At 33.8% G+C, this 144179-nt stretch overlaps 3 protein-coding genes across 3 annotated transcripts; all 3 read left to right on the plus strand.

The window, feature by feature from the left end:
* The first annotated feature begins 3909 nt into the window (after positions 1-3909).
* On the plus strand, positions 3910-8376 carry LOC129224922 (heme-binding protein 2-like). The gene is made up of 4 exons (XM_054859470.1): positions 3910-3972; positions 4804-4933; positions 6966-7146; positions 8044-8376. Exons 1-4 carry the CDS (start codon positions 3910-3912, stop codon positions 8291-8293), a joined length of 624 nt encoding a protein of 207 aa, XP_054715445.1. The 3' UTR covers positions 8294-8376.
* An 18582-nt stretch (positions 8377-26958) lies between these two features.
* LOC129223954 (endoplasmic reticulum mannosyl-oligosaccharide 1,2-alpha-mannosidase-like) lies at positions 26959-116464 on the plus strand. The gene is made up of 10 exons (XM_054858337.1): positions 26959-27369; positions 66178-66435; positions 74294-74369; positions 78334-78519; positions 101138-101286; positions 105503-105691; positions 107758-107945; positions 108913-109036; positions 110712-110906; positions 115445-116464. Exons 1-10 carry the CDS (start codon positions 27232-27234, stop codon positions 115775-115777), a joined length of 1836 nt encoding a protein of 611 aa, XP_054714312.1. The 5' UTR covers positions 26959-27231; the 3' UTR covers positions 115778-116464.
* Positions 116465-131557: 15093 nt separating this feature from the next.
* Positions 131558-140246, plus strand: LOC129224487 (THAP domain-containing protein 1-like). The gene is made up of 3 exons (XM_054858946.1): positions 131558-131692; positions 137962-138193; positions 138817-140246. The coding sequence occupies exons 1-3, from the start codon at positions 131622-131624 to the stop codon at positions 139207-139209; spliced, it is 696 nt and encodes a 231-aa protein (XP_054714921.1). The 5' UTR covers positions 131558-131621; the 3' UTR covers positions 139210-140246.
* Positions 140247-144179: the final 3933 nt, after the last annotated feature.

A 144179-nucleotide genomic window follows, 5' to 3' on the forward strand; every position in this document is an offset into this window, starting at 1 on the left:
TGAAGTAATAGATTCAGTTTCGAATGAAACTATCACAAGCTTTGATGATAATTATTTTTCTGTATGGTTGGCTCTATATTATTTGGATTGGGTTTTGAAAACGAAAATTAAAATGTTTCAATTATGAGTAGAATTTTTAGCATGAGGCAAGAAAAATTATAATCAATATGCCGACCGACCGGTTATCACATCCAGAGACTGCAGTTTCGTCCTTGCTATGAACTCATCAGTCTGGAATAGTGAATAACAGAGCTGGAAGCAGATGACATCTCATTAAAGCTCAGAGGGTCAACGAGACTAGATTATTCAATGATGAAAAATAAAGCCCCTCATAATTTTTGAAGTTGGTGATTTTGAAGAGCAAGATACAAAAAGTGTTTTCATACATAACTTTGTTACTTCAATTATTTTTTAACTATTCCAATCAGATCAGCTAGTAGAGAAAGATTTTTTTTATGTCTCAGGAGGTTAGAGAATTATTTTCGAAGCACAATGGGCAAAAAATTCAAGCGAAGTCATACATCTTAAAAAGCATGAGCTTTTTCACCATCTTTTCTATTTAGCTGTGCTGGCAAAACAGCACGACACTGGGCACTGATAGATTAGTAATTCGATTCTCTGCTCTTCTGAATTCCAAAAATCATGCATTAAAACTTTTCCAAAAGGTATAAAAAAAACTTTATCGAGATGTTTTGTGTGATTAATTATTAGAAAGTGAATCAACATTTTATTTGTTTCTAAACACTAATTTTTATTCATATTAAACCGATTTTATGACCACTTCCTGTTAGCTTATGTGTGTTTGGTACCACACTGTGGTAATCCATATTTAAGAAACTCGACCCCCCAAATGAAAAGCTGAAATGCCGCCCCTGCAGTGACCTCCCATCGTCGTGCCACTGCCAACAATAGTGTTTCATTGTCGCAATAGTCCACTTCCCTTGATACTACTTTTCCGTTCAAGTCTAGGTTTAAGTTCAAACCCATCTCTTCGCTTATTGCATCCAGATTCTGCAGCAAACAATCCAAACATGACATAAGAAAGTGGCTTTTCAAGCTCAAGGAACAGGCTAATCTTTTATATTTCTGCTGCATGTTCTAAACCGGTAATTCTCAACTGATGGTCTGGCGAACCGGCACTAATTCGCAAAAGAATTTGGTCGGTCCTCAGACATTTTTGCTCGTTCGAGTTTTAAAAGTTCCTAATAATATAATAATAATAATGTTTTATACGGCGTATTTTGTGAGCTTTTTGTGATTAATTTTCGTAATTTCCCCAACATCTTTCGCAAAAATTTATTTTCTTGCATAACAATAAAGTCAATAATTAGTTAGGCTTGCACTTAAATATTTTTGTGATAAATTCTTTAATGCCAAGTTTTTTTTTTAATTTCTTTGTTTATTATTAATTTGAAAAAAAAGAAAACAGAACACTGCTCTGTAAAATATTTTTCACAAATTCTAAACGGTCCACAAGTCTAAACGGTCCACAAGTTAAAAAAAAAAAGTCTCTATCATTCAATTTTTTTAACTCTTATGCCAGTCTGCGGGTCAAAAAGGATTTAAAATACGCTGTTCTAAGCAACTGATTTAGAGTTTGGTTCTTCCTTATTCCCCACAAACTTGTTATACATCTTAAAAAATTTTAAAAATTAAGGCTGAGGTTTCTCACTGAGAATATAGAAAAAGCAATTGCGAAGCAGAATTCGAGTGTGACGTACCGTGCTTACACGAAAATAAGACCCGGTCTTAGATTAACTTTTTGTTGCAAAAGACACGCTAGGGTTACTTTTCGGGAGCGTCATATTTTTTCACGTATGAAAATTAATTTCTGTCTGAGCTGAGAAAACCCATTTATTCAGGGTCAAGCAGGGTTTTTGTATTTTTTTTTAAGAAATACATTTGTTCAAGCTCAGTACATTTGCTCTTGTTCACTAAACATTTAAAAATACACAAATTCATTAATGTAGCCATGTCTTCGAGGGAGGTCATGACATCCCCTTTAAGTGAACAAAATACCCTAGTAGGCACCGATCATGTTCTCTGGTTATAAGACGTCCTTCTGGCTGTTACGTCTTGAAATTCTCCTACCTCTGAGCCAAACTGACGTAAGTCCGAAAATTAGGAAGGATTTTCCTTTTATTAATGCATTCTATGTAGAAGCCTATTCCGCATCAAGTCACGAACGAACTCTTTAAAGAAATCCTTTTCATTTTTTTACTAGCGTTAAAAGAGCGCGCGTTCCATCCTTTGCATGCGCCAGAAAAAAGTTTTTCCTCTCTCCTGCAAAATCATCTTATTGTGACTTACGTCCTTCTGGTACTGAGATATAGATATTAGAAACGCATAGAAAAATCATGATTAAACTTGTTTTTTGATCAGATCGTTTTTTTTTTCCCCGTTAAAACACAGTAGAAATTTCGACACTTGCAATAAACATTTCGGAATCAAAAGGAAATGAAGAGATAAAGAGAGAGAGAGAAAAAAAGATTTTGGATGCGACTTCTGAAAGAATGAGAGTTATTTAAGAAAACTATTATTTATAATACTTCATAAGAGTTAATACAGTTAGGTAATTTCAAAGCATACGAGAAAAAATATCCATCGCTTTAAATAAGCCGCATATCAACAGATACTATGACAATTTTGAACTTTTTATTTGTAAGTACGTACCTGTATATATTTTTCTCAACATAAAAAGTAAAATTTTTTAAATTTTACAAAAAAAAAAAGGCCTATAATCATCTAAGTCTTTTTATTTTTTAACAGGTTTTTTAACTCACCATGAAGTACAGTCTCATACTCAGTGTGTTAATTTCAACACATGTAAGTTTTTTAAAATCTTGTTTCTTTTAAACCTGCACTAGCTGAAATTAAATGATAAAAGTGTTTGAAAATAACTACTAACTTCATAGTTTATACCAATGGTTCTCAAACTGCTGGTCGCACACAGGAAAAAGTTTTCAAAAATAGACTAACTAATTGAAAGAAACAAAATAAACTTTAACATAATAAGATATGAAATACACTATAGTGTTTCCTTACTTAAACATCATCTGAAATTAAATTGATTTTTAACACCAATATTATTCTTTTATTTATCGCTATTAATTGTTTTGAATTTTTTAATTTCATAATAGAAAGTTCGATTCTTTGTTAATTGAATATAAAATATTTACATGAAAGAAATAAAGCTATGCTAATCAAAATTCCTAATTTTTGTACAGGAAAGTATAAACAGAAAACATAGCGTTATAAATTTTAGGACAAACAGCTGTAAGAATAAAAATCTTATGAACAGACACATGGATGTTTATTCAGTTATTTAGATAAAGTGTTGATTAAAAACGGGCTGAACTATTGCTCTTGTATTTAGAATCGGCGTGTCAAGACCAGATAACTTTCGTACTCTCCACACTTTTCCCTTTCTGGTTGTCATGGTTACAGCACAACGGTACTTTTTCATCACATTGCATCTGCAACACATAAACATTAGTTTGCAGAAGCAACGGGGGGGGGGGAATTCATAATGCTGTTACCATGACAACCAGAAGGGGAAAAGTGTGGAGAGTGCGAGAGTTATTTGGCCTTGACACGGGGACTCTCATTACTATAAAACGCTCATATGTCGATTAGGTTAAAACAGCGAAATTCTATCATTAAGTTTAAAAAGCAATATTTCCAATTTTTGAGCAGATTTTAGCTTAAGTTCGTAATTCAGGTTTAACGACAACATACTCAAAAAAAAAACAGCATTATTATTATTTATACTACTATTGTATGAGATGAAAATTGCGATTGAAACCTGAGTCACAAATACTGAAAGATTTTGAAGCGCTTTTTCATACATTTGTTCAAAATCTTAGCATTTATGTACCTTGCTTATAACTGTTACAGATTCTAGGCTGCATGAGCGCATGTTCTAGAAGAGGAGTAGAATGCATTGAATATCAGATTGTGAGCAGGCATCAGGTAAAGTGTCCATTTATAATCACTCTCTGAGTTTATTAACTTCTCTTTTTGCTTAATAACAATGTTTATACTTCCGATAATAGTTGGTCTCAATTGAACATAGGGTCAGTAGTGGTTAAGGGAACCAGAATTGCGTTTTTTAACTTTAGATCCCTCCCTTTCTTTAGAATGAATTGAGATACTGAAAGATTTTGTGCATTATGTCTGAGACTACACTCGATGAGTGTAATTGGCTATGAAAAATTTGAGTTCATAAAATTTTCTTTAACCACCAGCGTGTTTCCTTTTATCCTAGAGACTAGGCTGTCAATGGAAACACTACATTTAGTTGTATTTCCACATGATGTTGATGTAGGTAGATAATCGTGCTATACACAATCAGTTTCGAAGCTTAAAAGCTCTGCACCAATAATAATCAATGTACGGCCCACGGGTTGCATGTGACCCACTGAATCATCCAAATTTATACAGAAATCGTTCAAAAAAAAAAAAAAAACATACAAATATCGAAAAATCATACAAAAAGTACCGTAAAATTTACAGTATCATTTTTGGTTTTTATACGGTAAAGTTTTATGACAACATTTGATTTTTACGGTAATATTTACTGGCAACATAGATGCCAGTAACAATTACCGTAAATTTTCCGGAATTTTTTTAACAGTGTGTAACATACACACAAACGTGCCATTTGCATCAAAATTTAATCTTAATTTAGTAACTTTTTCATTTTTTTCCTTTCGGATCAAATAATTATGAAAGATTAACACATTTGCATCTATTTATCTTTCGAGTTTTATTTCTTCATTGGCTTTGAAATTTTATGATTAGGGCTATGAAGAGCGCCAATATCCTGCCACTACCTGGGTAAGCACGACAGCTGATGGACCTTCACTGGACCAGGCCAACAAGGATATGTACCCTAAGCTGTTCAACTATTTCCAAGGAAACAACGTTAAAGGTAACATCTGCAAGTTTAAGCTCCTTCTTTTATTCAAAACTAGCTGGGTACCCGGCGCTACCCGGGTTTCATCCGGGTATTACTATAATAAAAGTTTTATAAAGATCAATCACAATTGAATAACACGACAAATCAAATTATTTTTAATATAAGTAGCTATCTTCAACTGTAAGAACAAAAACAAACGTTGAAAAAATAAGGAAAACAAAACCCAATAGAAAAACCCTTTAAAATCAAACTATGTACCTGAAATATCGAAAAAAAACGCATTTAAAACCGCGTGGTATGATTCCTCGCAGGTATCGACACTGTTGGCCAGTGCCCTCTCCATGAGTTAACTTAACCCGCCATCTTTTAGGAAGTCATTGAACTAAATTTACCCCGCCATCTATTAGGAATTCATAGAACTAAAATATTAATTAAACATTTAATTTGCATTTACAAATATTTCGGTCAACCTGATTTAAAAAGAATAGCCTATAGCCTTCCTTAATAAATGGACTATTCAACACAAAAAGAACTTTTATATTCGAACCAGTAGTTCCTGAGATTAGTGCGTTCAGACAAAAAAAAACTCTTCAGCGTTACATTATTAGTATAGATTAGAAGGAAAAAAAATTTTGGTTTGAATAATCAAAATTTTTATTTCTTGGAGAAAAATAATGCTCCTTCCGTCCCAAATTAGTCGCTACTTCGAAATTTTTGTCGCAAATTAGTAGCTATATTTGAATACTTTTATACTAAGCATTGACATTGGTGAATTTATGATTTTACTTAAACATTTTTTAGAGATTTCATGGTGCTGTGCTACCACGTTTACTTATTGAGCATTACCTCCTTCCCTTCTTAAATCAGTGCCGAATTACAATCTCTGACACTAAAATTCAGCGAATGAAGTCAGAACGACCAAACTGGCAACACTGATGAAACAAAATGCAGCACCTGCGAGCGGCAAGTGTTGACCATCTGCCCCGCCGTTGTTCAGTTGAGCATCGTTTGTGAATGAGATTCAAGTTAAGACTTGTTTTACAAGTGCGTTTAGAGCGTTGGTTCTTAACTGATAGTAGGAAAATGATTGAGCAAAAGATCAATTTAAAGTTTTGTTTTTCGCCTGGGAAGACTCCGAAACAAGCAACCATCATACTCGCCAAGTCTCAATCCTCCAGACTTCTTCCTATTCTCATAAACTCGCTTTGAAAGAATATTTGACGATATTCCTCCCATCTATCAAAACGTGACATGGCTTTTGAACTTCATCCTAAAAGAGAAAACTTCGTGCAGTCTCCAGAATTTGTATAAGCAAACCTCAGCAGTTCATAGTTATGGGAGGTGATTATTTCGAAGGACAGTAAGGTAACTTTCGTTTTTGAGCAGCATAGCTAATTCCTCATGTATCAAGTGCAGTGAATGTTGTCTTTGTGAGTGCGCCCAGCACCCCTATTACTTTGCTAATAGTTGTGAAGTAGCGCGCTACAAATAGTGAAGCTACTGTAGTCACTACCTTTTTAGTCGTTTGTATTATAGTGCATTACATTTAAAAAAAAAGTAGTGCAGCGAGTAGGGAGGTAAAAGAAATAGTAGCTAGTAGCAGTTCTTGGCAACTACTTTTTACGTTAGTCTAGTAACTAAACAAAAATAAGTATAAATAATTCTAAATATTATCCCAGAGTTTAAATGAGCTCATTTATTATTCTAAAACATTTTTTGTGAATTTGTTTTTTAAATATTCAACTTTTATTTATTTACTTGAACATGAGCCAAATTGGTTACTCTAAAAATATTTATGAAAGCAGTTAAGCAGCGACTACATTTCAAAAGTATTTTTGGTCAATACATTTTGGAAAAAGTAACTTTTCGAACTCTTGTAACAACTCCCGCGCCTCGCAAACATTTTGGAGTTGCTCGAAAACCTACTGCGACAAAAGAAAGTAAAGCTCATTATAGTCAAGATTTTTTTAACTTACATATCACTTATCTTCCGTAACGTAAAAGTTCAAGTAAATTTACAACTTTATTTTATAATCTGTTATAGGCATAAAGATGAACTCTACAACACCTATGCGTACTCGTATAGTGCCATGCCATGGAGCTACCTGCTCAACCATCTTCATCATGTCTTTTCTCATCCCGTTTGAGGTGTCTGAGAACACACCATACCCTCTGGACATGTCACTCTTCATAGAGAAGGATCCTGCTGTCCGTTACGTAGTCAGGTAAAGAAATAGGAGAAAATCCAGCATTCATTTGAATTTTGACGTTTTGAATTCAAATTATGTTTTAGCAATTACGAATTGCAATAAGACCTGACTCGGTCTGGGTCTGATTCTTGTTTCTACAAATGGAATGGAAATGGAGAAGAAATGTGCACCCGTTATATTATTATGACTGGTGATTTTCTGGAATAGGTAACACAAGGCATGTCCATAAAAGAAGAAATGGTGATTTGAATGCAGTAATAAATATAAAGATTTTCTTACGATATCCACCAGTACACCTATTATAAAGATTATTTACAGCGTATAAATATAGTATAACGTTATGTATTTTTTTTAATCAATATTTAAAGATGGGAATGAATAATCTGGAAATTTGGTATTTGAACGAAGTTTTGATTTTTATGTTCATATATGTGGATGTTTTTCCTGAAACAAACATAATTTTTCACCCGCTCTCTTTTTGAAAGTAAAATCTGCTTCAGTTAAACCTTGAATGAATGCAAGTGTATCTTTCTTCGGTAGTGATATGACCAAAATATATAAGAAGAAAAATGCGGAATGATTTTTAATCAACCTCGTTTTTTCAAAAATAAAACTTATAAAGCAACTAAGAGGGTAAAGACTGCCATAATAAACTTAACTTTCATATAGTAAAATTTTCTTTTACAAATCAAGAAATAAGAGAGGATCCTTTTTGAGAAGTTTAAGAAGTTTATTTAAGTTGATGACATAGAAGTTGAAGTAAACTTTTCTCTATAATTGTGAAATTTATTCCGCAGTGCTTTAACTGTCTCGTTTATTGTAATAAGCAGCAACAAAGGAAAATTAATTGTTTTTTGTTTGTACTTTTTGCCAGAGGCGTCCATTATTGTACATTTTGTATATTTTCCCCAGGACATTTGAGGGCAGGCCAACAGAAACTGAATGGCTGGAAGAATCCCACAAACTGGCCCAACAGGTCAGGAAAGATCCCGCGATTGACAAGAGCTACTATTACACCGTGTGGTATGATCCTCCCTACCAACTCTTCCACAGAATCAACGAGATATGGATGGTGAAAAAAACCGAAAAATTGATTCATGCAAATGTTGAATATGAAACTACAGATCCTTCAGAAACAAAGGACATTAAAACTGCTTCATAAAATATAATCTTAATCCATCAACCATGCTTTACATTTGGTAATTATATTTATTAATTTTTGATTATCACTATATATTTATTTATTTCGACGACATTAATTTATTATCATTATTTTGCGTGCAATAAAATTATTCACTATTTCATGCTTTTGATGCAAATCAGTTTTAATAAAAACAATAAACCATATTTCAATTTTGAAGTTTTTATTTACACCATTTTTTGCCAGATATATTTTTTACTGATATTTATGTTTTTGAACAACCGGCCATCGTTCTAGTTATTTATATTTGATGTGCGAAGTAAAAATTAGTAGTTAAACTGATAAGCCGTATTTCTGGTTCGATCTCTTAGTTCAAATGCAAATCTATTCATTGCTATGTGCTGTAACATAAGTCATCAAAAGTTTGGAGATGAGAAAAGAAAAAGAAATTTCAGCCTCAGAATAGCTAATCTCACTCGGAATATAATAGCTGACAAAAAAAAAAACACTTACACAAAAATTAATTCATGCATAATACTTTTTCTAAGATCCTTCCCTACCCCCCCCCCCCCCCCCACACACACAAAACCATATATTCTTCAATAAAATAAAAAGAAACAAAATAAATACTTAAATAAATCAATGAATATAGATAAATAATATCTCCCAAAAATGCATTTAAATGGTTGTCCATAAGTGATGACAAGCTTTTTTTTCAACATTTTTGACCCTTAATCTCCCCTCTTATCACATGTCACGCTATATTTGATAAACATATTCTTACTTAAAAATGCGTAATGTCACACTTCTTATTGCCACTCTTGTCTTAACTGTCACAATTTCTTTAACCCCTTCTCCCCTCAAAGCGTGACACCCATGAGAAAGAAATATATAAAATAAATAAAAAATGTTGTTTTAATAAATACTTAAAAATTATAAATTTTCAAAGTAGGCTTATGTCTGTATATCTGTCCGCCTGTCGTAGCTCTTGATGAAATAACCAGATTCGAACAAACCATTTTTTTTAGTACCGAAGCATTTTTTTTTTTTTTTTTTTTTTTTTTTTTTTTGGTGGAAGTGAGAGGGCGTAACTGAAAAAGAGAATTATAGTGCGTTTGATGAATTATGTGTAAGTAAGAGAAGCGTCTGAACTTCTGAATACGAAATTCATAGGTATGGTAATGAGAGAAACATGAAAGAAAGTTTTCAACCTTCATAAAAAAAACAGTTGATAGAAAAGTCTCTAAGAACAACTACTTGTATTCCACTAAGTCTCTAAGAACAACTACTTGTATTCCACTAAGTCTCTAAGAACAACTACTTGTATTCCACTAAGTCTCTAAGAACAACTACTTGTATTCCACTAAGTCTCTAAGAACAACTACTTGTATTCCGCTAAGTCTCTAAGAACAACTACTTGTATTCCAATAAGTCTCTAAGAACAACTACTTGTATTCCACTAATTTTAGAGTTCTCCGTCTCAAATTTCATCTTGCATAGCTTTTTCCAGATTTAAAATTATCTAAAACCTCAAAAAAGCGAGGGGATCTCTTATATTTTTGATTGCTGAAAAAGTTTTATACTCGAAATGAATAAAAAGCGCTGCTTCGAAATTTGTATTTTAACCTAATCAATGTTTCTACCTAAGAGGATGTCTAAAAACATGTCACATTTTTCTCCGTCATATTTTAACCCGTTCCTCCTCTTCATCACAAAGTGTAACACTTCACCTTAAATCCTTCCTCCCCTAGTCACAATTCATTTTATCCCCTCCCACACTTCGTCACAAAGTGTCACACTTCACCTTAACTCCCTCTCGCCTAGCCACATAAAATTTTGCCATTTTTCCCTCCTCGTCGCAAAGTGACACACTTCACCTTAACTCCTCTCTCCCCTTCTTACATGTCATTTCCTCCCCCCCTCTTCATCACAAAGTGTCACACTTCCTCCCCTAGTCATAATTCATTTTACCTCCTCCACTTCTTCGTCACAAAATGTCACACTTCATCTTAACTCCCCTCCCCTTGCCACGTGTCATTTTACCCCATTTTCCCTCCTCGTCACAAAGTCTCACACTTCATCTTAACTCCTCCCTCCACTTCTTACATGTCATTTTACCCCCTCCCCCTCTTCATCACAAAGTGCCGTGTCACACTTCACCTTAACTTATCCCTCCCCTTCTCACGTGTCGCGCTGTTTTTCATAAGCACATTGCTTTAAGAAAATGAGTAATGTCACAACCCTCTCACCCGCTCCCTCCTCTGCTTCATCACTAACTTCCAATTTCACGAAACCTCCTTAAAGCAGCAAATAGCTTGTGTGTGGCCTCCCAGCTTAATTTCAGGAATTGCTCGAACCATTTAAAAGTGTGAAATTGAACAGCGTTCAAAATCACAGGCACTCATGCAAACGAAATATATAAAGCCTGAAAAATGACTTGTTTGCCATGAATCAAAAAACTACCGTGAAGTATAAAACATTGTCTTCATATTCGATGATGACTGCTACATTTGAAAACTCAGCTGAAATATTCTCCTAACTATATGTCAAAACCAGCAGGTTGTTCCTTTTTGTTACTTGTCATGACTCATTTGCTTGAAATAAGAATTTCAAAATGATTTCCAACATTTAGGAACGTTAATGACTTGTAGCGTAAATTATGCGTGAAGAAAAATATGCTCGTTTTAAATTTCTCTTATGGTTATGGTATTCGTTAGTCGTTAAAAAAAATATCTTCCAACGTAACTAATGAACGTTTTTCTTTTATGATCCTATCTCGACAACAAATTTGATTTGCGCAGATTCTTGTCAGAAAAAAAAAAACATGTTTGTTTTGGATTTATTACGAAATCTAGATGCAAAATTCAAATTCTTTGAATTTTTTATAAAGAACATTTAACAAGACTGAACATAAATACTGGTTAAATATGTCTCACAAAATTTGAGTTTGGAATTTCATTTTTGTTCATGAAGTATAACTTATTCTACATCATTATTTCTCAGGTAAAGCATTTATGTTTAAAACTTTTTTCGTTTGATAATTTTATTTTATTATGTTTTTAGCTTGGCTTTCAGTTGGCGAATGAATACAATTTGGTTTTAGTAATCTTCTTTCTGAGAACTAAAATAAAGCTTTTTTGTTTGTTTGTTGGTTTATCGTGCTGAAGAAATTAGCCAAAACAATTTTATTTATTTACTCTTTGTTTTTCTTTTTCTTTTCATATGGGCATTAAACAATAAGTTAAAATTTTCCTTATTAACTTTTAGTTCTTTTTTTTTTTTTTTTTGAAAGAATCAAAGCAAAACAGTTTTTTTCGTACAATAAACTTTAATATAGTATTGTGCTTTTATCGTTTAAAAATATTGCATAAAATGTATTCTTTCTTGAGGTGTTTGGTGTCAAAACCAGCTCAGTCTATTTTTTTAAATTGTAACTGAGAGACAAAAAAAAATTCACATTCTGCCCACTTTTCTAAAGGAATTTTTCTAAAGGAATTATTCGTCGCTTGAACTTTACATAGAAGCAAAAGTATGTCTTTAAACCGGCAGCGAAAATTATTTTAGCACATCCAGGCTGCTTTTTCGAGTAGAAGCTCCGAACATCTCAGGTACATCTTCCGGCAGCTGCAGTTTCTTTCCTGTTATGAGCTCATTAGTCTGAAATAGCCGCAACTAAACTGGAAACAAATAACCTCATATAGAAACAAGAGAGATTTTCATACTGGTAGTTGAAAATATTTTAGCACTCCGGCGAGAGGTCCGCAAGCATGGTACGGCTCTTCCTCGGAAACGTAGTTTGGGTGTGATAATACCCAATCTAATATAATTGTAACTACAGGTTTCAAGGTGAGGTTATTTGTCTTTAGCTCTGTTATATGTAGTTTAGACTAATGAGCCAATAGCAAGGATGAAGTTGCAGTGTCAGGATATTGAAAAAAAAAGCTGTTCAGAATTTACGTACACTTATGACTGTTTTAAATTCAAATTGCGAGCAGTAGTTCGTGATCTTTGATGCACAGTGCTGCATTAGTTAACCCTTCTAAGAGCAATCAAAAATTCGGATATTCATTTGTATATGTTACCGTTAAAGTATGAAATCCGTTATTTTAAAGAATACCTAGTTATTTCATGGAATAACTGATCGTGCCCGTTAAAGTGTAAAACTCTCTTTTATTTCATGGTTTAACTAGTTATTTCATAGAATAACGATCTGCAGTCCTTTAAAGTGTAAAATAATCTATATCATATATCTTGCACGGCAAATACATTTACCTTCCACCCCTGTGTTACCCCAAAAATGTTCGTATAAAACCCAGTGTGTCAACAAAAAATGCCTTTGTTTTAGAAATAATGTTCTTTGTAATGGGGGCGTTTCTAAAATTTTAAAAGATTTTTTTCTGAAATAACATGCTTATATAAAAACATAGGGTCTAACCATTTTTTAAATAATTTTTTTAAGTTTAAAATTTTTTAAAAATTACTTAAATCGTGCTCTTTTATTGTTTACATTTCTTGCCGATGACATCACAAATGATGAAATGCCATTCTGTGTTGCCATTCACAGAGCAAAATATTTAATTCACATCTTTACTCACGTGTATTGGCAACGATATGGTTGATAGCAAGCGTAGAGCGCAATTTTAATTCGCTTCTTGATTATCATAACGTGGAAATACGGTGGAAAGATGCGCCAAAGAGCATCATTTGTGACGTCATCAAGGCAACTCCTTGTTTGAAAAATCGGACATTTAAAAAAATTAATTAAAAAGTAACTGTTGTGGGAAAACAAAAGTATTTTCTGGTTCCATGTTATTTTTTTCGCTTATTCTATCAATTTCATCGACTAAAAGTATTATTTGTGACTGAAGGAAACAACCCCATTGTATATAAATAAAAATTGTTAGCAAAGGCAAAGATATACTCATAAATATATTTTTAGCAATTTTATACATTTTATTTCTCTAAATGTTTAAAGTAAACTCAATCCAACATAATCTTTCTCGTCGTGTGAACTGAAATTGAGTAATTATACATTTCAGTAATTGATTGTTTTGCAGTAATAGAGACTAAGCTCATACAAACAATAATCATTCATAACTTTCCAATCCAATTCATACTACTATTGCAATTGGAAAATTCCGGATCACTAAGATTAACTTTAATTGTACGAGCCATCTGCCCCTTGATGAAGACATTGATTTTTCCGTGCGTAAAAAAATAATTCATTTCCTGTACTGCACGCTGATGGCTTGCAAATTTCCTGAAATAAAATGTTACCGATAAAGCAATTACTTTGTCTGAAGTCTTTTGTTCGAGGGAAATTGAATTCACTTCCTTGTGGTTAACTTTTTTCATTCAAGGAAATATCTTCCCCTACATGCACCGAGGCAGCTTTATTTGGCTGAAATTTGTATTCAACTTCTTTGTGTTTTTCTTAAAAGTAAACGAAGCTAATGGAGTTCTGATGCAGACGAAATGAATTCATTATGCAATGGAGAAAATTTATCACATATCTTGCGAAAAATATCGAAATCGGAGATTTTTAAAGTTTAATTGCATCTACTGTATCGGCGGTCAACAACCTTTCTGTAGTTAAAAGCCATCTCTTTCAGATTTGGTGTTTTTACGTAGTTTTTTAGAGGTAACTATTGGTACCATACATCACTAATATTATTAAAAAACATGATAGCTACAAACCTATGAAAAAATGTAGGGGAATGTCTGACAAAGTGAAACAGCGGGCAAAGTGAAATAGTGAAATATTTTCTCTGCTTTTAGCACCACCTATCTGGTAATATTTTAACTATGTTATGTAGTCTATTCCAGTTTGGAAAAAGTTACCTCTCAAGATTAAAGCGTACGCTAATTCAATCAGTTTTCAAAACTTGATTCTCATAACCTTGATGTATGTTAAATACTTTTCTTTTTTAAGGATAAAGATCTAGGTACTACCATTTTAAAGTTTAATTGAGGCCAACTAATGTCCGATGCATTATTTATTTATTGAACGTTAAGCTTATTTCTATTTTTAAAAGTTTTTTTTCAATTAGTCAAGTGTATGCCGAGCAAAGTGGATGGGGTGAAATATCCAAAGTGAAATAGCCCATTCAATCATTTATTAAATATTTTACACATTCATGTATTAATTCATTTGCATTCTTTTATTTAATAATTCACATTCTTTCACTTATTTTTTATTCAGTCACTATTTTACTCACTCATTTATTTTTTCTCATGTGTATATTATTTTTTTATTTATTTATTTGTTGATTGTGTTTTATTTGTTCATTCATTCATTCGTTTATTTACTCATTCATTTGATCAAAAATATTTTTAATAATGAAATGAAAAACATTTAATTAAAGAAAATGTTTTTTTTTCACTTAGCACCATGAAAAAAAAAGGGTTTTTTTTTCCCCCGTTTTTCGGAAGGTAAAAATTTACTGCTAATACAAAATACTGCAACAATGCAAGTTTATTACAAAACAAGAAAATCACCCGTCAAGGTATGACGGATGAAAGTTGCTTCTTCATTTGAGTGAAGCAACTGCCTGTTAGGGGATATTTTGATCGTTGAAATTTCGGGTCTCATAACTTTGGCCAATTGATCCTTTCTGGCAAAATCAGCGAGGTCGAATTATATTAACTCTTTTTGGTGCCGAAAAATTGGCAACAGTTGAAAAAAAAATGATCAGGAATCTCAACCATTTTCTCGTAAAAATATATACAATAATCAATAAACATTCCCAATTGTGAAATAGCTCAATTTAAAAATAACTTCATTGATGCTGGTGACGTAAGAGCGTTTCTCAATCAGTGGTTTTGGCTGTTATACAGGGTGTACCGTTTTAACCTGCAAAACTTTTATTTTCGCAACATTTTAGTCCTAGTTGTATGCTTCCAGTTGCAAAAATGTTCAAAATTAGATGCAGAGTTAAGATATTGAAAGTTTGAAGTGAAAATGAAAATAAGTCAAAAAATACAGAATTTAACTTTTTATACGGGCTGCCCAGGTCCCCTAATTTATATTTAGGGAAATAATCCTCATTGAAAAATAATGCCAACACAAAACGTTTGAAATTAGGACGACCAATATTAATGGAGATATTAAACGTAGCGTTTTATGACTTACACCACTCTTTTTACTCGCCGTCAATAACAACTTTTAGGGGGGAATATAGTGATTAGCAAGTGTTTAAAATTACAGGTGTGCATAGAGTGTGATTTTTCAAATAGTTTGAGGTTTTGTTGTGTGTTTTTGTGTATCACGGAAACATTTGCATTTATTTTTGAATAACAATGAATAAATATAAATACCCTGTTTTTCTTACTTTGACGACCTGACATTCTTCTGAAAGGGTGATAAGTTCCAATCTCATATTTTGTATGGTCCCTTAAAACTTTAAACTGGAATGTCTGCCTGAGTTTTGGTCGCATAAATGTCAGGTTTTTTGCGTCAGTAATAGTTTTCAATGGATATTATTTCTCTAAGTATTAGTTAGGGGACCTAGGGCCTGTATACAAAATTAAATTTTGTGTTTTTTTACTCATTTTTATTTTTGCTTCAAACTTTCAATATCTCAACTCTGTATCTGGTTTTGAAAATTTTTGCAATTGGAAGTATAGTGCCTAGAAAGAGTAGTGTGCCGATCGACGGGGAAAACGTGAGGTCAGATCTGAGGAAAATCCAGATGGCGCTGCGCTCGAGGAGTACGTTATGCTCCTCAATCAGACTCGTTTTAAATCAACGATTGCATGCTGATTTCGCAGTTTAAAAGCCCCGTTTTGCGGATTGAACTTATTTTTGCGCAAAAGACAAATTCTGTAATAAATGCTAATTGTTACATGGGTGTTCATTTATTTTTTTGAAGCATATAAAATTACCTTATGCTAATTTATCTTCAATGAAAATAGTAGACTATAAGGGGCCATTCATTAAATACGTAAGGGTCCCGAGGGGGAGGGGGTTGGAAAAGCCACTACGTATCCTTACTTGGGGGGGGGGTCAAACTCATTCTTACGTAATAGTTTCCAAGTCGGTATTTCACATTAGAAATTGCGCGGTCAAGTGATTTGGCAGAGATTATGTTCCATTTGCGTCTGGAAGGTAAGAAACGTATTAGGATAAGATGTTTTTTTATTTGTTTTACAAAAAAAAGAAAAAAAAGTGTAAAATATAATAAAAGAGTCGCAATGTGTATGGCATGTTTTATTTGTAATTAATATTACGTCAAAACAACAAAAAAAAAAATTCTAAGTTTAGATTCTAACTTTTTAGTAACTATTTCTTTATGCAAAAGGTTTAATTTAATAATGTGAATTTAATAATTATTCCAATGATGTAACGATTCCAAGATTTGTTATTTTATCATTTTGAAAAACGAAATGAAATCTTACGTAAGAATAGGGGGGGAGGAATCTTACGTACCTTTACATGGGGGAGGGGTGTTAAAAATTGCCAAAATCATCCTTACGTAATTAATGAATGGCCCCTAAGTATTCAATAACTGCGCCTCTTATTTCTTTACTAATAATAAAGCTGAAAGTCTCCCTGTCTGGATTTCTGTCTGGATCTCTGTGATGCGCACAGCGCCTTGACCGTTTGGCCGATTTACAGGAAATTTTGTACAAAGTTAGATTGTAGCATGAGGGTGTGCACCTCGAAGCGATTTTTCGAAAATTCGATTATGTTCTTTTTTTATTTCAATTTTAAGAACAGTTTCCGGAGCAAAATTATCATAAGATGGACGAGTAAATTACGAAATTATCATGATGTGGAATCGTAACATGGGAAGAGCGAATGAACATAGCCAATTGGCGAGAAATTCATCATCCATTATTTGTAAATACACAGGCTAATCAAATGACCTTTTAATTTTCTCCTCCGGGCAAAGTCGTGCGGGTAGTTTCAAAATAAAACTGCTTCTAAATTCCTGAAGCTAATTAAAATTATCAGGGCTTCTCAGGCTGAGTCAAAGAGTCGGAGTCGCTTGAAAATCTACCGACTCCGACCTGTTTTTTTTTTTTTTTTTTTTTTTTTTTTTTTTTAAATTTTCAAGGACTTTCCTTACATTAAAAAAAATAATAGGGCCACTTTTGCTCACATATATAACTACAGACTAATTTGCAAATAACTGCAATTGGCAAACAGCTGGCTTGATTATTTGTTGAATTTTCGGTAATATTTATCAACGTCAAACTGCTAGTTTGCTTATTTTTATAACGTTCTTTAGAACCTGTCAGCAAACGGTTTTGTTGTTGATAATTATCGAAATAGAAGTAGTTTTTGAGTCTGACGTTATCACTGTCAAAAAAAAGTATTTATGTATTTTTATCTCATATGTAAAATAGCGAAAGAAATGTATCCTTAAAAACTAAAAACAAATGGGGAACCTCCTCGTCCCTCTCCTTTGTCTAACATTGCTTATGATAGCTTTAAAATGTTCTTTTAACAGGAAGCGCAGCTTCTGAATCTACCTACCCTTAATCAGGAAACAACATTTGTCGATATATGAGATTTTAAAGCCTATAGGATTTTAAGAAAAGCGAGTCTCGTTGTTCCAAATTTAGCGAGTTTCGATGGGGACAGACAGCTTTCTCACGCTCTGTAGATATGGATGTCCTGCCACATGAAGACGAGGATATCGTCTGTGAGAAATTGGTACCTTCAATCCCTCGCCAAGTGTTTAAATTTGCCACCTTTCTTAAAATTTCGGGAGACTTAAATACCTTTTATCTCGATAACGAGGGACGATAACAATAATAATTATTAATTTTGTACCGGATTTTAAAAGGCTGAAATTCAAGAAAAAAAAAACTTTTTTTTTTAAATATAACTTACGTGCTCGTTGATTCCGTTTGTTCGAAAGTCTTATGATCGGTCGCTAACAGTTACCAGGCGTAGCGTTGCTGGAGATTTCCAATCTATTTTCCAGACCTATAAACTGTAGAGGTGGTGCTACCATATACCGTGCCCAAGTCGAGCTCTTTCTCATTTAGGGGTCTCATTGATTCAGGAGTCGCTCCTTTCTGCTTTAAACTCATGCTGGCTACAGGAATGGGGCTTGAGTCTCCCAAGTGGCATTAAAAACAACAACAAACTGCGCCCTAAGCCATCTCGATTGATAATACATTTGCCTTAAAATATAAGTATCAAATTTTCAGAGTCAATTGTGTAAAATTTTGTTTTGAAAACATCCTTGTCTTTGTGTCTACTTCAATAATGATCTTTTTATCGTCAATATTATTTTCCACATAATTTTTCATTATATACAAAAACTACAATATTTGGAGAGTTTTTAAATTTCATACAAACCCAATATTCATTAGGCAAATTAATATGAACAATTTCATTTATATTACATTTATACGTGGTTATTTCAGTTTCATCTTCGGAAAGATCAAGTTTTATTTTTTTCAAACAGGGAACATTTTTTTTTAACTGCATAATTCCTGATGGACCTTTTCTTTGGTAATTTTTTAGTAAAGTATGTTGGCAGATTTGGGGAAATTGTCCGAATTGCCTCATCTTTCAAAAAAGGTTTTCCCCGAGGAATCAAAACTTCCTCACAATTTATAATATGATTAAAATGCGTTTCAATAAAATGTTTTTCGAAATGCAGAGCACAAATTGAGCAATGTTTATCAAAAACTTTATCTAACCTGGGAATTTAGTCCAGTCAATGAGTGCTCAAAACAGGGGTGTAGCGTGCATGGAATATGCGATAATTTTTGACTTCTGAATATTGTTAGGGTGAGTTAGTAAGTAAACATACTAGAAGTCCCCGACCCTGGGGGGTGAGCTAAAGGTGGGAGGGAGGGGGGAAGAAAACTCTGGGTTTTTCGAGAAAATGTCGGAAACGGTGGAAAAAATGCGTTTAAAATAAAAATTCAAGCTAAATAAAGTTACTATGAAACTGTTTCCACACATATTTGTCAAATTTCCAATAATTTTCTGGGTATATGATATGAAAAATCGATGATTTTCGGAAAAATTCTCTCTTTTTGTCAAACATTTGCTCCTAGTGCTTCCCATAATCAGTATTCATGAAAATTGTCAATGACAAAGTTGTAGAGCTTTAAATTTCCTTCAATTTGATATGCTACTTTATTATATTGTTACAAATTCTGTAAATAGTAATTATTGTAGGAACGTAACCTGTAAATAGTTTCCCGTAATGAATATACAACCCCTTTTTCATTCGGCTAAAGTATACGACCCCTATTTTCTTTCTTTTCATTGATAACGGTCTACTACTTTACAGAAGCGTGTGGAATATTTGAGAAATTTCTTTTCGGTGTATTTAAGCCGTTAGCGATGGATAAACAGTTTAGTTTCGATGGAGATTTCGAACTGAGTGCATTTTTGCTCTGTTTATTGCGAGGCAGTTCGCTGTGTTGTTTTCGTATTTGGAAGTAAATACGTGTGTAAACGTTGAGTTTACGGTGTTGTGTGATAATTGCTTAATTGCTGATGAATAATTTAGCAGTTGTTGAAGATCTTTCCTGTACATAGTGTAAATAAATTTCCTGTGTTTTTATCAAGAACTGTGTCTTCATTTCAAGAAAGTGGAAGTCGCACCGAATCCGTTACAATATTTTATTCAACCAATGAAAAGTTACAGAATTTCAAACACGCACCTTCATGGCAAAAAATGGAACACTTGCCATTCACAAATTTCAAAATGACTCGAAAGGATCGCGCTCTTCCTGTTTCTTCAATGAACTCGACAATCCTGATGAACAATCAAGAAGTATTTGTGGATTACTACAAATCAAATGATGTTTAAGGGTTGGGGAGGGGGGGTTCGTAAAATTGTGACTTCGTGATAAGGGAAAGGGAAAGAGTAGGAAGTGTGATATCAATCATTTTTTAATACGAATATGTTCATAAAAATTAGTTTATGGAAAGCACTTCGTGACAGATAGGGAGGGGGTCAAAATGTTGAGAAAAAGTGTAACATCATTTATGAACAGCCCCTAAGAAATCGTACGAAGATTTGCAGAACTACCTTTATGCATTATGAATTAGCTCCATATCCATTGCATTATTTAACGAAAGTGAACTGAGGAAGTGCAGAAAGTCAGCATTTCCTCAGTAAGAAATTTCTTAGAAGTAATTAATAGGTAAATATACTGAACGTCCCCGACGCTGGGAGGGGAGCCAAATTTTGTGGTTTTCGATTATATCTCGGAAACGGCAGGAAAAATATGTTCCGGATAAAAGTAAAAGTTAACTAAATTTATTGTGAAATTGTTTTCATACATATCTGTCACATTTTCAGTGTTATTTTAGGTACGCGTTCTTGAAAACCAATACTTTTCGAAAAAAATTATCTCGTTCTTTTTGTCTCAGAGTGTCAGTGTTAAGCAGGCGCTCAAAGGATTTTGTGCAGCAGTCATGTGACAAGGACCCTGACGGTTTTCTGTGTCTTGAAAAGCCACCGGCTGAACACTTGAACTGCAGATTTAAACCTGATACCAAAGAAATACGAAGCCTATGCCTAATCACAACGACACTCAGCTGACAAACAATCAAAAATTGAAGTTCTATCATGTACTCACTTTCGTTACTCTTATTGAAATGAATAAGTGACGCTATAGCAGGATAATGAAAATTTTAATAATAGAAATAAGGTAAATGTAGCTGACTGGCGGCACCATTTTGTAATTATAGTTTTTATTACATTATTATTAATCATATTTTAAAAGTGTTTATATGGAATATGGACTGACAGTAATTAGAAAATGAAAATATCATCTTTAAGGTTATATCTTGGTTCTGTTCTGAGGAGGAAAGGTCATGTCAGCAGCAGTGGAAAAGTTGTTCCAAGAAATTGGTAATGTATTGATGTCATCGTCGTCCCCTTCGTCCTGGATAAATATTTTGATTCCATTGTTTTGCAACTGCCCTTGCAATGCAAGCTTGCAACAGAGTAGTCTAACGATGATTTTCTACCAGTGACCTCCTGGTCACTTGTAGAAAAGCAATCTGTCAAAATTATCTTCCAGATTCCGTCAGGAGCAAGATCCGATTCCGAGAGTTTCGGCACGAGTTAGTCATTCTTCCGTTCCCAAAACCCCCAATCCGGTACTTCAACATTAAGTTCCTAGTTACAGGTTAAGGTTAAGTTGGTGGTACGGCAGAGTTAGAGATCAGTCTCGATTTTTGCAGCTTCTTTGATAAATGATCTGTAACGGAACTCATTGAGGGACTTTTCTGTGGCTAAAGCACCACACCCATGAGAGATAGATATGACACCAGCAGCCTCAATGGATTCAGGGGAAGAAGAACTGTTGATATATACCTTAGATACATGCTGTATGATTCTAGATTTCTAGCAGAACGTTGTGATCAGGTGAGGATTTGGCTATCAAGAGGACAAACAGAAGGGCTTCCTCTCAAATGATAGCTACCGAAGAATTTTGCCATCTGATGATAGCCGTCTTCGCAATATCAACGTCAACATCACCTAAAACTCGGAGCATATTTGTTTCGTTTTTCAGCAGCTTCATCATTAGTGGATTTGTTAGCTGACTGTTATTATGAAAGTTGGACAGAAACCTTCTTGTTTGACCGTCGTTTCAATTTTATAACTGACGTTGATGTCCATATGGTTTATACAGTCGCCTCTTTTTGCGGAACAGTTCAACTTTGATGCCTCCATTAAAAGCCTTAAACGCTGTTTCATGAAATATTCACGAAATAAAGGTAAAAAAGAGAAACGCGGAACTAAATTGTAACAAAATCCCGCGTCTACTAATGTAAACACCGCGAAATTGAACGTGCACCTCGACTGCACTGCCATCTAGCGGTTTTCATACAAATTGTCTTCAAGAATCGAGGGGAAAGAAGTGCCGGTCGGCACACTACTCTTTCTAGGCACTATATTGGAAGTATACATCTATTAGGACTAACGGTTGCGAAAATAAAGGTCTTGCAGGTTAAAACGGAACGCCCGGTATATATGAGGATGCATTGTTCTCTTTTTATGTACTGTAATTTTCGGAACAAATTTCAAATTTGTCCATTTTGAAAAAGATAAGTTATCTTAACTATTTCACTTTGCCCCACATTCCTCTATATATTGCAAAACAAAAATGTTTATTAAAAGAAGTAAGTTAACAAATTGAAACGCTTAGTATGAAAAACAGCTCAAACCACTTTTTTAAATTTTACTGAGGAGACGAAAGAAAAAAAACATTTTATGCTCTGCCCACTTCATGTTTCTTCCTTTTTTTTAATATTAAAAAATCTGGAACCAATATATGCTTTTGTTTTTAGAACGAATGCAAATATTATTTTGGGCTGCAACGATTCAGGGTATGCAAATAATGCATTTATAATATACAATTTTTTATTTTACTTCAGAAGCAAAACCTTCTATTCGCATAAAACGAATACTGCATGCTTGGAAATATACATGTTAGATACAATAACAAGCTTCACATTTTCCTTCAATATCTAGTGTACCAATAGTGAAATGTTTTCGCGTTATTAAACTTCAAGTTATGAAACGGTTTAAAATTCATAACATCATCTCATTGTTCATTCTTTCGAAGTTCATGTACAATTGGGAAGATTCAATATTTACATATAAAATAGCGATTAAATAAATTCACTTTGTTCGTTTCGATGTTTTAAAATTTAAGCCTGGTTTATATCGCACGCTTCATTGTACAGCAAAATGTTTTTAACAACTGCACAAAAACTTCCAGGGCCGGCCTTAGGTGGATTGAGATCTGGGCCCAATTGGACCTCGCACTAACAAGGGCCCAGCACTAAAAAGATTTTTTTTTCTTTTAAATAAATGAAAAAATAAATGTATGAAATTAAAAAGTTCAAATGTAATACAGTGATGGTAAAAAAAAAAAAGATGCATCACCCGCGCCGCAAAGGAGAGGAATATCATCTTGACTGCATTTAACACACAGTCAAGCATCCCGTATCCCTGATGAATTAGAGATGTATTTGTAATCAAGAAGTTGGTGGGCTTCACTTTGTGCAAGGAACAATAAACGCTCAGGTGTATATTGGCATTTTGGAGGAGAAATTGCTTCCTACTATTCGGGATCACTTTACTTCAGTTCCAAACGTCATTTTCCAGGATGATTCTGCTCCGTACCATAGGGAAAAACTGGTAAGTAACAATTTAAAAACCTTTATCCTGCCATTAGACTTAAATTGACATGGGATTAAGTTTTTTTTCTCTTTCTCTAAACTCACGCGTAGGTTCAGAAATGGAAAAATGAGCGTGGGGATGGGGTCAGCAGTTTGCCTTGGTCCGGAAACAGCCCCGATCTACGCAAACAATTATCGGATTCCTGCTGTTAAATGTTTATTTCATAAGTTTTGCAGAATTTTACATACAATCACTGTTAATCGGTCGACCAAAACTTCTCACATAATCCCATTGTTGTGAAAGTGCGAGGATAATGCAATTTTTTTTACCAGCACTGTATTTATAAGTCTGGGAATGTGCAGCTACTTTAATTCCGATCATTGGAAGTACGAGAGATTCATAAAGCTTTTAGCATATCTAATTAAGTAAGCAGAATGTATTTCAAAGCTACTAATGTTAAATAAACGGAAGAAAAAATTTAAATTTTTGTCTACTTGAACATTTTAAATCCAGGGCTGTACTATCTATACTCTCTAGCTTCTGGTCAGGAGAATAGTCTGAGTGACCATTAAGATTCTCTTCTGCATTTTATTAAGACCATTTCAGCCCTCTTGTTGTACCAGAAGTGGCGTAGCCGAGGGGGAGGAGGGGTAAGGGTTCATGCCCCCCCCCTGAATCAACAAATTTATGTGTATAAACACATGTGCTAGGGCCTAAAATTGCGCTTTTCGGCATTTGATTTTGAAAATTTTCATGCGAAACCCTCCCCTCAACCCCTCTCATCTCCCCCTCCCCCTTAATTAAAGATTTCTCGCTACGCGACGCCAGTAGGGTAGGGGGTTGCTCATCGCAAAATAAAATGAAACTTCTATGATCGGCTATTTCTAGATTATTTTCCTCTTTGCATATTAACTTGTATAAGTACTATTTATTTTTATTTATTTTTTTTTTCTTTCGAATAAACGATTCAGTATATTTTGCGCTTTTCAGCGTCGATACATATTTAACAAGAGAGTGGGCTTAATATGTTCTGTAAATGGACCCTACGATGATAACCCTCGTTTTTTGCAAACTTTCTAATATACTTTCTCTATTGCAAGTATTTTGATTGCGATTGAATCATTCGCAATCACAAACTTTTCAGGAGTTCTGTAAGGCATGTTGAATCTCTATGGGGCTTTAAATCTGCACAAAACTTAGAAAGTTGTTTTTTTTTTAGTTCGTTTCAAAAGTGTTCACTTCCATTCTAAAACTATTTAATACAATTATAGTCTGCCTTTTAATATTTGTGTGTCTGAAGTTTTGTATTCGATTTTAAACTTTCATAAGACAGTCGCAACGGCATTTAAGTTGACAGAAACAGAATTTAGTTAATTTTTTCGTAAACAAATTAACCGAACAAAATTAACTGAGCAATGAAAAACACCATAATTTCAAAATCATTCGGTTTACTCACTTTTTTTTTTTTTTTTTCAATATTCAAATACGTATATCAAATCAAATTGTGGCGTTTTAACACGTCACCTATAGTATGTAAACAATACACATTAAAAATTAAATAAATATTTTGATTCGTTCAACAAATAAATGGTTTTATGTGTTAACTAACTTACTGAGCAGAAGTAATAATCCCAAATTACTTTCCAATTCTTAAAACATTCATGCTCTTTTTAAACGCAGAAGGAGATAATGATCACTCAGCTCTTCCAGTGCTGCACATACAGTGCTGGTAAAAAAAATTGCATCACCCTCGCACTTTCACAACAATGCGATTATGCGAGAAGTTTTGGTTGACCGATTAACGATGAATGTATGTGAAATTCTGCAAAACTTATGAAATAAACATTTAACAGCAGGAATCCAATAACTGTTTGCGTTGATCGGGGCTGTTTCCGGATCAAGTCAAACTGCTGATCCCATGCTCATTTTTCCATTTCTAAACCTGCGTGTGAGTTTAGAGAAAAAAATTACTTAACCCCATGTGAATTAAGTCTAATGACACGATAAAGGTTTTTAAATTGTTACTTACCAGTTTTGTCCTATGGTACGGACGTTTGGAACTGAAGTGATCCCGGATAGTAGGAAGCAGTTTCTCCTCCAAAATGCCAATATACACCTGAGCGTTTACTGTTCTTTGCACAAAGTGAAGTCCACCAACTCCTTGATCAGAAATACATCCCCAAATCATCTGGTATACAGGATGCTTGAATGTGTGTTAAATGCAGTCGGGATGATATCCCTATCCTTTGCGGCGCGGGTGATGCAATTGTTTTTACCACCACTGTAGTCTTTTTAAGAGAAACCAGATGTTATGTCTGTTTTACCTGAGGCTCTCTTCTTGAAGCGCTCCGGAAGGACCTTGTTAAGGGAAAGAAATTCTCGGAAGGTATTGATCAAAGTGTATGCTTTCTATAGAGGGGATGTACTCTGTCCTTGTCGCAAGCTAAAAATGAAACTGATTACCCATTACTGGAAATCTCTCACACTGCATTTTACATTCATGTCCGCTGAAAAGTTAGTATCAGTTATCCTAACTTGTCGACGGTCACCCTATCGCTGTTTTGGGGGAAAATAAAAAAAAGAACTGATGTTATTTTCAAGAATAATACTTTAAAAAGTGAGATTAAAGCAAAATTTACCCCCCCCCCCCTAAAATATTTGCTGCCCTAGGCAGCTGCCTACTCAGCCTATTGGAAATTGGGCTCTGGACGGACTTCCTCATTGGAGTGAGTCCACTAATCTGGCTTTGAACCGAAATATGAGAGGAAAAATTGTTTAAAAAACCTTTCAATGAAACACTTTAGGGAAAATTTTCTCCCATCAACTGGGACTACAAATGTTCATAGTTTTGAGATTTTCACCCCTCAGACGAATGTAAATGGTTGATATAATTAGGGTTTCCCAGATAGGGGGGGGAGGGGTCATGCTGCAGACACTGCACCATTGAAATTTTTAGGGGGCTGTTTAAAGGAGTATTTTTCACTTTTGGGGTGGGGGATTCTCTTTCTTTGGGCGGGGTCTTCACTATATTTAGGGGATACGTCTTTGCTCTTAGGGGGTGGTGGACACCCCTGCCCTTATATAATGCTTATCCTTCTTCCTTCCCCTCCAAATAAAAAGTAACGGCGATGAAAGAGTTGAAAACTGAAAAAAAAATGGGGACGCCATTACCGAAAAATGAGTTGTTATGGGGGGAAAAGTGGTCATTTTTGGATTTAGGGAGTCAATTTACATTTGAATGAGGAAGAAGATTTGAATGAGGGAATCACCACTTCAAAAGTATAATTTTGAAGAGGTGACGTATGAAAACGGCAATGTCAACTAGGGACTCTAATAGGCAGCAACTCCATCATGAAGATTATGCCTAAGTTGCCTAGAGTAATCAATCCCCAACTTGAAAACCATGGTTTTTTAATACTTAATAGGACCTTTAAAGACATTTGTTCTCAAAGGTAATATTCTTGGTTTTGGCGTGGCACCGACGATTTGTAATATTTGCCAAATTGTAACTTAACTGTATCTGTACTGCAATACTCGATGTTGTTGTTGTTGTTATTCGCACGATTGGCACTTTAAAGTGCTTTCCATGTGAAGCAGATATGGAGTGTATTTCCAGTGTAAAACCTCCCCAAAAAATTTTTGCCTTTATTTTCCAAACAATTAAAAATAGTTCTGTGAAACAACATGTTGTTTAAAGCTTCATTTCTGCAGGAAATAAATATATCAACTTTGTTATCAAGATGTCGATTGTAGTCTTCAGATAAGATGCTTTACTTCTCCTTTGATGGATCAGCTGTAGCTGAATGTTATTCAATTTTTTAATTGTAAAGAAATACAATGACCAGAAACTTTAATTCTCAATTAAGTGCTGACTGTGACATAGAAAAAGCTGGACTCTTGGAGGATGAAAAAGAATCGTTCTTTAATCATTCCCGATTGACTTACAAGCATTTTCATTCTCGAAGTATTCGTCGGGTAAGATCTTTTCTTTCTCCTTTTTAAATGTCTTTAGCACTCTACGCATTGAAATACTTTGATAATCTTTAACTTATTAAGATGCATTCCCGATGTTGATCATAAACTAAAATAAAAAATATTAATAGTCTTTACTAATTATAAAGCTGAAAGTCTCTATGTCTGGATCGCTGTGACGTGCCTGGACCGTTCGGCCGATTTTCATGAAATTTGGTAAAAAAATTAGTTTGTAGCATGGGAGTGTGCACCTCGAAAGTGATTTTTGAAAATTCAATTTCGTTCTTTTCCTATTCCAATTTTAAGAAAATTTTACCGAGCAAGTTATCGTAATGTGGAACCGTAACATGGGCAAGCAAATGAATATAGCAAATTGGCGAGAAATTCATCATCCATAATTTGTTAGTATACAGGCAAACCAAATGACCTTTTAAGTTTCTACTACAGGCAAAGCCCTGCAGGTACCACTAGTGTTAAAATAATTGAGACCAGTCCAACGTACCCCATTTCCCCCTACTTAAGATTTTTATTTCATAGAAATGGATATTTCCTAGTATTGGTGTTCTCTGTGATGAGATTTCAGTGTAATATGCTTGTGTTCTTATGTATAATCCAACAAGGTTAGAAGAAATTTTAAAAAGTGGTGATCTTTCGCAACATTACAATGCATCAGATGCAAGATTGGCAATGCATCATGATGTAGAAATTTCTACATCACGGCATGCAGATCTACCATACATTAAGGTTACTGTACTTGCTCTAATAATTTCTAAATTGCAATCTTCTAATGTGTCTGTCCAAAGCTCCAAAACAATAAACTTGGAAAGTTCATAAAAATCTTCTACCTTAGTGACACTGTTCGTTAAGGGTTTCAATCCCTCGGACTAGAGATACACTGAACACCATATTTATTTATTATCAAGCTGTACCTCCACGGCTGTGTTCATACTATAAAGTTTAAAAAGAAGCTCTTTGAGAAAAGGTAAATTCTTTCCTATCTTCTATACATATAATAAAATAAGATGTTTGTGTGTGTGTGTGTGGCGCGCATCCCGGGAAAACAATAAGGCCTAGAAAGATGAAATTTGGTATACAGGTGTAGTTTTTGCTGAAGTTTTGCACCTCGGGCTTCGATTTTGGATATTTTAATTAGAAAAAAAGTTATTTAATGTTTTATGTGATTTTTAGCACTTTTTAGTACTTTTAACCTCACAGACCCCAAACCAATTGTGCCAGACAAATATTTTTGGTACTATAGTGTCAGAAATTTAATTTTAAATATGATGAACAAAAAAATTTTGAAGATAAAGCAATTTTTGTATTTTTTATGAATTTTTGAAAAAACCTTTAATTTGCGTGTTTTTCTGGGTTTTATTTTTTTCTAATATCATCCTGCGAGAAGTATCAAAGCCTCATTTCTGAAATTTAAGTTGGTAATAGTATAAACATTTCGCCCTCTTCAGAAGAAAAAAGTTCTTAAAAATACGCAATAGTTTTTTTTTACAATTTTTTTAATGCTGAACACATTATGTCCTTTCACGCATCAGTCGAAAAAAGCGTTCTTCAATCTTTTATGCCTGTGACGTCATTACTTGGGTTTCGATTCGACATTTACGATGGAATCTTAATCGCAAACAATGTTAATCTTTTTTTTTATATATAGCTTACTTCTACATTTTCTGACGTGATGACCACGTGTTTTTTCGGCAGCGCTTGCTTTTTTTCTTTCCTTTTTTTTTGTTTTATTAAGGGATTGCATTTATTTCTTTTTCCATCCCCCCCCCCCCCCAAGCTGGACCTTTCGCTGTATCTATATTACGTAACATTTCATAGTTGTGCGCATTAATTCAATAAAAACAGCGAGATTTTTTTTATCTTTGTCAAACGCTACTTTTTGCACATTACGGGGAATTTGAGCTTTTTTTTTTTTTTGCTCTACTTAAATAAAAAAAAGCGGTTTTTTGAGTGTTCTTTGTTTTTATTAGGAAATGGGCGAGGAGGTCAAAATAAATAGAGATGGATAAGAAAATGTAGAGATAGATTGTAAAGGTAGATAGCCGCCGAAGGCGGCAATCTTGGCGTAAAAATGTGAATGGCACAAAAAAAAAGATAGAAATGGATTGATTAATACTGCTGCCAAATTTATTTAAACAACCGCCAAAGGCGGCAAACTTGAAGTAAAAAGGTAAATGACAAGTTAGCCAAACAGCCGCCGTAGGTGGCTGCTTGCACATTGGGTGTCAATGCCCCCCTCCCTCCCCCCACATACGCCATGACTTTGAAAAAACAATGCTTTCACATAAAAGTGGAAGTGCTTTTTGTGATTTTTAGACAAAATTTGCATGAAGAGTACGTCGTTTGTGTCTTCCCTCCCCCTCCTATAAAAATATTCCAAACGACGAAACTGGAGACAGATCTAGAAAATATTTTATTCAAATTATTAATGATATAGATAGATATAGATTGATTGACACCGCCACGAAATTTATTTAAGCAGCCACCGAAGGCGGCAACATTGGCGTAAAAAACGAACGATAATACTGATTTATAGAGAAAAACATTGATTAATGTCGTCGCTAAATTGTTTAAGCAGCCGCTGAAGGCGGCACCCCTGGCGTAAAAAGGCGGACCAGCTGGTCGCCACAGGCGGCTAGTTCTGAAATAAAAAGAAAGATTCTGTTTCCCCAAATAAAGTGTGCTCGCATAATTTTACCTAATCATCTAAAATCCAAGCATATCACTCTAATCACTTAAAACTTAAACTTTTTTTTTTTTTGAAAATGTCATTTTGCTATTCATGGAATTGCCTTGAATTCAAAGGCATTAATTTCCCTGTTCAACATGTCAGAGCTATGGATCGCTATAAAATAAAATACTTATAAGAATTTAATATGAATAAGAAGAAGCAAACAAAGGAGCGAAAAGATGTAACCATGGCAACACAAGATAAAATGTTAATTATTTGAATGGAGAAGAGATTTTTTAGAACCAGGTTAAAATGCTCGATTGTTTTTTCTAACTGAGATAGAAGCTTGAATCTTCAACCATAGGTCTGGGGTAAAAAAGTCACTCTTTCCAATTGTGTGAGAAAGAAAACTGGTTCATAGCAATTCGTTGACTTTTATTGATGGTTTTATTAAAGAAAGTAGTGCCTGAAATCCAGCGAAGCCTTGTAATATTCGAGGTAAGAACGCCAATAGCTCCTGTCGTCATTAACTTAGAGAATTAGAACAAATTGCATAGAACGCAGAAAAATCTGCTTTTTCCAACGATATATAATATCAATATGTGTGAATAATTTTTCACCCCCATATTCGCAGGAATTTATGTAAAAATTGGGCCTTAAATTAGAATAAAAAAGGGACTTCCATTTAAAAATTTTTCAAACCATTCTGCAATTCTTTTCTGGGTTTAAAGAAACAAACTGGAAATTATAGTAAAATCGGCCAGGTAGGTAGTTCTCCAGTTTTGCGCACATACAGATGCTTTTTGGAGATGATCTTGAACAACTGCTATATTCTGTATTACTTTTACTCAACACACCTTTATATGCAAAAGTAAAATATACATCTATTACATGCTTTCAATAAATTTCACAGATGTAATTTTTTTTGTTTTTTTTTTTTTTTGAATAATTTTTCGTCATGCAGATTTAAATGACAGTAAATATCTCATAAATGGATGCATTTACAAAAAATATTTTTTCAAAACTTTATACAGTGACCTCTTACTTATAGGCGATCAAAGAAGACAAAGAAATTTTCGCACATAAGTGAAAAACCCAAAAGTAAGCTTAAATGAAATAAGTTCACATCAGTTATAGTAATACTAATAGTATACTATAAATACTAATGAATAAATATGCACATAATTTCCGTTTTATGCAGTGTAATTTAAAAAAAAATGTAAATCTTGAGGTTGTACCTTTTTTCATTTTTTATATACTGTACAGTACATAAGCAAACTCCCTAAAACCTAAAAATGACCAGAGCTATAGTCTACGACAGTGATTCCCAACCTGGGGGCGATCGCCCCCAAAGGGGCGATCAAACTTTTCTAGGGGGCGATAGGGGGGCGACCGGTATTCGGATATCTGGTAATGGGAAATTCTTGACCTTTCAAAAACTATATTTATTAAAACAAATCGGTACACAATTCAGAAATATCTTTCAGAATACCTATGTTGTGTAATACCGAATCAAGCATATGGCACGTCAAATCAAAGAGCATGTCAACCGTAGCTTGTAAGCATGTCTGACTGTTGGCGCCAGCATATATTTAACGCCTGAAAAGTGGATGGATATGTGTAGGAATGGATTTTTGCATTTACTTACTAGTTGTCATTCAGAATTTTGCAATCAGCGCATAAACCTCCTTACGTAGTTTCTATTGTTTGATTTAATTTAGTGAATTTCTGTTTAATTGTGCATGTTTCGTAGTGTGGAAGTTCAATATGAATTCGAAAAAGAAGTGCCGGTAGATCCAGCAGAGTATTTAAAATTTGGTTTTGTCACGTCACCACAAAATGTGCAGTTTCCGCATTGTCTTTTGTGCGATAAAACATTTTCTAGCAATAAAGCAATGAAGCCATCGCGAATGAAAGAGTACATGGTGACAAAGTAAATAAACATCTTAGTTATTTTGAAGACCTCAAAACAAAAGCGGATAAACGGCCAAAGGTGGGTGAATTACTTAGAAGACAAGCAACAGATTTTGACAAAGGGCTTCTTGCTTCTTACGAAGTGTCTCTTTTGATAGCAAAATGTGGTAAGCCTCATACGATTAGCTAATCTCTTATTCTATCGACTGCCAAAAAAATAGTTGAAATTTTGGCTTGGTGAGGGCTCCAGTAAAAAGATAAGTCAATCTCCCCCCTGAGTAACAACAGTTTTCTGGAGAATAGATGAAATGGCTGCTGACATTGAGTGCAAACTCATACATATTTTGAAACAAAGTAAATTTGCACTACACATTGATGAATCAACTGTGACAGATAAGAGCTATTTTATTAGCTTACGTGAGGTTTATTAATGAGCTGAAAGAGATAACTGAGGAAATGTTGTTCGCCAGAACTTTGTTTACTGATACAAAGGGATCGTCGATTTTTAAAGTGGCGAAAGATTATTTTGAAGAAAAGGAAATTTCGTTGACAAATATAAGTGCTTGCGCAGTAGATGGTGCCCCTGCCATGGTGGGTCGTCATATTGGGTTTCTTGCACACCTTAAAAAAGAAGTGCGAGAAGTGATTACCATACATTGTGTCATTCTTCGTCAACTCTTGGCTACAAAAAAATTGAGTGGTGTTTACATGAAACCTTACAATTAGTCATTACTGGTATTAACAAGATCAAAGCTAAGCTCTCAATGATCGCCTGTTTCGAGAGCTTTGCCATGAAAATGATGAAAAAGTCAAACGTTTGCTTTTACATACGTCTGTGAGATGGCTTTCCAAGGGAAACTGTTTACGCCGTTTCTTTGAATTATTCGACTCTGTAGCTGAGTTTCTCGACTTGCATGATCCTGTTTTAAGTGAGAATTTGAAACAGCGCAAATTGGAACTTGCGTATCTCATAGATATTTTTGAAAAAATGAACGAAGTCAACATTAAGTTTCAAGGAAATAAGATGAACGTTGTCAAGGCCAAAAGCATAATTTCAGCATTCATTGCCAAATTCGAAATCCACAAGGCAAATATTGGCCGTAAAGAATTTATCCTGTTTCCGATTCTAAAAAAAAGCTTAATCGTGGATGATGAACTTCCTGAAGAAAAAATTTTAATTTTTATTGATCACCTGGATCAGTTAAAAGAGAACATGGAATCAAGGTTTGCAGATTTGATCAACTTACAAACTCCTGACTGAATTTTAGACCCATTTAGTTTTGAAGATGTGGATGAACTAGAAAACTCTTTGCAGACAGTTTATAGATTTGAAATTTGATTGTGAATCAAAAATTACTTTCAAGCAATACGGTTCTGAATTTGCCTGGGTGAAGCTTATGGGTACTTACCCACAACTTTAGAAAAAAGTTGAACGGCTCCTCATCTCATTCCCCTCAACTAGGATTTAGCTCTGTAGTGCAACTTCTCACGATGCAAAGAAATAGATTGGACATCTGCCTCAAAGGGGACCTCAGATTAAATCTCACTAATATAAAGCCAGACATCAAAGCTTTAACGGAGTTCCATCAAGCACAAGGCAGCCATTGAAAAGGTAAAAAAGAACAAATCTTAACAGTTAAAATTTTCAATTTTTTCCGGATTTCAATTTTTAAAAAAAGCATGTTACTGAAAAATGTAGTATTCTTATTTTTGCTAAGTATGTAAATGAAGTTGGTTAATTAAAGCACTTCAAATCACGTTTTTTCTTTTTTTTTGGGGGGGGAAGGGTTAAGAATTAAAAAAATTCAGTTTTAAAGCTAATTATTGCTTTATCATGCACTTTTTGAAGCTTTAAACTAAAATTAGGCGTTCAGTAACATTAATCTTCACTAAAATCAGCGTCATCTAATTTGTGTTTTTAAGGGAAGAACGAGGGGGGGCGATAGGTGTAATTTAACTTCCGAAAGTGGCGATGGGCCAAAAAAGATTGGGAACAACTGGTCTATGAGGATGTAAAAGATCTTGGATTGGCTAAGTCAATGCTTACCGCTTGACCACGACTTTTAATACCTCAACCTTTTTGTTTCTAACCCATTCTCCCCTCTAGCTGTCAATTACAAGACTAAATCCACCCCCAATTGCACACTTGTGCAAAAAAGAATGCATTTTTTGAAGAATCCGAACGATGGAATGAAGGTGTGTGAATGTATTCCAAGAGACAGAACAAGAAGGGTGGAAATCTTCCGCTAAGCAAAACGTAAATATGCAGTTTACCTAAAATTTCTAAAAAATTTATCGTGCATAAGTGAAAAGTGCACTTTAGGTTTACATGTATAAATGAACAAGAGTTAACATTGTTTTCCTATATCGCTGGCCGGACCCATGAGAAAAACGCGCGTAACTGAAAAAAACGCATATAAGCGAGAGATCACTGTACTTTAACACGTAAAATCCCTTACCCCCTTTTTAGATATGTCTGATTAGAATTTAAATAAAAGGGGATGGCCCTCTTACTCCTTCTGATGGGGTAAGTGGGACATTCACCTGTTTTTTTTTTTTTTTAAATATTATCGTTAAGAATATTTAAAGCATTATTTTAGAAAGTAATGATGAACTTTTGTTCGTTTTTACTGTCCAAGAAAAAATAAGTCACTAATAGTGATTGCAATACCGGTACACCGAATACTGGTATTTGGAGCTAATTTGCAATTTTCGTAAGACCGGTATTTGATGGGGCAGAATACCAGTACTTTCCGTATTAGCTAAAAATAATAGTTTTTAATTAAAGAGTTTTCAAATTAACTAATTAGATATATACTGTCATTTTATATCTAAATTTCTTTTCCGATGAGACATTTCCAAAATCAATCTATTGAAGTAAAATTTTGACTTCAAAAGCATGAATTTATAGAATATCAATGAAGAAATGTAGCAGAAAGAAGAAAGATTACATAATGATATTTTCATCACCGGATGGTGTAATGAATCTCACTTTCGTGAGTTTATGCGAACTATGTTTTTATTGGTTTCCACAGTGAAAATATTCTGCTAAACACCGGGAAAATATTTGAGCCCCCCCCCCCCTTGCAACTTTGCATATGGGCGCCCATGCTAGAGGACCATCCGAAGTTAGTTCGGGTTAAAAAAAACTATATATCTGAAATAAATATTATAAAGATACTTTTTAATTTGGGAACAAATAGTAAGCAACATTTTTTGTTTTGTTTCTATGAGATTTGGAACGAATTGAGTTGCATCAAGAGAGACCAACATATAATTCTCGATGAACAATACAATCTTCCCGTATGTAAGGTTGCGCTACGCATCATATAGCTGTTATGTTTAATGATAGTAATGGCATGAAAAAATTTCATTGGATATTGTAATCATTTAAATTTGAAAAGGAAGTATACAGGAACCATGTGGATGCAAAGATTATGAGCCAACTGATCTGCTGCCGGTGCTCTAAGAACAATACTCGAAATCATATCATTTCGTAATGAGTTTAATTGGGGGTGAATTTCATTAAATAGATTAGACAAATTAAAGTTGCGCTATAAAATTATTAGGATGTTGCTTTTAATTTTAAAAGCATGAAGAGAAGTCCTGAGGAGTACCCTATTGAAGTAAGTATCCCAATCATCCATTTTTTCTTGTTAAACATATGGAATCTTTCTGGAGGAGATATTCAAAGTAGTAGTTTAAAAAGTTCAAAGTAGTAGTAACTTAAATGTGAAATGGTCAGTTTTTATACTTCTAAGTAAAGTTCCGGCAGTTCTGTAAAAGAATATTGATTGACTTTTTGGATAGTGTTGAATTTAATAATTTTTTGCAGTTCCACCGGTTATTTCAATTAATATTAATTTCCATTCCTGGTTTTTATGTACCAATCATGTTTTAATAGAATTTTTTTCGTTAATTCTCTGCGGCAGTGGCAAACAAAGAAAACTTTGAAAGTGCGGTAATTGTGTGCAATTACTCTTTCAGTTGAGAATTTTCTAAACAAAATGTACTTAATTGAGTTCATTAGCAGATGTTTCTCAGTTTGATTTTAGTATAAATCAAAAGCCTTAAAGGATAGCCCAATATGCATACAAAGTTACAACTTTTAGAAACACGGATTATTATGGTCTATCTACACTACTTGAATTTAAAAACTAATTTTACCAAAGCTAATCTCAGGTATATTTCATTTAATTAAAATTTGAAGCATAAACATTCTGTAAATCTAAATAGTTTTCAATGTCCTATGGTAATAGAATGCTATATACCCTATCTTCTGCAGCCTCAAATTCATGCAAAGCTTTTGGCGGCTCTTATGCTGACATGGTGAATTTTTTTTAACTGACATTGTTTCCATCCATCAGCATTCGGTTCAATGAGAACCTTCACTCATTCTGTCTTTGCAAATGCAGGACAATCTTATTTCCATTCCTCAGCAATCAGTTCGGTGAGAACCTTCACTTATTCTGTCATTGCGTAGACAGGGTAATCGGAGTTTGTTTTTATGTATATAAGAACAAAACAGCACGAAACAGAAACTGGTAGCGAAGACAAACTATTGGTTTAAAAAATAGTATAAATAATGCATAGCGTATGCCACTCAGTAAGAATGCACCATTCATACAGTGAAAGAATTTTTCAAGTAACTACAATAGACTGTCCCAAAGTTGTATGGCGGGGGGGGGGGGGGGGGGGAATTGGAATTTCAACTCTCATACCATGGGTAATTGTGACATTTGATGTAAAATTATTGAGATATATTTTTGTTTCTTTAAGTTCTTTGAAATTTACACAAGACAAAAACATTTTTTCTTATACTTTTCTTTTAATAATGAGCAATAATTAAAATTTTAAATATTCTTTTTGTTGAAATTATTTTTTTTAAAAATTTTAGCGGAAGTTTCATTAGTTCATCTCCAAATTCATCAGTTTGATTCCCGCCATTTAAAAAATGAGTTGACGCTGTTCTTCATCATTAGTAAGTTTCAAATTGCTAATGTAACTGTTCACTCAATACAAAGCACCATCATTTACTGCCTTCAATACTGACACTATTTCCTTAACGTGTGTGTGATCATTTCTTTTAGCTCAGGTATGAACATCAGCTTGTAAAAAATTAGCATAAAATTTCATTACGGTAAACAGGTTCCGAGTCGATTCTGTAACAAAATCCAACAATGGTTCACTCCCAAAATATTTAATATCTTTGACTTCTAGTCTTTTAAAATCCTTTCCTGATTTTGGTCGCCGTAAAGCTTTAACCATGGCAGCTTTTTTCTTTGGAGGCTCGAGATGAGGAAAAAAACACTAATTCAACTTAATCCACATTTGGATATACCAAAAGTTGTCCTTTAAATTTTTTTACTCTATAAGAGTCACTTCACTATTTACTTTCTTTATAGTTCTGGTGTTTGTAGAAGATGTAAGTGATTATGTGGTTAATTGTAGCTACTAGGGGCATTGAGCCAAATTTTTACTAAGATTGTTGTCATGAGCAGAAATATTCTTTTTAATGCTTGAATCTCATATGATGCTAGCTTGAATTCCTTGCAAAAGCGCAACATCTACAAGCAGTAAATTCCTTTTACCATTCACCTTGCCCGGTGATAAGCACCAGGCGAACTGAACGTGCTACAAAGAATGTGATCAGCCTCACTAACAAGGAGACGGCATGACCGTGTTGTCGGAGATTTGTGTCTTTTTTTTTTTTTTTTTTTGTGGTGAAAGAGGACCGCTAGTACCTTACGTGGTGAAAGTAATACGATGCAATACTCGGAAAGTTATGAGAAAAGGCGATTTCAAGTCGCCTTGGAGTCTCCTAGGCGCCTTATGAGTTTAAAATGTCAGTCCCTTGACCAACCGCCGCTAGCCTAGTTGGTTACGGCGCGATCTTGCTATCTCCAGAGATAGTGCGATCGAATTCCACTCTGAACCTTTTACTTTTCTCCTCTTTTTTTTTTTTTTTTTTTTTTGCTATCATAACACTTAGTGGTAACGCGTTTCACTCCTGTATTACTTTCTGAAATTTATTTTTGCCAACTATCGCAAACTTTTTTCATTCACTGAAAAATATTCTTGCTCGTTATTGTGTACGGTTTGATTTGCATAGTCCTAGTTAAAGGTTTTTGACCTGTGGTCCCCTTACGGTTATAAGGGACATCTGCTCATAAGATGTTTGGATCTTTTTTTTGTTTGTTTGTTTGTTTTGTTTTGTTATCACAGCGATTATTAAAATAGTTTCTTCCCTACATAATTTAAGAATTTATTTACATCATTTTTTTAAAATTATTTTCTTTTTTTTTCCAGCAAAACAATTCAAAACAATTCATATTTTTCATCCTACCACTACTTCGTTACCACTAATTGTTGTGGTAGCAAAAAAAGAAAATGTCCATAGTGAGATTCGATTGTGCTATCTCTGGAGCACAAGATCGCGCTTTCACCAACTAGGCTAGCGATAGCTCGTGAAGAGACTGACATTTTAAACTGATAAGATGCCTAGGGACTCCATGGTGACTTTAAATCGATTTTCTTCATAATATTCTGAGTATTGTGTCGTATTACTTTAACCACGTAAGGTACTAAAGGTCCTCTTTCACCACAAAAAAAATTGACGCAAATCTCCGACCCCACGGTCGTGCCGTCTCCTTGTTAGAGCAGTCAGTGATAGCATTAAAAACTAAATAACAACGACAAAGTTGGATTTCCTTTTTTTAGTTGTTGCCTAAGGAACTGTACAACATAATTTTGATTATTCTATAACCACTGCTTTTCATTTTCTATTAAAAGATAACCAGAAGTGTGTTTATGAATTGATTCATAGTTTTCTTGTTCTTATAAAAAGGCCAAAGGTTTTTAATCGAGCAAAAATGGCAATTTGTGGTCCTGAGGATGGATAGAACAGATCAAACACACACACACACATTAGTAGCCAGGAGTTCTAGTATGTGATGCTTACATCTTAAAAATTGGAGATGCTTTTGAAACTCATTCTGAATTTAAAAATTTAACTATAAGTTAAAATGAAACTTACTATAAAAATTAAAAAAATAATTAAAACTTAATCAAAAATGAAAAGAATGTAAGCTTTAATTTGTGTACAAAATGCTAACATGCAGTTTTAGCTTTAGAGCTACTGCGAGTCAAGAACAAAAGGACAATGTTCTTCTACATACGGTGGCGGTTAAAATTAAGAGGTTCAGAGTTCTGGAAATACTAAAATTAACTAAACATTATGTTTTAAACTTTATTACGCTTTAGATTAGCAAATTAATGAACAGCAAAAATATTTTTCTGTTTAATATTTATTGCATCATGCACATTTGTGTCAAAAAAGGGGTAAAAAAAACTTTTTGGCATGTTCATGTTAATCTTAAAATATTTGGTTAAAATTTTTACCACTCCTTTAAAATGTCATTCGGCACAACTTTAGCTGGTATGCATATTGATTTTAGAAAGAAATTTTTTTTGGACAGTCTAAGCTACAATGGTTCCGGAGATTACCTCAAACATATAAACATACAAAAATCTGCTCTCTCTCTCTCTCTCTTTATAATATTAGTATAGATGTAACTGTTCAGCTATAAATAATAATGATAAAAAAAAATTTAAAAAAATTACCCATAACACAAAAGAAACTCCCACACTCACAAAAGTGTTTTTTTTTTTTTTTTTTTTTTCAAAAACAGCAAGCAAAAGATCGAATTATTTGTAGAGAAAGGACTTTCAGGCAACTACTGGAGGGAGGTGTTTCGCGCATTATTAATAGTATACCATCGGCTTGCATGAATTCAGAAAGAACATTTTCAACTGCAGGAAATTCTTCTGACTAAAATGAGTTCCAGGCTTAGTGACAATTAAATAGATGCATTGTGCTTCTTGCTGTTGATTTTTTATTATGATATTTGTTCATTTATTTTATATTTGTTCACAATAAGTAAAGAATGCACTTTTTACACAAAATAATAAATTTTTGGCAACAAAACAAAATGTTTTTGAATATTGTTTGGGAAATTTCTAATACTGGTATTAATACCGGTCAGTGGCGGCTCATACCTTGAAAAAGTGAGGGGGCCAAATCACGAATACACTCGCAACCCCCCCCCCCCCCCAAGTTAAAAAAAAAATTCTAAATGTTTTTTTAATATTTTAACTTTTAAAGAATAATTATTTGTGTTGAATAAGTAAAACTAAATTCCTTTGAAACACAGGACAAGCTACAAAATACTTAAAACTACTAAGTTAAATCACAAAAGATATTAATTTCATGTTTATGTCCATGATTGTCGGCAGGATGGTGCACTTTCACCCCCTGACTTTCAAAAATAAAATTTAGTTAATCAGACAGGGAAAAGCTGAAAAATACATCACCAAAATTATTAATCTCACGTTTATGTCTAGTACGCTTTCCGGCGCTGCAGTATGCCTCCCTTTCAGCACTGGTAAGGGGCTGCAAGGGAGGCACTTTCACCTCCTGGCTTTTCAAAACAAAAAAAAAATTAATTTGAATTTTGTCATCTTCAATTCAAATTATGTTTTTTGCAATCACGAATGTGTGTGTATATGTAAGCGTGTGTGTTTGTGTGTGGGGGGTATGTGTGTGTAGGCATGTGTGTTTGTGTCTGTGTGCAGGCATGAGTGTGTGGGTAGTTGTGTGTATGTGAGTGTGTAGGTGTGTGTGTTTGTGTGTGTACGTGTTTGTGTATGTATGTGTGTGTAGTTGTGTGTATGGTGAGTGTGTAGGTGTGTGTGTGTTTTTGTGTATGTGTGTAGGTGTATGTATGTGTGTGTAGGTGTATATATGTATATGTGTGTAGGTGTGTGTATGTATGCGTGTAAGTGTAGGATATTGACGAAACCTGGAGATGGTTCTCGCTAGAGGTGCAGCATCGTGAGTAGCCGGTCGACGGTGATGATGCGGAGGGTGGCAAAAATCAAAGGAACATCAAAAACAGTCAAATGAAAGCAATAAGCAATCGTGATTGCTCAAAAAATTAAAAAGCCATTAATCTAACATTTTAATAGTAATATTATTTTTAATCTTTTAATAACTAGTTATTTTAAATGAGAAAATTTTATTTTATTTTAAGCAAGGCCAAATTACAAAAGTGCAAAAATATTGTGGTCAGAGAAATATGTAAAAATTATAAATTAATTAATTTTAACAAATAGAGACGAACCGAGTAGCACTTTGGCCGAGTAGCCCAGTACCGAGTACTCGGCCTTTCACTACTCGGCCGAGTACCGAGTTACCGAGTACTCGGCCTTTCACGACTTGGCCGAGTTACCAAGTACCAATTATGTTTTAAGAAGAACCACCGACACACATGTGATGAATTTTGCACTTATTGGAATAGTAGTATAGACCTCCTTGTCCATATAATAGTTTTTAAAACTAAATTCCTGCTGAAGTTTAATTACGCATTATATAAACAATTTTGTTTGTGTCAAAAATTTTACCAAAAAATTATTCTTAAAATTAAAAATTAAATAAAAGGTATGATTAATCAAGTTGAAATTAAAACAAATTACAGTAAAATCCCTCTAATGCGGACACTAACAGGACAATTTTTTTGTCCGCAACTGAGAGGTGTCCGCAGGACAGGATTTAATAATGTTATTTGCATTGGAACTGGGGAATTAAAAATTGTCCGCATAAGAGGGGTGTCCGTTAGGAGGGGTTTCACTGTATACCAATCAATTATAGTTCTAGTCCGCCAAACATAAATATTTTTTAAAAGCAGATAAAACAAATGTGCAAGAACACTGCAGACACGTGTTTCTGCCCCCCCCCCCCCCTGTTACAAGGAACGTCTTTTTCAGTGCATAACATGTGAGCTAAAGAATGTAAAGACATTCGACAAAAAAATCCGACTTTTGTCGGATGCCTTTAAATCCACCAGCTCCCATTTTGTGCATTGAAAAAGTAATTCTTTATAAAGCCAAAACACGTGTCTGCAGTGTTCCTGCACTGTGCTTTTAACGTTGTTTTATTTCCTTTAATTTTTTAAGCAAAGGTATTTTTATATTTTTTATAACTAATTTTTGTTTGTAGCAAAAATCCATTTTTAATATAAAAATTCCATATTTTCTATACTTACATTTTTTGCATAATTTTTAATAAACAAGTTTTATTAACTTTGGGGACATTAAAATAAAGATTTATTCCAGTGAAGCATTACAAACTTCATTATTCTCAAAATTTAAATTTGATTTATAAATTTTAGTTGTAAATGATTGCAGAATATAATGCTTGCTTTTTTTTTTTTTTTTTTTTTTTTTTAATTTTAGTATCTGTCTTTTACAAAATTCAATTTTCTGCAACTACTCGGTATTGGCCGAGTATCTGATCAGAATTTGGCCGAGTACCGAGTACTCGGCAAATTGGTCGAGTAGGCCGAGTACCGAGTAGTTACCGAGTACTCGGTACGTCTCTATTAACAAAGATGAAAATACATCTCAGTATTCGCTTTAAAATAAATAAAATAAAAATAGATAAACTAAATTTTACAAAAATAAAAAATTTAATTAATTAAAGAAACTAATAAAAAAGTTCTTAGCAATTTATATGTGGGTGTACCCTTTTGCATTTGAATCTGCCGGCGCCCATGAGCCAGATTCAGAATTTTTATGCAGACAAAGGGAAAAAAATATTGAACTTTCTTTATTTTCTTCAAATTATTGATAACTTGTCACATTTTCTTTAAAACTGCAAGAGCAGTAATTTAAAATAACATAATTTAAAAAAAAAAATACTAAGCACTTTTCATAATGCACTCAAAAGAACAAAATAACTTTTCTGGGTCAGAAAGGATGGTATAAGTATTAATGTAGTTTTCAAAAATTCCAAGAAAATGACACCACAAACGAAGAAAAGTGCGACTCAAGTCATGAAGAGAATTTTTTATTATTATCTAGCTTTCAATCATAACTTTGAGCGTTAAAACATGCATATTTGATTTTTAGTTGAAATATGCACTTAAAAAAAATCAAGTTTTGATTTAACATATAATTTTAGCAACTAAATTAGAAGCGTGAAGAAATATATAATAACTTGTAAGGTATATTCAAAACTGTAACAAAAAATAATCTGAAAAATATTGATTTCTTTTCTAAATTGTCATTATAGTACGCTAATTATTTGAAGACAAAGAGTCAAGAAAGGAGCGAACGGTTTAATCTTTTGCAAATGAAAGCTTCTTCCTTTCTGTATGTTGTTTATTTTACACAGTTTGAATCGCATGAGAAGAATATTCAAGCTAAGCAAAATAAACAACATGCAGCAGGGTAACGGTCTCGGGAAAATCCTGCTGTAAATATTGAGGTTCCATGCGTTGGTGATGGGGGGGGGGGAACCACACAGATAATCCGAGGCAGCTTAAAATCCGCACATCATTAATTTGCACTTTTTAACAGACAATCCGCAGATTATAAGCGGAAAATACACAATCCTTTTCCTTTTTTTTTTTTTTTAAATTTCAAGCACGTACGCATAGTAAAAAGCAAAATAAATAAAAAGTTATAAATTATTGTCTGAAAAGAGTGAGGATGCCCGGACCCCCTCTGGCCCCTCCCACGAGCCGCCACTGATACCAGTATTGTGGTTTCACGTTTAAAAATATCGAATGCTGGTATTGCAATCCTCAGTCCATAAGTTTAAACTTTTTTGTATCAAGGCTTCAAAAATGAACTGTTCGAAAAAGTTACCCCAACTAACCCCAATATTAATCACATTTTTAATAATTTGTAAAATGATTACTGTTTATATTTATTTATTTATTTTTAGCTGTATAGTTTTTAAGAAGTAGCATTTAGTTGACTTTACACGTTTATGAACATTTCATATTGTTGTTTTTTTCTAGTTCGTGTTTCATATTTGAATGAGCTTATAACAGCAAAGCTAATGTAATGGGTTAAATAAGATTTAAGAAAAATTGAAACGCAACAAAATTTAAATTCAGCATCTTGATGTTTTCCCTTACATTCAAATTGCTTTGAATGTGATAATATTAGTAGTATTACGGTACTATACTATACTACAACTTTCATTCAGTAGGCAAAAAATATGTATTTGTTCACCAACTGTCGAATATTTGAATTTGTTTGCTATTCAGTTGCAGAATATTAAAGAATTGTCCGAATCGAATATTCAGTTTGTCTGTCGAATAGACAGTTATACCGAATACCAACCTAATATTCGGTGTATCTTTACCTCGGACGAAACAGGTTGGACATTTTGATTGCGTTTTAGGAAAGCACACAGGTTGCTGTATTTTATAAAACAGCCAAGCATTACCGTGTATGCAAATATTATTGATTTATTTAAGCTGTTGCACAACACTAGTATGGCTCGACCGATGGCAGTTTTTGGCCGATGACGATTTTTGGGTTCAAATATGGCAGGTTATTTTTTGTTTAAAATGGCCGATGAAAATACCTAACTTAGGACGTCCAAAATGTAGGTTTCAAACATTTTTTCGGAACAAAAAGGTATTCAGTACGTTGTAGAAACCGATGTCAAGTCGTATTTAAAAAAATGATAGATAACTAAATATGCTAGCTAGATAAAGCCCTCTGGCTTATTTATATTTCTTATTTTAATAATTTAATATGAATAATATGTCTAAAATCACAGCAAAGTAGAGAAAAATACATGGGACTCGTACTTTTTTTGCCTTGTTTGTGTCTGGATATATGCTAAAGCCGTGAGTGACCCACAAAAATAAGTAAGGAATGAATTATGAATTATTCACCATAGTATAGTAGAGGGATGTGAGGCACGTCGGACCACGTTTTTACTTTTAATTTTTTATTAAAAAAATTAATTAGTAATTCAATTTTCTACAATAAGTTTCACTTAATATTTTTCAACACCACAGATATTTTTGAAAACGTTGAATTGATTAACTTTTTTTATATTAATTTTTTAACATAATTTTGTAAAGTAGACCAACGTGCCCCACGGGTGGGGTACGTTGGTCCGCCTGGTGGGGCACGTTAAACCGCGCAATGTAAACATTTTTTATAATTATAGTGATAAATACTATCAAACTTTTTAACTACTCTATTCTTTTTTGTGTAGAGTGAAAAACATCAAGTTTAAAGATCAATATAACATATTAAATTGATTTTCGTTGATAAATCATTTTCAATTAAAAACAGCAATAAGCATTCACCATTAGTACACAATTATTTTGTTAAAATCAACAGAAAAATCAATTTTTGACTATTTATGAGGAAATTAACGCAGATTAAAGTAAACAAAAGATGTGTTAAATGATATCTGGGAATATAAAAGTGCTACTTCCTGAGCTTTGAAAGCAGCACTTTTATTCGATCTATCAATAAAAAGTGAAAGAATTGTCCCACGGTTTTCTTTTTGACATCATTGGAAAAGCGACATTTTTTACACTTTTAAAATCTATCTTTCGCATTTTAATTTTTTAAAAGCATTTTAATATCTGTCGTCATTGTTTAAAAGGGTAAGTTTGCATGGTGTTTTTTCTTTTTTTTCCTTTTAAGCCTGCTTGTTGAATAGTATATGTATATATTACTTGACACAATTTTTATTCTCAAGGTAGATCGGGCAAAGCAGCTCTTAATATATAAAGATTTGAAAGCTACTGTTAATGTGATTTTATACTTTTTTGTTTGTTTGGCGAAACATTTATTATTGCCAAAGAAACGAGCTGATGTGTGCATCACGTGACTTCCTTTTACTACAATTTAATGTCATTTTCTCATTATTGGCAGTTTTAATATGATTCAATAATTTACTCTCTAAATATCTAAATATCACCAACAGTAGCTAAATTGAAACCAGATTACAAAAAAAAAAAATTAATCGCCAAGTTGGCTACCAAAAGAATGGGGATAAATCGCCAAGTGTCCGCCAAATTATATTACCACTTGAGTTTACATCGAAATAAACAATGATTTCCTCCCAAGAAGGGGCAAAAGACCACCTTAGAAACACCCGAATGCAACCAAAAAAGAAAGTGCACAACTAGACCCCACTAAGAGTCTACGTACCAAATTTCAACTTTCTCGGACATTCCGTTCTTGAGTTATGCGACATACATACACACATGCGCACATACATACGTACATACAGACGTCACGAGAAAACTCGTTGTAATTAACTCAGGGATCGTCAAAATGGATATTTTGGCTGTCTGTACGATCCTAGGCACATATCCACGTGTGGTCGGGTTGAAAAAAAAAACTCAACGTTCATTTGGGGGTGAGCAATGAAAATTAAGGCCGATTTTTATGTGAAAATTTTTTCGCGAATACAATACTTCCTTTTTTGTAAAAGGAAGTAAAAACATCCCCTTCACTCGCAAAAGGGCTGGGTCCCGGTAGCGGGGTCGCTTCGCGCGTTAGGCGCTAACAGTGGCGGATGGGGCAACATGAACCGGCCCTGGCATTTCCAGGCCAGCCGGCCCCCTTAAGACTTGCTCCTTGAAGAGGAGACGCTCCCACCGTCCTTAAGTTTTTATATTTCAGATATAAAAGATAGAGCGGATACATCTTCTAGTTTTAGTAGGGAGTCACCATTAGAATTTGAGTATTCAAATTAGGAGAACTGCGTTTTACAAATGTGGAGAAAAAGAATCAATAATATGAACACCTGCATAGTAAAAATTAATATTCTTGCTGATGATTGGGGGGGGGGCACTCCCTCGGAAAATTTTCAAAATTATAGCTTCAAAAACGCATTGTTAGACTTTTTTTAATGATCTTGGGCGATGTTTGCGGGAGGAGGTATTTGGAGAATTCCCCCAAAACTTTTTTTAAATCTGAGATCTAAAACGTATGCGTAAGCATTGTTTTGAAACACTAGGAGAAGGACGTTCATGAATTCTTTCTGGGCAAAATTTTTCAATTGAAGTTCCCAAAGCGCCAATTTAGGTGACAATTGACGATCTTTGGGGGGAAGGATATGTTTTTTGAAATTGAAATTCTTCAAAAAGTGTGTTACCTATAAATTGCTTCACCCCCACTCCTAAAGTCAGTATCTGAAAGTCTTATGTGCAATAACGATTGATGAGGATCTTTTCATGCGAAATCGCGTGAAAAGAGAAACGTATAATTTTGATGAACGTCTCTAAACTATCTTTGAAAATGTTAATGAGAGCAAAGATCCGGTGTCCCCTCCGGGAATTTTTTTCAATTAGTTGTCTTAAAAATGCATTCTAGGTGATCTTAGGTAATATTTGGAAGAGAAGAGGCTCGAAGGTGGTCTCCAGGAATTTTTTCGTAATTGAAATGTAAAGAAAGGGATTGTAGGTCTTCTTTGATAACGTAAAGAGGACCGACAATTATGGGAAACTGAAGCTTGAAAAACGTTATTTCATCGACTTTCAATGACGTGAGGGGGAGCAATTTTCGGGACATATTTTGGAATAAATCCTATAAAACGAAATTTGAGAGTACCTTTAGTGATGCTGACGAGCGTGTTGGGAACAAAAAATTTTCTAAGTTAGCTTTTAAAACGCAGTTTTTGTCGATCTTCGGTAATGTTAGCGGGTGAAGCTGTTCGGGGACTTTCATTCGGTAATTTTTCGAAATTTGAATTCTAAAACGCAGTTGTAGATGATATTCGCTGATGTTACCAAGGGTTCAGGGGCTCTTCTCAGAAATCTTTTCTAAAAAAGAAATTTCACACCACCTTTGGTGATACAAGAGAGAGGAGAGATTCGATGACCTCTGAAAAATTTCTTAATTGTAGTCCTAAAAACGAAATTTTAAATGATCCTTAAAGATGGGGTGGAGGCACTTCTGCAGGGATTTGGGTGATCACTCTCCTGGAAGCTTTTCGAATTTGAATTCCTAAATACGAATTGTAGGCCATCTTTGATAACGATAGGCGATATGTGATGGGACTGGGTTCCAATTTAGAAACTTCCCCTGCGCTCTTTCAAAATAAAAGTTTTAAACACGTTTCTAATCTACCTTGGAGGTGTAAAATGAAGGGTAAGTCTAGAGGATGTCTCTCCCTTCCGCATTCTTTGCTAAGTCCCTATCTTTTTATTAAATTAGTGATACAAATGTTATGGAAAAACCTCCCCCCAGTATTTCTTTTCCGAGATCATTTTAGTTCTTTGTTTTTTTTTTATAGTGAAATTTTCAATTTCCAACCTGATGTTTGAAGTTGTTTGAAAATAAAGAGTTTGAGATTCGTTAAAATATATTTTAACATTTTGGACTGATGTGGTACTTTTCATGGACACTAGATTTTCTTCCAACTTTATTTTATTCTAAATATCCTCCAGCTAGAATATCTTAATAAAGTTTTATTTTACTTTCGTTTTATACATTCAAACACTTAGTATTCGTTACGTTACAATGTTTTAAATCTCCCTTACTGCATTTTAACTTTTTTTTCTATTTAAAACATGCTTCGGCGGCCCCTATGAAACCGCCATTATTATCAAGCTATTCATTCATTGCATTAAATTAAAATTTGTCATAGGTTTTTACTATGTACTGAATACTTTTTTGGTTGATTTTCTTTTTTAATTTGTCAGAATGTCTCGAAAAATTTCAGCTGCCTTTAGTTAGGTAAATTATAATAAAGAACCGTGGATGTTCCTAAATAATATTTAAAGGTTTAATATTCAAAGGTTGCATTTTCTTTCAAAATTTTGTTGAGAAAATACTTTTTGTCACGGGAATTCCACTTGGTATTTTGTTACTTCTATTTAATTTTTTTTAAATACTGAGAAGGTTTTCTTCTTTTTTTTTTTACTTTGTTCATCCCTAAATTAAAATTGGCAGCCACGGTTCTACGCCACCCCTGGAGGCGGCCCTGCCTTTATGTGTTCATTGTCCCCTACAGACTATTATTACAGGCAGCTGTTAGGGCCTTAGAAGGTCCTGGACAGTTATGCAACAAAGTTATCTTATACCTTTGTTGCATAACTCGGCCGACCGATGAATTTACAGACACACAGTAAAGCATCTTATTGCTCACAGCAGAGCATTTTCTAAGGATTTTTTACTAGGCGACACAAGTTTTGTCGTAAGAGTAAAAATAATAGAGAAGGTTACAGCCTTTTTTTCTCAACAAATGTATGTATAATCGTCGCCTCAAAGTGGTATTTCTGTAAGCACTGTTTGTTCTGTGGCGGCTGTATAGGATTTCTGATTTAAAAGGAAGCCGATATGAACAAACCTTAAGCATAATATTAACTCCGAAGTAAAGGGGGTCCGGGGGTTTCTCCCCTAAATTTTTCGAAATTTTTAGTTTTGAAAACGCATTTTAGACGATTTTTGGTCAAGTTAGGATTGAAGAGGTTTGGTGTCGCTCACCTGTCTATTTTTCGAACTTGTAGCTCTAAGAATGCAGTTTTAGACGATCTTTTGATGATGTTAGAGTGAGGAGAGATTTGAGGGTCCATATCCCAGGAAATTTTTCTTTATTTGTAATCTTAGAAATGCATTCTAACTGTCTTTCGTAATATTATGCGCTCGGGTGCGACTCCCTCCCCAAGCCCGTTTTTCGAAATTGTAACGTTCAAAACGCAAACATTATGTCCAATAATGTTCAAAGGAGGGTGGTTCGGGGGTTGTCCGGCGGATTTTTCTCTGCAATTGTAGTGCTAGAAGCGGAGTTCAATGCGCTCTTTTTGTGATGTGACGTCGACGAGTGATTCTAGGGCTCGCAACAAGAAATTTTTCTAATTGCTACTTGTCTTTGATAATGGTAGGAGGGGAGAAGAGGTTTGGAGCATTCCCTGGGATATTGTAGCTCTAAAAAATAAAAGATTAAAAAACTGAAACCCGACTACGGCAAAAAAAAAAAAAAAAAAACCCTAAAAGATAAGAAACAAGGTAGGTGCTGTGTAATATCATCGGCCTATTGAGTAAAACTAGTAACTTGATAGGTTAGATATTCCTATTTATTTAGTTCTATTGAAATCCTCTGTCACTTTCATATTAATAACATTATAATTCAATTCAAACGCCGTTGTCGTGCGTTCTCAACTTCAGTTCTACTATACCGCACGACTACGGTATTTGAATTGAATTATAATGTTATTAATGCGAAAGTGACAGAGGACTTCAATAGAACTAAATAAATAGGAATATCTAACCTATCAAATTACTGGTTTTACTCAATAGGATGATGATATTAAACAGCACCTACCTTGTTTATCTTTTAGGTTTTTTTTTGCCGTAGTCGGGATTCAGTTTTTGAATCTTTTATTTTATTTAAATACTAGCAAAAATACCCGGCGTTGCCTGGGTCAGTAATAATTATGAGAAAAAATCGTTACTTGCTTTTGTTTTCTGTTTTAAGTGAAAGAATTTAAAATACATCTTTTTGACGTGATTAAAAATCGAGTTTCTTCCTTACCCATAAAAGTAAAATAGCAATAAGTATAAAGAACAAAATAGTATTGATTTAGAAACGAAAGCACTATATTTAAGCATATACAAATTTCCAGAACATGAAATTATTCTTCTCATGTTTAAAAAGATTAATCTGTTGATACTTTTTTTTTTTAACATGGAGTCTAAAACCTTCTCTGTATGGCTAATGAAGTACGAAGTGGTTAAAAACAAGAAGTTCCGTCTAGAACTAGACGAGCCTACTTTCCCGTATACCCATACTACTTTCTAGTACCTGATCAATATTCTCAAAAATAGCTAAAATCGCAAATTTTTTCAAACATATTTTTTTAATTATTTTAAGCTGATTTCTAGGAATAAAATATTCCTTACTTTTCTTCAAAAAAACGAACAAATAAAATAGCAGCACCTTTTAAACAAAGCAGCTAATACACTTCTTTCCATTAAAACATTTTTTAACAGCTTTCAAAACGAAAAAATAATAATAATAAGTTCATTATAATAAATACATCATATAAAAAAAATCGTTTCTTTTTCCCCTGTTGCCAAAAATAATTTTTTCAACGAATTAATGCACTTACCAAAATAAAATAAAAAAAAAACAATAAAATGTCAACTTAAAGAAATAATTTTCATTGTCAAAAAAAAAAAAAATCGTCTGCGTATATTTTTCGAGTTTATTCACCGAAAACTAAATTCGCAACTCCAACGAACTATAGGGGGCACTGCAGTCACTGTTTAATGGCGGAATTGAAAACTAAAACAAACGCATGTGGTAGCGAAGAAAATGCTAAAAGTGTTGTGATTTTTGTTCGTATGTATGATTTTTTCGCTTTATTCGTTTGAAAAGATTTTTAAAAGTCTTGTGGATATTCTGACCCATATAGAAAGAGATTAGAAACCAAAAAGTATTACGAAAGTAAACAATTAATGTAGAACACACAGTAAGTTGTTCTGAAGCAGCCATTTTCACGATGTTGAATTCGGAATTCATAAATTTTTGGTTCGCTTCGAACGGCATTTTCATTTTGTACCGTTTTTTCTATACATTAGTACATATTAAGTTCAGTTTCGCGACATTTCCAGCATTTGTTGACATTTTTGTCACATAGTGCACATACGTGGCAGACTGTCAAGAGTAACGTTTAACACTAGATAATTTATTTCTATGACTATATGATTGGATATCCAAAGAAATCATGCATTTAATTCATTCGTCATGGAAATAATTTACCTGATATGCGAAATCTTGTCAAGATACATTATTCTTTCACATAATTTTAAAACCATAACACTATAAACAGATTTTTGGCGAACTTTTATTTTTTATTGTTCAAATTCTTAACGTTCTTTCTGGATTTTTCAATCTGTTCTGCGATAAATATTTTCAAGAAAATTTATTTGCATACTGTCTATTTCAGTAGGATACTGTAGTAACAAATTTTATTTAAATCATTTATGTGGAATTAGGTTAAAGAAAAGTGTCCACTCAATGTTGTTAAGTTCGTTTTTTTTTCATCGAATTGAAAAACTGATATTTATTCAAATTCACTCAGAACAAAATAAATAAAATGTGTACTCACAGTTTATATATGGTGGTAGTTTTCTTTTCAGTTGATTGACCATTATTTCTTTTTACTTATCGAATTCTGTAATCTTACTATCATTTTATTCCACTCATGATAAAAATTAAAAATGGTTTAACTAAAAACGCGAAAACTCGCTAAGGCTACTTTGCTTGCACAATACTAAAACTACTATAACCCTAAACAAATTTGGCGAAACCTTTCAGCTGAGAATAAAAGGAATAAAGTAAATTCTTTCTCGGTTATTCATTTTGTTCTACGATAATATATTCAAGAAAATATTTTGCATACTGTCCATTCCAACTAAATGATGCTGTAAAATATGGTAAGTTTAATTAATTTAAGATTAAAAAAAACTCATATTCTTACAAATTCATACAAAACAATAAAAAATTTTACCTGGTATAACGTTATCCAATTTTGTTAATCCAGAGTTTTCTTGTTTACGCTTCCACCATTTAATACTTTTTTGAAAGAAATAAGAAAAACTAACATTATTTTGAGAAGCTCGAGAATACTACTAAGGGACGAATTAATTTCTGTAGCTGAAAGCAAACTAAGACACATCGATTGCGTTAATAAATACTCAGAACAAACTGCCTGTGTTTACGTCAACAGACACACGTGATGCGCAACGTGGCAATGTTTTAGGTGCAGACGCAGTTTTATAAATCACCGCAAGGTAGCGTATTCGAGCGCTGGAGTTCCGAATACCTAAATTAAAACTTTAGCGTGAAAATAAAAACAAGACATATCAACAATAATTATTTCACAGTTAAAACCACAGCAGCGGAATCGGAGTCGGAGTCAATCTCATTTTGGGATAAAAGAGTCGGAGTCGAATATCCAAGAATCGGAGTCAGTCATTTGTCCTCCGTGTATAAATGTTTGCCAAAGCTACGAAGTCGGGGAGTCGGAGTCCGATTAATTGTCGGGAACAGGAGTCAGAGTCGGTGTCAGGTGCCCCTAAATTCTCGGAGTCGGAGTCGGGAGTAGGTCGTCAAGAGCTATTTCCAACAAAGTTTGTTTGAAGTAAATCCGCCTTTAAATTCGGAATCTATATTGACTTTCAGTTTCACCTTAGGCGCTAATGTTAAGAGATTTGAACTGTTCAAAATTGAACGAAAACTTGTTCAAATCAAAAAGATATTTTCGATACATGTTTTTTATCAAAAGTTTTTCCCTACAAAGTTTGTTTGAAGCCACTTCGCTTCTAAGTTCAAGATTTATTTTTGATTTGAATTTCCCCGTAGGCGCTAATGTTAAGTTTTTTTGAACTGTTCAAAATTGAACGAAAAATTGTTCAAATGAAAAAGTGAAATATGGGAATGAGATGCCCTCGCCGAGATCTTTCTAACAAAAAAAAATTGTTCGAATCGGACTATTCATTCAAAAGTTATTAGGGGGGGACAGACAGACAGACCGACAGACAGACCGACAGACATTTTTCCCCTTCTCAATACCCTACTTTCCAATTTTTAATTTTTCAATATTTATCTAACTATTTTATTTATTTTTGTCTTTTTTTTTTTTTGTTTTTCGGGATATTTTTAAGATGCATTAAGCCTTCTTTCATGCTTTTTTCTTCTTTCTCTGATTTTTACTGGGAAAGTAGGCTAAAAAGTAGCTGCGCTCGTAATCCCCTTATACTTGCTTTAGTTATTTTGGGAGATTTCAATCATTGTGGGCTCTTGGTGCGATTTTACCGAATTTGCGAAAGACGTTTTGGGGTACTTTCGATGATGCTCCCCCCTTCTTTCCTTACTTTGTAAAACGATATGATATTAATTTTTGTTACAGAGATATCGTCACCAGATGCTGAGATACTTTTGGTCACCATAAAATGGCGCTTAAACAGTTTCATCCGAAATGTTTCCAAAATAAGTAGTAAAATTTGGTGATTGTTTGAAATTGTGCAAAAAGGAAAATTAATGGAAGTTTTTGTGCTGTTTATGGATTTGCCTAATTTAGTTGCTGGATTATTTAACACAGTAAAAAAAGTCTTTTGAAAATTCTTTGATTGGCGATATTTTGTTTACATGGTGAAAGCTGAGAAACATTATGACGTAGTCTTCGGCTTTAAAAACAGCGACGTTGAAAAAACTGCCAAATGCATCAGCTACGGAAATCTTTCTGCAAAAATTTTGGCGATCTGCTGGTTGATATGATAATGAGTAAGTGTTCAATCAGCATAAATATCAATAAAAACCATTAATTACATTAAAGTTCCGTTTAATTGGAAAATGATCAGCCAAATCATGTATTATTTGGCAATCTTGTGCAAAAATCATACTTCAAGATTTGACTTGAGAAAAGCCTCGAACAGTTACGAAAAGCAAAGATAGTCAACACTTCGATTCCGAGTCACAACTGACTACAACTGTATTTATGTCGAGGACTGCATACTAAGTGCCTTGCCTCCATTATTTTTTTATACCGATAGATGGCAGCACCATCACCGGATCAAACAGTTAATGAGAATTTAGAACTAGACCAGGAGCTAATAGCTACCTAGTGCTAGCACCCCCAGAGGTATCGTTTCACTTGGAGGACATTGAGACCACGAGCATATTTAACGTCGCCCAGTCCCCTTTAATGACGACGGTGGATCTTCGACCATCGAGGTTCGAACTCAGGACCCTCCGGCCCCGAATCCGACACTCTACCGATCGGGCTACCACGGCCCAGATAGTCAACAATACAACAATTGTCGCTATCGACAGGGAGTTGAGATGATACACTAAATACTGTATTGAGTTGAGGAAAGCCTTTGAACATGGAACTAAAAAGCTCATAACTCGTTTTTTATTCGACTTAGAAATTTGGAACAGGTGCCATCTTCATCAGAAAAATCAGAGCTTTCGATGGAGATATAATGTTAATATGTGCAAGTATTTTGTCATCCCAATATTAGAGAATTTATACAAAAATTGTGTTTTATTGCCCCCCTAAGGGGGTTTTGCCCCCCATAACGGGACGAAAACCACCCTATGTGTTATTCTGATGCATAAGCTATATTATTGTAAAGTTTCATCAAAATCCGTTCAGTAGTTTTTGCGTGAAAGAGTAACAAACATCCATACAGACAAACTTTCGCATATATAACAGTAGTAAGATTTTCCGTTTTAATCTAAGATGGACAACAAAGAATAGCGTGAGTAATTTACGGTAAGCATTTTAGTTTGATATTCAAGAATGGTAAACTTAATTTATTGCTATTACATGAAGTTGATAGAAAATTTAAACAATAAAAGATTGATTTTATTTAATAAGACTATAATAGTAATCAACACCAAACTTGTTTCTTACCCTTTGTTCTCTTAGTCGGGTTATTAATAAATTTATTTTAAAACCACGCTAAAAAAGTCCTTTAAAATCGAGTTTTACAAGGTAAATCAACTCCTCCTATTGTTGAAGTCGATTGATAGCGTACGTTACTCGGCCCATAATACCGAATCAATTGACACCTTATTCATGAAAGTCGGATAAATAGTTTAGGTGCTACAGTGGAACATACACAAATACAAAGACAGCTATTTTTTTAAAAAAAGCAAATAAATAGTTGTTTCGTATACAGTCCACAGATGGCGCGCTGCGCAAGCGTGTAACTCTCTAGAAGAAAGTAAAGTGTAAGTTCTAATATCAAGGAGTGAGGCCGTCTTTTCTAATTGTAGTGCAATTTACTTTTCAATTATTAGATTTTCAGCGTTCAAGATTGAGATGGCTTCCCGCATATGAATTCTACTAATACAACAAACAAGCAGGTAAGAGAAAATAATTTTCGAAACATTCTAATTCATATTTATTTCCTATCATTTCTGGTACCAGAAATGATAGGAAATAAATTAGCACATGGTACAGAATCTAATTCCCAAAATTTATTGATTAGATGATCTGACACTAACTGAATATTATTTACATGAAGAGAATTTTGATCACCAAAATTAGCCTTACCGCCAATTATCCAACCCAGTTCTGAACGAATGGCAAATGGTTTATCCTTACCTAACGATAACGTTTGACCCTTTAGCAATGGCCAAGTAAGGTCAATACCGAGAAGTACATCAATCGGACCACTCTTGTAAAATGTTGGATCAGCCAGAGAAATATCCCCAAATAATTCGCACATTGAGGAATCTAAGTTGTGATGTGGTAGCATACCTGCAATTTTGTTAACCACATACACGGGCGCTTCAAAGGACTTTTGAGATGGAAAATGTGAGGTGAATTGAATCTCAGCAATCCCATTTGTACGCGTGTCGGAAGCACCCAAACACGAGATACGAACATTGGCCTTTTTCCTGTGCAAGCCCAGTTTTTCAATACACTCATTTGTAATTAGCGAAGCCTGGCTTCCGCTATCCAAAAAGACATCTACAGGTCTGATAGTTACCCCAAATATCTCTTACTTGAATCAGAGCCGTGCAGAGGAGAATTTGAACGTCTGGGCCCACATCAGAAAGACAAGATGTAACATCCACCACTCCAGAATTTTCCCTCAATTCATTAGTACTTGGAACAAGGGCAGGCGAAAACACAGGGGCGTTGATAGAAAGTCCACTCGAATTTGACACATTTATAGGACCCTGTCTTCCCCTAGCGCTAACATTTTCGATATGAAGTAAACTGTGGTGGGTTTTTTTGCACGTTCTACATCTAAACTTGCTTTTGCAAGTTTTCACACCGTGAAATTGAATTAAGCAGTTAAAACAAACATTATTCGATTTAACGAAATTTGAACGCTCTTGTACTGACAATTTTAAGAATTTATCACACCTCGACAATGCATGCTCTCTATTACAGAGAGGACATTGTGACTGGGCGCTAGACGCGACCAAAGTCACCTTTCTTTGAACGTTTCTCTTGGTAGTTAAACTCGGGATGGATCTCGCTTGTGTTGCAAGAAATTGCAATAGTTCGTCCAAATTTGGAATGACATCAGTTGAAAAGGTTCTCTCAAACCAAGTTCTTGAATTTGTATCAAGCTTGAACAATATCATATGCATCAAAAGGGTATCTGCAGTTGGATCAATCTCATATTCCAAGGACTCTAACATCCTTACAGATTCCTTAGTAGAATCTATCAAATTCAAAATTTGTGTGGAAGATTCTCCACTTAAGGGTGTTATATTGATAAATCTTTTCATTAAGGAGGACACAATTTCTCTTTTATTAAAGTATCTATCCCTTAGCAATCTCCAAGCAATTTCGAAATTATCATTGGTAATCGATAAAGAGTTTACGATTTTTAACGCATCTGACCTTAAACTCCCTTTTAAATATTGCAATTTTTGTGCTCCCGTCAAATTTTGATTGTTGGAAACTGCAGCTTCAAAAAGATCGGAAAAGGTAAGCCACTCCTCAGTTGCACCGGAAAATACAGGTAGGGATAACGTAGGCAGTTTTACTTCAGCTGACTGAGCTGGGACTGAAGTTTGGCTTGAATCCTGGGTTTTAACCTGAAACTCGGAATTTACCACAGAAGGTACAAGCCGAGTATCTATAGTGACAAGTACTGCCTCTAAAGTATCTAAAAGATCGTCCTTTTCCGTACAATAAGTTTCCTCATCTTTTTCTTCGCAAATACTTATAATATGATCCAAAATACCCTTTACCTCAGTTTTAAATTCTATGAATCTTTCCTTCCTAGCTAATAAACCCACCTTATTTAAATTCTCAATTTCCTCTTCTGTTTTCTTTTGGAGTTTTGTAATCGAAGATTTGACACTCTTTTTTTTCTTTAACAAAGCGTCCATATTCATTTGAATATAGCAAATAAAACAATTTTATTAAAGAAAAACAACGCAGCTGTGCGGGAATGAACGAATGTCTAGTCCAAAGAACGAAAGAAAATACCACCTTGGCGCGTCACCGAGACGGTGGGGAAGCGAGGGGAGAAAATCGCAACAAGAATTACCAAGGAATAAACAGTCTAAAGGGCAAAACGAAACTGAAACTTTTGTAAATTATTTGAAAAGGAACGACAATGACAGACTACCAGTAATTTACCAAATAAGAATAATCAACCAATCAAATAAAAAGAAAATAACCACTTATTAAACAGTTTGAAACTTTTTGAATAATCTCAAATTTGAAATAACGCATTTCGTAAATTTGCATTAAATCCTAGTACGTGCACTTCGTACGCTTTAAAGTTTAACACATTTAAACAAAATATACTTTTGAATGTTTCTCTAATTGAATTAAGACAATATAAAGCATTTGTTGAAACAACAAAACAAGCAAGAATTTAGAATAGAACGTTTCTCACTGGTCTCCGGTGAGCGGACCAGAAATGATAGGAAATAAATATGAATTAGAATGTTTCGAAAATTATTTTCTCTTACCTGCTTGATTGTTGTATTAGTAGAATTCATATGCGGGAAGCCATCTCAATCTTGAACTCTGAAAATCTAATAATTGAAAAGTAAATTGCACTACAATTAGAAAAGACGGCCTCACTCCTTAATATTACAACTTACACTTTACTTTCTTCTAGAGAGTTACACGCTTGCGCAGCGCGCCATCTGTGGACTGTATACGAAACAATAGTCTCTTGCTACATTTGAAGTCGGTTAAAATATAGCCTATGTTGCTCGGGCTATAATAGGGAATCGATTGACACCTTATTTATCAAAATCGGATGAATAGTTTAGGCTCTACGGTGTATAATACGTAAATACAAAAACATACATAGACTGCTAAAATTATAACCCTTCCTTTTGGCCTCGCCGTAGCGGAGTGAAAAACAGAAAAATGTTCCGCCAAAAGTCAGTAACCTTTCTGAAACGGTCCTTGAAACTTTTTAAAGAATTGGGAAATCTTCTCTTTTTAAAGCCAGCCATGTCTCGGGAACCTTCGAGAAGAATGTGGTAGGTGGGTTTTAAATAATTAATTATAACCTCGCCGCTCCACCAACAGAACTCCAGAAACATTAAAGCAGACACGACAGAACTGCAAGTAAGAATGCATACTCCTGGCAAAGCTGAAGCGATCCTTGACTAATTCGCTCTTACCGATACATTAGTCAGTCTGCACAGACAGTAACCGTGGTAAAGCCGACACACTTAATAAACAAGCTCAGTCAGTCTTTAAACTGGTAGCGAAAAAATATTTTTCACAGCAATGAAAAGTCTACATTCGTGTAGGTTTTGGCAACTCAGGAAACTGTTTGACAAATATACTCGATTTTCTCAGGAAGTGGATGAAAACCTGCGAAATCCCGAAACGTTCCACTGAAATAGCCAGTAACTTCGGCCTTTTTTTTTACAGTGTAGTCATCCAAGTTTCGTGGGTGATTTTCGTATCGTTCGAAGATATTTTTAAAAGATTCAGGACTGTAAGTGTCAAATGTAGCCTATGTTGGCCGGGTTGCAATTAAAAAACGAATGACACCTTTTTATCAAAATAGGATGAATAGTTTTGGCGCTGCGGTGAAACAACCGTAAATACAAACATACATAGACTGCTAAAATCATAACCCTTTCTTTTGACTTTGCCGTAGTCGGGTAAAAACGAATAATACAATAGCTTGAGCACTATATACCTGCAAGCAAGCATCTTAGTTTGAAACATATGAAAGATAAATTAAATTACTGTGTTACTACATAAAACTGGTAGACAACTTAGATTATAAAAGATTGCTCATACTTAATAAGAATATAATAATAATCAACACCTAAATTGTTCTTTACCGAATAATGTTTTTTCCGTAGAATGGTTACAGTTTTTGTTATATTTATTTAAAACCTGTGCTAAAAAGAGAAAGGAATGAAATTGGTTAAAATCAGGATGTATAAGGTTAAATCAAATTTTTCCTATTGCTGAGGGTCTCAATTACGAAACGAATGACACCTTATTTATCAAAATCGGCCAATCTTGAACGATGCTGGCGAAAAGGAGAGGTGGGGGACCCTCAAATGGAAACTTTTACAAGTTTTTTTTTTTTTTTTTAAACGCAGTTTGTAGCCGATCTTTGGTAATATTAACAAGAGGAGTGGTTTGGAAGATCCCATATTAAAAAGGGAATGAAGAAAAATTACAGAGACTAGCATATAAAGCCAGTTTTGTTACTATTTCTAAAACATTTATGATCAGGGTCGGATTTAGACTTAACGGGGCCTTAAGTTATTTCAGGTATGGGGCCCTTTTTGTAATACGGACCACTTTGTCGGTGGCGAAAGAGGAAATGCTAAAGTGTTTTTGTTTTTTTTTATTAATGACTATTATTACTTTTTTTGCTCTATATTTGTCTTTTCCTCTGAGACACATAAAGTTATACATTATTTTCTTTCTTCATTCCTTTCCTTTTTTTTTTTTTGTGTGTGTGTGTGTTTTTTTAATGTGTGTTTGCCTGCCTTTTTGGATTTCCCTTAAGAAGGGGAACAACATCGAGAGAATGATGCAGGTCTCCCAATTTAGGGGTTCCGGGGGTTCCCCCAGAGGAATTTCGGAAAAAAAAAATATATAGTAAAATTCTGCAGTTTGAAGCCATATAAAGGAAGATTGGAATCAAAAATATTCGGGGTAAAAGTAGGCAAACAAAACTTTTTTAAATTATGTACTCTTGCAAGTTGAGATAATACACAGTAAAAAAATTTTTAGGGGTCGACACATCGATGAGGCAGTCGACAGAGAGATAGAGCGAGGGAGGAGAAAGGATAATGCATTGTTATTTTTCGATACACATGGACTTTCGATACAGCTAGTTTTTAATCACCTCTGCAACCCATCTACAAATTGCTTTAAAAGAAATAGGGCACAGAATTAGAAAATAGGTAGCAAGAGAGTAACATACTGCCCATTTGAACATTTCATAATTTATACTCTTAGTAAGAAATAAAATTGAAGCATACTTTGACGAACATACATTGAAGCACACACTGAATTGAACATATTTTGGCACTCCTCCAACTTATCAACTCCAATTTGTTAGAAATTTTAAAATTCAAGGCTTGTAGCCACATTTTTGCAAAATTTCAAGCATTTGAAAATGAAATTGATTTTTTTCAAGTATTTCCATTTTTTTTTGGGAACGACAACTCACACAACTTTTCTTATAAGCAATAGCTTTCAACTAAAATGTAAATCCGGCCCTCGAAATGATAGTACAAATAACAAAAGTCTCCAAAATATTTTTACAAATTAAGAGCGATAATGGATAACTAAAGTGAAAGTTTTAGAAATAAGTAAATTTTTTTACGAACCAAACTTGCTCTTCAAAATCCTTTGTTTGAATCATCAAAATGAATTTCAATTTCATTATAACTTTAAAAGGATTTTTAATTAAAGCTAAAACGTGTTACAAATGACTCCATCATTCTTCAGTCCTGTTGCATCGAAACTGGAGAAAAAATAAATAGATTGCCAGTGATGCCTACAAGTTTAAACGCACGAATCCCTTTTATTCACAAAGCCATAAAAAAGGAAGTGGTAGGTGTGATGGTATAATCCTCAGGTTTGCCCTAAGCAAAAATTACTGAAAAGAATTCCAGGAAACAATCCCGACCCTTCAGCCTTCGGCTTCACTCTCGGAAAAATGCCTCTCTCTTTGCATCTTCGAATGAAAAACAGCCGTTTCCGTTCCGCAAACTGCTTTTGCCGTCCCGTCCCAAGTAATGTTCCTGTGCTGGTCCCTGTCCCCTGTACACAGATGGCCGTGAAATGGTTATCGGCTATCATCAATGAAAGGGGCTAATGAGGTGGGATGCTAATCGATTGCTTAATCTGGCGCCGAGTGCGTGGTGGGCCGCGGTGGGCCGGTCCACAAGGGATGAAAAAGAAGGCTTTCGTCATGTACGCGTCGACGGTTTTTTTTTTCTTTTTAAAGAAGACAAGAGTCTTCCTAAGATTTTTACAAAGATTTGAAATCCGTTTACAAAAATGAGAGAACCAATTTTAGATTTTCCAATGTCGCAAAGTGGTTTGATTTCGCATCTTCTAGGCGACAGATTTTTTTCACTAGTTTTTTAAGGAAGAAAAAATGAAAAAAAAATTTTTTTTTTTTTGTACTATTCAATTGAAAGATTATTGCGGCCAAAACCGAGGCGGCCCACCGGGCATTTGCCCGACTGCCCGCCGGCCCCATCCGCCACTGGGCGCTAAGCAGTTCAGTATAGGATTATTATTTTAAAGCAACCGTAAATGTAATAAATGTAATTCATTGTTTTGACGATTTGTTTTGAAAGAAAAGAAATATTATTTTTTATTTATTTTTATCTGAGTGAAATGTGCAACATTTTCTTCTTTTTTTCTGACGATGATTTTAGAATGTTCCACTGAATGTTTTTTTTTTTTTTTTTTGTTAGACGGATAGACGGATGAATTATGATAGCGTGGTTGCTGGGCGAGTTTGACGATAAACAATAGAGTTGCAGAACTATTTTTACATTTGAAAAATATTATTTGATGTCTTTTTGTTTATTTGGCGAAATATTTTAAATTGCAGTAAAAACCGCTTCACTCGCTAAAGAGAGTTTTAAAGCAACTGTAAATCTAATTTAATGGTTTGACGAAAAGTTTTAAATTCCAAAGAAACTTTAATAGTATTTTTTTTTTTTTTTTTGAAAAGGTGTGTATGCATTTTATACAAAAACGGAATGTTATTCAACGGACTTTCATTAAGTTTTATAGCACTGGCATCGCTGTGCGGGTACTGCTAGTACCTCATATTTCAAAGAAAAGTACAATAAAATTGGCAGCTTTAAGTTAGTATATCTTTGTGTTCTAAAATCAAATATAAAAAATTAAATTGGATAATCTTAAGGAAAAGTTTACTTTTTTATTCTTTTAATCAATTATTTGTTTTATTTTGTTTCTACGTAGAATGCTTGTTTGGCAAAAAAAATTACGTTTAATACAGGAACTTTATTATAGCATGTATTACATATTTTACTCTTAGAAAACAATTGTCTGCAAAAATTAGAAGTCTATTTGAAAATATAATAGTAAAATGCAGATATGTAATAAATCTTTTGGTGAAATTAACTAACAGGGGTGCGACCGATCAAGGAAAAGTCAGAGAACCTTATTAATCAAGGAAATGTTGGGAAATTTGAAAAAATAACAAAAATTCAGGAAAAAAAAATTTAAATGATTTTTTTTTTTTTTTGCTGTGCAAAATTAAGTACCCTAATTCTCTACGCATTTTCCTCCAATTATTTGTTTAAAAAAGTAAAATTAATAAGTTGCGATTATATAGTGCCAAAAATTTGTGCATCTTTTTTCCTCAGCAGTAAAATTTTGAATCTTAACTTATTAACCACAAGATGAACTTCCTAAGATAGCTTCTGTGTCTGTAAAGTTGTTTATTTTACATAGCTTGAATTTTCCTTTCACGCGTTCCATGCTACGTAAAATAAACAACCGTACAGGCAAAGAGAAAGCTTTTTATACCTTAGCTCCTTTGCCTTTACTCATCGTCTTGAAATAATTAGCGTACTGTAATCACGATTTCAAGAAGAAATCTTTGTTTTTTAAATTAATATTGATAAAGGGTTAAACGTTATTACTTCTTCGCGTTTTTAATTTAATTGCTAAAATTGAATGTTAAAGCAAAATCAACTTAGTTTCTTGCCATCGTATTATTCGCTGTCGCCCCAGATAATACAAAGGATTTTTTCAGACTTCAAAAATTCTTCTGTTTTGAAACCAAGTAAAATGATAACCAAGTTTCAAAATAAACTGAGTTATATTTTGAAATTGATTGTATTTTCCCTTTCAATGTTTGTAACAAAAGTAATCTGAGTTTCTTGTTTTTGACAAATAATGAAATTTTTTGAAATTGAGTTACCTTGTGCCAGGAGTGCCCACCTAGGGGAAAGGGGGTAATGGCGCAGAGTGCGCCATTGAAATTTTTAGAAGAGTTGTTTTAGGGGTATTTTTCTCTTGGGGGGGGGTCTTCATGATATTTAGGGGGTGCGCCCTTGCTCTTAGGCGGGTGGGCACCTCTTCCTTGTGCACATAAGTAAATATTTTTATTACGTTTAAATAGTTAAAATGTTGTATTCATTCAAAAAAAAAAAAAAAAACCTTAGTTCTTGAATAGAGAATAGCTCAATATGACTGGTTGTTTAAAGGTTTCAATTTGTTTTACATAAATATGTCTATTATTTGCGTAACTACATTACTTCTATACATTCACTATTACTTGTTATTCTTGCAGCAATAATTATACTGCTTGAAAATTTAGTTCAAAATTATTTCCACGTAAGCATTTTAGTTTTATCATAATGAGATATGTCTATAAGAGTGTTTTTAATAATTTCTTATAATTCTTATACTAACTAGTTACTGGAAGTAAAGTATTTGTTTTATATTTCCTATAATATTTCCCTGTAGATAATTTATTGTACTATTTTTACTAAAAAAGGGAGCATCCTTTTTCAAAATAAATTTATAATTAACAGCTTAAGACGTTTTAAACACTGCATTTTATTTAATGTACAATGGTTTCCAAGTAGGGCAAAGAAAGGAAACCATTATCATTGGTAACGCAAATCAGGGAAATTTGTAAACTTAATCAGAGAAAAGTCATGGAATTTTTTTCTCACAGTTCCTGTATCCACCCTATATATATTTTTTGAATAATTATAAAATACATCTTTGCTTTTTTTTTTTTTTTTTTTGGCCTAAGTTTTTACTATTATTATTTCGAAACAAGAAATGTATAATACACAAACATTTAGAATATTGTTATAATTATTGAGATTTAAGAGAAAAAAAGTTTTTAAATTAAGTGGGGTCCAACGCGCCACACGAAGAGTGGACCAAAATACCCCACGTTCTTGGTCTGAAAATGTGATGTCATAACTTTTTTCTTTTTGACAAAATATTAAAAAAGTGCTAATAATTATGAACTAAAAGAACGTACTTTAAGAAAGGAGTTAAATTTTTCCCGCAATCTTGGTGAAAACTATGAAAAAAATTAAAGTTGCAATTTTCTGAAAATTACTCAGCACTAGTAAAATAACAGTTTCTGGAATAAAATTTCTTCAATATAACTGTACCATGTGAGTTCATTATAGGATTTGTAGGAACAAAGGTGCTATTGGTAAGTCATAAAATAAAAAAAAAAGAAAAGAATAGTTTAAAAACCAAAAAAAAGCACGCTTGTATTAAATATGATCTAAAAAGTAAAAATAATCTTTAGGTGTAGGGTATGATAAAATAATTGACCAAACAATTAACTTCAATGTAAAAAAACCGTGGGGTGCTGTCGATTTACATTTTCCTAAGGAACAATTTAAGACAACTGACAGGAAGCCCTCCACGCTTTTTTTCCATTAAAGTTAATTGTTTGGTCAATTATTTTATCATACCCAACATCTAAAGATTATTTTTTACTTTTCAGTTCATGTTGCAAAAAATGCGGTTTTCTTTTTTAAGTTTTTTTAAAGTATTACTTTCTTTCTCTCTTTTTTTTTAAGTGTCACTTGTGTTTTACGAAAAATGTTTATTTTAACATAATTCGCAATGTCTTCGTGAAATCCACCCCCCCCCCCCTCCCACCACCAAAAGCGACTAACGGGCTTGGGCAACATTTGAAACGGGAATCTCTCGAAAACTCCAAAAAGAATGATGATACTCCTTTCCTTAAGTTGTAACAGTCGAGCTCTAAAAACATTCAACTGCTCTGATAAATTGCTTGTCAAATAATTGTCAAATCCATCTAATTCCTCTAATTCTTCACCAGTCATCAATGTAGGCGTGTGGAAATCATATTTATTATACTTTAAACATTTGAGACACATTTTAATAAAATTTACTTGCACTCCTCTACTCACTTTCTAATATCACTGAATATTTCTTAAGTTTTTAGAAACTTAGTTTTGGAGAAAAAAAAATGCCAAGAGAGAGCTCTAGATCACCCTTCCCGTAATCTTCAAAGTTTTTAAAATGCTTTTTTGTAACTTCAATTTCGAAAATTTGGAAGGGAGAGAAGGAATTGATTTCCATCTTATTTTTTTTTAAATCGATCGGGGAGATCAGTCCCCGAGTTCTATCTTACCCTGACGTCGTAAACATGGCCCATAATCGCATTTTTGAGGCTTCAATTTCTACAAATAGCTGCTGAGCCACCAGTACCTTTCTTCCCCCTAACAGCACCAACGAAAGTCTAAAATAAGACTACAAGCTCTAAACTTTTTCTAGGGGGACCCCCCCCCCCCTAAAATTATTTTCTAGTTGCGCCACAGTTTTGAATAGGTCTTTCGATCTATCAATATTTTAAGTTACGTAATTCTTTATTTATTGTATTTTCAGCTATGGAACCAACTTTCAAGATTACAGAGATTTATTATATGTACAGTTTTTTTCTTTGTGATAATATGCTTCATTGTAATGCTGCCATGGACTGATAGTTCCTTCCTAACTGGTAATCATTCAATGCGTGATAAATCTGCTCAAATTGATGGCAAACAGAGATTGGGAGAACATTTCAATGATGAAGAACAGAACAAGCCAGACCTTAGTGAAAAAGTCTCTATAAAGAAAGATGCAGCATTTATTCCAAAGCTCAAGGTAAGGATTAATTTTCCTTGTTTTATGCAGAGTGCCTTAAAATATTTATAATTCTTCAATGTGCGTAGTGTAGAATCTTTCAGTGAAATTATTTATAAGCAGAGGGTTTTTTTTTTTTTTTTTTTTTTTTTTGGTTAGATAATTAGTAGAATGAAAATTGTGGTGTTGGTTGAGATTCCATTAAAGGGGGGGGGGGGGGGCAGCGGTTCCCAACTTACGGCGCGTGGAGCACATTCGGCCCGCGAAGCTGATATATCTGACCCCGATCCAAACACACTTTAGAGCAGATGCAAACTTAACTTTAATGAAATAGGCATCGAGAAATTAAACAATTCCTGGTTTGTAATTTTCTTTCCTTTTCCTTGTTTTCCAAATTATTTGGAAAACAAATTGTACATTTTGGGCTGTAATATGTGCTCTGGCCCCGCGAGAGTCTTCTTAATATGAGGTGTGGCCGTCGGGTAAAAAAAGGTTGGACACCCAGGAGCTTCCCAAACTTAAATTTTTGGGAGGGCAGAAATTCTCAATTTGCCGGATGGAACTCCAAATTTTGCCGAAAGATGATAATTTTACTGAATCGTCAGACAAAATTTTCCGAAAAAAAAGAAATTTTTGGAATGTCACAATAACCTCCAGTGACCTTCGATTGGGGCTCCCCTGAAGGCAAACCGGTTTCTCTTGGAAAATATGAATTGAACAACATGATCATTCAAATGAGCTGCCAGTGATGTGAAAACGAAAAAAAAAGTATACATGCTTCTGGAAAAGTTCAATTGTCATCTCTTCTCTACATACTATAAAATGAAGTGTCCAAAAAGCGTCTGTTTGTTTGAACTCGCAAAACTCGAGAACTACCCGGCCGATTTCGCTGAAATTTTCACAATTTGTTCCTTTAAGTCCTGAGAAGGTTTGCAGACCAGTTCGAAAAAAATTCGATGAATAGTTCTTTTTTTATTCCAGTTTAGGCCCAATTTTCACATAAATTCCCGAATATGGGGGTAAAAAATTACTCGCAATTAGTAATATTACATTCGTTGGAAAGGATAGAATTTTCCGCGTTCTACGCAATTTGTTCCAACGCTCTAACTTAATTGCGGCGGGAATTATTTACGTTTTTAGCTCGAATTTGTTTAGGCTTAGCTGAAATTTAGGCAATACTTTCTTCATTAAATCCATCAATAAAAAGTGAAGGAATTGTCCTACAGTTTTCGTTTTGACACCATTGAAAAAAACTACCTTTTTTACTTCAGATCTAAATCGACCTATGGTCGGAAGTTTAATTTTCTATCTCCATTAGAAAAAAAGTTACAAGCGAATTAAATGAAGTTCAAAAATCTGTTCTCTATTCAAGTTTTTAACTATTTTATTTTGCCTTTCCACGGTAACGCTTTTTGAATCCATTGTTTCTATTTTTCTCATTTTCAACTCTGAAACTTATTTTATTTTGTGTTTCCATAGTTACGCTTTTTAAATCCATCTTTCTCATTTTATTTTAATTTCTTAAAAGTATTTTAATATCAGTCGTCATTGTTTGGAGTTGAAATTTTGCATGATGATTTTTTTTTCTTTTTTTTTTTTTTTTTTTTTTTTGTCTTTTATTTATGCCTGATTGTTGAATATACGTCACTTGACACAATTTTTGTTTTCAAAATAGACCGGACAAAGCCGGGCAACGCAGCTAGTTACATTTATAAAATTACAAAGTGGAGAACAACCTGGAACACCGAGAAAAGTCAGGAAATTTTGCTATTCTGGGAACGTCATGCAAATTTCATAACAGCCGTGGAATTCTTTTATGTTTTTTAAAGAAAAGAAATTGCCTTCAAAAGTAAAATTTTTGATAAAAATTGATGATAAACCTTCACAAGTAATTCAAGAAATTGTAAGGAGGGGGGGGCTCTTCCTGGGAAAAAAAACTACGAAACTAGTCTTAAAAATGCCAAACTTGGGTCTTTGGCGAACTTATTACAAGTGGCTCGGGGGGTTTTGCCCTTAAAATTTAACTCTCCGATTTTATCGAAATTGAAGTCTTAAAAGCGTAATTTTAAACTTTTCTTACTGATATAAGGGCAAGAGGGGGGTGGGCTCTTGCTAGAAAAAATTCGCAGTGTTAATAATATCATTTTTGGCTGTCTTTGAAGTTGGGGAATGGAGAAAGTGTATTTGAAACATTTTCCCTTGAAGAATTTGGAAATTGAAGTCTTATAAGTGCTATCATTAATTGTCTTTGGCTAAGTTAGGTTCGGGAGAACTGTTTGGAAATTTTTTGAAACTAAAATCTTGAAAACGCTTATGCGCTCTTTGATGATTTAATGTTCAAAGGCCTACCCCCTGCCACCGATTGCCGCCACTGTCGACCAAACGAAGCGCAATTAGTTTATGTTAATCTTTTACTTGGGTTCCGTGGGGTTACTTACATTCCGCGTCAAATCATCGCACGGTTTAGGATGGACCGTCACAGAACTGGATGAAACTTGGTACATGAAGAGATTTAGCCTAATTATGAATGAAAATGCTGAAAAAAAAATTTTTTCTTTCTCCTCATTCAAAAGTTATTAATTTTTCAAATTTTCATTAAAAAATGCTACACTTTGAGACGGTTAATCCTCATTTTCTCAGGAACTATGAAAGATACAAGCTTAAAATTGGTCTTGTTTTAAAGCTCTTTTAATCTGCTTTAATTTGATGTGCAACTTGATAAAATTAAAAAAAAATATGTATTTTAAAATTTAATTAAATTAAATTTCAAAATTTAATTTTTTAAAAACGGACAATTTTAAAAATTTGAAAAAAAATACAAAATTATTTTGTGTTATCGTCTCACATCTTGCCGAGTTTCATAATGGGATCTTTATGGGATCAGATGATACAGGGAGAACAAGTTTCATATCTATCCAACTTTCAGCATTTTGGACAAATAGCTTTCTGATAATCGATCAAATATTGTTCTAAGTTATAAAAATCAGCATAGGAAAATATAAATAAACTGCTAATAATAATCTAAATGACTTACTTACATAAAAATTGAATGAATTTAATATAATAGAAAAAAATTGAATAAAAAAAATCATGATAATTCATTTTTTAGAAAAAGAGTACATCAGCATTGTCCGACGTTTGTCGGAATTTTTTCGTCTCTAAGCTGCAAAATCTTTACAATCTTGTTCTTTTCTTCAACTGGTAGAGTATATGTTTGGTTAGTTGGCGTAATGGGAGTTACTTTGCAAATAATGTCTAAACAAGGTATTTAAAGAATGTCTGGTACTGATGAATATGAAAGTTAAAGCGAAGGTCCTGGTGGGTGTAGGAAAGTGACTTTCACTTCATCATCTTCATTTTTGGCCAAAACATAACTTCGCCGCCATTTTTATCATGTATGGAAATGACATATCCATTTAGACGTTTCATCGTTATAAAATCATTTCTCCAGTTGAGATGACAGAATATTTGGTTGATGATGGAGAAAATGAAAATGCTTTAGCACTCACCTTTGCTTCACAGCTGGAGGGAATAAAAGCATGCAGCTTTTGGTTACCTAACCGCATCTTTTTATCTTTTTCAAAGTATTCATTTCTAAAATTCGACCTGATTTTTGGACCACCCGGTATTACTAGTGGACTAAAACAACACAGCTGAGCTCTAGTTTATTGAGTCCAAATCGTTTTTAAATAGTAAATCATTATTTTTCCATTTTATATGATTTTTTGCATAACTCCAGTTCATTTCTCTAGGAACTTTTTGTGTCCAGACCACACCCAAACATATCTCTCATATAAGTCCATGGTTATATATTCAGAAACTACTTTTTGATTGGTTAACTTTATTTCGTTCAAAATAATGATATTCTACCGCAGTCAGTATGAGAATGTTTTGCCAATGCAAATTAAACATCTGAAATAAACCAGAAAAAAGATTAACTCGTTACGAAACATGAAACGGAAAATCAAGCAAATGGAATGCTGAAAAAAGTTGAATATTTGTTCTGAAATCGATCAAAACTCCATTGATTACCTTTCAGGATTCAGTAACCTGAGTTCATTGGTCTACGAAATTCTCCTGAGAGTTCCAGTGGAAAGCATTCCAAGCGGAACAAGTTAATATTGTCAAAATATGAATATTTCCAAACATCAGAAAAGATTCATAAGTCTGGATGAAAAGAAAACGGCTGTTCGCTTCAGTAGACTCAGCTCTGACTGTTCGGGCTTAAAAATACTACTTCTAGTTTTGAGAGGATTTTTTTTTTTTTTTTCCTTTCTTTTTCATTAAAATAATGCACCTGCAAACTCCTTTCACAGAGAAGTTATTTTCCTTTTTCAAGGTGACTTCTGATCGTGTAATTATTCTTCATCACACCTTTCTTCAGCTGAATCTTAGATTTATCTTGTTTGTCAAATGTGCTCTTTTTGAAAATGTTGCAGTAGTACTTGACTTGCAAATTGTAAGTCTTGAAACGATGAAAAAAACACTTAGACGGTAAAACAAGCAGTGTAAAGCTTTTTTTTTTTTTTCATTTATATACATATTTAAAAATACAGATCACATCGTTCAGGCATGAATGGCTTTCGCAAAAATGCAAAACGTTTCACTTTCCGTGTACAAACTGTTACCGATATCATTTCATAAACGCTGCAAAATTTAATGTATGGCTGTTTTGTCATCAGTCGATCATGTATATTTTCAATTGGAGTTAATATATTTACACAAAATCAGATTGCTTTTCATGGCAGTATGGAAATGCGTCATCTCTCTGGGATTTCTTTTTACTTCCTTTTACAAAAAAGGAAGTATTGTATTCGCGAAAGAAATTTAACTCAAAAACCGACCTTAAATTCCATTTTACTCAATTTTTTTTTTTTTCCCCGGACTCGACCACACGTGGATAAGTGCCTAAGAACGTATAGACACGCGAAATATCCATTTTGACTATTCCTGAGTTAATTACGAGTTTTCTCATGACGTCTGTATGTATTTGCGGATGTATGTCGTATAACTCAAGAATGGTATGTCCTAGAAAGTTGAAATTTGGTACATAGACTCCTAGTGGGGTCTAGTTGTGCACCTACCCTTTTGGTTGCATTCGAGTGTTTCTAAAGGGGTCTTTTGCCTCTTTTGGGGGGAGGGGGAAATCATTGTTAATTTCGATGTAAACTCAAGTGGTGTTATCATTTGGCGGACACTTGGCGATAGATCGCCAGTCTTTTGGTCGCCACGTTTTGACGCCAACTTAACGAAAAATTTGGCGCTTTTTTTTTTTTAAGTTTTTTATCTGGTTTTAATTTGGCCACTGTTGGTGATATTTAGAAAGTAAACTATTGAATCACATTAAAATTGCCAGTAATGGGGAAATGACATTAAATTAGAGTAAAAGGAAGTCATGTGATGTACACATCAGCTCGTTCTTTTAGTAGAGACACCTTAATTTGCCGAGCATGAGGCAAATATAGTTTATAATCCTTGATATCGGAATTAGCCTATTTTCGGATTGTAGCCGAGAATTTTAAAATGGCGGACACAAAAACTTGCGAAAAGAATGCATTAAAGAACGTTATAGAAAGTTCAAAATTCATGAAAATCATTATTGTACAGACTCGCTAACAAATAAAGCAATTTCGTGTAAAACAAAGTTCAAAATTGTACAATTGATTCACTAACAACTCCAAAATGTTTTCCCGAAATAAATACGGCTTCAGTCCGATATCATTCTATTTTTTCCGACAGTTGGTTAAAAACGTTTGCACTAGAGGTGCGACATCGATGGCAAAACATCGATGTCAGAAATTAAAACATCGATATTTTCAAACATCGATGTTTTAACACATAGGTCTTTTATCACTATATAACATACATTTTTGAATATACTACACTACAGTATGTACAGCACTACATTTTTAATATACTACTACTATACATACATAATCTCTAACAAATGTTTCTTAGTGGATCAGTGAATTATTTTGGAATTGCGTCAATTTGTTGAATTATCGCTGTTATTTCGGAAATTTCTTAGTAAAGCCAATAATAAATTATATATACATATATTTAGTAATTTAAGCAATACAAAAGAATGCGTACCCGACGAATGCATTGAAAATACTGATCCTCAAATCATGAATTCAATTTAATAAGAATAATTCCGCAACATACGTGTGAAAATGAGATCTGTATTTGAGAACTATAGGGCTTCAGTACTTCTTTTGTTCAATATTTTTGAGTGAGTTTATGAATACCATCTTTTTTCTTTCTTTCTTTTTTCCATTTTGAAGATCGATGTTTTGAAACATTGATGTTTTTTAATCGAGGTCGCTTCTCTGTGAAAAATTTTACTATAATTTTCAACTAAAATACAAAAACATCAACATCGAAAAAATATCGAACCCAAAACATCGATGTTCCAGAAACATCGATGTTTCCAAAATATCGATGTCACACCCCTAGTTTGCACTAAGACCCTACTGTATGAAAAGTGTTAGAAAAATGCTGAAATCTAGGTTCGCGAATCTTCTGTACAGTTAATTGTGCAAAAACTGGAGTGCATTTTTGAAGACTGCATATTTCGTACACCCTTTTCATTTTCAATGCTTTTAACTGAATGCGTTCTACAGAAAGATATCAGCCATTTAATGACCCGAATTTCAATAACTCTTGGATAGATGAAAAATCGTGAAGGATCTTTCACAAATTTGCAAGATTTACCTGCAATCGTTCAGTGTGATTCATCACAAAAACAGATTATTTGCAAAGGATCCCTCACGATTCGCCGCCTATCCAAGTATTATTGAAATTCGACTCATTAGATCACTGGTACCTTTCTGATTGATTAAGATATTGAATTGGAATTTTAATATGAGTTGAGGGATCTACTTGGGCTTTAAATTATGAAGGATATAAATTGCCATCTTTCGCAGTGAAAACTTAACTTCTTTAAACGTTCATATTTGGTCAAATTTTTAATATTTTAATTTCAAATTTTAGTATTATACTTCTCTTGTATTTTGTCAAGTTTTCTGAAAGTTTGTTAATGTTTGATGAAAAACTTTGCGTGTTATGACAAGTCAAAAACCTTCAAATTAAATTAGTCTTTTTGAAAGAAATGCTTTTATTTTCATGTGCCCTTATATAGAAGTTTGGTAAGACCTCATTTGGAGTATGCTGTTCAGTTTTGGTCTCCTTATCTTAAGAAAGGTAGTAATGTATTGGAAAGGGTTCAAAGGTGGGCTACAAGATTAATAAAGCAAAAGAAGCAAAGAAGCGTTTGAAAAGTCTTGAGCAAAGAAGAGACCGAGGGGACATGATTCAGTTGTTTAAATTTATTAAAATGAAAGATGTTACGGGGCTGAAGTTTAGCACTGAAAACAGGACAAGGGGTCATTGTTTTAAGCTATTTAAATCTCAGGCTAACATGGATATTAGAAAAAATTATTATTATAGCAGGGTAGTGGAACCTTGGAACAGCTTACCGGAAGAGGTGGTAATGAGCACAGGAGTCGATAGTTTTAAGAGGGCCATTGATCTTCACTGGGGATTGTAAATTGACTAGGACCAGTCTAGCTGGGCCCAGAGCCTGTTGCTGGTTGTCACTTTTGTATTTGTATTTGATACTTTCTAGAAAGTTTTAAAATAATTCTACATAGTAAACTAACGGATGAAATTTACTGCTTTATTTTTTAAATATTAAACTAATTTTGTTACAAGTTTTGGGATCTACTTGGGTTTTAAATTTTTCTAACCTTTCAGAATATATAAATATATTTTTGAGAGAGGTATCCTAATTTTCAAAAATGTGTTTTGCTGTGAACTTTTTGTGTACCACAAGTGTTCTTGATTTTTAATTCATTTATTTTTTAAATTATGTTACTAGATGGAGAAAGTTAGTTTTGATGATGTTGAAAATAATATGTTGGAAAACATCCTTGGATCAACAGCTGAACATGAAAGTATGTTTATTTTTATAAGTTATCATAATAATAAAGACTTTTTTTCTTAATGGGGGAGGGGGTAAAATGATGATTTTTGTATGATGATCTGTTAATTGCTGAAACTGCAGTTGAAAGTAAGGCTTTTAAGAATTTCTCTAAAACAACTAAATTGACTTTCTATGCCAGTTCTATATCCAGTGGCATCGCTATGGAGGAGGGGTTTGCCCCGGACAGTGGCGAATCCACAGGAGGGCGATTGGGGTGCCCCCCCCCCCTCCAACACATCACAAAATATCACCTACAACTGTATTTTTACGAGTTTAATTGCAAAAAATTTTCAGGGAAGAGTCCCTCAAGTCTCTCTCTCCAATGTCATGGAAGATCATCAAAAATTTTGAATTTTTGGAGCTTCAATTTCGAAAAAACCACCAGAATTGAAAACTTTTTTGAAAATGTTGTTAATCCGGGGTAGAACACCCGATCTCAGGTGCTTCTCTTAGCATCAGTAAAGACCCACTAACATTACGTTTTTGAAGTTTCAATATTGAAATGTTGAGGGATGAACCCATCCCTTCCCTTAACGCTACCCAAGATGACCAACCATCCCATTTCAAGGCTCTAATTTCAAACAATTTCCGATGGAAAGTTTCAAACCTTGTTCCTTCCCCTATGTCATAAAAGATGGCTTACAACTGTGTTTTCAGGAGAACAATTTTGAAAAATTTCCAGAGAGGAGCCCTCATGTCCTTCTTTAATCATCTTTCAACATCATTCAAAGATCGACTGAAACAATGTTTCTGGAACTCTTACATCGAAAAGTTCTGAACCCCATGTCTTCTGCTGCATCATCAAAGATGGTCTACAATTGCGTTTTTAAGACTCCAATTCCAAAAAAATTTGGGGGGGAAACCCCCAAACCCCCTGGTGTTTTTCATCACTAAAAATATCTAAAATTGCATTTTTGAAACTCTAATATCAAAAAACGATTGGGGAGAATTCCTGAATCTCATCCTTTCCCTTCAAGAAAATAAGTTAGCAAACAATTGTGTTTTCGAAAATATACCCTTAAATTTTAAAAAATTCCCGGCGAGTTCCTCCAAATCTCCCTTCCTTTTGTTAACCACCAAATAGTCTAAAAATGCGTTCCGGACAAAAAATTTCAGGTGAGAGCATGCAAACACTCCTACTTATGCGCAAATATTAAACAACTCAATCAACAAACAATTCTATAACTACCTTCAAATTTTATTTAAAAATGCAATTTTAGTCATTCATTATGTTCAGTACCTTTCTCTTCATTATGTTGTTCTGTACCTTTCTTTCTGCAACCTTTCTTTTATAAGGAAAAAAGTTCAATTGAGGACCTGAATGGCTACTGAAAATACTTCAAGAGTCCTCAACAAATCAAAAGTTGACGAGTTTACTTTAGATAATAGATTCAGTATATTAGTAAAAATTCTCTTTTTTTTCCTCAATTTTTATTCTTGGTACTCGAAACACTTATATTTTTCATTTAAACTCTTTGAACAATACACATTATTCGGGGGAAAAAACATGTTCTGTTCTTAAGGTTTTTTTTTCATCAGTCCCCCCCCCCTCCCCCCTACAATTTGTTACTCAATCGCCCCTCCCAACAGGATGGACTGGATCCGCCACTTGCCCTGGATGTGACCCGTCTTGATGGTGACACCCAAAAGGAAATTAAGTTTTTGAAAAAGAAATACTTCAATTCAGAAAATTTCCCACAAAATTTTAAATTATTATTACCTACTCTATCAAACGCAGTTGCATCACCAGGGAGAGGGGGGTCTTAGGCTGGAAGATGCCCTCTAGAGGGGGGCTGATAACAAGTTGGATTTAAGAGTTTATGTAGAATGTAGAAAAAAAAGAAGTTAGAAAAGTGTTTTCAAAACACCATCAGCAATCAAAATCCACTCTTGTGATTTTTTTCAAAAAATAATGTAATGAAAAAGTGTACAAAGACAAAGATTTTATAACCCAAGTTGTAAGTTACTATTTTATAATTTTTGTATTTAATTATATACTTAATACTATATACTATATACACTTAATGATTCTACTATTTTGTTATTTACTTAGCTTATTTCCAAAACTTACTTTCTTTCAGTGTTTCTTTCAGATCTTTTGCTCTAAGGGGGAGGGCACTTTAAAGTTTGGAGAGGCAAAAGCATATTTAAGGGGGGGGCACTTTTAAGAGTTCAGAAGGGTCATGAGCGTGTTTAAAGAAATAAATTCGAAATTACCCACTCTGAATAACCTTATTACGTCAAACAAAAGAGAACACAGGCATTTCCATTATAGCCTGCCAAAGATTTGATTGGCCTTACATCCTCTCCATACATTGAGATTGTCTCCCCTCCTTGTTTGTTAAGCGTCGAACATTGACTGCCGGTATTTTGCCAGGGGAAAAATAAAAATGTGCTTTTAGCAGTTTGTTGACAGGGAGGGACTTTTCATTGACAGTGACAAAATGGAGGCCATAAAGCCCCCCTCCCCCCTCTAGATAGATTTCAGAATTTTCTATTCTTTCCATATTTTTTTCATTAAAAAAAGACTTCTCATAGTAGTGTAAAACAATTTTTTTCCGGGGGGGGGGGCGGTTGGCATCCTCTGAGAGGGCCCCCCTCCCCAGAGAGAGCGAAAATAGAGGTCTCACAAGTTGAACAGGAACACCCTGAACAGCTAATGATTTATTATTCTTACATTTTCAGACCAATTCGGAAAACTGATGAAAATTTCTCCGCTTAATCAAATACCTCACTTAATTCAATAATATTTTGTGGCCTGACAGTATTTATTTCAGAGGGGCGGACAGTAGACAAGTGTCGATCCTGTTCATACCCACACTTAAGAAGACAGAATATTGCCTAAAACTGCATTTTAGGGACTTCAATCTCGGGAAATTACTGGGGAGGGAGGGGGCAGGGACTCCCAGATCCCCTGTTCCAGCCCAAGTATTGCACTTAATAGTGTTTTTTTTTAAATGGGCTGTTAGCAAAAAAATTTTAGAAGTTATTTCTTCCTCGTCCCCTTCTTAAGTCTTTTTTTTTTTCTTTTTTTTTTTTTTTTTTTTTTGTGCAAAGTTGCAAAAGATTGTGAGCAACATTATTAGAAAACATACTGACAAAAATCATCTAATTTTGCTCATCTCAATAGCCAACTTTCAGGGGAGCCCCGCCCCGTAAGGGAAAAGACACACCCTTCCTAAATATCACAAAACCCCCTAAAAGCAAGAGCCCCCCTAAAAAAGAAAAATACCCCTCAAAACACCCCCCCCCCCCCCACTTAAAACTCAATGGCACAGACTTCGCCATGAACTCTGCTATGTGGGCACCCCTGCAACTTTATTTAATGGACTTTCTCTAGAATGCAGTCCTACTATTGCCTAGTACTGTCTTTCCACTGTACTCTTGCTGCGTGCCCCGGGGTTGACCTGTTGTTTGCTGATTGATTGTTTGTCCTCAAGTGTCGTGAATCCCTATTGGTTAGTCAATTGGGTATAAACACTGGTGTCTACGTCATTGACGTATGTTCTTTCCTGACTTTCTGGTTGCGTGATGAGCCTTTAGCACTGATGAAGAGGCTTGATTGTAGCCTTAAAAAAGCTATTTGCTGTTTTTTCTCGCCAATTTGTGCTTTATGTATGTTGATTTTTCAATTAAATCATATTGTAGCACAAAGCTTATTTGATCATTTTTCATTTTCCTACTGTTATGGTTTTATGTTTTTATAAGTTTAGTACCCCCCCCCCCCCCTCCCTGTTTATAAGCTCTTTCCCTATGAATTGTACTTTAGAAAAAAAATTTAACTCCATTCTTTTTGCATCAGGCTAATGCAGATTTCGGAATATAGCTAAAATTTGTGTTAAATATAGCAAAAATATATGCATTTTTTTATTTGTACGTTTTTTATTTGTTTGTGATGAATTTTTGTGAACTCGGGTTTTTTATTTTGTTTTCAGATTCTGCCCAAGATAGACAAAATGCAATAGTAAAGGCATTTTTACATGCTTGGAAAGGATATCGAAGTTATGCCTGGGGTCATGACCACCTTAAGCCAATTACTAAAACCTTCCAAAACTGGTTTGGCCTTGGGCTTACAATTGTTGATTCTTTAGACACCTTGTATATTATGGATTTGCAAGAAGGTAATGATTACTTTTAGTTATAAATTGCACAACTGTATAACACCTTCTCCCTCTTCAACCCTGTTCCTGGAATCTCTGACTTGAGACATGTTTGCCTACATTTAATTGCTAATAGGCGAAAATGATTGTGTTTAAAAGTAACTTATTAACAATTAAGACGTAATTTTTTGAGTGATTTCATGTATCTGGTATTAAAAATTATTAGTTTTACTGTAAATGTTATTAAACAGGACAGTGGTCTTCATCCTTATCTTAATAAAAAGCAAGATGTTTTACTGTGGAAGGGCCTGCAGACCACATTGACTAAACGTATATGTATATATATACTGCATGTCCCCATTTAGCATGCAAGACCTCTATTTTCTTAACTGTTAGTCTGACATACATACTTCCATATTCAGTATGTTACCGCCCTATAGCCAAGGCAAAGGCAGAAATACATGAAATACACCACCAGCTCAGTCATTCCAGCCGAGGACTGGAGTTTCATGCTTATTAGCACTCATCAGCCCGGCATAGGAAGTGGCTGAACCGGAGCAAAAAACCTCTTAAGGAAGCCAAGAGTTCCAAACAAACTGGCTAATATAAGTTGATAACAGGGCCGATCCTAGGGTGTCGGCCGCCCGTGTGCAAAGACCTAATGTGCCGCCCCTCAAATTAATTTGCATATTTTGACTAATCTTTGACGTCCATATAAATATCTCTTCAAATTTCTATATCAAGTTCTAATTTAAAAAAGAAAAGAAAAGAAAAAAAAAAAAAAAAAAAAAAAAAACAAGAATGATGAACTTATAAAAAGGAAGAAAAGTTTCATAGTAAGAAACTTCTTAGGTACAATTTATATCTTTGAAGAAAGCAATAGATACCAAAATTTACTAGTCGTAAAAATGCATTTCATAGTTTGTCTTCGGTGACATCAGAGAAAGAATGGAGGAGGGGGAATCAGGGGAGAGGGGATTGCTCCCAGAAAATTATCGAAATTGGCGTACGAAAAATAGTTTTAGTAATCTTTGGTTGCAAGGAGAAGAGTCGGGTATATTCAAGGTGCATGGAGAAATTTTCGAAATTGACGTCAAATATTGCTATTTTTGGAACTTTTTCGAGACTTCAGGGGAAAAGTAATGTTGGAGTTCGCTCCTAAAATTCTTTCAAAATTGAAATCAATTCGAAGCTATTTTTTGTGACCGTAGCTTAGGAAAGATTGGCGCTCTTCCCGAACATTTTCCGAAACTGAAGTTTTAAACAAACAGTTTTCGGTTATCTTTGTTGACGTTGCTAGAGGGAGAGAGATTCAATCATCTCCCATTGAAAGTTTTCGAAATTGAAATTTAAAACGCAAATTTAGGCTGCCTTTGGTGTTGGTGGGGGATCTGGCGGCTTTCCTCCGGTAATTTCTCGGCACTATTGTTTCAAAAACCCACTTTTGGCTATATTTAAAAACGATAGGGGAAAGGTGAAAAAATTCCGAACCGAAATATTTTTCGGAACTAAAATCCATTTAGGCTATTTTTGAGAAGGGAGGGTTTTGAAGCTCCCAAGCGGATATTTCTAAAAACGCAATTTTATGCTATCTTTGGTGATATTAACAAAACTGGGAAGCTTCGGCGGATCTTTCGGATATTTTTCGATATTAATATCTGAAAAACACAACTATAAACTTTTGTCCACCTCACTTCGACGAATGATGGGTATATGCCCTAGCGCCGTGAAAAGTTACATAAGCCAGGTTCCTCTAGAGTTTTTGAGAAATTCAAGTCCCAAAATCGTATTTTAAGCATTGTTTAATAACTATGGGGCAAAGAGCGGGCGGGGTTCAGTGTGCCCTCACGAAGTTTTTTGAAATTGAACTCAATTTCAAACTAAGGGGATGGGATTAGGGACCTCTCTAAAGACGCTAATTGAGACTACCTTTGGTAGTAATGTTTGGGAATGGGTTTTGGGGCCCTCCATCGCAAAAATTTCGTAAAAGAAATACGAAAAAAGGTCATTTAGCAATTTTGGATGACATTAAGAAGGGCTGTCCTCTGAAAACACATTTTGGATTTTAAAGCCAATTCAGGCTATGTTTGATTAAGTTAAGTTGAAAGGGGGGAATCAGAGATTTAATTGTGTCCTTAAGCTCGGTGGTTCAAACAGCAAAATTTTCCGAAATTAAAGTCCTAAAAACGCCATTTTAAGCCTTCTTTAGTTTCGTCAAGAAGGTCATGGCATCCTTTTGAATCTTCGTTTTGGAGCTACATTTAAAGTTACTACCCGGGGCAAGAGCCCTGATCTGAAACCGGGCAGTTCATCCGTGATTTTAATTCGAAAAAAATGCTGTAAAGGGGGAAAATTACAAAATTTCAGTTCATTCATATATGTTTGACTCAGGGGAGTCGCAATTTTCCAGTCTCTCTAAGCAGCCGCGATTGTCAGAATTTGTTGTTTGAAATGCTTGCGAGAGTACACTGTCAAAAATGAAACGCTCAATTTTGACGATTTGGCAATCCTCGAGCACTATTTCGTTATTTTCGACGATCCTTTCGTCACCAAATCACGTGATATTTGACAAAACCAGAAATCTCAAATTTTTGACGAAATTATTTCGTCCCGATTTCGTTATATTGCAGTGCATTCTGGGAGTTTTCGTTTTAGTCCTGTATTCGCTCGTTAAATTATCCTAAAGGATTCATAAAAAAAAGGTTAGTATTTATTGAAATTTGTATGTGCAATGTGCTTTTTCTTTTATTTATTGTTACATTTTTGTTTAGTGTTGTGTTAATAGTTGTGTTTAAAGCACATTAAAATTGAAAACGAACCGTTCGATTAGGTTTAGAACTCTGTGTGTTTTTTGAAATAACTTTGAGTCACCTCCATGTTAGGCTTAACTAGCGTTATTTTTTTATTTGCAAAAGAAAATGTTGGTTTATTGACATTAGTTTCCAAAAACGTACTTCCTTTATTTCGTTGAAAAAAAAAATGTCAAACATGACCACAGAATTTGTGCAAATTTAAACTTACAAAAAAAAAAAAAAAAATCCACCGTAGCTAAACTAACGCAGATGATAAATACAGCGCTTTTATAAAAGTCATAGAACTTTGAAGATTTTAATTTCAACTTTGAATATATTGCATGGTTATGTGTTTTCATACTTCTCCATGAATTTTACAAAAATAATTCTGTAAAACAAAGTGTATTTTTTAGTTTAATAGTTCAAATTTTTTTTCACTCTGCATTTTTATTTTCTTAAACAAATATGTACCCATCCCCCAATAAGTATTGATATTTTTTCTTCTTCCACTCTACATGTAATGTTTTATTCAATGTTATAATTTATACAGTTGCTCCCAAAAGTGTTCGTACACTTATCATTTTCAATGAAATATTGCTCTACCCATTAGAAATAATATTTTGGAATGGGTAAACAGCATTATTTTAATAGCAAAATAAAATATGATTTTGAAGAAATAACTAATCTAAAGAGAATTAAGAACTTTATGGCACAAAAGTGTTCAAGCAAAATATTTTTAAATAATTGTTTAGTAACCTTTTAAACAAACCGATGATACTCGAAGAAAAAAAGCGCTTGATGCAATAAAAAATTAATGCAAACCGTTTATAGCAGCTTTTGGTTCCGAAACGATGACCTTTTTTTTTTGTTATGCTCGTTGGTGGCAGGACTTTTAAAGGCGTACCTCATGTTGTTTATATAATATCTTTCCCTTCAGCAGATGTTTCTCGTGAATGTTTATGTTGTATCAATATTTCATTATTTGTGAAGCCTTTTTTTTTTATGTTTTATTTGCATGAAGCATGAGGTGAAGTAAATATCAATTTAAAACAAATCATTTTAATCTAGAGAAAATATTAATTTCCGTAAAGAACTCTATCTTTGTGCTTGATATTTCAGCAGAATATTTTCAATATGTTTTTCAATTTTTCCGCAAATTAAATAAATTAATGAAAATAGAGTTTTAATGTTTAACCTCGATTGAAAAAAGATACATATATCGTAGCATGTTTTGAAAATAATAATGATAAGCATTTTTTGTTGTTTATTTCCACACTTAATACACTAAATTTATAAGTTTTTCTATGTCAATTTGTGTTACATGATTTATGATAATTATGAGTTTTTCTATTATACATAGTTTCTACGGCTAAAATTAATGCAGCATTAATTTTATTACCATATTTGCATAATATGGTAATAAAATCATATAACAAAAAATGAGAAATCCGGGTCTACATGAAACCAGATTAAGAAGCATTTTATAGATGAACTACCAATCAATCCAAATGTAAGTTACAGTTGTGATTTTTGCTGAATGCAAAGTAAAATATCTGAAATTTTGACCGAACAGCTATACTTTTTGAAAAATTGAAAGAATAATCGAAAAAAAAAAAAAATCCAATGATATCGGTCAATTAGTGCTTTTCCTTGTTTGCGTCTTGAGAACTATGTTCTTGGATTTTCTCCTGTCTTTGGCAACTTTTCTCCCTTGGCGTGTTTTTTATTTACTGCGTGAAAATTGCATATTTTAGAAATCAAATATGCTTGGGGAAAAGGTAATACTTCCTTGGTAAGACTCCCTCCGTCTCAAACTAGTAGAGCGACGTTTGAATATTTTTGCACCAGCGATTAATTCTGACGATTTTATGATTTTGTTTGAATATTTTTTAATGATTTCAAGGTACTATACTATCAATTAATCGAGTGTTGGAGCCCTGGGGTTTTTGACTCTAATTTGGTAGTGGTTTAAGGAGATAAGGCTCGGTAAATAAATGTTGCTTATTGATAACATAACACAATAAAATCTCGGAAAAAAGTAAAAATAAATCATAATCATCAGTTTCAGTACTACTTAATTTGTTAGTATCTTAATAGAGCTAATTTGTGGTGGAGGGAGTACTTCAGAAAGCATTCGTCAAGAAAACTGCAAATCTTAAAACGAAAGTCGGGAGAAAACGGTGTATTTTGGCTGTCAGCTGAAATAAAAAATAAATTTAAAAAAAAAAATCACAGATCAACAATTGTCGCACCCTTGATTTTTTTATAACTCAAAAAAAAAAAAAAAAAATTCACGACTTGATATGCAAAGGAATTAACTAGTTTAATGGCTAAGTAATGCTGATTGTCGATAAATTGAAGAAATCCTAATTCCAGAATGCTATTTAGAAATTATTTTCAGATACCAACTGAGAGAAATAAATCATTGTCTGTCTGCCTAAATAAAAATTTTGCCCATCCGCTGTAAAAATAACTCATTCTTGCAATCTGCTTGGAAAAATAGCTGTCACCGTCGAAATAATCATATTTTGAAAAGTATGAAAATGAAATCAGATGCTCTTTAAAGTCACATGAGAATCTTAGCTTTTTAACTAAAGGGGAGAAAAAACTCAGCTTTTGAAAGATATTGTGGAAAAAAGCTTTATTTCAGAGATAAGCTGCTGCATTTAATCGTAAAACTTTCCTAGAAATAGAAAAAAGATCAATGTGCGTGCATGAGGGCATACACCCATGAACTTACACATTTACTTATTATACATATATTTTCTTTTTGAAACTCTTTAGGATGGATCCAACATCATGGAGATAATCAGAACCAAGACAGACGAAGATTTTTTCCATAATTATAACAATATTCAGAGTGTTCATATATTATACATTGATTTCATGTTACACATGTTTGGAAATAATAATAAAAATTTAGGGGTAAATAGCAAAGGAAAATTTTATAATTGTTTAACAAACATTACACTAAATTAATTTTACCAAAAGATTTATTTCACATCTGCATTTTTTTAAGATTTATATTTTCAAATACCTTTTGCAATTTTGGCAGAGAATTGTTTTCAAAGTATGAAGTATGAAATGCATGCAATAATAAAGTTCCTGTATTAAACATAAATTTGGCCAAACAGACATTCTACATACAAGCAAAATTAATAAAACAAATAATTGATTGGAAAAAGAAAAAGGTAAGTTTTTTCTTAAGATTATCTAATTTTATTTTATGTATCTAATTTTAGAACAAAGATATACTAACTTAAAGTTGTCCATTTTATTGTACTTTTTCTTTGAAATTTGTGGTATAAGTTGGATAAAAATATTTTTTTTCTGGAATTTTTTTCACGCGATGCAATCAAGAAGAAAATCCACAGCAAATTTCTCCCGAGCATATATCGATGTAACTGTGCATGAAAGTGACACATGATTTATTTTTCCAGAACCCAATGTCTGCTGAGGAAGTAGCACTTTTATATTCCCAGTAGGGCAGGGCGATGTAGGAATTTCTACATCGTGATGCATCGCCATCCTTACATCGCGACGTAGCGATGCATCGGGATGTAGTTCAAACAGTTTGAAATAATCTTCCCGCTTTAGGGCCACCCCCCTTCCCTCATTAGGGGAGTTTTCCTTACAAAAATCCAGGCTTTTGTCAGATCTTTTTCTTAATTTGTCACATATTTCCTTTAATCACATCGGGAAGTACCTCATATGAATACTACCCCATGGGAAACTATCCTATGTGGATTTCCAGCATCAAAGGACATCTGGGCCGAATCTGGAAAAGATCCGACGAAAACTGGATTTTTATAAGGAAAACTCCTGTGGGGTTTGGCACACATATCGGGACTAAAACTACAATATGGGAATTCCCAAGCATCAAAAAACACATGTACCAAATGTGGAACAGATCAGACGAAAACTGGGTTCTTATAAGACCCCCCCCCCCCCCCCCGACACATAAATGGTTTCCCACTCCATAGCGGGACGAAAACGGGAATTTTTGAGCGTCAAAGGACATCTGTGACAATTTTGGAAAAGACCTGATAAAACTTTTTTTAAAAGAAAAGCCCCCATTTGGTGTTTGTCCCCCATAGCGGGGCGAAAACTACTTTATGAGAATTCCTGAGCATCAATAAACGAACCTCTATGCCAAATTTTGGAAAGATCCGACAAAAAATGAATTTTTTCAAGGAAAACCCCCCATCGAGATTACCTCTCCCCCCCCCCCCCTCCCATAGAGTGACGAAAGCTAACCTCCGTGAATTCTTGAGCATCAAAGAACCTCTATGGCAAATTTAGAAAAGATCGGACAAAAACTTTTTTTTTATATAAGAAGAACCGCCCAATGCGGGGTTGCTCCCCCCCCCCCCCATCATGGAGAGTTGAAAACTACCATGTGTGAATTCCAGAGCATCAGAGGACCTCTGTTCCAAATTTGGAAAAGATATGATAAAAACTTTTTTCATAAGACCCCCCCCCCCCCCCCCCGTATGGGGGTTGCCCCCATAGCGGAATGAAAACCACCCTATGAGAATTCCTGAGCATCAAATAACGAATCTCTGTGCCAAAATCCGAAAGATCCAACAAAAACTGGATTTTTTTTTGTAGGAAAACTATCATAGGGGTTGCCTCCCCCCCCCCCCCATAGAGGGACGAAAACTACCCTGCGTGGATCCCCAGGCATCAAAGAGCCTCTGTGCCAAATTTTGGAAAGATCCGACAAAAACTAGATTTTTTCAATTAGCACCCCCCCCCCCCCCCCTCTCCCTTTATAAAGTGATGAAAAATACCCTGCGTAATTCTTGAGCACCTAAGAACCTCTGTGGCAAATTAGAAAATGATTGGACAAAAACTTTTTTTAATCCGGAGAACCCCCAATGCGAGGTTGTCTGCCCCCCCCCCCCATAGAGGGACATAAACGACCTTGTGTGAATTCCCGAGCCTCCAATAACGAACCTCTGTGCCAAATTTGGTAAATATCCGACAAAAATTAGATTTTTTGAAGGAAAACCCCCATTATGGGGATTTAATTAGATAACAAGGGGAGTTTAATCTGCAATGATTTGTTTTAAATTTTTTAAGAAGTTGTTTGTTTGCATTTTTACATAAATAAAAATTTACTTGACATATTTTATGTGCCTCTTTTTTCAACAATTACTTGTCTTTTTTTGATGGGGGGGGGGGGGGGCTGCAGGCCCGTTATTTCAATTTTTTCCCAAATATGGCAAAGAGTCTGTACTCAATAAAAATTTTACAGAAAACCAACTAAAACGACAGCCATTCATGTGTAAAAACATGAATGTTCAAAAATCAAGACGGGAGGGGGAGGGGGTCAATTGACCCCCTGACCCCATAAATGAAGGGCCTGTGAAAGTGACTATACGCATTAAAGTGGGAAACTACGGTGCTAAGATTCTGAAGTTACGATTTGATCACACGCACACGAATCTTATAAAATACAGTCGAACCTCGTTATAACGAACTTAAAGGGACAATTAAAATCGATTAAAAACGTGGTTCGCTTTATCCGAAAAACAATAAACAATAAGACAAGAATTGCAAAAAAGTTCATTTCAGCAGTTATTTGTTTTAAGCGTGTTCGAATTAACGAGGTTCGATTGTATTCTCAAAAATAAAAAAAAACTAATGAGCTCAAAGAAAAAAAAAAGGAAATAAATTTTCTTAAAAATTTACGAAATTAACGTCCTCATATATGACGAAATTAATTTGACGAAACGAATGCTCTCAAAACTACGAAAATGATTGTTAATTTGACGAAACTAGAATGAAGAAATATTTCGTTACATTTGACGAAATTCGCATCCTCAAACCACTAACAAAAGCAGTTTCTTTAATTTGACGAAATGTTCGCTCGGAGCATATCCCTGGAAGTGGTTTCGTCAAAAACGAAGAAAATTTCGTCAAATTTGAAAGTCCATTTCTGAGAGTGTATCTAATCAGTATAGCTTTTTTAAAATATAATATATAAAATAAGTCTTCATTGTGTGTTTAGGTCTATAAAAGCTTGGGGGTAAGCATTAGTGGCCGCCCTGGACCCTGAGTGCTCCTTTTAGAAGGCACCCTTTCTTGCTTCAGGAGGAGACCATTTCCCTCATCTGCCCTCCCCTGTATCCATGCCTGATTACCGGTTATGTCATAAATTTTGCAACCAAATGAAACATGTGTGTAAAGAGTAGATATTAATGGACAATGAACCAACACAATGTTCCCTAACAATCTATTTTTCTTGAACTATGCTATGCTGTCGGGAAATCGGCACTTACTTTGATAATTAAACATTTAAAATTTAGCATTTATTTGACTTATTATAAGTTATCTTTTGAGAATTTCTTGAGGAATTTTGCTTGATTAAAAGAACTATATGATGCGGCCTGCGGCCGCCCCTTTCTTTGGCCGCCCTTGTGCGGTGCACACTCTGCACACCTGCTAGGATCGGCCCTGGTTGATAATAAGTTGATGTATAAAATTAGCACTGACCAGGGTTGACAAGTTTTTGCCGGGAGCAGAAAAAACCATGGAAAAAACCTTGGTTTTTACCGCCCGGCAAAAATAGGTTTTTGCCAATTTTTGCCAAAGTGGCAAAAATAGATTTTGTGTTAACAACTTACGGACAGTTTTTTTCCTTTTTATATAAAAGTAAAAGCATGAAAAGATTTTGATGAAATTTTAATTCAATTATTTTTATAGTTTAAAAAAATTAAGGTTTAACTTACTTTTAAAGTTATGGAGCATTTTTACTTTTAAAATTTTAAACATTAACATAAAATTTCAGTTGGTAACATCTAAGACAAATAATTAACTTACAATGAAAATGTAATTAGCTTGTTTATTATAGCATTTTTTACAGAATACTAAATATCTATATAAAGTATACTTAATCAAGATGCAACTATAAAATAAAAGAAATAAAAGTTGGCTCATTCTGAAAAAAATGTTTTAGCAAACATTTAAAACCTTAAGTTTTACAATCCAACATTTGTTTTTAATTTATTTTTGACCTTATAAATTAGAAGTAACATGGAGAGACATAACTAAAACATCAAAGTGCATTATTTATATTATATTGTCACTATTTCTTGATTAACAATATAATGCTACTTTATTTGCAATTAGGTTTCTGCCATTTTTTCCATTTTTGCCGTTTTTTTTCCATTTTTTGCCATGGTTTTTTCCATTGTCCCGGCAAAAATACCTTTTTGCCGGCAAAAAAACCCAACCCTGGCACTGACCAGACATATATATATACTGAATATACTTTACTGAATATACTATGCCTTGTCTGCAATCTTCGAGTTGAACTGAACCATTGCTTCGGTCACTCATCTTGTCAATGCTAATTCTATATTAGCTACCAGTTTGTTTGGCACTCTTGGCCAGTGGCGGATCCAGCCGACTGTTTTGGGAGGGGCCATCCGAAATTTTTTAACAAAATCCCCAAGGCCGAATTTAGCTCCATGCCGCCCCTAGGTAAATTTGAAATCTGCCCCCCCCCCCCAAAAAAAAAAAAGAAGCAAAGTATCCTTGACTCAAAAAAAAAAACGTTAAAAAGTGTTCCCCAGATTCAAACTGTCAAACTTATGAAGAAAATGGCGTTTCAATGAACATCGAAATGATGGCGTTTCACATTCTGAGGCACCCCGTGAAGTGATTACAGTGATCCACTACAAAAATTTTTATTCGGCAAATTTTGCTGACGATTCGGCAAATACCATGATTAGAAAACATTTGACTTTCATAAGATGTGGGAAAGTAATCATTATTAAATTACAAGAAAATTGTCTCTGTGGAAAATGAAAGAATGCTAATATTTTACTTTCAAGAATAATAATTTAATTCAAAAAATGTGTATTATAATAGCAAATTTGCCGCCCCCTGAAAAGTTTGCCGCCCTAGGTAACTGCCTACTCTGCCTATTGGGAAATTAGGCCCTGATAACTCCCCAGAAATTTTATTAAAATGAAGTTTTAAAAACTCAATTTTCGGGGTATCGAGACATTAGGTGAAAGGGTGGATTTAGGAATCTTCCTCGAAAATGTTTCAAAATTTAAAATTACGAGTAGTTTTAGAAAATTAGGAATCTAAAAACGCATTTTGTCTATTTTTGATGATGTACGGAGAAAGGTCAGGTTTCGGACGCTGGCCCCAAAATACTTTTTGAAAGGAAAGCTTAGAAACCAAAATATTCTATCATTATACATTGAGAAGTTAGAAGAGGAGGGGTGCTCTTCTAGCTCTTCAGCTGTCCAGCCTAAAAATGCAGATTTAGGTAATGGTTGCTTGCATTAAAGAAAGTGTGAAGGTGCTTAGAATCCTTCCTTCCTGGAAATATTTTGCCTTTGAGGCTCTAAAAATTCGATTTTTAACTATATTTATACATATTTTAGAAAAAGATGGAAGATTCGTGAGCTCCTCCAAAAAACCTCCTTTTAAAGCTATCATCACGATTTAAACTAGGGAGGGAGGGGGTCCTATCAAAACTCGTTTGTAATTGAAGTTCCAAAAAAATTCATTTAAGTTGCTTTTAAGCAAGTTAAGTGATAAGGGCTGGATAAGCTAGTTTCCGTTGACATTTTTTCCAAATAAAAGACTTAAAATGCAAGTTTTTGCTACATATCAAGGCATTTGTGAAACGGCATGGGAAAAGCGGGTTCTCCTCCTAGTTTCGAAATTAAAGCCATAAAAACGAAAATTTATGCTCTCTTTGGTCTTGTGAACAATAGGTATACTCTGAGAACCGCAGCATTTAGAGATGGTCCAAGTGTCTGTAGTTGGAATCAAGAAATGACGTAAAAGGTGGAGAAAAATTTTGGAAAGAAAAAGTTTTGTTTTGAGGATAGGGATATAATTTATCTCCCAATGGAGAATTATCACTTTTTTTTTAACGCTTTCATTTGCTTTCAAATGTTAAGAAATATCGAAAAATCGCACCTTTACATTTTTCTGATGCCTATTTTATGAAAAAATTAATATTAAAAAAGCTGAATTCCGGTTTCGGTCTTAAACAGGAAGTCACATGACCAACGCCGCCGTGACGTCATAAGCGCCTTTGAAAGTAAACAAACCGACATTCGATCGCCATTGCTGCATTCGCTTGTTTATCGTTATTTAATTTATATGTCCTTTTATCATCTGATATGTCAGTTACAGTTCGTTACAAGTATTGTATCGTACCAATGTGTACGAACACATCGATCTCAAATCCGGAAAAAGCATTTCTAGATGTTCCAAGAAATGCAGCCGATAGAAAGAGATGGTGCATGGCTATGAAGCGAGACAAGGACAAAAATGCAACTTTCTCAGAAAAATCCTGTCGCCATGTATGTGAAGATCATTTTGATGTAAGTATTATTTCCTATCTATTTTCAAAATGTTCTACCGATATCTAAACAGACGCAGAACGTACGTATTTAACTAATAAATAAGTACGCAGAACGTATGCATTTAAATAATGAATACATACGTTCGTCTGCCATGACTGCCTTCGATGATGTTTCCTTTTTATTTTCATTTACATTAAGAAAACAAACAGTAAGGATTTTTAAACGAGAAAATTACTGTTTGATTATGCAATACTCTTTTTATAAATTTAGTTTGTGTTTTATTAATTAAATTTACAGAAAAATGAAAAGGAAATGTACATGGATTTGAAATTAATGACAAAGTTATTGAGCTTACTGTTTAAAAACATTTCAACAGCATTTATTTTAGCAAATAAATATTATCGCTTCAAAATTATCAATTATTCACTAGTTTTTATTCTCTTTGAAGCTAGAAGTGATATTTAAAGTGTTTAAGGTATAAACAAAACTTTATAAAGCAAAAACAATTAAATTAGTTCAATGGCGCAAATTCCCCCCCCCCTACAAAGAAATTTCTTTCAACCACCTTTCCCTTTTCTATTTTTTACCTCTCTTTTTTTCCAATTTATTTTTTAAAATATTTTTTATTTAATTACTTTTTAAAAAATTATTTATTTTTAATTATTATTGTTATTTTATTTGAAAAGTTCTGTGCTATGTGGATAACACACACACACTAAATTAATGAAACAAAATATAAAGAGAACAAACAAAAAATAAAACAGTTAATTTTACTAAACAAACAATTTTACTTATTAAACATAAATTAAAACTTTTAAAGTAAATATTTAAAAATATCCCCCCTCCCCAAAATTTTAACGGCGGAACTTGTGCCATAATCCCCCCCCCCCTCCCCCCGCTGTGGGCAACCCTGTATCTAGGTATGTGACAACGTTTTTTGAGTTTACCCTTATGAAATATTTTAAAAGTATTTATGACAAGAAATTAATCATTTCCGCTTAAAATAAATTATTTACAAATTTTCTTTTTATTTACAGCTCGAGAGTGATGCTGAAAACTATATGAGGCATAAACTCCAAGGAGGGAGGCTGTATTTAAAAAAAGGAGTCATACCCCATATCTTTGACTGCCAACAAGAAAGAAAGGTTGCAGCTTCTACTGAGAGAGCCACAAAAAGGCAAAGAAGAAATGAAGTAATGAATCTGCTTCACATTTCTGACAATGCAAATTCATCTACTAACTCATCTTCTGTGCATCAAGACTTGGATATAAGCAACGAGTTTTCAACTCCTACTTACTGTGATGCTGCAGTACAAGTAGACATCAGGATCAAACCATTGTATAGGTCCAAAGCCACGAACACTAGAAAAATTGAAACTGCCGATGTTGCATGCATCACCACAACTACAGCGTTGGACATTGCTTGTGATACATCTAGTCCATGCTACGAGATGGAGGATTCTGCAAGTGAGAACAACGAGATGGAAGCTGATCCAGAATATGACTTGGTTGACGACAGTGACAGTGATTTTGAACTGGAAATGGATAGCACTGAAGCCAATCAGCAAATAAGAAGATGCATGACAGATGCAGTGCTCAAGCACTCGCTTATGTGCTTGGGCATCCCTTTGCAAATTATCTTTTTGATTGAATTTTTGTCAAAAAAGGCAAAGTGCTCACCATTACACATCATCATCTGTTTGAAGAAAATTAAAATGGGTGATAGCTATGAATATCTGGCCATGTTATTTGGTATGTCGCCCAGTAATGTTGCCAGGATTTTCAAGAGAACTGTGTGTTGTCTGGCTGCAGTCTTGCAAAATTTTATCATATGGCCTGAAAGAGAAGTGATCCGACGGTGCTTGCCAATAGCCTTTAGGGCTCGCTATGGAGAAACCCAAAGCATCATCGACTGTTTCGAAATAAGGATTGATAAGCCATCAAATCCTGTATATCAAAGTTTAACGTGGTCGGAGTATAAAAAATCCAATACTCTTAAGTACTTGATCTCTTGCACTCCTGATGGAACAGTTAGTTTTGTTTCTAGAGGCTATGGGGGTCGTACTTCAGATGCTTTAGTGTTTGAAGATTCTGGGTACATGCAGAATTTACTGCCTAATTTAGATGTCATGGCTGATAGGGGTTTCAAAAATGTTGCACATTTGCTGCAACAAAAAAGTTGCAGGCTTGTAAGACCCCCTAGTGTATCGAAAGATGTACCAATGTCTGCAGAAGATGTAAAGGCCTCAAAGCGAATTGCTGCTCTGCGAATTCACGTAGAGAGAGTGATTGGGCGTTTAAAATTTTTCCATATGTGTTCACCTGATGCCTGCATAGACCATAATCATTTGCAGATTTTTGATCATGTTATTGTGGTTGTGTGTGGACTTATCAATCTTCAATCTAAATTAATTAAAAGTTAAATTGTGCGTATTGCTTTCACCCTATATGTTTTTTATATTTTTGATTTTTATAAGTATATTTTTTAATTTTCCATTTATGTAAAATGTTTTACATCCTGTGTGGAAAAGTAAGAGAGAATTATTCAGAAAAGGTTCCCTGGTAAATGTATCAATTAGATATATTTTTAATGCTGTATTTGAAAATCTTCCACACCACCAATCCAATGGTGAATGATAATTTTGAAACCTTTTTATAATGTGTTTTTAAGTTAATTTCTACGACACAGTATACTCTCACTGAAGTGTTCTTTTTTTCTCTATTATTTTTGGCTTATTTCAAAAATTATTGTATTAAGGCTTTTTTTCATCTTTCATTACATGTTTCCACTTGTTTTTAACTATTGTGACCAAATTTTAGAATATTTTACTATGCTTATGACCTTTTTCTTTTAAAAACTCTATATCTCGAATTTTTTTTACCGTCCCTTTGACTTTGTGATATTGAGAGTATACTGTATATGATCATCATAATAACTAGTATGATAACTAATGGTAAATTTCAATGTTATATACTACTTGCAATGCCTAAATATAAAAACAGGCATCTAGTATTTCAGAAAGGTAACAAATAGGCAGCTAATAATTCAGAACGTAAATTACAGTAAACTCCTGATCATCGGCGGTCGAATTATCTGCAGGACTCGTTTTTTTTTTCATTGTCGAATAGTGTTTTTTAAACTTATAGTTGCGTTATTGTTCATTTATGTCTTTTACATATTTTTTACATTCAATGTTAATAAATACAATGTAGCAATAATTTAAATGTATCTGTGAGTATTATTCATATTTTTTAGCTATTAGTATTATTTTTTACCCATTATTCAGATTGTCCACGGTTGCTCTGCCACCCTATTGCATGGATAATCCGGAGTTTACTGCAGTATTTTTTTCCCTTTTTGCACTGTTTATAAAAACTTTTTTCTCAGAATTGTATTCACAGTAAAAGTTAATATATACTGACAACGGTGAACCCGCTCCACCCCCTTTTTTTTGTATGGCAAATGATACTTCCACTTCAAGGTTATCCACCATCTCTCTGTCGAGCTTTACAATGCACTGTGCTATTTTTCATAATAAAACAACAGTTTTGTGCTTTAACAGAAGTTTTTTTTTTAATTAAAATGTAAAATTTATGTTAATAACACCAAATCTTAAAAAAATGTGTTCAATGATTTTTAAATAACATATTAAAAAAGAATTGGTGAATCCATTAAAATGGGATATTTTCTACAGCTCTTTTTATTGGCTACAAATGAATAGCATATCATTATAAATAATTTTACATTGTGGAAAAAATGCCAGTGAATTTTTAACTGCAAATTTAATAGTTATTCATCTATAAACTATATTAAAATATATAGAAATTAAAAGTTAGGATTTTTGAAAGTTAATTTACTAGCAAGGTTGGAAAGTATTATATTTTCCAAAATATCGAAAGTATCCAACATTTTGATTTATTTGATATTTTCAGTCAACATAAAGTGTTGCTTATTTTCCTATATGATTATAACCTTAAAATTAATGTTTCTCTCATTATTAATCTATACATTGTTTGTAAAAAAATATATAACTTTATGTTGTATTAATGTAATAATGCTATTTACAATCATTTGAAATGAAATAATCTATTGCTTGAAAATAAAATATTACATAACTAAATTTGCTGATGACCATTTTCACTTTTAGCACACAGGTTGATAATTTTATAAATATAAAATTTTAAAACGGAACAAAAATATTATTACATTATATAAAATGATATAATAAAATCATAAATTATAATACATTATAATTCCAAAAATCGAAACTATCAGATATTAAATTTTCAAATTAATTATTGAATGTACTGTCAGCCTGGCTTGAATGAATATTGATGGTTCTAAGAAAGTTATTCAATTAGGAGGGGAAAATTTCAGTGACTTTCCAAATTGACGATTGTCTTAAAAACAGAATAATAAATTAATAGCTATGTAAAGGAAGTAACTAAATATTATTGATAAAAAGTTTTTGAAAAAAGCAAGGTAAACAACAAAATAGTATAATTATCACAAGTGCATATGAAAAATTTAACTTGTAACTTAAGTTTTTAAATTGTTTGTTGCTTTACTTCATTGCACTTTTTTTTTTGAAAAAGTCCATAATAATATAATCGGTGTGTTTGTTTATCTATTTCCCAATTAAACAGGGCTGACAGTATATTAATCAATATATTTATAAATTGGTGAACCCTGATTACAGACGAGGAAAAATTGCCAAAATCCAAAAATTTCTAGACTGAAACAACAAATTTTCGCAAAAATGTTGATCAAAATCAACCCAAATTTCAGTGATTGACTTTGAAGTTTCGAAGTCAGGGTGCGCAACACAAAACAATCCCTTTTTTTTCCCCGCAAAAAACATTTGTATTTGCATTTGTGCATGATATTTGTTTGTTGGCAAACCATTTTTAAAGTAAGTCCCCATAGTTTGTTCAGTGGATGGGCATTTTATTTCCACTACAAAGTCTTTTGTTACACCATCAGGAGAAGCACCTACAAAGGGATAGTCGGCATTCATGAGGAAACCAGATGGTTTAATAGATCGGTGCCGCTTCTTCAATTCATTCAGCACATCCTTCTCAAGAAGCGTTCCCCTTTTTATTGCTGCATTTAGTTTAAATTTTGCTCCCAACAATGCTTCAACCAGGCTACCATCGAAGGTTTTGCACCTAGATGCTTCGTGGATCTTGGAGGCGGTAATTCTTCCGTACCTGAGTTCATGCCACTCACTACTTTTGGCCTGATATCTAGAAGCATTTTCAGCTTCTTGACATAGAGCTGAAGTCATTTTACTCTGAATGAAAAGTAAAAATTCATCTGCAGATCCTCCTGCATTTGCTTCTTGAAAATTCATTTTTAAAATGTGCAAAGATAAGTTTTCTTTCAAAGCAGTTGTGGAAAAATTGCTACATAGTTGTAAATCAGTGACGCCGGTTTCATCCATTAGTGCCATGAATTCTTCTACAACTGTTGGCTCCTTTGGTGGAAGATCTGGTATGTTTTTTTTTTCCATCTGGCGTGCATAGATAAATTTGTTGGATGTCCCAACACAAGACAAATTGGATTTTTTCCAGTAACATTGGAACTCCGTGGTTGATGGCTGGGAACATTTTCTATGCACCCAGAATAAAAAAGCTACTGCATGCTTACAACCACCTTGACGGGCAGCACATCCATCACACTGCACCAACAGAATTTTGTGTTCTGCCTCATCACAATCAAGAGAGACACCATAAGCTTTTTTCCGTACGTTATGCTCAGGGGTCATTCGGGCTTTAACTGTGCATACATCCCCGAGATGCCTCACCTGCACATATCCGACAGCGTTATCGGCATAAGAACCTCAAGTAGATCTGAAAACATAAGAGAATAATGTAAATTTAAAAAATACATTGCAAGGAAATCTAACTTGTTTATTAATTTAGACAATGAGGTGCAAAAAACAAACAAAAATAAAAAAAGAGCTAGCTTTATTTTTACTGATTTTATATACCTCTAATATAAACTTATACTATTATTCAATGATTCATTGAAACTGTAATCTAAGTTTTAGCTTGTACTACATTAATAAAATGGTTTTTTAATGAATGTTGTGTATGCAGAACACACAAAAGCAGAGAGTTCATAGTTTTTTAGGTAACTCACTAACTTTAATTTAAACTATGAAACAACAGTCATAACTATAAAATAACATTATTATCTTTTTCGTTAATTTTTAACAGCAAAGACCAGGTTTTTATCAGTAATTGTCACTTTCTTGGCAAAATGACAAACCCTACATATCCTACCAATCCTAATACAGTAGCTTATATACACATAAGGGTGCTAGTTACGACCAAAACTCCCATCCAAGAAGGTAGGTACTTTCTGGCTGTGCTACTGCAGATATATGTATTTTATATACTGTTGGTTCTGCTTTAACAAATACAGTCGATTATGGTTTTATGATTATAACATTCGATTAAGTGGGGTACTTCATTATGTGGTGGAACATTCTTTCCTTACCAAACTGATAGCACTTGTTTAAAATGTAATAATAAATTATTAGTTATTTTGACAAAGTTATGAATTTTAAGAGTGAAAAGTTTTTGAATTAAGCAAAATGAACGACAAAGTAGTATGGTAAAGCTTGACTACAAAGAGATGGCGCATGAACTCAAAGCAGAAACAGACCACTTCATCTTGTAATTAGGTAGTATCTGCGAGAACACAAGACTTTGCTGCATCTGTGTTTCTGCTGATTTTACCTGTTACAAAATTCAGCGGTCTGTTTGCGCTTCCAGTTCACCCGCCATCACTCACTGCATGGTCAAGCTTTACTTTGTTTATACACCTTTGAAAATTTCAAACAAATAACTTAGAACTTAATTTTAAAAATTTTGCTTTATGCTATTTCTCTGCATTACTTTTTGAAAATAGTCTATAATAAAGGATTGCTTGGGGGGGGGGGGGTGGAGAAAAAATGCCTTCAGTTGATTTTTTTTCTAATTTTTTTAAAGGTAAAAACAATGCAAATGGAATGTATATTGGTTTTAACCATCTTTTCTTTTGATGAGTGCTCTCACACCTCAAAGAAGGTTTACCCAAATATTTTTGACTTACTACAGCACTGTGTATTACTTTTAAATCAAACTTGTTAATGAACTGTAGAGATTCATTTCGAAGTGTGAAATAAAAGCCTTTTGACATTCTCTAATAGGATGGGGGGGGGGGATAGAAAATATCTCTTAACAATAAATAATAAAGAAATTCTGAAACTGAAAAAACTGATCTTATGTTCAGGGAATTTTTATAACTTTAAGCTGAGCTTTTATTAAATTCATTTAAAACCCAGAATATTTTTTTTTTTATACAAAACGTTAAGATTTATCACTGTAAAAGAAAATATTAACACACAAAAAAAAGTTTTGAAATGAAAAACCAACGTAAATAAAGCAAATTATCAAGAAGATATAACATTAAAAAGCTCGCTGGTTATTAACATCGGTTCCTGATTTCAATCGCATTTTAGCTCAAAGTTTAATTGATCATTTTGAATTTGCACAAATGTATAGTTAACAATGAAATATGAATTAACTATCAATCAAAAGTGTTTCATTTATAAAAGAAAATTTTGTAAATTCAACTTACTTCTCAGCTTTGACTCCTTTGATTTCAGCTGACAAGAAATCCAAATTCTCTTTAAAAAAATCAACTATCATATCTTCTGAAATGATTGGCAAATTATCGGACTGGGCTTTGGTAAAACCCTGCTCCACAGCCATTCTAAAACTACTTCTAAACAAAAAAGAAATACTAAACAAAACAGCAAGTGAAAATGATGCGCATTAGAATCTAATCCTTTGGAATACGGCTATCGACAGCTGTTCCATCGGCGCTTATGACGTCACGACCAATAGGAGGCCGTTTTCGATTGCATCATGTTTCTGATCATTTAAAAAGCAAAATGTTGTTTGAAATATATTTTTTAGAATAAAATGAATGACATATTTGGAATCGCAACGTCGAAAACTATAAAATTTGTCCATTTGAAACAATATTTAAAATATGCGGCAATTCTCCATTAAGGACTATACTTCTTTTTCAGTAAAATACATGTGTTAAATTTTGTTATATTCTCATATTTTTTTTCTTTTTCTTTAAAAAAATTCCTGCAATTACAAGGCTTTGGGAGGGGCCATGGCCCCCATGGCCCCCCTCTAGATCCGTCCCTGCTCTTGGCTTCCTTAAGAGGTTTCCTGCCTCCAGCTCAGTCACTTCCTATGCTGGGCTGATGAGTGCTAATAAGCACGAAACTGCAGTCCTCGGCTGGAATGACTGAGCTTGCGGTGCATTTCATTTACATACTTCCAGTTGCAAATATTGGTTAAAACACGGTGCAGTGTTAAGGTATTGGAAGTTATAGGAAAATCACAATCGTACAAAAGCAATTTAAACTCAAAAAATTAGACCTTAGTAAAACAAACATTCATGGAGATCTGTCACAATGTGTTTTGTGAGGTATACCACTTGGGTACTCTTAGTTTTCAGAAACCACATAACGGCTTAATGTATACTTTTTTTTCTTCTTAAATCGTAGGAGCTTTTGTGTAGTGTTTTTATGTATCTAAGTGCAAGATTTCCTTTTATTTTTCATTGGGGATAAATATGTACTCATTTTATTTTGCTTCAATAATTGCTATATGTTCTTCCAGTTGGACGATATATTTCCAGTTCATTTTCAGCATGGTCCCTTAGAATTTTGAACTTGAATATCTCCTTGAATTCTGGTCGTGAATGTTTTTTGTGCTTGTGATTTTCTTAAATGTAACTTTAGGGATCTGCAGGCCATTGGATTCATATTTTTCACTAAATATTTTTTGCTTCTATATGTATATATATATATATATATATTATATTTGTGTGTGTGTGTATAATTTGTTTTGTAGTTCAGAAAAAGGCAATATAATTCTTTTAATAAATTTTCATTGAGTTTAAAAAATTGCAATAAAAATCAATGTTCAACATATAGAGTATTGAAAAAGAAACACCTGATTTAAAGAATAAAATAACGAATTATATTGAAACATGACACAAAACTAAGTTTAAAGTACCAAAAATGTTATTTCTTTCAGTTCAATTAGAAACCTAACATTCTTTCTCCTTTCCTAATCTGTCAACATTGTCTTTTAATTAAATTTACTCTTTCTTTATTTTCTTTTCTTTTTATATTTTTAACAACGTTTTTTCCCCGTTCTAAAATACGAAAGTGACGAATGAAAAATTATAAGGAATAAATGACAAAATGAATATGTTTTGAAAGACTCATGTTAAAGTGTGGTCACTCATTGTACAAGCGTTCCCTGATACTATTCCACTGCTATGATCTATATTTAGCGACCAACAAAGTACCGTTTTATACACCAGTTTATAATTGAAATTTGATCATGTTTAAAATCAACAAAATGATGCAACCATGTACACTGCTTGTTCTTTGGTACTTCAAAACAATACTGTCGGTTCTTGAAAGCAAAGACTAGCACTCAGGATAGATTCCATATTAACCCCTTCCCTCTCGCTCCCATGAATATGCCGGGCTGGGCTTTCGATCTCATTTCTTGCACCCGTGATATTACCATGCTGGGGTGTGCACTATTAATGCGACGAAAAGATTAAAATCATTTCATTTATTTGACCCGGAATGCATTTTATTTCTCTTTTTATACACTAGATGGCAGCACCAGTCAATTTTAAACGAAATTGCAGATTTTAAATGTAATTGCAGAGATGCAGGAAGGAATTTTGGTACTACTTACCAGATTGTAACGTTGGCCTTTGTATCTCAAGCTTTGAAATTTACCACCCAAGAAAAATTTACTTATCTTTACTTATATTACACAAAAAATTAATAAATTCTCTTTTAATGTTTAAAAGACGTATTTCTTAAATTTTCGCTACTTTCTTGAGCTTGCCTGTTGACTTTTCATAAAATTTTAATTTTTTTTTAAATTTCATTCTAAAAAGTATTGAAAATCAAAAATTGAATGCACATGTTGTACATACACTTACTTTTATATAATTTTCTTAAATAAAAAAAATAGACACTTCTATGACCGTTTTCTTGAAAATTATTCGATTGTTAAGGGGTTAAAAAGGGACAATAGGTTGAGGATGGGCACTTTCCTCTTGCACTTGCTATCTCTCTGTCTTTTTCGACGCTGCTTTGGAAGAACTGCTGAACACGTCATTTTGCACCTTTTACTTCCGGGTTTCCCTCCCTATTTTGATAAAATCAGAGCAGATCTGACGAATGCTCAAATTGGCGCTAGCTCTCGACTGAAGAAAACAGACAGTACTAGTGTTTATCAAAAAGACAACAAATACGAGGGTGAGATGTATTGAAAGTAAGCTTAATTGTTAGGTGGACCTTTGAACTACGCACAATGGGCTGCGAGCTGAAGACCACTGAAGTTGAACATGTTTTAATATTCATTATTATTTATGCTTTTGTTTATTTTTTATAGAATTCAATGAAGCAAAGGAATGGGTGAAAGAAAAACTTAATTTCAATGTAAATAAAGATGTGAATTTTTTCGAAACTACAATTAGAGTGTTGGGTGGTCTTCTCAGTGCCTTTCATCTTAGTAAAGAATCGCTTTTTTTGGATAAAGCGGTAAGTTTCTCTTGATTAAACTTCAAATTCTCCTCTCTTTTTTATTTCAATTCATCATAGTGGGTTTTGATTAATTTGCTGCCTATGTGTCTTTTGTTGCAAACTTGAAATATTTTCTCTCTTGTTTTTTAACTTGGCAAAATGAGTTTTGTTGAATTTACCAAGCCTTAAGTATTTTGTTGCTCAATTATTTTTCATGCATAAAAACAACACTCAAACCAGTTCTTGTATGGTATATGAAAATTTCAATCAGATTGGGACTTATTTGACAAAATTATTTATAAAACGAGTGCAAGGTAGTATTTTCAAGTGATGACAGGTGCAACCCGATGGGAGGTCACTGTGACCTCCCAAAAATTTCTTTGTTCAGGAAATTTTGACCGGCTATTCGGCAAAATTATCAACCCCTTGTTTATTTTGATTTTGTTTAAAGAAGCAATTCCTAGTTATTTTGTAAGTTTTTGAGTTATTTTCTACGGGAGCCTTTTTTTTTATGTGGTTCCTATCCACTGCATAAAAGATTTTTTTTAGTGTGTTGCGAAAACAACTTTTTATAGTTATTCGAGGAATAGCTTCGAAGAATTTTTTTGTTGCGATTTTTTATTTATTTTTTTTAAGCAATCACGATTGCTTATTGCTTTCATTTGACTGTTTTTGACGTTCCTTTGATTTTTCCCACCGCCACCCTCTGCACCATCACCGTGGACAGGCGGGCTCCTCACGATGCTGCACCTCTAGCGAAAGCCGTCTCCAGGTTGCATCCATGTCCTACACACACGCGCATACATACACAACTACACGCGCACACACACACACACACAAACACATACACACACAAACACACACGCATACATACACACACATACACACAACTACCCACACATTCCTGCCTGCACACAGACACAAACACATATGCCTGCACACACATACACATACCCCCCCCCACACTTATGCCAGCACACAGACACAAACACACATACCCCGTACACACAAACACCCCCCCCACACACACACAAACACACATGCCTACATATATACACTCGTGATTTCGAAAAACATAATTTGAATTCAAGATGTCAAAATTCAAATTAATTTTTTTCTTTTTTTATTATTTTATTTTATTTATTTATTTTTTGTAGTCCCTATCCATTGCATAAAAACTGGTTTAGGTGTATTTTAAAGTGCTTAAAATGCTCTATCTTCTTATTTTTTATTTTTTTTTATGCACCCTCGTTTTTCTTTCTTAGTCATTATAGGAATGAAAAAAAATCACCATATGTTCATATGTTCACCATATGTTTTGTTACCATATGTTCAAAATATTCAGTTAGGGGCCATTCATTAATTATGTAAGGATCCCGTCATCAGACGGGGAGGTTTTGAAAAGTCTCTTCTACAAAACCTTACTTTGGGGGAAGGAGGTCAAACTCATTCTTACGTAATATTTTCCAATTCAATATTTTTTAATAGAAATTGGGTGGTCAAGTGGTTTGGCAGGGATCATATTTCGTTTGCATCTGGAAGGTAAAAAACGTGTTTGGCTGAGCTGTTTTTTAACTTGTTTTAATAAGAATGAATAGTGTAAAATATAATGAAAGAATGACACTATGTATGGCCTGTTTTATTTTTAATTAATATTGCATCATATACAAAAAAAAATTCGGAAAAACATTCTGTCTAGTTTCCTATTTTTTAGTAAATATTTTTTTACACAAAAAGGTTTTCGAAAATAATTTAGTGATAGTGAATTTAATAACGAATTCCAGTGATGTAAGACTTGTTATTTTATTATTTTGAGAAAAAAAGTGGAATCTTTCATAAGAATATAGGGGAGGGGTTTGAAAAATCTTATGTGCCCTTACATGGAGGTAGGGGTTGGGGTCAAAAATAGCCAAAATCATCCTTACATAATTATAATGAATTGTCCCTTATATCATAAAATCATACATTGAAAGAAGTAACGATAATGCTTTTAAGGAAGCAACAAATTGCTCATTTAACTAAAATAAACTTGAAACATAAATAAATTTGAATTGAACTAGAAAATGTAATAAAAGAAACCATTGAATCTATAGCAGTATTAAATTTTTCTCAATACTATATAAATCTTTTTTGTTTCAAAGTATTTTGTATGTATAACATTGTTAAATGCTTTGAAGATGATGAATTACAAAGTCAAGTTTAAAATTTTTAAGCTAGAAGCATGAAAAGAATTTTATTATTACTCTAATTTTAAACTTTCAATTTTTGCTGAAACTAGTGCATATATTTTGATATATTTCAGATAGTTTTATTAATTTTTTTGTCATCAATTTTAGATTTTGGTCATTCTTGTTTAAACTCTATCAGAAGAGAGTACATAAGAATAAAGTGTGTGTTGACAAGTTTTGACATTGTGTTATCCCCATTTTTGCCAATATAGTTTCTTTTAGTTTAGATTTTTTTTTCTAAAATTCTCATTGCCTACTTTTTATAATTTTCTAGAATTGATTTTATGTTTAACGCCCCTAATTAAAATGCCTTTGGGACTACTCAATCATGCTAAGTTCAATCTGCTAAGCTACAGATTGCAATATTTCTTTGTAATACAGTCGACTTTCGATTGCTCAAAGTCCCAAGGGACTGGCTCAAACCTTCGAGTAATCAGTTGTTCGAGTTATCGCGAATTCTTGTCTCAGTCTTCTCAAGAATAATATTTTTCTTTTTCAGAAATGGTGTGTATTAGATAGTCTGTTACTATAACACTTACTGTTTCGATAAAATTAATTGTTAGTGATACAAAAGAATGTCCTTATAGAAAATAAATTTTGTTAAGATACTTCTGGAAAAAAAGGTATATGCTTATATATATATTTTATACATTTTTTTATTGCCTCTTAAGACGTCAGTAAGTTTAAACACAAATCGATATGCAGAAACTGTTTTAACAACTGCTTCTGCATGGTCCTTTTTCTTGACCTCAATCACATTGCTTTTAAACGTCTTTTTGTCCTAAAAGAACGATTATTTGAGTCATCCAGAAAGTAAAGGCTACTGCTTCAAACTTTTAGCAAAATTTTAAGTCTTTCAAAGATTAGCCAGCAATGAAGTTTTTGCCTCGCAAAAACAGCCCAATCAGTAACTTTTCAGGCTATCATGCAAGACTGCTCATTAAAGGGCACTGTTTTTAATAAATTATCTCCCTTGACATGCTGATAAGCAAAGCAATGTGGCAAGGGGAGAAAAACTTTTTTTTTTTTGGCTGCATTTTTATGCACAAAACAAAAACAAAACTTTTGTAAAAACTTTGACTTTAAAGGAGTGCATTCGAGGTATAGAGACAACTTTGTATTGAAAACTCAAAATTATGTTGGGACCGAATGAAAACTTCGAGATAAAGGAATATTCAAGTTATAAGGATTTGCTGTATCGAGGGTCGACTGTACTTCGTATGATCTTGTAATACTTTGTAATGTCCCAACTGGTCCCGTTTCCCCCTAAAGATTCCTTTTTTTTTGTATCAAGTCCCTAAATGTCCAATCTTTTTTTTCCCCTTTTTCTTTAAAATTTCAAGTCTATTAATCAAGTCCTACTTTCCCTGTAACCTCTTATGTCCTGTTTTTTTTTTCTCTCTCTCTAAAAAGAAAATATGTTTGTGTTTTTCACATGCCTACCATGAGAATTTGTAAATTTTGAATCACATGGAGGGCATGATGGTTAGAGTACAAAACTATTGGTTCAATGAAATAAATTCATTGAGTGTAATTTCTTGTTCTAAGAAAAATTACTTAAATCCAAAAATAATTTTTTAGCCGATTAATCAGCTATAATTCATTTAGCATAGTTTCTTGTTCTAAGCAAAAGTAATTTTAACAAAAGAATGATTTTTTAGCCAATTGATCCACTCATTATTTAGATAATCTGTAAGTTAGCCGATTGCCAATTACCAGTGCAAACCTTCAGTGCAAACCTAATTTTAACCTATAAATGTTTAGATTAGGTTCCCTTTTTGGTCCCACTGTTTTTTAGAATTTAGGTTGTTCCTTTTTCCCTAAGAGCAAGCTGAAAAAGTGTTAATAGCTTTTAGCTGTTGAATAGAGCCATAAATGCATTAGCACACCCCCTCCCCCTCCTTTATTGTGCAAGCTTTTTTAATTATCTGTTACTTTAAACTGTAACAGCTCAATTGAGAATGTACATAACTATACCTGGTACAATAATTGCCATTTTTTGACAGATTGATTTAGCAAACAGACTACTGCCAGGATTCAAAAGTTCATCAGGTGTACCATTTTCTGATGTAAATCTTCAAACTGGTAATGCTCATCCACCAAATTGGGGCCAAGATAGTACTGTTTCTGAAATTTCTACTGTGCAATTGGAATTCCGAGATATAAGTCGTCTAACTGGAGATCCAAAGTTTGAAGTAAGTTTTTTACTTCCTTTTACAAAAAAGGAAGTATTGTATTCGCGAAAAAATTTTCACTCAAAAATCGCCCTTAATTTCCATTTTGCTCACCCCCAAATGAATGTTGAGTTTTTTTTTCGATTCGACCACATGCGGAAAAGTGCCTAAGAATGTATAGACACGCGAAATATCCATTTTGACCATCACCGAGGTAATTACAACGACTTTTCTCGTGACGTCTGTATGTATGTGTGTATGTGTGTATGTGCGTATGTGCGTATGTGCGTATGTATCTCGCATAACTCAAAAATGGTATGTCCTAGAAAGTTGAAATTTGGTACATAGACTCGTAGTGGGGTCTAGTTGTGCACCTCCTATTTTGGTTGCATTCGGGTGTTTCTTAAGGGGTCTTTTGCACCTTTTTGGGGGGAAATCATTGTTAATTTCGATGCAAACTCAAGTGGTGTTATAATTTGGCGGTCACTTGGCGATATATCGCCAGTCTTTTGGTTGCCAAGTTTTGTCGCCAACTTGGCGAAAAATTTGGCGATTTTTTTTTTTTTTAAATCTGCTTTCAATGTGGCCATTGCTAGTGATATTTAAAGAGTTAGAGAGAGAATCCCATTAAAATTGCAATAATAGGGAAATAGCATTAAATTGGTGTAAAAGGAAGTCATGTGATGCACACATCAGCTCGTTTTTCCTTGGGCAAATATTTGCTTGATGTTCTTTAGCTTTATTTCTTAATTATCGCAGCAGGATGCCACCTGAAATGCAGAGCTGAACTGTTCTATTTAAATCCAAGCATTTGCTGCTGTTTTCAGCCTTTGAATCACTTAAACTTTGAGACACCTGAGCAAGCATAATTTTCCCTATTTTTTGAGAAAAATTAATAATAATGCTTGACTTTTATATTTTGCCAAAATAAGAGCTTAGTACATTGGAGAAGTTTCATTTTTATTTAATTTGAAGTTGAGAATAATACTCAGGCATAAGATAGCCTTGAGTTTAGTTAGACCATTTCTTGAGTTGAAAGCAAGCAGTTCACAAACTTGCTATTACATAATTTGCCCAAGAACGTATCTGTATTTGTAATTTGTTTATTTGTTTTTTCCCACTCAAAATTTCAGTACTAGGATAATAATTTCTGTGTACTTTACTACAGTGGTATTATTGTTCTGAGCAGGAAAGAAAAGGAATGCTTTGAAGTTTCTTCAAAAAGTTAAACAAATTTGCAAAATGTAGCTCACTTTGTGTCCAATTGTGTGCAAACCAGTTATATGTAATGTATAACTTTGATTTAATAATGCCTGATTTAACAATTTCCTCAATTTAATGATACATTTTACGGGTCCAGATTTGACTGCATTGAATGTCTATGCTCCTTGATTTAACGATAACTTTTTAAAGTCCCTTGAGCATCGTTAAATCGGGGTTAAACTGCAGTTTTTAAATTTTAACAATACTTTAAGTATTCTGTAAGTTACCACCCTATAACCAGGGCTAAGGCAGAAATAGATGAAATACACCGGCAATTCAATCGATTCCAGTCGAGGACTGCAGTTTCGTGCTTATTAGCACTCATCAGCCCGGCATAGAATTGACTGAGCTGGTGGTGTATTTCATGTATTTCTGCCTTAGCCCTGGCTATAGGGCAGTAACTTACTGAATATACCTGCCTTGCCTTCAATATTAGAGTTGAACCAAACCATTGCTTTGGTCACTCTTCTGGTCAGTGCTGATTCTGTATTAGCTACCAGTTTGTTTGCCACTCGAGGCTTCCTTAAGAGGTTTTCCACCTCCAGCTCAGTCACTCCTATGCCGGGCTGATGAGTGCTAATAAGCACAAAACTGCAGTCCTCGGCTAGAATTGACTGAGCTGGCAGTGTATTTCATGTAATACTTTAAGTATTCATTTTTATTTGAGTTCATGAAAAAAAGTTTGATTTTGAACAATTTATTGTATTGGTATCAGTTGTTGCTGAATTAGAAATATTAATTAAAATTTTGGTTATTCTAATGACTTCGATCAGCTGTTAATTAATTAGAACTATGAATTACATGTAAGAAAATATTTCCATTAGGTTGAAGCATTTAAAGTCTCACAGCACCTTCATCAGTTGCCAAAAAAAGATGGGCTGGTTCCAATGTTTATAAATGCTGAAAGTGGGCAGTTTCGGTCGACATCTACCATCACAGTTGGCGCAAGAGCCGATAGTTACTATGAATATTTACTCAAGCAATGGGTTCAAACAGGAAGAACAATTGATTGGTAATCTTTGTTTTCTATTTCAGTCTGAATTTTGCAATAAATACATTGATAGTCATGAAAATTTTGACAGGGATTAGTTGTCCATTTGTTCTAAAAGCTTCCTATTCTAACTTCTTTTTAAAGACTATTTCTCAGTTTACTTTCTCCGTCATAATCCCTGCGTTTTGCTTCTTGTATTTAATTGTTGCCAAAAAAAAATAATTTGTTACATTTATTAATAATTCATTTATTTAATTTCAGGGCTGAACCTAAGTAAGCACATATTTGTGGGTGTGTTTAAAAGTTTTCTTTTTCATTGTACTTGTTCAAAAGTGCTTTTAAATTCGAGCATACAGATCAACAATATTGAAAAAAGATGAATAGTATATATAAGCTATTCTCTCTTTATGTGCAATACATTTATATTAAAATCATATGCTATACCTTTTTTTTTTTTCAAAGAAGGAAAAGTAACAAGTAAATATGTTTTAAATTTCAAAAAGTCCCCTTCCAAATTCATTTCAAAATGTAAGAACTTTTAAAATAAAATATAAACTATGTTTTTTAATTCTAAAGACTATTTCTATAAACTCGGTTCGCACTAAAAGGTATGAAACATTTGATTTCCTGATTGCAACACTCAAAAATTAAAGTTGATCTTAATATCTTAATGTTTATCTTGATTGTAAAGCATCCAATAAAATTAAAAATTTAAGGGAAGAAATAGAAGGTATACAGCTCTGTACAAATAGCTGTTAATATACTACCTAAATTTCTTCTAAAAATATTAAGATCAACTTCAATTTTTGAGTTTTGCGATCAAGAAATCATATACTTATTTAGTTTTGTGCTTTTTAGTGTAATCCAAGCTTATGGAAATAGTTTTTAGAATTAAATAACATTTTTTGTATTTTAATATGCTCTTTTTTTTATTTGTTACTCATTTTGTAATTGTTTTCTCCACCCTAAATGTACACTTCTTTTTCAGGTTAAAAGATGACTATTTAGAAGCTATTGATGGCATTTCAAAGCACTTAGTTAGGAAATCATATCCAAATAAATATGTTTTTGTGGGAGAATTGCTTAGTGGACGTAGTTACAGCCCTAAAATGGTATGTATGTGTTGTGTATTAGTATCCAGTGTTTAATTGAAAACACTAGGAAATTTACTTCCGTTTAAGTCAATTCAAGTCATTTAGAATAGCATTTTGTAAATGTTTTCAAAAAATTTACTGCAACTGATATGCACAACTTCATCTGGTCAGGTATTTCATTCAAAATTCATGCCAAATAAGCTTTGAATTTGCCTGTGGTGAGACCTGTTTTTTTTTTTCTATCTTTGATAACTTATGCCGGCACATGAAATAAAAACGATATGTGAATGAGCAGTTGTTTGAAAACAACAACAATGAGCAGTTTATTGTTGTTGATAAGAGAGTTTTTTTCAGGCATAAAAAGGTTTTTTTTTTACAAATTGGCAACAGCAACTGCCTCCTACATTCTCCCAAAAAAGGAAACAACCAGAAAATTATGTATGTGCTCATTGATTAGATATGCTCATTTACCAGGTTGCTGCACCACTTTTCATATGCAAAAGCCCCCCCCCCCCCCAAAAAAAAAAAAACTGAGCCATAAAAGTTTTTTTCTTTTTTTTTTCTTTTTTTCAACAATAGCACTTATTGTTTAAAAATGTTTTGATGGCATGTCCTAGTACTACATTTTAATGGTATGATGAATCTGCAAAAATGAAATTGTTCCATTATCATTTTTGAGTTAATGATGCAGAAAAGTAATGCAAGCAAAATAAACACATAACAGTACCAAGTTTTTCATTTCTATGCTACAGTTATACATTGAAAAAAATAATAATATTAAAAATGTAAACAATGAAAACAATGTAATAAAAACTGGAAAACTATTTTTGAAATTTTCAGTAATCTGTTTTAAAGCTTTAGTTAATGCTGATTTACGTTTTTTTTATCATTTTTTTTTAAATATTATTTTGTGAATAATTATAGTCTGGTTCAGTAACACAACTGAATTTCTTTAAAAGTGTTAGATAATTTAGGCATTCCGAGCTAAAGTGGGTGTAGTTCATTTCAACTTAATCTGCTATAGCTTTCTTTGAATGCCTCATTTATGAACGTAACATTTCATTGCCAAAATATACTACATTCAGAGATAAAATAAATCAATTCAAAACATTCTTGTTTGTTTTTCGCTCGGAATGCCTCATCTATCTCTTAATACTAAAAAACAGATGAATTTCAAAAAAAAAAAAAATATGATCGGATTTTTGACTTGGATGGATTTTCGTCACTCTACTATGTACTGCAGTCATTAAAATGTTACTAATTATTTTATCTCAGCCCAAATTTTACGGAGGGGAAAAAGCTCTTAATTTTACACCATGAAGTCGATGTAAGTTCTAAAGTTTTCTAGATCTTGTCCTCATTTAAAATGTGAAAACGTACTGTATTCATCTGTTGAGTCTGCTTTAGTTTGAGAACAGAATGAAGCAACTTGTCATAGTTGACTTGGATGATTTTGAAAAAAAAATTGATCTAGCTTTAAATTTGTGCAAGTATTAAGCAAGAGTAAAAAAAATGGATAATCTTATGTTTGATGTTTGCAAAAATAAATGTCTTGCATCATTAGCCAGTTTTCTTCCATTTATGCCAGCTAGAATGTGTGTGTATGATCAGTTTGTCATTTATATTTTTTGTTTATCTACAGCATTTATAATTCTCTTGCTATGAATGTGTGAAAAATGCTGTAATATTTTAGGATCACCTTGTCTGCTATTTGCCTGGAACTTTAGCGCTTGGTTATCATTATGGAATGCCATCATCTCATCTGCGCTTGGCTTTTGACTTAATGGACACTTGTTATAATATGTATTCCCACACTTCTACATTTTTGAGTCCAGAAATTGCTTACTTCAATCTTTCACCACATGGCTCTAGTGATATTATTATAAAGGTGAGAAATGTACAAAACATATTGCATATAAGGTTTGGTGTTAAGTATTAGTAGGCAGTTAGTTAGAAGGAAGAGCATGTTTACACTAGAGATATTTTTATACCTACGTACAGTAATTTTTAGTTTATTTTTCTCATCCAACGTTGAAATATTGGAGTTTGTATATACAGTAAAACCTGTCCATAACAATACTGTCTGTAACAATAAACCTGTCTGTAATGATATTTTCCTTGGTCCTAGCAAAATGTCAGCATAATAATCAAACTGTCTATAACAATATTTTTTTGGGTCCCAACAGTATCGTTGTGGGCAGATTTTACTGTAATGTGAATAAAATTTAGAAAGGAACCATGTATGAAAATCTCACCGTATTTTCGGGAGTAAGTGCCGCATCAAAATATGTTTTTAAGGAAAAAGAAATTTTAATGTATGCGCCACAGCTGGTATAAGTGCCGCACCCAACATTAAACAACTTAAAAGCACAATTAGTAGTAAAGAAAGCTGGAATGAAATGCAAATGAAAGAAATATTTTAAACTAACAAAACTATGTATAATTTACTCTAACTATAATTTTCTTACCTTGGGAGGAGACATTGGTTGGTTACCCAGAGTGAGGGACACTGACCCTTCTCAATGCCTCCCAAGCTCTCTGGCCCAAGTAGCACAAAAATATCGATTGATGTTTGAATATCGAACAATAATGGATAAGGTTCTTGAAACATATAGAATTATGTCAGAGCATATTTTTTCGCCGACTTCATTAAAAAAAGTCACTTTTTCTGCTTATTTCGATGTTTGATATCAATTAATCATTAATAAAGTGTTTAAAAAGAAATCAGAAGCAAAATAGAACTTCGAAAAACGTTAGAAAACATTGTAAAGCGTTGTTTTATTGTTAGAAAAAAATATTGAAACACTGACATACTTTGAAGTTACTGACGTACTTTTTCCACCTTAATCGTTATGTTGTGCTACTTGCCGGCAGCAGAACAATGTGGTACCACCTATTAGAAGCATTTTCAACATTTTTTAAAAACTTGGACTTTTTTTACTTGGGGGGGAAAAAAAGGACTGTATCTGCCGCACTTGTTATATGCGCCGCACAGGAAATTTTTCTGCTTTTTATTTCCTTTTACAAGAAAGGGTGTATTGTATTCGCGAAAAAAATTTCACTCAAAAATCGACCTTAATTTCTATTTTGCTCACCCCTGAATGAATGTTGAGTTTTTTTTTCAACTCGACCACACGTGGATAAGAATGTATAGATAAGATCTAAGAACATATAGGCACGTGAAATATCCATTTTGACGATTCCCGTGTTAATTACAACGAGTTTTCTCATAACGTATGTATGTATGTGCGTACGTGAGTATGTATGTTGCATAACTCAAGAACGGTATGTCCTAGAAAGTTTAAATTTGGTATGTAGACTCCTAGTGGGGTCTAGTTGTGCACCTCTACTTTTAGTTGCATTCAGGTATTTCTAAAGGGGTCTTTTGCCCCTTTTTGTGGGGAAATCATTGTTAATTTCGATGTAAACTCAAGTGCTATAATTTGGCGGACTCTTGGCGATATGTCGGCAGTCTTTTTGTCGCCAAGTTTTGTGGCCAACTTTTCGACAAATTTGGCTTTTTTTTTTGTTTCAATTTGGCCATTGTTGGTGATATTTAGAGAGTAAACAATTGAATCACATTAAAATTGTCAATTATTGGGAAATGACAAATTGGAGTAAAAGGAAGTCATGTGATGCACACATCAGCTCGTTTTCTTGTATGTGCTGTGGTGCTTACTCCCGAAAATACAGTACCTCGCATTAACTGGCATGCCACAAAATTCAGGCATCACCAGATTTTCAATAACACTTCCCTGGTTCTTTCCGGCATGCCCGAAAAATCAAGGTTAGTTTAAAAAAATACTATAAAAAATATATGTTTCACTTAAAAATGAGTATAAGGTCTATGCATATCTTATTAGTATTAAAAAACAGTTTAATTTTGTTATTTTAACACTTCATTTGTTATTTTAACAAGAAAAATATTGTTTAATAACAAATAATTTTTAGTAAAAATTAAATTAAAACAAAGCAAACATTTAAGCAGTAAGTTACCTCCCCTAAACCAGTGCTAAAGAATTTACCATAACTATTGAATAAATAAAATTAACTTAAGGAACCTAAAATAATTTATTTGAAAAAAATATGAACAAATCGCAGTAACAATGATTGCTGGAATTGCTTACTTTATTGGCATATAATTAAATCTGTTAATAATGACCTACCATAAGTAACAAGCACATATTTATGTAATACACAATTTTTTTGAAAGAAGGTTACTTTGGGATTCATTTTTTTTCCCTTAGAGTGATTTGCTTTCTGATTGGAACTGAATTGGGAAATTTACTCGTTTTGTTGCAAAATAAACCTCAAATTCCAATTTCCCGGCATACTGGTCACCCTCACTTTTTTCTGGCATGCTAGCTAATGCGAGGTTATAGGGTAGTTTTATTGAAGACTTCAGACATTGTCTGGGAAGTTACATGAAAAAACTGAACATTACCAGAAAACCACATTTTATGAAACAAAGAATTGCAATACATCAAATTTTACATGCGATTCAGTTCCCCCTCTGGCTCCATCGTTCCCATAATAAATGGAGGTTTTGATGCATCTTAGATCCATTGCTTAACAATAGATATCCTATCAATGTGCATTGGTGTCCTCCAGGAATATGCAATTAGGATAATAATAAATAAACAAAACCACATGTCTTTAAAAAGGAAGAAACTGATTTATGATATGACAATCTCTCTCATGCTGGCTTGTCTGATAGTCAGCCAAACGGATTTGAATGTATAATCTTAATTTTTAGTTTTAATGAATTAAAATTTCCAACTATTTTTATAAATTAATTTTTATCATCTTTTTTTGCATTTTTATTAAATTCAAAAAGTTTCTGATTAAAATGAGATTCAAATGTTGTGGCAAACTGCAGACTAAAAATTTACCATGATTGCAATGCGAAACCTCTTAATAACATCCGCATCTTTAAATTCAGTATATAAGCACAAAAGTCGTATTTGCACTTTTTATCGATATTGAGTTACCAGCCACATATTTTACCCTAATACAATGTTTTATGGTCATTTGTGAATGAGGTTTTTTTTTTTTTTTAATCTGAAAAAGTTGCAACTGAATCCAATACATGCTGGCACAAAACTTAAACAGCAATTTCTCCTTTTGAACTGAGATGCAGATCCGACTTTTACGCTTATAGCACAGAAGTATATGCCAAATATGTAATTCGGGCATAATGAGTGCAGATCATCTAATACGCCCAAAACTAGACAAAGAGTCTCAGAAACGTGAAAAGATAAGCAAGCTATATTGCGAATACCAGCACTTATATGAACTCTTTGTGAAGAATAATTTCAAATGTTCCTTTTACGATTGTTTAATTCGCAATTTTTTATCTTGTGTTCCTTTGTTAATTAGTTCTAGTTCTCATTTTAATTTATTGTGCATTCTGCTACCTTACATGCTCTTATGTGATACCTTTGCTGTCTTAACTACAGGGTGTCCTGAAATAGACCGACTGATTTCAAAAAATTATAACTGAAAAATAGTTAATGATTAAAAAAAAAAAAATTCATGCAGATAATTTATGTAGTGGACCGTAAATTATTTTCCCCAGAGTTCAAAATTTTAGTTTAAAATTTAATAGTGAGCCTCAAAGCAGATAGTGAGCCTCAAAGTCAAAAAGGAATTATTGAAATTCACCAATTTTTCTTCCGATTGCGACATGTGGTTGCAGCCAGCAGCAGGCATTTTGAAAATATTGGTGTGTAATTTTGTTTATTAAAAACATTTTTCAAAAAAGTATGATGTAATTTTCAGTCTTTCTTTGATTTACGGTCTTACAATCTGTAGTGCCGTCCATGGGCTCCCATGTAGAGGGCAAGTGGGAGCTTAAGCCCCCTTAGGAATTATAACTTCTTTGCTTTTAGTACACTTTTCTTTGCAGAAATGTAAAAATATTTCTTCTCCAGCCATTAATGAATAAGTCATTGAAAATGTCGAATTTTAATAACTAATCTGTACTAAAATCTGTTTCCACAGGAAAAATATCCTGCTAAGCCACAGGGAAAATATCTGAGCGCATGAGGGGGGGAGGGAGTATCTAGGGGGCCCTTAAAATTTTGCATATGGGCGCCCATGGTGCCATCTATTGGAAAATTCTTGAACTAAAATTTGGAACTCTGGGGGATGAAACTTACAGCCCACCACGTGAATTTTCTGCAATTTTTTTTTTTTAATCATTAACCATTTTTCTGTTATAAATTTTTGAAAACAGTCAGTCTTTTCAGGACACCCTGTTATGGATTCACTTTTCTAACTAAACCGTATTTAACAACAGATTAAAGTATTACTTGCTTATGGCAGCATCAACTATCTTGATCCTTTTTAAATTAAACTATTTTAGCTAGTTTTAATGCATTTTGCCTTGAATTGTTCATAATCCTTATGTTTTTCTATTTTTAGAGCAATGATGCACACAATTTACTTCGACCAGAAACTGTGGAAAGTCTGTGGTATTTGTATCATCTCACACACAATGAAACATATCGTGATTGGGGTTGGCAAATATTCCAAGCTTTCGAGAGGTATTCAAAGGTAGAAGGTGGGGGATATACTACAATTGGCGATGTTAGAAATCCTGTATTAACTAGACCAAGAGATTTAATGGAGAGCTTCTTTTTAGCAGAGACTTTGAAATATTTATTTTTGTTATTTAGTGACAATCAAGAATTATATTCTTTAGATAAGTATATTTATAATTCTGAAGCTCATTTGCTGCCTATTTTTAATTCCTAGTTTGCAATATTACTTTTTATACTTTATTATATTTGCAGTTTTGTTTTGCATTTTTGTATCTTAGAATTTATGTTGGGATTTTTTACATCAAAGTAATTGTGGGACAGTTCTGAAGCTTTTTGAGCCTCTTGAAATGATTTTTTCTTGTTAATCATTTCTTTTTAATTGAATGTTGTAAAACTGTTTTAATTCCAATAATATTTCTTTACAAAGTGAGACCTTGTTACATGAACATTTTGGGAACAAAAAATATGTTTGCTGTTATCTAAAGTTAATGTTGTATGGATAGCTCCAGCTGTGTTTACGTTAAGCATGTTTGTGTTGACAGGGTTTGACTTTGTTTTATTGTTATCTATTAACTGTTTTAATTAAACCACAAATCCGATCGCTCTAAGAATATTTAAAAAAATTCAATGTTTAAAGTTTTAAAAATGTATTTTTTTAAGAAAGATACTCCGATAAATGTAGAACTTGTGTAAAAATCGACACATTTGTGACATTTTGTAATCTAATTACGTTTGTTTTGTGAGGTATGTTGAAATAATTGTTGTTCTGAAATGTGATTTATATATTTAATTTTTTATTTAAAACTCATTTTGTGTGTAAATTGTTGAACATACTGCATTTGAAAATAGTTTTTAAAATGATAATCCTTTATGCAATCAATAAACAATATTCAAAGTCTCATAGGCATTTTTCTATCATTTTTCAATCATACATTACCAGAAAAAATCAAAAATTTCATACTTAAACAAACCTGCTGAATCAATTGTTTTTAGAGGGCAGCTTCCCATTTTTTTTAGGTCATTTCCTGGTTTCCCTCTTAAGTAGGATTTTCTTCTGCTTCTTAAAATTTAGTTTTTTTTTTTTCTTACTGCTAAAACCCCTCTAGAAATTGAGTACGGTAAAAAAAAAATGATAATAGAATTAAGATATTGAAGCAAAAAAGAAAATTAGTGAAATCATAGGAAATCTAACTACAGTATACTCCCGGTTATTCGTGTGCGGATTATCCGTGCATCATTTCGGAATCACACTTTTCTAAAGCTTCGATGATGTTATCGATGATATCGATAACATCATTGAGGAAGTTAAAGAAATCGAAGGTTTCGAATCCGTTGACGCTGAAAATGTCAAAGAGTGGTTTAAAAGCGACGAATGTGAATCAGGATTTCAATGTCTAACTGACGAAAATATAATTGAACTTGTTATTGAATCAAACGCAAGTGATGATATCGAAAACGAAGATGAAGAACATGAAGAAAATACAATTTCACATTCTACTGCTCTACAATCTGTGGAACATTTATTGGATTACATGAGTGAAAGAAGTTACGATTACGGAGAAATAATTGCAGTAAGAAAAATTCGTACGTACATACGCAACAATTTAAAAAAACAAAGAAAACAAAACGTATCACTGTTTTTTTTGTTTTTTTTTTTTAAGCAATACATTTCGAAGAAAAGTTCCTGGTTTGTGTGAGTATATACATAGTTTTTTCTAATTTCCCCTTAAATAGTTACCCTGCATATTCCTTAAATGATTTTTCGGATTATCCGTTTTTTTCGATTATCCGTGCTGCACCGCCCGGTGATTAGCACGGATAATCGGGAGTATACTGTATTTATACAAACGCTAGGTCCCCTAACTTATATTTAGGGAAATAATAAAACCATTAAAAAATAATACCGACACCAAAATTTGAAACATTTGTGACAAAATCTCAAGGAGATATTCAAGTTAAAAATTTTAAGGGACTGGCAGATGATAAGTTTAGAACCTGTCACCTTTTTAATAAGAATGACATGTTGTTGAAGCAAAAAATCAAAATATTTATATTTTTGATTGCTGTGGAAAAATAAATGAAAATGTTATGCTATGATATGTAAAACACTCTACAAAAGCTTGTACAATTTGCAAAACCATCACACAAGATATATAATTTCGAACCCTCTTTAGCAGTTGTATTTAACCCCAAAAGATTTTCAGTGCAAGTGAAAAGTGATGTACATCACAAAATGCTGAGTTTCATATCTATGTAAGTATTTGTCATACTACTGTCAAACCTTTTGTGTCAGAATTGTTCATTCAAGCCTTTGATTTCCCTAAATGCAATGTAGGGGATTTGGAAACCATTAAAAAGTTAGGTTTTGTAATATTACATTACAAATTTTTTTCTTTTCAAACTTTTCATATTTTAACTCTGCATCTGTATGACCATTTTTGAAATCAAATGGAAGTATGCATCTAGAACTTACAGTTGCAAAAATATAGGTATTAAATGGAGACATGCTACATGTACAGAATGCTACTTATTCAGAAATACAACAAGAAATGGTAGTTTAGGGTCAATTGCTCACCCAGAACCTTTGGCTGCTTGCCATGTTGTTAATCTGACAGGGGTGCTTTTCACTCTTCTTAAATGCCAATTCCATAGCAACCATAAGCAGACAGTAGATCCTTTTCCATATTCAGTATCAAGTGCAATTTTCATTGAATTCAAAATATTTCAGTTTTGAGAGCAAAAGTTTTATCTAGAACCTTATATTTCTTATTAAAATGAGACATTATTTGAGCTTTAAAACTAAGATAATCCTCATTTATATAATAGTCAATTATCGATTAACCCTCCTGACGTCATCAACCATGAAACTTGCGCAGTGGCGGATGGGGGAGCCTGAACCGGCCCTGGCGTTTTGGAGACCAGCTGCTCCCTTAAGAATTGCTACATAAAGAGGAGACCCCCCCCCCCTTCTATTTTTTTTTTCAAATTAATTTAAAAGAGAGAGCGGATCCAGCTTCTAGTTTCAGGAGAGAGTCGTCACTAAAATTTGAAGACTCAAATTTAGGAGAATTTGGGTTTACGAATTTGGAGGAAAAGCATAAATAATATGAACACTAGTAAAAAGTGCAATATTCGAGCAGGATATGGGGGGAAATTTTTGAAATTATTGCTCCAAAAACTCACTGTTAAGACTATTTTAAGATGATCTTCTACAATGTTTGCATAAGGGGGGATTTGAAGAATTCCTCTTGAAAATTTTTGAAACTAGAGTCTTAAATGTGCATGTGTATGCTAACTTTGGAAACACTAGGAGATAGAGGGAGAACAGGTTCAGGGGCTCTCCGGGAGAAATTTTGTGAAGTTGTAGGTCCAAAAACGCAGCTTTAAACGGTTTTTGGTGATAGTAAGGAATGGAGAGATATATACAGAGTCTAGAGTTAAGAGCGGGAGAGGGGCTGCGCTTTCCTGGCCATTTTTTGAAATTGAAACTTTAGAAGTGCTATTATAAGATCTCTAGTTAAGTTAAGGATAGGATGGCTGTCTTTGGAAATTCTTGATAATTTTAACTCTAAAAACGTTAATGAGAGCAAAAACCCGATGCCCCCCCCCCCAGGGAAGTTTTTTAATTTGTTGTCTTAAAAGTGCATTCTAGTCTAGATGACCTTCAGTAATGTTTGGGAGTGAAGAGGTTCTGGGAATTTTTCAAAATTGAAATCTAGAAACAGGATGGCAGGTCTTCTTTGATAACATTAAGATGACTAAAAATTTTTCGAAACTGAAGCTTAAAAAACTTTATTTTAGTCGACTTTCAATGACGTGAAAGGGAGGAGATTTTGAGAGACCTCCGAAAATTTTTTTTAATTGAAGCCCATAAAACAAAATTTAAGAGGACCTTTAATGATGCTAGCAAGCGCGTTGGGGGCGCTCCAACAAAAAATTTTCAGATTTAGCTTTTAAAATGCAGTTTTCAAGTGATATTTGGTAATGTTAAATAAATCTTTGGTTTTTCTGTAGTGAAATTTTCAATTTCGAGCCTAATGTTTGTACTTGTTTGAAATTAAAGCATTTGAGATTCATTAAAATAATGTTTTAACATTTTGGACTGATGTAGTACTTTTCAGTGACACTGTAGGTCTTTTTTTCTCAACTTTGTTTTACTTGAAATATTATTTCTCCAAAATCTTTGGATAAAGTTTTGCTTTACTTTCATTTTGTACATTCAAACACTTAGAATTACTGGTGTAACTACATTCAATATAGCAGACAGCTGAGTGATCACGTCCAGAGACTACAGTTTCGTTCTTGTTAGAACTCATCGGTTTAGAATAGTGAATAATCGAGCAGGAGACAGACATCATTGCATTAAAGCATGGAGCACCAACAAACTGGTAGATGAAGTAAATTTTTCTCACCAGCGAATGTCCGCAGCATGGTGCGATACAACTCGCAAATTGAAGGCAAAGCTTGTAAATTAAGGTTAGCTTGGGTATTCACTATTCCAGACTGATGTTATAAGGAGAACAAACTGCAGTCTCTGAATGTGATAACCGGGCTGTCTGGCATATTGCATGTTGTTCTGCCTTACACCTGGTTTAGGGTCCGTAATTTACTGCTAAACTGGTGTGACTATTCATTACAATACTTGAAATTTCCCTTACTGCATAACTTTTTCTCTAATAAAACATTCTTCGGTGGCCTGTTACAAAACTGTCATGATTATTTATCTATTCATTTCTTATTGTATTCAGCTGAAGCTTGTCATGAGTTTTTACTATGTACTGAACACTTTTTTATCGTTAAAAAAAATGTTCGAAATATACATTTCAGCAGCCTTTAATTAGGTAAATTACAATAAAAAATCGTAGATGTTCCTAACTAATATTCAAAGGTTAATTTGCTTAATATTCAAATGTTGCATTTTCTTCTAAAATTAAAAATACTTTTTGTCACTAGAACTTCACAAGCTATTTTTTAATGCTTCAATACTTTACTATACCGAGAACGTTTTGTTTTTTTTTTTTGTTTATCACTAAATTAAAATTGGCTGCCTTGGTTCGGCAACATCCCCAGGTGACAACCCTACTTTGAGGTGTACGAATGAGAGGCAGCTGTTAGGGCTTGTGAAGGTCCTGGACAGTTATGCAACAAAATTATCTTATGGGCCGATGAATTTACCGAATTCACAGAAAAATATCTTATTACTCACAAAATTTGTGTCTGTAGAGTTTATTTTTCATTTTGTAGCCATTACTTTTCTTGCGCCGATTTTTTTGTAAGGTGATGAGAAATGTACCGGAATATTATGATATTGTCATCGGCCAAAGAGATTTAAACATTTTTTTTTAAGGAAGAAAGAAAAGGAAGCAAGTTTTTTTTATTTTGGTTCTTTTCTGTTGCAAAATTCAATGCAGCCCAAACAGAGGCGGCCCACTGGGCAAATGCCCAGCTGCCCGCGGGTCCCATCCACCCCTGAACTTGCACCACAGCATGATAATTTGATAAATATGTTTTGGTAATGTTTAACATGCAGAGAAAGGCTTTATTTTGACAAGGCTGAACTGGATACGGTAACTTAATTGTTTTACTGATAAGACTGTCATTTCAGGGGAATGAAGAAACCAAAAAGTGGTCAACAATGAATGCTATCTACTGGAGTTTAGGGTTAATCCACTGGAGTTACTGTTAAAATTTCAAGTATCAAAATGTCATCAAACTGACAATTACTTCATTCAAATGTAGAATTTTCCCCCGTCATATCTTGACGGGTGATTTTCTAGGTTATTAATGTTCAATTAAATGCTTCAGAGGTGAATTATGAAAGTTACACAGGTTTTCCTTCTATCTTCAAGCCTTGTGATTGCTCTTTTATCATAAAAAATGTCAAGCAGATTCGAAGAAATACTTCAACTTCAATAAATATGATATAGTTTGAAGAAAAAAGTTGAATATTAAATTTCTAGCGTATAGTTTTGTACTAATTGCTCGCTGACCGTCCTAGATTGCTTTGTTCATTTGTAGAAGTACCAGCTTATAGGTTTCTTATTCATTGATGTTTATGTTTGCATAGAGCTACCGGTTAACTGCGTTTCACTGGTGACTAACCAGAGCTTTCAGTTAATTGGTTGTTGCCCAAAGTCGTTCCAATAGATCCACTGACCGACCGCAATTTAAGCAGATTGATTGAACCACGTGCGTGACATTTTTGACCAATATTAAATATTTTTCACTTGCACATTATTCGTTTGCGCAAGTGAAAAATATTAACCAAAAGTGTTCGATGAAGCCATCGGTTGGTGAACAACTGGTTAATAACCACTGACATCATCAGCTGTCATGCAATCAAATAACCGTTGTGGACCGGTAGCTCTATGCAAACGTAACCATTAACAATTTTTTGTTATTTTTACTAATCTTAGATATTGTAAAGCTTAGCTATACACTATCTCCATATAACCAAAAGTCTCCAGAAAGTCCAGAAAAAAGTTTGGGTCTCTTAAAATCTCAAGAATTGTGAAATTTAAGCATTTGAAGCACTAGGAGAAGTCTGATCAGCCCTGCACCAATGACACTCCGATTCCGAAAACTTTCTCCCTATATTGGGAAATAAGGGATTTGGTGTCCACTCAGAAGGCGCAAGATAGCCATTTGTCGTCTTCTATGGATGTTAAGCTCTGTAAGACCATTGAGGTCTTCGACCTAAGTACCAGGCCTGTGTCCAGATTTTCATAAAGGGATAGGGGTTTTAATTTTGATCTTACTTCTTGGGGGGGGGGGGGGATTCAACCTTCTCACAAACTTTAGTTTTGCTATAAATTGTGGCTCCCAGTATAGCATTTGTACACCTGTAAGGACTGCTGTACCCTAGAAGGATAATTCTGGCTGTACAAAAGTGACCAAACTATTCCTTCAATTTAGTGGTTCACTTGAATGAAACCATGTTTGTTACTTTTTAATGAAATTTGTTTACTATGTAATATATTGCAATGAGTATTAAAAACTCTCCCCAAATTCTTTTATAATGTAGAATGTATATCAGGTTTTATGTTCTGAAATAATGCTTAATAAATTAAATAAGAAAGAGTTTATTGCAGATGCAAATTACATTACCAAACACAATCACTATGCATTAGGGTGGAACGAAAAAAACAAAGTTTTTTTTTTTCGAATCGTAATAGTGCGGAAAAGTTGCGATTGGTAAAGACTTACAAAACAAAACAAAAATTTTAAAAATCGGATAATATCTTCCGATCCCGCAACGAGCCTGAATATTTGAAAAAATGGAAAATTTCGTGTTTTCTTAGTGATTTTTCAAAAAATTTGTTTTAATGTTTCTTTTTAAGGCTCTAAGATGGAAAAGTTACGATTGGTAAAGCCTTCAGAAAAAAAAAATTGAAATCGAATAATACCTTCTGATCCGGAAACAAGCATAAAAAATCGAAAAAGTTGAGATTGTCAGGTTTTTTCCGAATTTTTAACATTTTTGGTTCAGTGTACTTTTTCAGGCTGCAGAACGGAGAAGTTACGTTTAGTGAAGACTTCAAAGCAAAAAAAAAAAATATATCTTTTTGAAATAAAATAATATTTTCCGATCGCGTAAAGAACCTACATGTTTGAAAAAATGTAAACTTTAAGCCCTTTTTCAGCTTTTTTAACGATCCTCATAAGTTCGGTATGAAATACTAATGGAATAACGTTTGTTTATAAAACAAATGTGATATTTTAGTATTAGCCTGCCTGTGAAATTGTCCACATGGCCCTTTAATCCCGCGAGACTCATTCTATCTTTGCAAAAAAGAATTACGAGAAAGTCCTTTGAGTGCCCTATATTTGGCCACCCGAGAGATTTGCCAACAAATAAGCTCCCTACTTATGAAAATGTACTTCAAAGTTGCTTTCAAGAGAGATTTGAGTTAGCTAGAAAAGTCAATAACACGAAAGTGAGTTTTTCCATTGTTAAGGACATGGTGGCGCAAAAAGTTAAATGTATCTTTGATAAGGCCTCGATTCCTACAGTTTCCCTGAAAAGAATTGCTCAGTTCATTGATATCTTCTACAAAAAATATCTCAATTTCATGAGATCTTACAACCGAGACAAGGATAAACCAAAGTTTAAAGAAAGGATTGATAAATTTAAAAGTGAAGCAAGGAAACTCTTTGACGTCTCTGCGTGTAATTGCATAATGAATGTTATTTGCACTTGTAAAAAGACCCCAGACATTTGTGAATGTCCAATTTACATGAAATGTACGTGTGAAAAATCTAAAAAGATACCGATCTCTGAACATAGATTTCTCTATCTTCAGAGGAAACATGACATAGGAAAAATTGAAACTTTGGACCAAAAGGAAACAAAAAGGTTGAAAAAAAGATTTCAAAGAAAAGCCTATGCCTTAAAACGAAAAGTTACTGAGTGCGTTTCAGTCATGAAAGATGATAAGATTGAATCAAAGCAATTTCGGCGAACAGTGAAAGAAGAGCATTATTCTATTACACTGGGGAACAGCAATTTCGTTGTCTTAAATCTGTGACTTGATTTCAACTAACTTTTGGCCTCTGGGTCCAAAAATATTCGCAGTTTTTGTCTATCACGTCATGTTTTCAACCTACAGGATACCTTCAAAAGTCATTCAAATTGTGCATATAAAGGAAAATAAAAGTAAAAACTTGTCAAATGCACTGTTTACAATCAACAATTTTATTCATACAAAGGCTATAATAGTTACTGCAAGTAAAATTGTGTATTTATACATATTAAGGTAAAAATTTTCGCTTATAGCTTTTTCTGGAGTGTTTAATCTGTGGACATTCTCGCTTGATGCTCCAACAATAGTCAGCCATCATATGTACATCCCATCTACCTTGATATCGTGTCTCCATGACCTTCAAATCTTGGTGGAATCGCTCGCCCTGTTCATCACTGACTGCGCCAAGATTTTTCGGGAAGTTAGCAAGATGGCTATGTAAAAAATGCAATTTGATGCTCATGTGGCAACCAAGCATTTTGAAGCTCTCCAAGAGTTGCTGGACAATTTCGGCGTAATTCTGGGCTCGTGTATTTCCAAGAAAGTCTTTAACAATGTTTTTGAATGCCAACCAAGCATTCTTTTGAATTTCTGACATTGTTCCTATGAACGTTTCATCTTTCACAAGCTGCCGAATCTGTGGACCATCAAAAACACCGGCCTTTATCTTTTCAAATGACAGGCTAGGAAATGCTGAAATGAGATATTTGAAACAGTCTCCTTCAATTGGTAAAGATTTTACGAATTGCTTCATGAGACCCAATTTTATATGCAGAGGTGGAAATATAATTTTCTTTCTGTCGACAAGTGGATGATGTAGAATGTTTGGATCACCAGGTTTCAGGTCAGATCTTGGCGGCCAGTTCGTCTGCATCCAATGTTTCTCACGAGCTCTGCTGTCCCACATACACAAAAAGCAGGGATACTTAGTATATCCGCGTTGCTGGCCAAGAAGAAAGCAGACCATTTTAAGGTCAACGCAAATGATCCATTGGTGCATTTGATATTGCAACAAATCAATGACTCTCTTTATGTCTTCGTATTCTTCCCTCAAATGAACTGAATGGCCTATCGGGACTGAACCAAATAAATTTCCATTGTGAAGAAGAACACACTTCAAGCTCCACTTTGAGCTATCGATAAACAGTCGCCATTCAGTTGCGTTATAGGCTGAAATTCCCAACTCTTCCATTAAACCATGTACGTTATCGCAATACACAAATCCATCATCACTTCGAAAGTACTGCAGAAACGCGCTTTCTCTTGATCGAAAATATGATACCTTAGCTCCCTTTTCAAGCAAGTTTTTCTCATGCAGTCTTGATGCTAAGAGCTCTGAAGCTTTTTTGGATAATCCCAAATCTCGTACCAAATCATTCAACTCATGTTGCTCAAATCCCTTACGAACGGAATCACATTCAATTTCAAAATCTTTATCGTTGGGGTCACTTCGATCTTCATCAGACTCGTATTCCTGTATTTCCAAACAGGGTAATTCATTGAAAACTGGCACTGGGATTTCAGCTGAATGAGGCACTGGGCGTATAGCTGATGGTAAACTAGGATACTCTATTTTACATTTGTTTTTCTTATTATATCCTGACGTTTTCACTATACAAAAGTAACAATCACTTGAATGATCTCTGGGCTCTCGCCAAATCATAGGGATACCAAATGGAAATTTACCACGTGTTCCCTTTGTCCACATCCGTAAACTCTCAACACACTGCTTACACACTTTGTGTGGAGCCCATGATTTGTCTTGATCTCCAATTTTCACTTTAAAATGGGCATAATAGACTTGCCTGACAAATGTACTGATGTTTGTCCTTTGACTGGGAATGGTAAAACTGCCACATATATAACAAAACGAATCGGGGCTGTTTAAGCACTTACGACGTGAACTAGCCATAAGGAAAAGTTTCAGTTGATGTATAAATGAAAACTAAACGCTCAAAAACAAGAACAAGAACAGTATATAAACAAGAACTCAAACTCCACGTTGGAATGTGATTCACTATTTCAGAGTAACATACAACCTCTCACTACAGTATCTCAGGCGTAATTGAACAACCCCAGACCAGTATAAACCTGTCGCTGTGCTCCCATGCGTCATTTACCCGGCGCCAATCGGAGAAGGTTAGTGCCAGCCAGCCAATGATTCATGCTCGATTCCGCGGGGAGTAGTCACATTCTCATAAGGTGTAGAGAAAAAACTTGACGTGGTAGAATAAAACTAACTACAGTTTTAAAACCAGCATGCCTAATTAACTATAAAACAGCTCAAAAACCTAACTCAACAGAAATTGTTTTACAAATTGTTCCCCAGTGATCAAAGAACCTGGTTCCGTTTATATTGGCCACGTGTCTCCAAACTCTGGACCAGCCAAAGACATAGTGAATAGCATTGTTTCATATCTAAATGAACAAAGAATTTCACTGGATGATTTAGCCATCGTAGGTTGCGATGGTACTAAAATCAATACTGGGTGGAAAAGTGGCGCGATTCGTCAATTTGAAATGTATATTGGACGACCATTGCAATGGGCTATTTGTTTATTACATTTCATTGAGTTGCCTTTTCGCCATCTTTTTAGGTATTTGGATGGTGGAACAACTGACCCAAATTCGTTTTCTGGACCAATAGGAGAGCAACTCAGAGGTTGCGAAACACTGCCAGTAATTGATTTTCAAGCAATTGACTGTACAATTCCAGATGTAAACAGAAAGTGCTTGAGCAAGGATCAAAGATATCTTTTAGATATATCTCAGGCAATAAAGGATGGCAATTGCCCAAATGATTTTTCAAATCGTGACCCCGGCCCACTCTCACATTCCAGATGGCTCACTTGTGCAAATAGAGTCCTTAGACTGTACGTAAGTGTATCGATCCCATCAGGTGAATTAAAAGACATAGTGACTTTTATTTTGAGATGTTACATGCCGGTCTGGTTTGAAATAAAGAACCGCAAAAATTTCACAGACGGTGCCATTCATGTTTACAGAACAGTTCAAACCTGTCGATACTTACCTGACAATCTAAAACAAGTTGTTTACCCTGTCATTGAAAGAAACTCTTTCTTTGCGCATCCCGAAAATTTATTAATGGCAATGGTGTTTGATGAAAGGAGGCACATAAGAGAACTAGCGTTTAAAAGCGTCTTAAAAGCCAGGGAGTCTATTTCTAAAGGCAAAAGCATTAGAAACTTTGTCATTCCATCCCTAAATTACGAAGCAGAAGATTACACAGAGATTATTAATTGGAACACGACAAAGCTATTTTCTCCACCTTTTCTTCGAAAAATTCCTAACAAAGACATTGAAAATCTTATTGCAACAGGCACTATACCCGACTGGGATATAAAACTATTCCCCTGCCATACGCAAGCAGTTGAAAGATGTGTGAAGCTAGTGACGGAGGCTTCACTCCAAGTGTGTATTTAAATCAAGTGATGATGGCTAAATAAGAGCAACATTGAAATCTAGATCAATTATGCCCGAATTTTCCAAAAAATCTGATTATAAATTAGCTTTAACAAGCAACACGTAAAACAATAAGACTTTTATACTGGATTGTAAATTTGGTAAATATTTTATAACTTTTTAATATTTGAAAATGTTTCATTGTTGTAAAGAATGGTAGTTTTTCATGTTTAGAAGATACCTTAAAAGTCAAGAAATAAATTAATGTTAATGTGTAATATAGGGTTTTTTGAAAAAACAAGAAGAACAATTTTATTTTTAATCACTAAGAAAAGATGAAATTCTTCCTTTTTTTTACTTCTCATGCATGTTCCTGGATCAGAAGGTATTATTTGATTTCAATATGTTTTTTTAAATTTCTGAAGGCTTCAGCAATTGTAACTTTTCCGTCTTATTAGAGTATTAAAAATAAACGTTGGAGCAAAGTTTTTAAAAAATCGCTAAAAACACATGAAATTTTCCATTTTTTCAAATTTTTAGGCTCGTTGCGGGATCGGAAGATATTATCCGATTTTAAAAATTTTTGTTTTGTTTTGTAAGTCTTCACCAATCGCAACTTTTCTGCACTATTACAATTCGAAAATAAAAACTTTGTTTTTTTTCGTTCCGCCCTACTATGCATCTTCATAGCTGTAACATATGCCAAATTCATCATAACCTCTTCACAATAAGCAAGATTAATGCTTTGCATTGGAAGATCATTCAGCGATTCTTCCACCTTAGTTTTTCCAAAATATTATTTCAGTTGATAAAGCTCTATGCAGAAAAACTTCTGACAGGAAGTTAAAGGGGGGAAAAAAAGCATCACATTAAAGTTAATTTAAGTCAAATATACATTTTCTTCATTTGACTTTTTTTCTCCCAATGGGAGGGGTTTAGCCCCTAAAACCCTCCCCCTTGGACACAGCCCTGCTAAGTACCAAGGATGATCAGGGAGGGGTCAGCCAAATATACGTTTAGCTCCATTCTTTTGTTTTAGGAGATTGCCGAGAAAGTTAAATTATTCTTACTATGCAAAGTTCATTAGAGGCAGTCTTCGTCAGATAATCGGCTCTCATTTCCGAATAAACCAACATAGTAGGGGACCCCCCCCCCCCCCATTGAAACTAAATAGAGTGTTTGTTGGAAAGTCGAACCGCGAGATCTTAGTATTCAGGCTCGTCAAACAGGGCCGATCCTAGGGTGTCGGCCGCCCGTGTGCAAAGACCTAATGTGCCGCCCCTCAAGAGTAATTTGCATATTTTGACTAATCTTTAACGTCTATATAAATCTTTCTTTAAATTTCTATGCCAAGTTCGAATTTAAAAAAGGGGGAGGGGGAAACAGAAGAATGATCTTATAAAAAGGAAGAAATTTTTTATAGTAAGAAACTCCTTAGGTACAATTAATATCTTTGAAGAAAGTAATAGATACCAAAATTTACTAGTCGTAAAAACGCATTTTATAATCTTTCTTCGGTGACATCAGAGAAGGGACGGAGGAAGGGGAAGCATGGGGGGAGGTGTCAGGGGTTCAGGAGAGGAGGATTCCTCCGAGAAAATTATCGAAATTGGCGTATGAAAAATATTTTTAGTTAATCTTTAGGACAAAAGAGTCAAGTATATTCAAGGTGCATGGAGAAATTTTCGAAATTGACGTCAAATATCGCAATTTTAGGAACTTTTTCGAGACTTTAGGTGAAAGTAATGTTGCAGTTCTTTCCTAAAATTCTTTCAAAATTGAATTCAATTTGAAGCTATTTTTTAAGACCGTAGCTTAGGAAGGATCGGCGTTCTTCCCGAAAAATCTCCGAAACTGAAATTTTAAACCCGCAATTTTGGGTTACCTTTGTTGACGTTGCAAGAGGGAGGGAGATTCAATCGTCTCCCATCGGAAGATTTCGAAATATAAGTTTAAAACGCAAATTTAGGCCGTCTTTGGTGACGGTAGGGGATCTGGCGGCTATCCTCCGACAATTTCCAGGCACTATTTTTTCAAAAACCCGTTTTTGACTAGATTTGAAAACAATAGGGGAAACGTGAAAATATTCCGAACCAAAATATTTTTCGGAACTGAAATCCATTACAGGCTATTTTTGGGGAGGAAGGATTTTGGGGCACTTAAGCGGATATTTCTAAAATCGCAATTTTATATTATCTTTGGTGACGTTAACAAAACTGGGTAGCTTCTGCGGATCTTTCGGATATTTTTCAACATTAATACCTGAAAAATATAACTATAGACTTTTGTCCACCTCACCTCGACGATTGATGGATATGCCCTAGCGCCGTGAAAAGTTACATAAACCTAGCAGTTCTCCTCCGGAATTCTTTAGAAATATAAGTCTCAAAATCGTATTTTAAGCATCGTTTGATAACGATGGGACTAAGAGCGGGCGGGGGTTCAGTGTGCCCTCACGAACTGTGTTTTTGAAACTGAAGTCAATTTCAGGCTAGTTTAGGCAGGAAGCTGTGGCTCCACGGAACCGTCTAAAAACGAAATTTTCAGGTATAGTGATTGCGTTGGAGAAAAGGGGGATCCGGGGTCTTTCCCCAAAAGTTCTTGAAACTGATGTTTGTAAAACGCAATTTTAGTTCGTTTTTCAATACGTTAAGTGAAAGGGGGTGGAATTAGGGGCTTATCTAAAGACGCTAATTGAGACTGTCTTTGGTAGTAATGTTTGTGAATGGATTTCAGGGTCCTCCACTGCAAATATTTCGAAAAATGCCAAAGCAATTTTATATGACGTTTGATGATAGGATGGGCTGTCGTCTGAAAACACGTTTCGGATTTTGGCGTCAACAATTTTAGGCTATGTTTGATTAAGTTAAGGTGGAAGAGGTGAATCAGAGACTTAATTGGGTCCTTAAGATAGATGGTTCAACCAGCGAAATTTTCCGAAATTAAAGTCCTAGAAACGCAATTTTAAGCCTTCTTTAGTTTCGTCAAGGAGGTCGTGGCATCCTTTTGGATCTTCGTTTTGGAGCTACATTTAAATTTGCTTCCCGGGGCAAGGACGCTGTCCTCCTACCTGATCTGAAACCTGGCAGTTCAATCAACATTTTAATCGGAAAAATTGTCGTAAAGGGAGAAGAGTACAACAATTTAGTTCATCATTCATATATGTTATTCTCAAGGGAGTCCTAATTGTCCACTTTTTCTCCACGCATCCACGATTGTTAACCACAGAGTTTGTTACATAGTTTGTTTGAAATGCTTGCGAGAGTATCTAATCAGTATAGCTTTTTTTTAATAAATAAAATATGTCTTCATTGTTTAGGTCTATAAAAGCTTGGGGGGGTAAACATTAGTGGCCGTCCTCGGAACTCCTTTCAGACGTCACCATTTCATGCTTCAGAAGGGGGCCTTTCCCCTCCCCTGCATCCATGCCTGATTACCGGTTCTGTCACAAACTTTGCAACCAACACAATGTTCCCTAACTTTCTATTTTTCTTAAACTATGCTATGCTGTCGGGAAATCGACACATACTTTGACAATAGAACATTTAAAAATCAGTATATTTATTCTACTTATTATAAGTTATCTTGTGAGAAATTCTAGAGGAATTTTGCTTGATTATAAGAACTATGTGATGCGACCTGCGGCCGCCCCTTGCTTTGGCCGCCCTTGTGCGGCGCACACTCTGCACACCTGCTAGGATCGGCCCTGTCGTCAAATCCCCAGTAGTCGTCTAATAATGGAATAGTGCCAACCTAACCCCCTCCCCCCCCCAAATGACCTGTGTCTCGCGCAGTGAAAAAATACTTATTATTGGTCAAAATGTCACGTGCTTGAATCAACCAATCAACAGCTTAAATTGCGGTCTACCGGTTGATCATATAGCGCTGCGTTTAGTCATCGGTTGACCAGTCGAGGTCGGCGAACGCAAGCCATGTTAACAGGTAACTCTCCTCGAACACAATCGTTTTCGACTTAACCGTAATTGTAAAGATGTTTATGCCATACCGGATCTGGCAACACTTCTGAATCTGAAATGTTTACATAGTTACGGAAATTGAAAACACGCTAAAGGGAACTAGATTTCACCTTTTTCCTTTAAATAAAAGTTAAGAATGGTTAAATCATGCTCTGCATATGGCTGTAAAAACCGTTGGGATAGTAGAAACAAAAGACAATATCACAAGTAAGGCAATTTTCATTATTTAACGTAGTATTTAACTTGTTTTGAACTTGCAATTGTACCCTATAATGGATTTGACATCGCATTTATGTTTATGCTATTATACTCATATTTTAATGCTTTCATTTGATGATTATAATCGAGAATATATATATAATACCGAGACTGTGTAAAAGGGTTGTGGTTTCATTTTTAACTAATTGTGTATAAACCCCCCACCCCTTCGCACACGTATTTTTATGGTGTGTGTGTTTGTTTATGGTGGAGAATAATGACATCATTGAAAATTATTTCTCCGCTTGCTGTAGGTGAGTCATAATTGATGGTACAAATGTTGCTGAAATCGTGACTTAGGAATAATTTCTTCCGTACTCTTAGATTTGACTTAATTATGCAATGATTATACAGGGGTGCCAACCCCTAAAGAGCAAGGGCACACCTCAACTAAATGTGGCAAAGACACTCTCCCCCCCCCCCCCCCCAAAAAAAAAGAAAAATACCTCTCATGATGACCCTTTCTTAAAAAATTCAATAACATAGTCTACATCATGACGCCTCCCCCCCCCCCCCGAGCTGGGTACCCCTGGATTATAGTCGCCAATAAATCTAATTCTGTACAAAGAAGACTAAATGCTCACGCAATCAATGTATTTGATTCTGTATAACAGTAAACAGTTATTATGCAAAAATAGTTTTGTTAAAAAAAAAATCCCCATCGATAAATAATTGCATTTGAACACGATATGTATTCTGAAAAATAAATGCTTTGAGACCTGTACTCTGTTATTATGTTAAAGAAGTTTTTGATTGATGCCCTTTTTGCTCCCCTCCTTGCTGCTTTGTTGATTGCACAACCAATCCAACTTGCTTTTAAGCATTACCAATGCTAGTAAAGTATTTTATGTGCATGACGAAATGCTATGTTCCTATCCCTGAAGGCAGGTGTGCCATACGACCAAGAGTGATAGTATACCCTATTAAATGTTATAGAGCAGCAACAAATCAAACTAACAGTAACAAACCAAATTTCTCTATGACAAAACGCAATTCCTGAGGTTATTTTAATTGAAAAAATAGTGTTATATTTAGATAAAATTAGAGTGAAGAATTTCTTACGTGAACCAAGGACCCCAAGTCACATGATAGATTTTTAAGCAAAACATTGGAAGCAATCAGGTTTTTTTTCGCTAGTTTCACACAAAACGTGTCAACCATTCGTCATTGCTGAATCACCTGACTTGGAATTGTAGCTTTAGCTTTTGCTAGACCAATGATTGAACTTGCTCCCTCCATTTGTATTCCTGCTCTAAGGTTTTACCTGAATACGTAAAATGCCAACTATTTTAACAATTTCAGAAGAACCGGAACCTTATTCATTTCAAGCAGCGTCCACAGATGAGCGCCGCTTCACTTGAGATCTGCTCCTCAAGATCATTTAAGTTACTATGCATTTAGGGAGAGAAAAAGTTTTATACTTGTGCTTCCTTCATTGATACTTTTAAGTTAAAGGAGAAGGAGGAAAGATAACTTATTAGGCTGGAAAAATACTCAGCTTAAAAAAATAACTAATTTTAGTCGGATATATTTTTATTTTCTTTGTTTTGTTGTTTCTTCATTTTATACATGACATTACATTTAATTTTTGAGTGACGCTGGAAGTCATCTATCTATGGCTCCCACCCATACATTAATATCACCCAAAGTATTAGGACACTTTCGAAAATCCATATTTTAATATGAGTTTTTGGGAAATAAGAGACTTGTTCTGTAACTTTTGTCACAAAAGAAGTATGTTCCAGCTGTTATTTTCTAAAAGTCACCATGCATTTAGGGTATCAACAACAAATAGATTAAAACAAATACAGTTTTTGATTATCCTTAATTGTAAATAGCTGGAAATAGGCAGAAAATTTCTGAAGTTTGTTAACTTACTATGTGCATTTTTTTATAAACTTTTGAGAAAATATCAATCACTGATATTCACGAAGATAAAAGGGCAATTTCACAGTATTATGTCCAAATGTCGAGTACGTAACATGACACTTTTTTTGCCATAACTATTTAATTTACTGTTTGATTAGCACATTTTTTTATTTTGAGTTTGTGTTTGGTAGGACTCAAAGTAAAATTTAGTAAACTTTTTTGGTAACATTTTTTGGTTTAAATTATTTTTCATTCAATTTTGAACAGTTCAAATAAAACTTAACATTAGCGCCTACTGGGAAATTCAAGGCAATTCCGAACTTAGAGGCGAATTTGCTTCAAACAATATTGTAGAAAAAAGCTTTTGATGGAAAACATGTATATAAAATATCTTTTTGATTTGAACAACTTTCCGTTCAATTTTTGAACAGTTCAAATCCCTTAACATTAGCGCCTACGGGGAAACTGAAAGTCAATGTAGATTCCGCACTTGAAGATGGATTTACTTCAAACAAATTTTGTTGGAAATAGCTCTTAATGACTAACCCCCGACTCCAACTCCTGTGCCTGACAATTAGTTGGACTCCAACTCCCCGACCTCAACACTGACTTCGTAGTTTTGGCAAAAATGTATACACGGTAGAAAAATGACTGACTTCCATTCTTGGATATTCATCTCCAACTCCTTTATTCCAAAATAAGTCTGACTCCGACTCTGCAAACATTGGCAGAGTTGCGTATTCTGCGAGAAATGACCGATTCCAAATCCAAGTCTTTGAATTAAATACCTTCGGCTCCCGAATCTGACTCTTTTATCCCAAAATGAGATTGACCCCGACTCCGCAGCCATGGTTTTAACTGTGAAATAATTATTATTACCGTATTTCCCCGCAATATCCAGCATGCCACAAAATTCAGGGTTTTTCAGATTTTCAGTAACACTTGCTTGGTCTTTTCCGGCACGCAAGGAAAAAAAACATTAATACTATAAAATATATATGTTCAGCTTAAAACGAATAGAAGTTCTACACATACCTTATTAGTATTAATAAATAGTTTAATGATAAAAAAGCAGTCAAAAACTTTGTACTATGGAATGAGTAAAAACTACAACAATGTGCATAAAGTACAAATAAAGTAATAAAATAGAGTTAAAAACTCAGCAAACAGCTGTTTCAGGGCTGTCATCTGCAAGCCCCTTCATCAGTACATAAAAGAAAAATGAAAAGTCCACACAATGTAGACCGAACGACAAATGAACAAAAATGGAAGGAAGCAAAGTAAATAGACTAAATAGACATGGAAACTGGAAACACATGCGTCACAGAACAGCAACAACACCTATAGTGTGGAAAACCTCACAAACAGAAAAAAGTTTTTAAAGGTAAGATTTCCAAACACTGGGTAAAGGGGGAGTACTCGACAAATCATTAATTATTGAAGCAGAATTTTTCCAATTGTAATAGGATTCCCAAAAATCTAAACCATAAATCGAGGAATACCCATGAATAACTTATGGCAGAAGAAAAATCGCAAATATGATTGAAAGACCAACAGTGTTGTGCAATTGATTGTGCGTTTTTCCGCACTATAGGTGTCATTACTGTTCTGTGACACATGTGCTTCCGGTTTCCATGTCTATTTACTTTGCTTCCTTCCTTTTTTGTTCATTTGTTGTTCAGTCTACACTGTGTGGACTTTTCGTTCTTTTATGCACTGATGAAGGGGCTTGCAGATGACATCCTTGAAACAGCTGTTTGCTGAGTTTTTAACTCTGTTTTATTACTTTATTTGTACTTTATGCACGTTGTTGTCATTTTTACTCAAACAGTTTAATTTTGTAAAAATGTTTACTAACAATCTCATTTTTTATTTTAACAGGAAACATTTAAGCAGTTAGTTTTTGCCCCTAAAATAGTGCTGAAGAATTTACCGTAGCTGTTCAATAAACAAAAATTAAACTTACCTCTCTAAAAAGAACCTAAAATAATTTATTTAAAAAAAATTATGAACAAATCACAGTAATGATGTTTGCTTCTGAATTGATTACTTTATTGGCATTTAATCAAATCCATTAATAATGACCTACCACAAATAACAAGCACATATTATATGCAATACGCATTTTTTTTTAAGAAGGTTAATTTTGGGATTTATTTATTTTTTCCTTACAGTGATTTGCTCTCTGATTGGAACTGAATGTGGAAATTTATTTTTGTTTTGTTGCAAAATAAACCTCAAATTATCCAGCATGCCGGAAAATTCGAATTTCCCGGCATGCTAGTCAACCTTGCATTTTACCGGCATGCCGTATAGCAGAGTAATACGGTTAAGTATTGTTTTTTTATTTTCACTCTAAAGTTTTAATTTATGTATTCAGTTTTTGGCAGATAAACTCAGTAAGTGCTCAATGTTTCTAAATTAATATATACGCAGACGCAGTCTTGCATAATATAGACGAACGCGCGAACGGCGTTCGCAGAAAATTTTTGGCTCTGCAGAAATTTTTTTTTCAAACTGCTAACGTTGATTAAAAAGAAAAAAAAAAAAATTTAAAGGGATTTTTTAAGAAAGTCCTAGAGTTTCTTTCTGTTAAAGCCTTTCTCCAAAAGAGCCTTTTAAAGCACATGTGTAAAAAAAAAATGGTTTTGGTAGTTTTCTTCAGTTGGTGAGAAATAAGCAAACTGCAGTCGAGCCTCCATATATCGAACTTCCACATATCGAAATTTTCTATATATCGAAATCCCAGCAAATTTCTATGTTCATTACATAGAAAAATTGTTTCTATATATCGAAAAAATCTCTATATATCGAAAAAAAATTTCGAGACATTCGTAGATTTGTTTTTCCACTTTAGATTGTTTGTCTCATTGAAAAATGAAGGTTACGGGAGAAAATTATGTTTACTAAAGGTTGCTAAGAAACTCATAAGAAATCATGGTTTGAGGGGTGTGTAGATATAGATCGTTGTTCCGTTCTGGAGTTCTTAAATTCTCTCAAGTTTATTTCAAATCTTAGTTGTAACCAGTAACACTGTAAAATCAGTTTCAAGTTATCCTTTTTGTCTGTTGATTATCTTTCTTAGTGTTTTTAGCTTCAGTAAAATCATTCAAGTTAAGTAGATTGATTTTTTACTTTTCTCTCGATTGCATTGTCAAAACGAAAATCCCCTCTTGTTGCGAATCAAGTTGAACTGCTGAAGAATGAAGGTGTATGAAGGCGCAAAAATGTAATCCCTGTCAATTTTCCAATTATTAACTTTCGTTTAATCCGATGCTCGTATAAATTAGAAATTGGGTTTCATGCACGAAAATTAGCATTAATTTTAATGTTTTAAGAGATTTTTATGATAATATAAGATCGTTTCTATATATCGAAATTTCTATATATCGAATTTTTTTTCCGGAAATTTGCTACTTCGATATATGGAGGTCCGACTGTATATGTTATTGCAAAAAAAAAAAAAATAAATAAATGATTTAAAGCCTTTTTTTTTTGTCTCTTTCATATTTGAATATAAAATAAATTTAATTTTCTATTCAAGGGTGAATTGGGCAAAATAATTATTTGCAGAAAATTTTCCAGTTAGGATTTGTGCTCGCAGAAAGCTTTTCATTTTATCTAAGTCTGCGCAGACGATTTTTTTTTCTTTGACAATGAAAATTATTTCTTTAAGTTGACATTTTTTGTTTTTATTTATTTTGAAAAGTACATTAATTCATTTAAAAAATTATTTTTTGGCAACAGGGGAAAAAAACGTTTTTTTTTTATATGATGTATTTTTTTTAATGAGCTTATTAATTTTAATTACTTTTTTTCTTTTTGAAAGCGGTTAAAGAATTTTTTTATGGAAAAAAGTGTATTTGCTGCTTTGTTTAAAAGGTGATGTTATTTTATTTGTTCGTTTATTTATTAGTTTTTCTTTAGATTGAGTGAGGCATGTTTTATTCCTAGAAATCAGCTTAAAATATTTAAAAAATTGTATTTGAAACAATTTGCGATTTTAGCTATTTTTGAGAATATTGATCAGATACTGGAAATTAAATATGGGCATACGGAAAAGTAGGTTCGTTTAGTTCTAGGCAGAACTTCTTGTTCTTTTGTCAAATGTTACTTCTAACAGGCCTGTGGTTGGTTTTCACTGAAAAGTTTTTCTAAACCATGTCTGTGGCAGCACCAACCCAGGCTACTGTTAACATCTCTTGCTCCAAAACATATGATGGTTCCTTCTACTGTTTGTACCAGTTATGTTAAAAATTTTTAATTTTGGCACTCCGAGTGCCGAAAAGGTACGAGTAACTCGTACCTTTTTGTTTCCAGGTGCTTTATGCATTTCTTTCCCTTTGTAGCTTTCCATTGGGCGACCCGATGCTCCTGACTCGATGGATTGCAGCTGTGGGGAGAGCTTCATGGATGCCTACAAGAACCTCATACTTATGTAGTGATCACTTTACCAAAGATAGCTATAAATCAGAAGCAAGGAAATACTTGAGAAAAAATGCTGTTCCTACTTTGTTTGACTTTCACGGCTCAAAGACAAGTTCCGTAGCTAAATGCTCTGTTACTGAACATCCATACATAGTGAGTTTTCTTTCTTTCATTCTTTTTTATTAAGCACTATTTGCTTTGCATGTCTACCAGGGATGCACAAAATAAGATCTAACAGAAGGACTTATGTATTAACGAAATCTGTTAAAACTGGCAAGAAATATCTATTGATCCCATTTTGTAGAAGCAATTGTCTACAACTCAAACAACAACAAATAACTGAAAAGTTTTTTTTTGTATGTTTGCATTATCATTCCTTCCATTAACCACCTATAACTTTGTTTTTGCACCAATAAAAACAGATGGCCCATTATGGGTACATGGCCAGGGCCTGATTACCGCACAGGCCAACTAAGCCTGGGCCTAAGGCCCCATCTTCTTTAGGGGCCCCAAATTTTTCAAAAACTTTTGCATTGCATTAAAAAATCATGTATTTTTTTGAAAATAATAAAAATACCTGTTTTAAATAAATGTTCAACATTATTTTGCGTTGACTTAAAGTGATAGAAGAGAGAAGGAGGACTTAAAGTATTGTGTTCCTTGGGCCATACTTTTAGTTAGTTGGTCCCTTACATGGCCCATTATTTTTACATTTATCTGGTATTTACATTTGGTCCGTCTGATTTATTTTTTTGTTCAATTTTTTGTATTTACAGACAAGAATCACTCCATGTCAGGAGAGTGTTTCTGCAGTCGAGGAAGACAATGCAGCTTGCGCTTCTAACTCCTCCAACAATTGTATGGAAGTTTCACCAGATATCTGTAATGTTTCAGAAGATGAGAACATTAATAATAATTGCACAGTTACTTCTGAAAGTAGTGTTGCAAATGAAGAGAAAAGTCCTTCAAAATGTATACTCATGCGCCAAATTAAAATCCTTCAACGAAAGTTAAAACAAAGAGATGAGAAAATAAAGAACTTACAAATATTGCTAAATGCTACATTAGACGGTATGACGGACGATGAAATTTCAGGGATGTGTAGTCAGCTACCGTTCAGACAGCTACTATTTAATTCAGCGGTAAAACAGTTTAATATTGAGGAGTAAAGTGCAATAGCAGAAATTTTCCTCTTTTATGAATTTGTTTTGATTGTGTTCGTTATTTACCCAAGAACTTATTGTGTGGAGTACAAAAATTAAATAGCCAAAAGGCATCGTAATCCCGGATTTGTGGATATTTCTAATATCTCTTTACCACCAAATGGGAAGTCACTCCTCATCCCTTGCAGTTTAATCATAGGCATGCACAGGGCTTCAGGAAGGGGGGAGTACCACTGTACCAGGAGATTGAAATTGCGCTTGGAAAGGCCCCCATACTTGCTCGCTTAAGGAAAATTTTCAAGTATTGTGAGTAAAAAAGCATTTTTAAAGAGTATGAAGTAATAAATTAATGAACCTAAAAATGTAAAATTTTAGCCACTTTCGTATTAACTTTCATTTCTATGTGCTAATGGGGGTCCACGGTAGCCCTGGTGACCCCCGTGCGCACGCCTATGAGTTTGTTCAATATGCACTTGCTTTGATTTTGCTTATTGCAATGGAAACTTTAATCTTTCTCACAGAAGCTCTGCACTTGTGATTGGTACTGCATAATTTTATCAACACGCAAGGTGCTAGTTCTGTTCTCTACAATCAATATATTGACATCCTCCCCCGAGGGTCCCCTGTTCCGGTCACGTGGTGACATACCAGATGGGAGTCTCTCGGGACGTGTGTTGGCAGACTTATTGTTACCTGCGCTATTGAATGTGCAACAATGAAAGTATCATTGATTAGTGTAAGAGTAGAACTTAGTAGATTTTAGTAAAGGGGTGTCCTTCAGTTTCAGAAAAGAAACCCATTCGATGCCACCTACAAAAAAGAGCGAATTGAAATGTACATGAAATACACAGTCAATTCCAGCTGAGGACTGCAGTTTCGTGCTTATTAGCACTCATCAGCCCAGCTTAGAAAGTGGCTGAGTTATAGGTGGAAAACCTCTTAAGGAAGCCAAGAGTGCCGAACAAACTGGTAGCTAATATAGAATTAGCACTGACCAGATGAGTGACCGAAACAATGGTTCAGTTCAACACGAAGATTGAAGGCAAGGCATGGTTTATTCAGTAAGTTACCAGTCCTATAGCCAGGGCTAAGGCATAAATACATGAAATACACCGCCAGTTCAGTCAATTCCAGCCGAGGACTGCAGTTTCGTGCTTATTAGCACGAAATAATAAGCACGAAACTGCAGTCTTTGACTGAGCTGGTGGTGTATTTCATGTATTTATGCCTTAGCCCTGGCTTTAGGGCGGTAACTTACTGAATTGAAATGTAATTTACCTGCATGTATTTCAGTATTATATGAGCTACCATTTTTTTAAAAAGTGATTTTGAATACACTCAAACCTGTGCGTTGGATAGGGACTGCATTACAAAAAATGGTTCGAAACTTCACGAATAGCTTTAAAAAGTTGTTTTTGCAGCACAGTTAAAAAATATTTTTTTATGCGATGTATAGGGACCGCATAAAAAAAGTCTCACATAGAAAATAACCCAAAAACTTACAAAATTGTAATATTTAAACAAAATCAAAATTAACCAATTGAATAATTTTGCCGAGTACTTCGATAAAATTTCCAGAATAAGATAAGTTTTGGGAAATCATAGTGACTTCCCATAAAGATGCCTATGTCATCACTTGAAGATACTACCTCACACTTGTTTTAAGACTAATTTCGTCAATTAAATCCCATACTGATTGAAATTTTAATATACTGCACAAAAAAATGTACATAAAAAAGACCGCATAAAAACAGGTTTGGGTGTATTTAAAAGCAAAAGTGTGAGATTTTTCATACTTAGTTCGAAGCATTTCAAGTTTTATGTATGTTAGGACCCATATTTAAGGAGAATCTTAGAACAGAAAAATCGTGTTGAATTTGCTTTGGAATTTAAGTTTAACTACAAAAAATAAATAAATAAATAAATAATCCATTAGAAAATTTAAGTGAATCGTTGCTTCATAATCTTTATTTAGATTTGAAGTTGGAAACTGATTGCACAATATTTTTTATCCCATTTAATTTTTATCGCAAAAAAACTTGACCCTTAACGTTTTTTTTGAGGATTTCAGCCAGCCTTGTTGTATTCAGGAAGGAGACAATCGCCCTCTTCCCTCGCTAAAAGAGTACATTTCAATACATACAACATTATACTTACTAAACAAAACACTCCCATTTTTCTTGTTTAATTGGAAATTTCGTTAAATGCAGTTTTGTTCTAAGTTGCTCCTACTATATCAACTTGTTTGTTTGTATTTATATTTACCATAGGAAGTGAGAGACATGAAGTTTACTACAGTATTGAGTTGCATGCTTCATTCGCAAAGAACATGTGGGCCATTCCACAGAAAACGGTCATTTTGTCCTACACGTGACCCCTCATATGTGTCATTTAAAATAAATAAACTTTTAAAATATTGATGAACAAAATTTTTCTGCTGGACAAATTACAAACTTATGTGTGAAATCTGAAGCAAACAATTTCGTCATTACCCTTTGAACTTATTACTTTTTAATGAACTATATGAACCGCCACAAACGGGACAAAGGATTGTCTTTTACTTTTAATGGTCCATGTTAGATATTTACAGAAATTCTATCATTGCTTCAGTTTTTGAAGCTTAGTGGAAAGTTTCCTAGAAAACATTTTTTTTTCTTTTTTAATGAAATAATGCTTCAGTATGAATGTCATGCCCATCATACTAAGTGCACCCATCATACAGGTCCATCATACTAAGTGCACCCACAGTACCTTGATACCTGGCTATTAACTGAAATGTTTGTGAACATAAGTGTATATTTTATTGAATTTTGTATTGCTGAATAAAATATTTGAATTTCTTTAGTTTTTTGGTTCTCCAATAAAGAGTTTTAAAACATGGACATGTATTCCTCTTATCCACTTAATGTCAACGAGGATAAGTCAATCAATGCCCTCTCAAGAAGAAAGACAATCAGAATGAGTACAGTTGACCCTCGTTTCACATTGGGAGTTAATAGTCTGGGAGCAAATGGTTTCCCAGTTCATTTTTGTGATACAATTATTAGGACTCGACCGATGGTTCAATAATTTAGCCATCGGCATCGGCGGCCGATGCTAACTTGCAGGAAACATCGGCCCATCGGCCTTTAAAAACATCGAAAAGCCGATGGAATTGGCCGATGTTTTTGAAAAAAAAAGGACCTTTGCTGTTTTACTTTTTAATACAAAGTAAAGGGAGTTACTGTTTTCATACAAAATTGTTTACTTAAATTTCTGTATGACACATTTATCAGTCACCCCTAAAAGAGTTTTTAATAGTACTGCATTCTTAGGTGCCAAACAAGTTAATTATTGCTTTGTTTCTTGCAGCTGGATGTACGTATGTATCTCTCATAAGTTATAACTCAAAAATGGTAAGCTGTAGAAGGATAAATTTTCGCATGTGGTGTGTGCGTACGTTCCAGTTGTGTATTTCCCTTTCTGTTTTCGATCGCGTGTTCTGAAAAGCATGTTTACTAATTTTTTGTGGCTATTAATTACTTATTTCAATGCAAAACTAATATAGCGTCTCAGACTGACGATCGTTTGGTGATATATTACCAATTTAGGGACCATGGAAACAAATATGAGATGGCGAAACCGGTTTTTGTGTCATTTTATTAGATTCCCGTTGAACCGACGGTAATTTTTAATTTTTCGATATTTGTAATATGAATTACAGTAATGCAGTCTTTTCTGTATCACTTCGTTGGAGTTACAAGTTTGAGGCCCGTCGAAATACATTTTGGGGCCCTATTATCATAGAAGTTGTAAAACATTTATCAGAAGCATTTTTGTAACTCCTACGGTGTCCCTGTGGTTATGAGGCCTTTCGCGCAATTGCAACATTTGCTATATTTTATATCCGCCACTGCACGTCAAAACAAACTCGGAAGTTTTGAAATGGTTTTTCTGCTCAATGTTTATGATTATTTTGAACTCTATTTTTTATGACTATTTTTTTAATTTCCGAGAACACTTGCGTGCACCTCCTCCCACTCCCTCAATTTCTGAAGTTAAACTCTAGTTGTACTTCTGAGTTGTTTAAAACTAATACCGTTCATAAAATTAAAGATTTTTTTTCAAACTTTTATCTATTGTTTAGGAAGACATTAGAGCATTAATGTAAGAAATTGATTAAAGACGTTTTGAATAGTAACATAATTCGGAAATCAAAGGGACTTGAATTTTTTCTTCGGAAGTGCTGAAGTAGATTCAGAAACTCTTTCGAGGCGTTGGTGGTAGCGGTTCTGTACTAAAACGAGCTAAAGTGTGCATCACATGACTTCTTTTTACCCCAACTTAATGTTATTTCCCCATTATTGGCAATTTTAATGTGATTCAATAGTTAACTCTCTAAATATCACCAACAGTGGCCAAATTGAAACCAGATTTGAAAAAATAATAAATATATTTTTTAAATCGCCAAATTTCTTGCCAAGTTGGTAACAAAACTTGGCGACCAAAAGACTGGCAAATTATCGTCAAGTGTCCGCCAAATTATAACACCACTTGAGTTAGCATCGAAATTAACAATGATTCCCCCCCCCCCCCAAAAGGGGCAAAAACACCCGATTGCAACCAAAAGGGGAGGTGCACAACTAGACCCCACCAGGAGTCTACGTACCACATTTCAACTTTCTAGGACATACCGTTCTTGAGTTATGCGATATGCATACGCACATACATACATACATACATACATACGGACGTCACAAGAAAATTCGTTGTAATTAACTCGGGGATTGTCAAAATGGATATTTCGGGTTCTATATGTTCTTAGGCACTTATCCGCGTGTGGTCGGGTTCAAAAAAAACTCAACATTCATTTAGGGGTGAGCAAAATGGATATTAAGGCTGATTTTTTAGTGAATTGTTTTTCGCGAATACAATGCTTCCTTTTTTTTTGTAAAATGAAGTAAAAATGAGGCCGAAGTGTGAGTTACTCCAAAATC

Source organism: Uloborus diversus, chromosome 6, assembly GCF_026930045.1.
Source record: "Uloborus diversus isolate 005 chromosome 6, Udiv.v.3.1, whole genome shotgun sequence".
Lineage (NCBI taxonomy): Eukaryota > Metazoa > Arthropoda > Arachnida > Araneae > Uloboridae > Uloborus > Uloborus diversus.

Bases quoted from the DNA above. Each gene is read 5' to 3' on its own strand.
- LOC129224922 (XM_054859470.1), top strand. From the start codon at position 3,910: ATGAGCGCATGTTCTAGAAGAGGAGTAGAATGCATTGAATATCAGATT. The intron at 3,973-4,803 runs GTAAAGTGTCCA...TTTTATGATTAG, and splicing joins AGATTGTGAGCAGGCATCAG to GGCTATGAAGAGCGCCAATA. The intron at 7,147-8,043 runs GTAAAGAAATAG...TATTTTCCCCAG, and splicing joins GCTGTCCGTTACGTAGTCAG to GACATTTGAGGGCAGGCCAA.
- LOC129224487 (XM_054858946.1), top strand. From the start codon at position 131,622: ATGGTTAAATCATGCTCTGCATATGGCTGTAAAAACCGTTGGGATAGT. The intron at 131,693-137,961 runs GTAAGGCAATTT...TTCCCTTTGTAG, and splicing joins AACAAAAGACAATATCACAA to CTTTCCATTGGGCGACCCGA. The intron at 138,194-138,816 runs GTGAGTTTTCTT...TTGTATTTACAG, and splicing joins TTACTGAACATCCATACATA to ACAAGAATCACTCCATGTCA.
- LOC129223954 (XM_054858337.1), top strand. From the start codon at position 27,232: ATGACCAGAAACTTTAATTCTCAATTAAGTGCTGACTGTGACATAGAA. The intron at 66,436-74,293 runs GTAAGGATTAAT...TTATGTTACTAG, and splicing joins CATTTATTCCAAAGCTCAAG to ATGGAGAAAGTTAGTTTTGA. The intron at 105,692-107,757 runs GTAAGTTTTTTA...TATTTCCATTAG, and splicing joins CTGGAGATCCAAAGTTTGAA to GTTGAAGCATTTAAAGTCTC.